The sequence below is a fragment of the Erpetoichthys calabaricus genome, chromosome 17 (genome assembly GCF_900747795.2).
Source record: "Erpetoichthys calabaricus chromosome 17, fErpCal1.3, whole genome shotgun sequence".
NCBI classification, from domain to species: domain Eukaryota; kingdom Metazoa; phylum Chordata; class Cladistia; order Polypteriformes; family Polypteridae; genus Erpetoichthys; species Erpetoichthys calabaricus.
In genome coordinates, this window is record NC_041410.2 from 11,918,431 (window position 1) to 12,046,035 (window position 127,605).

A 127,605-nucleotide genomic window follows, 5' to 3' on the forward strand; every position below is an offset into this window, starting at 1 on the left:
ACCTGAAGGCAACAACTGAAAAAGTAGTGGGTAAGTCCTGTCTTATGGGAAGCAGAGGTGCATTCTGTCATACTTGGAGGTCTCTGAAATTTGACTGTCGAGGCCCTGTTATTTTACTGCTCCATTTTACAAATTTATTTTTTTTCTGCTTTTGTTGTTTATATACAGTATTAAGATTTTGAAACCAGGCTAGCAGAACATAAGTAAAGACAAACTCAATGAAAGATTTACACATCCTGTTTATATTCTTTGCTGCAGCTGTTTGAGAAAAGCAATTTAGTTAAAAAAAAAAATTAGAGGGGAAGGGTGTATGGAAAATAAAAAAAGAAAAAAACAATACAATTAAAGATATATTCAAAGAGAAAATTATTAGGAACAACTGTACACCTGCTTATCCATGCAATTATTTAATCTGCCAATGATGATGTAGAAGTGCAATGCATAAAATTATGCAGATGCAGGTCAGGAGCTTCAGTTAATGTTCACATCAAACACCAGAGTGGAAGAAAAATGTGATTTCAGTGATTTTGACCATGGTATGATTGTTTGTGCCTGACTGGCTGTTTTGAGAATTCCTGGAACTGCTGATCTCCTGGGATTTTCGGTGCACAACATTATCTTGAATTTACTTGGAGAGGTTCAAAAAACATAAAACATCTATAGAGCAGCAGTTCCGTGGAAGGAAATGCCTTGTTGATGAAAGAGATCAGAGGAGAATGGCTAGACTTGTTCAAGCTGACAGGCTTGTAACTCGGATGTTCATTTTGTACAACTCTGGTGAGCAAAAAATAATCGGAGAATGTGAATATTTGAGGTAGATGGGCTACAGCAGCAGAAGGTAGCCACATTGGGTTTTACTCCTGTCAGCCAAAAACAGAAATCTGAGGCTGTAGTGGGCCATGCTAATCAAAACTGGACAGCTTAAAACTGGAAAAACGTAGCCTGGTCTGATTGATCTTGATTTCTACCCGGGTATGTAGATGTCAAGTTCAGAATTTGGTGCCAGCAGCAGGAATCTGTGCACTCAAGTTGCCTTTTGCCAACAGTCCAGGGTTGGTGATGATGGAGTAATGGTGTGGAGAATGTTCTCTTGACACAGGTTGGTCTCGTGAATTCCAGTCAATTGTCGCTTGAACGCTATGGCCTATTTGAGTATTGTTGTGTATCTTTTTCTGGCCACAATTGACCCATCTTCTAATGGTTGCTTTCCGCATGATGATACACCATGTCACAAAGCAAAAGTCTCAAACTGGTTTCATGAACATGACAATGAGTTTAGTGTTCTTCAGTGGCTTTCGCAGTCCCAAAATCTGAACCCAATAGAACACATTTGTGATGTGGAAGAATGGGAGATTGCCAGCATGCATGTGTGTCAGACAAATCTGCAGGCATTGCTTGATGCAGTTATGTGAACATGGATCAGAATCTCAAAAGAATGTTTCCAATGTCTTGTGGAATTCGTGCCACAAAGGACTGAGCCAAACAGAGAACAAAATGAGGCCATAGTAAGTACTAGTATAGTGTTCCTAAGAATTAGGAATCTTGGTGAGTGTAGATTGTTAAACAAAAAATGGGCAGAACAGTGGTTAGAACTTGAGTTGGACAGCACAACAGATCTGGATTCAGCACCAGGCTTGCCCACTCCATGCATGGATTTTTTCATACCTGCTTGAATTTTGTCAAAGCACCCTGATTTAGTACAGACATTCCAAGAAACATGCTGTGATGCCAACCCGGACACACACAGGCAGGACACAGGTTCAAACACAACACCCTGTTTATTTACAGTTTTAAAGTGTGCACAAATCACCAGTACACAACACAATCCCTCTCTTCTTTGTCGCCAGTCCATCCGCCTCCACTCCTTCTCAGGCTTTGTCCTCTTCCTCCCAACTGTGGCCATCAAATGGTGGGGACTGGCCCCTTTTTATAGGGAACCCGGAAGGACTCCAGGTGCCCAACGAGCTTCTTCCAGCCACTCTTCCGGGTGTGGTGGAAGTGTGGCCAAATAAGGCCCTGGAAATGGCCCTGCACCCCCTGGTGGTGGCCACAGGTTCTAACAGGGTTGAACTCCCATTTCTTATGACCTGTGGCCCTGCTGGAAACCAAGGGGGTTGTCCTCTGTCGGCCCAGGGGAGAAACTGTCCTGAAAATACTCTCTCCCCAGTCCTTCGACAACTCTGGGTGTTCCGGCTGCCCGCCACACTGCTTATTCGGTTGTTTGGAACTGGTAGTTCAGGAATTGTGCAGGGATGTGCACCTTACAGCTAAGGATTTCCATCCTGGTTTAGTTATTGTGTTATGCATAATTTGTTACTACTACTGCTGTTACTACCAATGCATACAGGGTGGGCTTAAACATGGCAAACCCACTAAAAGGAATTAAATGAAATAATTTATAGAAAAGGCAAGTACTTCTAACTCCAGTGCTATCTTTAGAAGGACGTCTTTTTATTCTTGTTTATTTCTTGAACCCACTGTAGAACTACCAGATAGCTTTGCAGTGTAACCTTTAGTGTGTTGTTTGTGTGTGCCCGTAATGGACTGGCAGCCTACAGTAGGGCTGCTTCTTGGTTTGCACCTGATGCTTTTTGCTAAGAATGGAAATGGAGGGTTTGAAGGAAAGCTGAACAGTCAGTTCAGATTAACGGTCTCTAGTATACATTCACCTGAAAAAGATGTCCTAGCTTCTTTACCTTTGGGTAGGTGAAATGTTCTGTTCTAATTTTTGCTCGTATGTTGCTGCTGTTAAAAGATTGCGTTACCAGTTTAAATCTGTTACTTGCTGGAAATAATTCTTGTTTAATATCTTCCTGTGTATGATCTTATGCTCATTACCAGTGAATGGGTCTAATTGTTTTTAAGAGGCAACAGCAGACCAGGGCACAAAACCGCCTTAAGAAAACTGGGTACAGTCATAGGAAAAAGTTTGGGAACCCCTCACAGCCTACATAATAATTGACTCTACTTTCAACAAAAAAGATAACAGTGGTGTGTCTTTCATTTCCTAGGAACATCTGAGTACTGCTGTGTTTTCCGAACAAAGATTTTTAGTGAAGCAGTATTTAGTTGTATGAAATTAAATCAATTTTGAAAAACTGCAAAAATTTGGGTACCCCTGTAAATTTGCTGATTTGAATGCCTGTCACTGCTCAATGCTGATTACTTGCAACACCAGACTGGTTGGATGAGCTCGTTAAGCCTTGAACTTCATAGACAGGTGTGTCCAATCATGACATATAAAGGTATTTAAGGTGGTCAATTGCAAGTTGTGCTTCCTTCCCTTTGACTCTCCTCTGAAGAGTGACAGCATGGTATCCTCAAAGCAACTCACAAAAGATCTGAAAAAAAAGATTGTTCAGTCTCGTGGTTAGGGCTGCGTGGTATGACCAAAATTCTATATCACGGTATTTTTCAAAATTATACCAGTTTCACGGTATTCAACGGTATTTTTTTTCCCCATGCATGAGTGGATGTTAGCCACATTTTCCACTGCAATTACTGCAGTAGACTGGCTAAGAATAACCTGTTCCACTGTCATGAGAATTGTAGATTGTACAAAAAAATTTTTAATATGCACACAAGTATTAATACAGGTTTGCATGGCCCCATAAAGTGATAGTTTTCAAGGGTGTGGTACTAATGAAGAGAAGGAATCACATTGCATGACAGTTGCAGTCAAAATAGAACCTTTTTATTGAACAAATTTTGCAAACAACTTAAACTATAATTTTGACAGCATATTTTTAGCCATCCAAAGAGGCATTTACACTTAGTAAAATATTCAGAGGTGCTTGTCAAAAGTTGTATTGCACTGAACAAGAACACTGAAAAAGGAATAAAGAGTAAATATTTTTTGTAAACCAACTACACTTTCTGTTAATGTTATCAATCTCTGTCCACTGACACATTAGCTATATGGATTGTAATGGCGCTGGTTATCTCGATCCACCGCTTGCTTTTTTTTGTCGTAGGCAGTAAGTCTAGCAAATGCATCTACAAGTAACGTCTGACTCGAGTGTCCTCTAGCTTTTTCAGTTTTACCTGAGGACGTGGAGGGTGCCAATCTTAGTTCCATACTTTCACGGTACTCCAAAGCATGTTTGCGGCTAAGGTGGTGCAGCAAATTGCTCGTGTTGCCGCCTCTGGCGACAAATTTAGCTTCCACAGCATTTGCAGTAAATAGTTGTTTGGTCCACATTCAACCTTTTAAAACCAAAATCTCCAGACAACAGACACAGTTCCTTTTTTCGGCAGATGTTCTTCTGTGTCATAATGTTCAACTTTATCGTCTGCTACAGCTTCAGTTTCAGAATGTTCCTTCCATTTTCACCGCTCAATACCTCCACTAACACATGTACTCCGTTACATGCGTGTTTAGTGGTGTAGCATTGAAAAGGTCCCTCCTTAAACATTTTCCAAACGTTGTTTAGGCTATTTAAACCGGTATTGCAGTATAAGAAAAATCCATATCATAACAAAAATAAAAAATGAGTTATTTGGTCAGAACAAAAAGCGCTTTGCATGGTGTAAAAAGAACACCGCATTCCAAGAAAAACACCTGCTACCTACTGTCAAATTTGGTGGAGGTTCCATCATGCTGTGTGGCTAGTTCAGGGACTGGGGCCCTTGTTAAAGTCGAGGGTCGGATAAATTCAACCCAATAACAACAAATTCTTCAGGATAATGTTCAAGCATCAGTCACAAAGTTGAAGTTATGCAGGGGTTGGATATTCCAACAAGACAATGACCCAAAACACAGTTCGAAATATACAAAGGCATTCATGCAGAGGGAGAAGTACAATGTTCTGGAATGGCCATCACAGTCCCTTGACTTGAATATCATTGAAAATCTATGGGATGATTTGAAGCAGGTTGTCCATGCTCGGCAGCCATCACATTGAACTGAACTGAAGAGATTTTTTTATGGAAGAATGGTCAACAATACCTCCATCCAGAATCTAGACACTCATCAAAGACTATAAGAAGACAGCGTCTAGGGGCCAAAAGGAGGCTCAACTAAGTATTGATGTCATATCTCTGTTGGGGTGCTGTCTAATTTTGTTATGATGCATATTGCATATTTTCTGTTAATCCAATAAATTTAATGTCACTGCTGAAATACTGTTTCCATAAGGCATGTCATATTTTAAAAGGAAGTTGCTACTTTGAAAGCTCAGCCAATGAGAAACAAAAATCCAAAGAATTAAGAGGGGTTCCCAAACTTTTTCATATGACTGTAAATAAATTAACAATAGAAACAAAAGTCTGAGTTTACATTCCCAAAGATGATACTGTTTGATGCACAAATCTCTCCGCCAAAAGGCATTTTAGCATGTCCAAGACAAATATTCTTTTATTAGTATTGTGTCATACCATTCATTATTTTATTCCTCCAGAAAAAAGATTCGCCCCTAAGTGTTTGTTTAGTATATTTATATTGCACCTTGAACTGAACTTAAATAATAGCTTCACTTTGGAAAAGCAGAGCAAAGGCCATGACTTTTCCCAAATTGTCATACCCTTCAGCTTCAATGCAATGTAACTTAAGCACAAAAATATGTACAAAAGTTTACTGGGATAAAAGGATGCTATTCTTTTCTGATAGTGGGAATTAGGCACTGTGTAGAAAGTGTATGAGAATGTTAGTTTTTGTTATGCATTCTTTTCTGTATTTAGTAATTTGTGTATATCGTTGCCCAGTTATTGCTGGGACAAGCTCCAGCTCCCCCATGACCCTGCTGTGGATAATCAGGTTAAGAAAGTGGATGGTTTATTATCCTTCAGCCTTGTACTGTGTCCACCCTTCATGCTTCAGCACTAATGATGTCATGAGAGCAATTGATTGAATTGAATCGATAAACCATCTAAACCTGGCTGTTTCACCATAAGGTCAGGAGATCCTGGACGCCTTTGGTATCAAAGCAAGAAATAACTGTGGGCTTGATGCTAGTATATCACAAGGCACACACTCACTCAATCAATACTAAATACCTTTTAAGATGTGGGAGAGAAAACACAGGAGCACTCGAGAAACCTTTGTGAACACAGGGAGAATGTCCAAACTCTGAGCGATGATGATGAAATAGATTCCTGGAGTTGTAAAGAGCAGTGCCAACATGCCATTTGATTTTTTTTTTCTTTAGTGTTTGTAGAAATTTCATGGAACTGATTATTGCAGTGTTCGCTTCCCGGGTCCTCCCTGCGTGGAGTTTGCATGTTCTCCCCGTGTCTGCGTGGGTTTCCTCCGGGCTCTCCGGTTTCCTCTCACAGTCCAAAGACATGCTGGTTAGGTGGATTGGCGATTCTAAATTGGCCCTAGTGTGTGCTTGGTGTGTGGGTGTGTTTGTGTGTGTCCTGCGGTGGGTTGGCACCCTGCCCAGGATTGTTTCCTGCCTTGTGCCCTGTGTTGGCTGGGATTGGCTCCAGCAGACCCCCGTGACCCTGTGTTCGGATTCAGCGGGTTGGAAAATGGTTGGATGGATGGATGATTATTGCAGTGGTAAAGAAATTTTCAATTGCCTTAAGAATCTAGTATGATCATTCATAAAATAACATTGTCAAGGCCGCTTGACTGATTTCTGAATCTTCGGGGGCTTAAGGCAGAATATTGGTACATCGCATACCATACCATAATTACAACAGCGCAGGTGAGCAGAGAGCTGAGGAGACTTCGTGCCAGCAAAGCAGCGGGTCCAGATGGAGTATCACCACGACTGCTGAAGGTCTGTGCATTGGAGTTGGGGGGTCCTCTACAGCGCATCTTCAACCTGAGCCTGGAACAGGGGAGAGTCCCAAAGGTATCACGTCCTAGTGAGCTGAATGACTTCCGGCCTGTTGCTCTGACATCACATGTGATGAAGACCATGGAGAGGCTGCTGCTTCACCACCTGAGGCCACAGGTCCATCACGCCCTCGACCCTCTGCAGTTTGCATATCAGGAGAAGGTGGGAGTGGAGGATGCCATCATCTACATGCTACACCGATCCCTCTCCCACTTGGACAGAGGCAGTGGTGCTGTAAGAATTATATTTCTAGACTTCTCTAGCGCCTTCAACACAATCCAACCTCTGCTCCTTAGGGACAAGCTGTCAGAGATGGGAGTAGATTCATACCTGGTGGCGTGGATCGTGGACTATCTTAAAGACAGACCTCAGTATGTGCGTCTCGGGAACTGCACGTCTGACATTGTGGTCAGCAACACAGGAGCGCCACAGGGGACTGTACTTTCTCCGGTCCTGTTCAGCCTATATACATCGGACTTCCAATACAACTCGGAGTCCTGCCACGTGCAAAAGTTCGCTGACGACACTGCTATCATGGACTGCATCAGGAGTGGGCAGGAGGAGGAGTATAGGGACCTAATCAATGACTTTGTTAAATGGTGCGACTCAAACCACCTGCACCTGAACACCAGCAAAACCGAGCTGGTGGTGGATTTTAGGAGGCCCAGACCCCTCATGGACCCCGTGATCATCAGAGGTGACTGTGTGCAGATGGTGCAGACCTATAAATACCTGGGAGTGCAGCTGGATGATAAATTAGACTGGACTGCCAATACTGGTGCTTTGTGTAAGAAAGGACAGAGCCGGTTATACTTCCTTAGAAGGCTGGCGTCCTTCAACATCTGCAATAAGATGCTGCAGATGTTCTATCAGACGGTTGTGGCGAGCGCCCTCTCCTACGCGGTGGTGTGCTGGGGAGGCAGTATTCAGAAGAAGGACGCCTCACGCCTGGACAAACTGGTGAGGAAGGCAGGCTCTATTGTAGGCATGGAGCTGGACAGTTTAACATCTGTGGCAGAGCGACGGGCACTGAGCAGACTCCTGTCAATCATGAAGAATCCACTGCATCCACTGAACAGGATCATCACCAGACAGAGGAGCAGCTTCAGCGACGGACTGCTGTCACTGTCCTACTCCACTGATAGACTGAGGAGATCGTTCCTCCCCCACACTATGTGACTCTTCAATTCCACCCGGGGGGGTAAACGTTAACATTATTCAATTATTGTCTACTCTTTAATATTGTTTTTTTTATCAGTATGCTGCTGCTGGAGTATGTGAATTTCCCCTTGGGATTAATAAAGTATCTATCTATCTATCAATTTTTTACTAAATTGAAGTACACATATATTTTAGTGGTGTAACTGCGGGCAAAGTCTAAATTATTTTAACTCGCCAGCACAACAGTCGCCCTTTTTAACCGAAGAGTGGATAAACTATCTAACAGAGGCCTATTAAAGCGCAGCTTTCTGAAATTAAAGTGCCTGAAAATTAAGGATTTTTTTTAAATTGGACTCCTGCTTTTGATTCTCTGCCCTATCGCTGGGTTTATGAAGAATATATGTTCAGTATGTTTTTCATGTTAGGTTAATGGACGACTTAAAATTTTATACAACTTCACTTGTGAGTAAGTGCAGTCTCATCCATTGGTGTTTCCTTGATGGTCAGCAAATTACTATGATTATTTGCACAAATACCCTAAATATATTAAACTGCTGATATATAACTATTATATAATGATGCCAATTAATTTCTGAATGTGGGTCATGGCTCTGCTTTGCTGCCGCTTTACATTCTTCTCAAGAACCACCTGATTCCACAATTTAAATGCTGATGTACTGTATTTAACAGTATACTCGCGTGTACTCGGACTACCACTGATTGAAAATTCTGTATTAAGGGGAAATGGATGGATGGATAGTATTGCCTATCCTTGAAAATGTTTTTTTCCCCTCAACATTCAACATTGTCCGCTTCGAGTTTCTATAAACCCATACTGTATTTCCCATATGACAATTAAGATTCCAGAGTTAAATTACTTTCATTTTCAAGTTGCACGATTCAATCCTCTGAATGTCCAGATAGCTGAAGAGCAGAAATGAATTACTTAACTGTAAATTTTTATTTTTATACATGGGGTGGACACTGTTCAGTTTAGTGAGTCAGTCAGGTACTTACTGAGCTTCTTCAGCTTATACAATTGGGAATTTTAAGCTTAACTGTATATAAGAGTCTTGGTTGATTCAAATGCATGCGTTTTGCAATTCATGAGTAAAGTTAGTATTTGGTTCATTATCTGTTTGTTTTCATAACTGAGAGTGACAACTATTAAAAGACCCCAAATCCAAGTTGTTTTATAAACTAGAAAAGTGAATTAAATGTTTGCGTGGCATTGAAGCAGCTTTGAAATGAACCAGATGAAGGTCTGACATGGTGGAAACCAAGCTTTATGCTGTTGTTGAGGAACATTAAAATGTAGTAGTATACAGTGCATCTGGAAAGTATTCACAGCGCATCACTTTTTCCACATTTTGTTATGTTACAGCCTTATTCCAAAATGGATTAAATTCATTTTTTTCCTCAGAATTCTACACGCAACACCTCATAATTGCAATGTGAAAAAAGTTTACTTGAGATTTTTGCAAATTTATTAAAAATAAAAAAAAATTGAGAAAGCACATGTACATAAGTATTCACAGCCTTTGCCATGAAGCTCAAAATTGAGCTCAGGTGCATCCTGTTTCCCCTGATCATCCTTGAGATGTTTCTGCAGCTTCATTGGAGTCCACCTGTGGTAAATTCAGTTGATTGGACATGATTTGGAAAGGCACACACCTGTCTATACAAGGTCCCACAGTTGACAGTTCATGTCAGAGCACAAACCAAGCATGAAGTCAAAGGAATTGTCTATAGACCTCTGAGACAGGATTGTCTCGAGGCACAAATCTGGGGAAGGTTACAGAAAAATTTCTGCTGCTTTGTCCCAGTGAGCACAGTGGCCTCCATCATCCGTAAGTGGAAGAAGTTCGAAACCACCAGCACTCTTCCTAGAGCTGGCTGGCCATCTAAACTGAGTGATCGGGGAAGAAGGGCCTTAATCAGGGAGGTGACCAAGAACCCGATGGTCACTCTGTCAGAGCTCCAGAGGTCCTCTGTGGAGAGAGGAGAACCTTCCAGAAGGACAACCATCTCTGCAGCAATCCCCCAATCAGGCCTGTATTGTAGAGTGGCCAGACGGAAGCCAGTCTTTAGTAAAAAGCACATGGCAGCCCGCCTGGAGTGTGCCAAAAGGCACCTGAAGGACTCTCAGACCATGAGAAAGAAAATTCTCTGGTCTGATGAGACAAAGATTGAACTCTTTGGTCTGAATGCCAAGCATCACGTTTGGAGGAAACCAGGCACCGCTCATCACCAGGCCAATACCATCCCTACAATGAAGCATGGTGGTGGCAGCATCATGCTGTGGGGATGTTTTTCAGCGGCAGGGACTGGGAGACTAGTCAGGATAAAGGGAAAGATGACTGCAGCAATGTACAGAGACATCTTGGATGAAAATCTGCTCCAGAGCGCTCCTGACCTCAGACTGGGGCAACGGTTCATCTTTCAGCAGGACAACGACCCTAAGCACACAGTGAAGATATCAAAGGAGTGGCTTCAGGACAACTCTGTGAATGTCCTTGAGTGGCCCAGCCAGAGCCCAGACTTGAATCTGATTGAACATCTCCGGAGAGATCTTAAAATGGCTGTGCACTGACACTTCCCATCCAACCTGATGGAGCTTGAGAGGTGCTGCAAAGAGGAACGGGCGAAACTGGCCAAGGATAGGTGTGCCAAGCTTGTGGCATCATATTCAAAAAGACTTGAGGCTGTAATTGCTGCCAAAGGTGCATCGACAAAGTATTGAGCAAAGGCTGTGAATACTTATGTACATGGGATTTCTCAGTTTTTTTTATTTTTAATAAATTTGCAAAAACCTCAAGTAACCTTTTTTTCACGTTGTCATTATGGGGTGTTGTGTGTAGAATTCTGAGGAAAAAAATGAATTTAATCCATTTTGGAATTAGGCTGTAACATAACAAAATGTGGAAAAAGTGATGCGCTGTGAATACTTTCCGGATGCACTGTACATCTTCAGTTTTTTTTATTTTTTTGTTTCATTTTATTCAGCAAATTAGTGTAATTCTCCTCTTTTTGTAGAATTTTTTTATTAAAATAAGGCACCTAAGCTAAATACCTGATTAAAGGAAGTTTTATCCGTTGCCATAGTTGCCCACTATAATCTTGTCATTTTGTCTTTATGGTGATGTTTGTAAAAGTCATTAAATTTAAGTTGAGGCATGTATTTAATAAGAATGTTTAACTAGTTGTGGTAAATCTTCACAATCAGGGGAAAAAAACTTATTTTAGGGCTTTTCAAAATCAGTTTTAATGATATTAGAGATTGAAGCAAACACACATCTTTTTTTATCAATTTTCTTTTTTACGTGTGTGATTAAATGTTGGATTCTTGATGGCCAAAGAATTTTTCTTTCATTTTACAGTCAATGTTTTAGATTTTGCAAGTTCAAAGACGTGTTAATATATTTTCAATCTTAACATTACATACTCTACACTGTGTATTTTTATCTAATAATTTTTTGTCATCTTTTATTTTTGTAGGAATATTCGGAAGACAGCAACTCAGAACCCAATGTGGATCTTGAAAATCAGTACTACAATTCAAAAGCATTGAAAGAGGATGATCCTAAAGCAGCTCTTAATAGCTTTCAGAAGGTGGGATCATTTGGCATAATTACAATGTTAGCATTATCTGTAAAATTTTAGATTGTCTTTTTTTTTTAAAAAAGCAAACGCATCTACTTCTGTGAAATGTCAAACATCCACGTGATAATTTTCTTCTAAGTCCAACACAACATTAAATGATGCAGTGCCTATAAATTACAGAAAACCTTATGCCCCTTTCACAGACTTTTCCATTCTGTATCTATGATTAAGTTTGCACAAATGGATGCAAGTTTTAAAAGAATTGCATAGATATTATCATGTGTTAATTTGTATTAAGGTTATTTCTACTTGGGTGAACACTTCCTGAAAGACACAGTTGTCCAAATGGGGTGGGTTTGAGGATACGACTGTAAGTGAATGAAAAGATGAAACTCTGGAGAGAGCAACATACAATTGTCTGGGACTGAAAACTGGAGGACCAACGCCACGCCCCCTCTTCCCAGAGCGAGGGATGGGGCTGTACGGCAGTCGGGTGCGGAACGGGGGGAGAGGGGGAGGACGCCCTCCAATCGATAGTAGCGACGGGCGGTGTACAAAGGGCAGGGACTTGATCAGTGCAAGCTTATGACCCGCACTTACTGGGAATTCCTTGTTCGTGGGGAACAATTGCAAGCCCCGGTCCCCATCATGAATGGGGTTCAACGGGTTACCCACGCCTCTCGGCGCCGGGTAGACACACGTTGATCCATTCAGTGTAGCGCGCATGCAGCCCCGGACATCTAAGGACATCACAGACCTGTTATTGCTCAATCTCACGTGTCTGAAAGCTTAGCAGCTGCGATAGTTTTACACTCCAGTACATTGCGGTAAATGCTGGTAACAGTCAGGCGGGCGGTCAGGTTTCAGGTGTTCTCGTCCCATGGTCTTAGAGTTGGTGGGCGTGGCTCTGCGAGTTGTCGTCATATCCCATGGTCTTACAGTTGGTTGGCGGGCGTGGCCATGTTGTGTGTATCCCATGGTTGTCTTGCGTGCCCTGGTCGGCTGCTTAGTGAATTGTATATATACTAGCCAACCCACGCCGCATAATAATGTATTGATGGTTGAACACTTCCAGAAAGACACAGTTGTCCAAATGGGGTTGGTGTTGAGGATACGACTGTAGGTGAATGAAAAGGTGGAACTCTGGAGAGGGCAACATACAATACAGCGATTTACACACTGCATATAGCGATTCACATTGAAGCATAGACACTGCTAAGACCATGGGATACCCCTTCGCAAATTGTTTTACACGCTGCATGCAGCGATTCACATCCGTGACAAACATGCCGGCTGCCCAGCGAGTCATGGGAATAACGCTGCTGGATTGCCAGTCGGCGTCGTTTATGGTCGGAATTACGACGGTATATGATCGTCTTCGAACCTCCGTTCTTGATTAATGAAAACATTCTTGGCAAATGCTTTTGCCCTCATGCAAATTGTTGGTGGACGGGGCTCTGTCGTGCGTGTGCCATGAAGACGAAAGCGACTTTCGTGGTGTTTGTTGCCTGGAGAGTGAGGGTGGACGCGGGCCGGGGAATAAGGAGTATGGTGTAGACAAACGTTTTCCATGTTCCTGCAGGACCATCTAAGAAGATGCATGTTTGTCGCGGATGCGAATCGCTGTATGTAGCGTGTATAACAGCTTGTGATGGTGGATGCGGTCGTGCGTCGTAACCGAAAAGTCAACGTGGCTCAGAGGTGCATGTGGACTGTAGCAGAGATGAACGCGAATGACGCCGTGTTTTATGAGTTGCTGCGTCCGAGTTGTCGTCGTGTCCAATGGTCTTAGAGTTGGTGGGCGTGGCTCTGTCCTGCGTGCTTCATGGGTGTCTTGCTTGCATGCATGCAGCTGGAGATCCACAAAGGGAGAAAAATGAATCACGTATCATATATAGAGAGAGAGAGAGAGGGAAGCGCAGAACTTGGGAAATGACAGTTCACTTAATTAATAAGGAAACACTAGTAGAAGGTTAAAAAATATAACTGGTACATATTCAACTATACTGTATATGTAAGGTGGAGGTTTTAATTGAGATTTGTTTAGCAGATGCTTACAGAGCACAGTTGTGGGGAAGGCTTAAAACAGCAACATTATTAACATTGAAATCTGAATTCTGTCTGAAGCAATTTGTATTTATTTATTTAAAGGTTTTGGAATTGGAAGGTGAAAAAGGAGAATGGGGATTTAAGGCACTTAAACAGATGATTAAAATAAATTTTAAACTGGTAAGTTATTGAACTCAATATATCTCTTGTTTTAAATGTTTAATGATAGGCCTAGGGTTTTTCAGTTTTCTAAACATATACTCTTTTTGCCATCTGAAAGCATATAAGGTATTTCTGGACATGTAATTTGCTAGATTTTTATTTATTTTATGAATTCTTGTCATTAGGAAGTGGCCTCTGGGATTCGTCTGCATCAAAATTTATAACTAAATACTAAAGGAAAATATTTTTTAAATAGTTATCAACACAAGTAGTGTATATAATACACATCTGGGAAAATCACTTTGATGGTTTGGTTTTTGTTCATTTCCGAGTGTGGGTCATGGCTCTGTTTTACTTTGCTGACTATCTTACATTCTAATCCCTTGATTCTGCAACTTAAATGTTGATTTACGGTATTTTAACAATTAACTCCCTGATGTTCAGACTCCTACTGATTGAAAATTCTATTAAAGGGGATCCATTAGGAAATGGATGGATGAAGGAAGGACGATATACATCTGCTAAAAAAAATGATTTTTCAGCACTTCGCATCAGCTCGTCAGCTTAGAGTTACAGATCGCTTGTACTGTATTGTTGCTCATCCATGGCGCTGGTTTAAACTTCTTTCATAGTGTTCATTGACATTTCACCCATATGACATTTAAAATATTCCAGAGTTTAATTACTTTCATTTGCAGGTTGCGCCTTGCAAACACCCTAAACCATCTTGTGCAAGTCCTGATAGCTGTAGGGCAGGAATGAATTACTTAATTGTAAAATTCTATTGTTATGCAAGGTGCAAATACTGTAAGTTCAATTTAGTAAGCCACTCGGTTACTTATTGAGCTTGTTAAGGTTATACAAGTAGAAATTGCAAGCTTACTGGCTGTAAGAGTCTTGGTTGATTCATATGCATTTGTTTAGTAATTAAAGTGAGCATTTGGTACATTAGCAGCCTGTTTTTGTAATCAAGAGTGACATGTACAAAAAATCAGATTTATTAAATGTCATTTGTTAAACAGTTTTAAAATCTGTGTGTCTTCAGATAATAAACCAAAAAAATATCAGAACAGAAATGCTTGCTAAAATCAGTCATCTATGTATTTGTTTTTTGAACTTCCATATTCCAATTCAGAGTTTTAGAGCATTTTGAAACTTCCCAACAAGTTTACTAATCCTAACACCCTAATCTCCTTAAAGTAACGTTGACTCAAGATATGAAAGTCCTCACTGGGATCAGGAGTATGTACTGGGCACATCACACACAAAGCAGGAAGCAACCTAGGGTCAGATTTATAAAATTTTGTAATCACAAAAAGAGGCTCAAAAAGTTCATACACGGCGTTCTACCCTTTCCTTGGGATCTTTAAAAGAAAACTTGATGGGAGAACATATGCAACATTTTGGAGAAACTAGGAAATGACGACACTGTTGATCAAATGGGGAGATGCAGTCAAACCAGCTAAATGACAACTCACACTTAAAGTAATTTGTATCACAAATAATGCTGTTATAATGTGTGTTAACATGACAAAACATATTAAAGCTCAAGAGTGATGAGCATGATTTCCAGGGAGTATTTTAGTTCCCTTGCATATGTGCACTTAATAACTTTTTTCAGGTTATGTAGGCAAATTTATAAGCATTTATGTAGACATTTACGTTTATCTAGTTTAAAATGTTTTTCCTCCTGGCAGTGGAACGAAGGGAAAATGTTTTCTAAATAACTTTTAGTTCAGTTGCAGTTATCTTAAGCATTTTATTTGTGGAAATTCAAAAAGTCTCCCTACTTATAAAAGTTTGTCTGTTAATTTATAATATTGAGAGTTGATATTAACATTTAAAATTTGTATAGTTCAAAACATATATACTGATGTCAACTATTACTGCTTTTGAGAGTAAGTGAATACTTCCATCACAAATATTTATTATTTAGATTGATCCCATGTAATTTGTAGTTGTAGCAGATAAACATTTGTAGTCTCATTTTTTCATGCAGAATGGAAAGAAAGAAATTTATGACATAATAGAAGGCAATAGCAACAAGTGCTTTTCAATGGGAAAATTATGTGAAAAACATCCGTGGAATAAAGAAAAATCTCATGTTACTCATGTAACATAATCCACATGTCTGTTATCTAGTCACATGCTTTTTTTGCTCAAAGCTTGTTAAATAGTTCTTTACAGAATTATCATCACACACATAAACAGGAAACCTAGTCTCATAATAAGTGTCTTGTGAATTGAAAACCGGACTCTAGATGAACGAGTGAAGGGAAGTGGGCAGGCTTTTTCATTTTGGTGAAGCATATGGTTGTCATTTGCCATCAATCTGTCTTTATTAATATCGTTAAAGGTTCTATGATGCAGACATGCATGGTGATTATTGAGGGGGGTGGGGGTTGTTATGGGGCAGGAGCTGTCAAACATACAGATACTACACATTATTTACTCATCCTCTTTTTGTGACTTGGGTAAGTGCTGTTTCATTGTTTTATTTGTTGTTGCTTTACTTTCCCAGAGCAATTATCCAGAAATGATGAATAGATACAAACAACTACTCACCTACATCCGGAGTGCTGTCACAAGGAATTATTCTGAGAAATCTATTAATTCTATCCTTGATTATATCTCCACTTCCAAGCAGGTAAGATTTTTTTTTTTCTTTCTAATTACAACTAGTAAATTAAATATTAAATATACATTTGTTTTCTTTTTTTTAAACTTGGTTATTATAAATGACAGCAAAAAGCTTGCCAGATTAACATTTTGACAGGTGTGTTAAATTCAGTTGTCTTACTTTTTCATTCTATAATGTAAATCAGTTCTGCCTTTGACGTGTCCCCGAAAAATGTAATTTTTTTGAAATTCTATAGTCTGAAATTTAGATATCATCTCAATGAATGTAGGTTTGTTGAGAGCTTTTAAATTCATGCAGTCTTTTAGAGTGGTTCAGATTACGATATCGCGCTCAAAAAAAAAATTTTTTTTTTTTTTTTAAATTCTGAAATCGGTTTCTTAATTGTAGTTGGTTTAGGTATAATCAAAAGAAGTGAATAACATCAAATTGACTAAATACTTAAACTTGGATATAACAAGTAACAGATATTCACCCATAAGTATTTAACATATGTGTGGGCTAGTTTAAGCAAAAGCTTTTGAATTGGGTATTTTGATGCATGTTTAATATATCCTATGTATTTTGATTGCAGATGGATTTATTGCAAGAATTCTATGAAACAACGCTAGAAGCACTAAAAGATGCAAAAAATGACAGATTATGGTTTAAAACGAACACCAAGGTATTACATTTCTTCAACACTTCATGGCTTCCTATTAAAACAAAAGTTCATTCAAGAAGGTTTGGTTAACCAACCTTATCTCCACCGTACACACTTTTTCTTTAGCAACTTATTGGATTGATTTGATATGTAGTTTCTCTGAGTAGCTGGCAAAAATGCATTCAAATGATGGATATATTTTTACAGGACCTGGATGAAAATGGAGTACAGCTCTTAAATTGACATTTTATGCTTTTGGCTATTAAAAAAAACACATATATATTTCTGTAAATCATCTTGCACATATAAGCATGGTTTGTGCATGAATTGTTTCCACCATTCCAATGTTAACATAATTTTGACTCACCCTATATATATATATATATATATATATATATATATATATATATATAATAAAATAATATACATACAGTAATCCCTCGCTATATCGCACTTCGCCTTTCGCGGCTTCACTCCATCACGGATTTTATATGTAAGCATATTTAAATATATATCGCGGATTTTTTGCTGGTTCGCGGATTTCTGCGGACAATGGGTCTTTTAATTTCTTGTACATGCTTCCTCAGTTGGTTTGCCCAGTTGATTTCATACAAGGGACGCTATTGGCAGATGGCTGAGAAGCTACCCAACTTACTTTTCTCCCTCTCTTGCGCTGAGTTTCTCTGATCCTGACGTAGGGGGATTGAGCCGGGGGGTTGTTCGCAAACCTAGACGATACAGATGCTCGTCTAAAAATGCTGAAAGATTATCTTCACGTTGCTACCTTCTGTGCAAGCTGCTTCCTGAAGCGACATGCTGCACGGTGCTTCGCATACTTAAAAGCTCAAAGGGCACGTATTGATTTTTCACTGGTTGTTTCTTTCTCTCTCTCTCTCTCTCCCCCCCCCCCCCCCCCTGACAGAGGGGGTGTGAGCTGCCGCCTTCAACAGCTTTGTGCTGGTGCTTCGCATACTTAAAAGCCAAACAGCCCTATTGATTTGTTTGCTTTTGTCTCTCTCTCTCTCTCTGACATGCTCTACTCCTGACTCGCAATCCTTTGAAGAGGAAGATATGTTTGCATTCTTTTAATTGTGAGACGGAACTGTCATCTCTGTCTTGTCATGGAGCACAGTTTAAACTTTTGAAAAAGAGACAAATGTTTGTTTGCAGTGTTTGAATAACGTTCCTGTCTCTCTACAACCTCCTGTGTTTCTGCGCAAATCTGTGACCCAAGCATGACAATATAAAAATAACCATATAAACATATGGTTTCTACTTCGCGGATTTTCTTATTTCGTGGGTGGCTCTGGAACGCAACCCCCGCGATGGAGGAGGGATTACTGTATCTGTATATATATATATATATATATATATATATATATATATATATATATATATATATATATATATAATATTTTATTTATTTATTGTGGTGGACAGCCAGGTCCCATGCCCCTTCTACATATGTTCCGGGGGAGCAACCATGGGCTTCTCGGTGCCTCCCTGGCTGACGATGGTGCCTCAGTTTCCCGCAGGGCTCCATGGGAGATGGAGTTCTCCATAGCCCTGTTGGGATCTGGGGTGGCCACCAGGGGGTGCTGCATGGATCCCAGAGCTGGCCTGGACAACTCTACAGCCCAGCCTGAAAGTGCAATCAGAAACAGGTGATCAAGCACCTGGAGCATTTCTGGGTGGGCTATAAAAAGGGCCAGCAACCACCACTCAGGAGCTAGAATCGGGAGGAAGAGGACGAGGTTGCCAGGGAGTAGTAGTGGTTCGAGAAGGGCGTGTTGTTTGTGATTTTATTTGAAGTGCTTCTGGGACTTTGTTGTGGTTTGGGGCTTCATGGGGAAGACATGCCCTCCAGCTGAAGAAAAATAAAGTCTTTGTGTTTTTACACGTGCTGGGTCAGGTGCTATACAGCATCCTAATTATTTATATATATATATATATAATATAGAATGTCTGTCTTTATGTTCCCTCTACAATGTGGAACTAAATTTTGCATAGTTGCTCTTTAGCACCGTATAGACAAGACTGCTTTAGAAGCCAAAATTTTGACCCTGTGTGCCCAACTGTTTCCCCCATCCCCGAAATGCTACGGTTTGCACACCAGTGCCATCTGCTGTCTCAGTGCAAGTGAACATCCTCAGCCAGAGCTTAACATTACTTACCTGGTCATTGCTGCATGCTACTTCTATCAACTAATATAAAAGGAGTAGCGTGCATGTTTACAGGGATGAGTTGGGTGAGGCTTGATTTGTGTACATTGCAATACAAAGGAGTGTCAAAGTGTTGTTTTAATTATTGCTTTGTTGGCTTTTCTTAATAATTTAAGAACTATGAACTGTCCACTTTGAACTAGGAGGACAAGGCATGTATGACTGTGTTCATAATTACAACCAACAGTGACTTACAGCAATCTTGGAATCCAGTCGGACCTAAAAACAAATAAATCTTAAGTCATGAGAGCAGAGCCATTGATAGAGAGGCAGTGTGGATGATGGCTAGGACAGCTAATAATAGTAATTCTCCCTAAAAATGATGTAAAGGAATTAGCCTTACAGGGATGAACCATAAAGGGATGCGTTCAACATAAGCTGCCCAGCTATTTCAGAAATCTTGGCTTCCCCAGGGCATATAGAAAAGTCACTTGTTGACTATACTTTGCCATAATCAATCTTTGACACAAAGTGGACAAAGATTATATGCACCAATGAGCCCAAAATTAAACTTTTTGATTTTAACATTAAGCAATGTATTTGAAGCATTACACTGTATGTCATTGCAAGAAATATTTCCTCTTGTACAACAGAATATATATGAAGATATATAACACAATGTATGCCAGGAAGAACGGAAAGATTTTGTTACTTGAAACAGTCTGTAAACATCATTTGACTCAGAAGAAATTGAATTTGTATGTCAGCAGATTAATGACTCAAACTTGATTTAAAGCCTCCTAAATTTCTGGAATTCCAAAGTCTGGGCAGAGAGTGTGTGCTAGAAGTTGAAATTACTTGTGACCTGTGGTCGCCATCTAATGTCAGAATCTCGTGACCAGTTCTGCAAAGATTTATACAGTTTACAATGCAAATTAAAACTTGGTGGCAAGAACAAATATGTTTTCTATTTATTGTCATTGCATTTTTTTTGTATTTTTCTAAATTAATGCATTGCAGCTTTTGTGATTTTTTTTATTTTTTTTTTTTTATTTTTTTTTTTAAATAGATATTATCAAAGTTAGTAGAAAGAGAAAGGGAGGTTGGGAGCATGTGTTGATACAAGCAAATCAGTTTAGATACATCTATAGATTTTTTTCATTATTTTTGACATTTTCTTTATTACTGAGGGAATGTAATCTAGGTTTCACATATTAACATTGTTTTTAATACAATACACTTTCTAATAATTTCCAATTTGGGTTTGTAGCTAGGAAAGCTGTATCTAGAACGGGAAGAATATGGAAAACTTCAGAAGATACTGCGACAACTACACCAGTCTTGTCAGGTATTTTATGTAATTTTCTTTGTACAGTACTAGTTCAGAATATAAAGAGCTAATTCTGAATGCACTTATTCTGTTAAGTGTTGCAGTGGTAGTAAGCTGAGGAGGTCTTGACAAATTCTCCTGGATAATAAGCACTGCATGTTTCTGGGATTTCTCACAGTGGTTTATCAACTTGAGGAGGTAACATCATCTAGTAACGATGCCACCAAGTGGCATTTACCTAAATACTGTACTTAAGGGTCCTAATAGATGTTCACAATGTTGCCTTGTCATTGAGTCCTGCAAACCTACAGAGGAACATAATAAATTGTTTTTGTTACTGTCTAAACCTCATGATGATAGAATCTAGATGGACTAATACATAAAGAGCTCTAAATGGAGGTTTACAATGATTACAAAGTATATGCTTTTTATGTGTAAAAGAGTAGGCACTTCAGCTTTTTCTATTTTTAATATTTGTCATTAGTCCCATCAGTGTGTTGCTTGTTTAAATGTACATTTCCAGCTCTTTTTATTATTTACTAATCCTGTATATTTGTGTTGCAGACAGATGATGGGGAAGATGACTTAAAGAAAGGCACACAATTGTTGGAAATATATGCTTTAGAAATTCAAATGTATACAGCACAAAAGAACAACAAGAAACTAAAAGCTCTGTATGAACAGTCCTTGCACATAAAGTCTGCTATTCCACACCCGCTTATAATGGGTGTCATCAGAGGTAATAATACCTTCATGGGTAATTCTCTAAATAATATATTTCCTTTTGATACAGTTAAGTGTGGTTCTTTAAGAATTATGTACCCCAACTGAAAAGTTTCAAAAATGGCTGTTAAGCATGGGATATGTTATTTTTGATACAGAAGTTAATTTTTAAATCAGCCTGTTAGGAATATGTCGCTGTAAATTTTACAGTGTTTTAAAAATGAGCTGCAATTGATGATATCTTCATTATAGTGGATGTACATCTGTGACTGGATTGTGGCTGTATTTTGAATTTAATACAGCAGATGGCACGTTTCTATTCAGTCAAGTATCATTGTCACTGGATGTTTCTGGCCTACTGTATTTAACAGTCCAATACAAAATGTAGCAAACTACTGTTAAATGTCATATGTGGCATGTTTTGCTGAGGGAGATGTATTGGTTAAATACAATGGGTGCTTCATTTTTGACCATACCTTGCAATTAACTGTTTGTTTGTTTGCTTATTTATTTTTAACCCTGTTTTAGTTTGCTTTTAAAAAGTTGATTTTAATATAGCATGTACCATCACTAGGTATTTAACAGTGAAAATAGTTGACTTTTCAGTATCATACATAAAACTCACAAGTAAATTTTAACTATACCACCAGTCAAACACAAATTCAGTGTTGATAAACTAGCAAGAGTTTAGAAGTTAACAGAAGTCAGCATATGCAAATACACCATAAAAAATAATTTAAACAATTTCAAATCAATTGAAACAAGCAGTTGCAGCCCAGTAATGCGGTGTCTTCTGGCAGGGCAAATTTAGATGGAGTGAAAGGAACTTAAGCTTTAAAATTAAATGTCAAAATAGATTTAAATACATGTATACCATGAGGGAGCGTTTCAAAATTAATTAAAATTAAACCAAGGGTTGCACTTGATGCCATTATTATTAATAAAGATGAGGATAGTTAATCAAGGAGCTCATTCAAGATATAAACTGTCAGACTAATTTGCCTATATTATTTTTAATCATATAGATCCCAGCTTGAAAAAATAAAGCTACTCTAGATTTTCCAGGTGTAACATCCTTTCTTGGATAAATGTCTTGTTTTTCTGATCGAGTTTTCCTTTCTGCCTTGTACTTTTTTATGCAAAATATGTACATAGTGTTTGTATGTAAGAGTGGGGACGTGGGAGGGGATTGAATTTGTTAAGTTTAGTAGAGCAAAATTATTACCGTTTATGGTACTTATGATTGTCAAATATTATGTTATAGAAACACTCAAAGACAAACACTGTGCTTGTATTGTTTATATAAAACACATATAGTATTTGATATCATTTGGTGGTTAATACCAGATGCATCCATAAGATGTTTGGCTATGCATGTCCTTGAATGAGCATGCATACCCACACACTATTACATACACAGAAAGAAATAAACAAAGCTTATTTAGAACAGCATATGTTAAAGGTATTGCCTACTCTAATAAAAGTATCTAATTTTCTCCTTAATTGTTTATGGTTATACCTTTTCAGAATGTGGGGGCAAAATGCACTTAAGGGAAGGTGAATTTGAAAAGGCACACACCGATTTCTTTGAAGCTTTCAAAAACTACGATGAATCAGGGAGCCCGCGACGAACAACATGCTTGAAATATTTGGTTTTAGCAAACATGCTGATGAAGTCAGGAATAAACCCTTTCGACTCTCAGGAGGTATGAATATTTTCTTTTAACTAGCAATATACTGTATGGGATTTGTGTTTAATTAGGTTTGTGTCTGTACGATTTATAAAAAGTGTGCACAATGCCTGGTTTTTTTTTTTTTGTTTAAAGCATTTGCTAAGCATTTTTGCTTTATTACATGTTCCAGCAAACTCTGCTCTCTTTCTTTGTAGGCACCCTTGACATTTCATTCATGTAGCTAGCTGTGTATGCCCAATATACATGTGTATTGTGTTTGTATCAGAACTTCGTAAATTCTGTATTCACAAAGAATCTCTACAGTTGATACCATGATTACACTGTCTGTAAATGCATGATTTTATAAATACTATAGAACAGTATTTGTAAAAAGAAATGGGGGGAGGATGATATAAATATAACATGAGGATTTTATAACATTTAAAATTTTGTTCCTAACCACACAATACGCTTTTCCTTTGAAAGTTATTGTTTTAGCAGTTGAGCACTATTTGTTTTAATTTGTCTCAATTCTTTCTTAAATATAGGCTAAACCATATAAAAATGACCCTGAGATTCTTGCAATGACTAATTTAGTAAGGTAAGAAAAACAAAATTAAGAATTTAACTCTTCTTAAGGAGCACAAATTAGTTTTTCTAGGACCATTCTATAAATAAATGAGCCTTTTTTCTTAGTAACTGTCAAGTGTTAATCTTTTTTTTCTATATAAAATAAGACTGCCAAAAGGATATACAGACTAAGAATCTGTAATAGAAAGCTAACAACGTAGTCTTAATTAAATGAAATTATAACTGAAGTGTTGAATTTTATAAAATTTAATAGAATAAAATATTTGTATAATTCTGTTTCTAATTTAATAATAACGGGTTGTCTCTTTAGTGCCTACCAGAATAATGACATCACTGAATTTGAAAAAATTCTGAAAACAAACCACAGTAATATTATGGATGATCCCTTCATAAGGGAGCATATTGAAGGTAAGAGTCATAATAATCTTTTGCTGTTATGGTTAGACACTCAAGCACCTCTAGATGGATGGATGTTTTATATGTAAAACTATGGCTTAATGCTTGATACTTTCACACCTTTGAATACAGAGAAGTATATTTTCCTTTTTTTCTTTTGGGGATGTGTGGGAGACCAAATAAAATTAAGAAAGCCGTTTACCATTGCCAGTGGCCAAGGACAACATCTGCATGGATGTACAGATATCACAGGGATGCACAAGAAGTTTCTTTGCTGTGTTTTTACATCTTGTTTTAATTATTTTGTCACAAAAAAAGAGCCTGCAGTTGTGGTAAAGCAATGAATTGTTTGCATAGTACTCAGGTAAATAATGATGTATTATTCAGATATCAGCATGATCACTGCAGAATTTTAAGTATTTTCTTTTTTAAATAGTACAATAAAATATATTAAAAGATACATGTGTACAGTTGATTTTTTGATTAAAAATTTTGAAAAAAGGTGTATGGGTGTTTTCCTGCTGCCTTGGTTTGACCAACCATTGTTCAGTTTCTAGTCTCATGCTGTCATTTATGTAGGATTTCCCAGGCTTTCAGTCATGACTGTATCTCAATAAGTGTTTAAATAAACTTGTATCCCTTTAGTCATCTCCCTCCTCCCCTCCCCATACATTTTAGTTTAAGTAAAAACAATTAAGATAATTCCAGCAAAATTCCACCATGTTCTGTGAGTGGGACCATCTGTTTTTTGACAGCACATCCACATCAGTACCATTATCGCCATTCCTTCATATGAAGGAGAGGAAGCTAACATTACATTTATTTTAAGACATTTTGACATTTGCTCAGTATCAAATATACTAAAACTATACTAATATTTAAATTTTTTTTTTTTCCCTCTAGAGCTCTTGAGAAACATCAGGACGCAAGTGCTTATAAAATTAATAAAGCCTTACACTAGAATACATATACCCTTCATTTCCAAGGTAAGGATGACTCAAGGTTTGTTTTACGTATATAGATAATATCCCTTTGGTCTTACATTATTACTTTTGATTAATTATGTTGTATATCTGAGTGTTTCTGAAATCTGTGTTTAAAGAGATACACAGCCATGATCGCACACTAAAGGTTTCACCTTCCTTCAGTGTTAATCCATAGTTATGTTGCTCTTTTTAACCGTCTTGGAACAGCATGCCTTTTGTATGTTGGTCCCATTTCCCTTCCAAAATCTTGACAAGAAGAGTGGTGGGGTGAAATAAAGAGAGTGTATATGATATACAAGGGTTGTTTACTTTCTGTACTTCAATCAGATTTAATGGGGACATCTGCAACTTGTACTAATATTGATTGTAAATGTTCTACTTGCTTCTTCAGTGCTGTAGAATACTTTTTTTGTATGTGTAGTTGTCATCAAAATGGCATTGTGAGGTAATATGAGTTTTTGAATTTCTTATGATGGAGAAGGAAATATTAACAGACATTCACAGGCAATTAAAAATTCATTTCTGCGTCTTTGCAGGTGTCTTTGAAGAGCTCATTCAATACGTGATATGGCATTGAAAACACAAATACATACCATTAACAAATTTTGCCTGTGGTGTTAATCATATACCAATATGATTAACTGAGGAATATGGACAACATTTTAAACATTTTATTTGGACATGTGAAAAATAAATGTGGTGAACAGAAACAAGTTAACCATGCATAAACATTGCTTTCATTTTATACTTAAACATTTCAAATGTAGCAATCAGTTCAATATACAGTGGTGTGAAAAACTATTTGCCCCCTTCCTGATTTCTTATTCTTTTGCATGTTTGTCACACAAAATGTTTCTGATCATCAAACACATTTAACCATTAGTCAAATATAACACAAGTAAACACAAAATGCAGTTTTTAAATGATGGTTTTTATTATTTAGGGAGAAAAAAAATCCAAACCTACATGGCCCTGTGTGAAAAAGTAATTGCCCCCTTGTTAAAAAATAACCTAACTGTGGTGTATCACACCTGAGTTCAATTTCCGTAGCCACCCCCAGGCCTGATTACTGCCACACCTGTTTCAATCAAGAAATCACTTAAATAGGAGCTGCCTGACACAGAGAAGTAGACCAAAAGCACCTCAAAAGCTAGACATCATGCCAAGATCCAAAGAAATTCAGGAACAAATGAGAACAGAAGTAATTGAGATCTATCAGTCTGGTAAAGGTTATAAAGCCATTTCTAAAGCTTTGGGACTCCAGCGAACCACAGTGAGAGCCATTATCCACAAATGGCAAAAACATGGAACAGTGGTGAACCTTCCCAGGAGTGGCTGGCCGACCAAAATTACCCCAAGAGCGCAGAGACGACTCATCCTAGAGGTCACAAAAGACCCCAGGACAACGTCTAAACAACTGCAGGCCTCACTTGCCTCAATTAAGGTCAGTGTTCACGACTCCACCATAAGAAAGAGACTGGGCAAAAACGGCCTGCATGGCAGATTTCCAAGATGCAAACCACTGTTAAGCAAAAAGAACATTAGGGCTCGTCTCAATTTTTCTAAGAAACATCTCAATGATTGCCAAGACTTTTGGGAAAATACCTTGTGGACTGATGAGACAAAAGTTGAACTTTTTGGAAGGCAAATGTCCCGTTACATCTGGCGTAAAAGGAACACAGCATTTCAGAAAAAGAACATCATACCAACAGTAAAATATGGTGGTGGTAGTGTGATGGTCTGGGGTTGTTTTGCTGCTTCAGGACCTGGAAGGCTTGCTGTGATAGATGGAACCATGAATTCTACTGTCTACCAAACAATCCTGAAGGAGAATGTCCGGCCATCTGTTCGTCAACTCAAGCTGAAGCGATCTTGGGTGCTGCAACAGGACAATGACCCAAAACACACCAGCAAATCCACCTCTGAATGGCTGAAGAAAAACAAAATGAAGACTTTGGAGTGGCCTAGTCAAAGTCCTGACCTGAATCCAATTGAGATGCTATGGCATGACCTTAAAAAGGCGGTTCATGCTAGAAAACCCTCAAATAAAGCTGAATTACAACAATTTTGCAAAGATGAGTGGGCCAAAATTCCTCCAGAGCACTGTAAAAGACTCATTGCAAGTTATCCCAAACGCTTGATTGCAGTTATTGCTGCTAAGGGTGGCCCAACCAGTTATTAGGTTCAGGGGGCAATTACTTTTTCACACAGGGCCATGTAGGTTTGGATTTTTTTTTCTCCCTAAATAATAAAAACCACCATTTACAAACTGCATTTTGTGTTTACTTGTGTTATATTTGACTAATGGTTAAATGTGTTTGATGATCAGAAACATTTTGTGTGACAAACATGCAAAAGAATAAGAAATCAGGAAGGGGGCAAATAGTTTTTCACACCACTGTATAATGTATTCTGTTGTTCTGTAAAAAGGTTTTAACTTTGGAAACGTTTGAATTTTCATAGTTGTGCGCAGTATAAGCTGTATACAGCTCTCTTTTTAAGTAATGATTCATTTATGTTTGAGTTTGTCTGGTTTCGCATGTGCCTTTTGTATTTTATTTCTGTAAGAAATATCTCATGTGTGTCTTAATTCTTTGATAAACATGTTCTTATGTACATTAACATATTTGCCTCTTTTAGGAATTGAACATAGACGTGGCAGATGTGGAGAGTTTGCTTGTGCAATGTATATTGGACAAGTAAGTGTTTTTGTAACTTGTTTGCCTTTTATTTTATCAGGAAAATTCCAGCTTGCAATTCAATTCTATGTCAGTAGGTGCTGCTCTGCTTCCTGTATAAATAATTGTAACTACTATTACAATTTTAGTTTCTTACTATGTAATAGAAGGCAATGGAGGACATTTTCTGTTGCAGCATTGATAATTAACTAAAAGCTTCCTGAAAACTGATTATTGCTACCACCTTTTATATATGTCATGCCTACACTATAAATTAAGACTGTTGAAATGAGAACACTGGTCTGCCAAAAAAAAAAAAAAAACAACTTTTTTTTTTTTTTGCTCCTGACAGTTTTTGGTGGCCTTTATAGATCTGAGGTTTGTGAATCCAAATCCGCCAAAAGAATTGCCCCATCACATCCAGATTTTGAGAAGTGAAGTTTATATTTGTACTACAAAAAATAGTCACTTGGTAGTTTTGGTTTTTTTTCCCCTCTTAAAATCCTCTAGATTTTAAAAAAGTGCAATGACTAACAGAAGTCTGATTACGCAAGCTCACTGTATTTTCCACTATATTGTCTCTCCATTTGAGGGATGTTCTGGTGGAACCTCTTCCCATGTTCAAACTATTTAAACAATAACTTTCTCTCTTCTGTACAATAAAAAGACATCCTTCTAACCACCCATTCATCTCCTGCACCAGCTTTATTCTGAGCAGGGTTGCAGGGAAGCTAGGGACTATCTCCTACTAAATATAAATTTCTGGCTATTTTGAAGTAATAAGAACAGAGGAAAAAAAAATACTGATTGACAGCAAATACTGGATTTTTGGGTTGTTTCCATCTCAACTAAAGATAAGAGTGAAGATGAGAGTACCGTTTTTTTTTTTTTTTTTGTTTTTTTTTTAATATTTTTATTTTATTAATTTTCATTGTAATCATTCCATACAAACAGATCAATTTATAACCCAACAAATTTGAAGACAAATCAAACCCCACCCCTGAGAAGGAGAGCTTAGCTAAAGGAAAATTGCTTTAAGCTTTTTAATAAGGCAACATTAGACAAAAGAAGGGGAGAAGTAAATATCTATATAAATAAGAGATGGAGAAGGGAGTTAAATGCAATAATAGTTAATTCTCTTATTCTAAAATAATATTGATTAAATCCTGCCATGTTTTGAAAAAATTTTGTACAGATCCTCTAACTGAAAATTTGATTTTTTCCAATTTCAAATAATATAAAACATCGGTTTCCCACTGACTTATAAGAGGAGAATTAGGATTCTTCCAATTTAACAAAATAAGTCTGCGTGCCAAGAGTGTAGTGAATGCAATCACCGTTTGCTTGTCCTTCTCCAATTCCAGTCCATCTGGAAGGACACCAAACACAGCTGTTAGTGGGTTAGGAGGGATTGTGATACTAAGGCTGTCTGAGAGGCACTTAAAAATTTTTGTCCAAAATGATGTTAGTTTGGTGCAGGCCCAGAACATGTGACCCAGTGAGGCAGGAGCTTGGTTGCAGCGCTCGCAGGTTGGATCCTGGCCTGGAAACATTTTGGACAGTTTTAAGCGAGACAGATGAGCTCGATATATAATTTTTAGTTGAATAATTCTATGCTTTGCGCATATAGAACTCGAGTGAATTCTCTGCTTTGCTACCTTCCACTCCTTTTCTGATTTATTGATTAAGAGATCTTCTTCCCAATGTCCTCTTGGATCTTTGAAAGGTAGGGACTCTAATAAGATTTTATATATTGCGGAAATAGTGTTTGTTTCCTCGGAATTGAGCAGTATTTTTTCCAGCATTGTGGAGGGTGCAAGGTGGGGGAAATCGGGCAATTTCTGTTTAACAAAATTTCTAATTTGAAGATAGTAAAAGAAATGTGTAGCTGGGAGGTTAAATTTTGAACGTAATTGTTCAAAAGATGTAAATATGTTGTCTATATAAAGATCTCTGAGCATTTTAATCCCAAAACTTTTCCAGGTATTAAAAACTGGATATACTTGCGAAGGTTGAAAGAGGTGGTTCTCTTGCAGAGGTGCCACTGATAAAAGATTTTCCGTCTTAAAATGCTTCCTAATTTGGTTCCATATTCTGAGTGAGTAAAGCACAATTGGGTTATTAGTATATTTGCGATAACTTTGATTTATTGGAGAGCAGAGCAGGGAATATAAAGAAGTACTACAGGATTTTACTTCTATTGCGGACCAAGCCTGTGTATGTTCATTTATTTGTGTCCAGGTTTTTATGGCTTGTATGTTTGCTGCCCAGTAATAAAACTGAAAATTAGGTAAAGCCATGCCACCTTCTGCCTGAGGTCTTTGTAGGGTCGCTCTTCGGATACGTGGGTGTTTTGAGTTCCAAATGAATGAGGTTATTATTGAATCTAACTGTTTAAAAAACGATTTATTGATGTATATTGATATGTTTTGAAATAAAAAGAGAAGTTTAGGAAGGATATTCATCTTAACAATGTTAATTCTTCCGGCTAGAGTGAGATGAAGAGTTGACCATCTATGCAAGTCTTGCTTAATTTTTTCCATACAGACGCCAAAATTTTGTTGATAAAGAGCTTTATGTTTACTTGTGATATTTACCCCTAGGTATTTAAACTGATCTGCTATGGTAAAAGGTAGGGTGTCTAATCTAATATTATATGCTTGTGAATTCACTGGAAAGAGTATACTTTTATTCAGATTAATTCTAAGACCAGATATCTTTTGAAATTCTGTTAGTGCTGTTAAAACAACAGGGACAGTGTTTTCTGGGTCCGATATATATAAGACCATATCATCTGCATATAGAGAAATTTTCTGTTCCAGTCCTTCTCTGACAATCCCCTTTATCTGATAAGAATTTCGGCAGTGAACCGCCAGTGGTTCAATAGCGATTGCAAACAACAGTGGCGACAAGGGACATCCTTGTCTGGTACCACGTTCTAGTTTAAAGTAGTCTGAGCAAATGTTATTAATACAAACTGAAGCTTCTGGACTGGTATACGGTAGTTTGATCCAAGCACAAATATTCGGGCCAAACCCAAATTTCTCCAATGCAGTGAAAAGGTAATTCCATTCGATCATGTCAAATGCCTTTTCTGTGTCTAATGATAGTAATATCTCTGGGGTGTTTGATTTTGCTGGTGAATATATAACATTAAACAAGCGTCGGAGATTTGAAGATAGATGTCGGCCTTTAATAAATCCAGTTTGATCTTGTGATATTACCGAGGGCAGCACTTTCTCCATCCTTCTAGCTAGGATTTTTGAGAGTATCTTAACATCATTATTCAGGAGTGAAATTGGTCTATATGATGCACATTGTAACAAGTCCTTATTTTGTTTTGGAAAGACGGTGATTAATGCTTGTCGAAATGTTTGAGGTAGTATTTGGTGGTCTTTAGCTTCTGTAAATGTTGCCAATAAGAGTGGAGCAAGCTGAGTGGAGAATTTCTTATAAAACTCTACGGGGTAACCACCAGGGCCTGATGATTTCCCGCTTTGTAGTGAGTTTATAGCGTCTAGTAATTCTGTTAGCGCTAGAGGTCCATCCAGTTCCTCAGCACTCAAAGCATCCATTTGTGGTATTTGTGAATTATCCAGAAATGCATTAGATTGCGTGTTGTCGTCTTTGGGCTCAGTGGAATATAAAGACTTATAGTAATCTCTAAATGTGTGCATTATTTTATTATGGTCGATGATTTCTTCTCCATTCTTGTTGGTGATTACTGGTATTGCATTGTGAACTTCTTGTTTATGAATTTGTTGAGCTAAAAGCTTATTAGCTTTTTTTCCGTGTTCATAGTAATGCTGTCTAGACTTATAAATAAGTTGTTCAGTTTCTTTAGTTGTTAAGATGTTAAGTTCTGTATGCAGGGCCTGCCTTTTCCTGTGAAGAGCTTCACTTGGACGCCTGGCTTGTTGTTCATCTATTCTAGTAATTTCATTTCTTAGCTCTGACACTTTCTTGGTTTCTAATTTATTTCTATGGGAAAGATATGAAATAATCTGGCCTCTTAAGAAGGCCTTTAGAGTTTCCCAGAGTGTTCCTGCAGAAACCTCTGTGGAGGTGTTTGTCTCTAGGAAGAAGCTGATTTGTTTGGATATAAATTCTGTGCAGTTCTCGTCTGCCAATAAAAGAGGGTTAAGACGCCATCTGCGAGGTGAGTGTGAGGGACTTAATGATTTTAGCTCCAAGACTAGAGGGGCATGGTCAGAGATAACAATTGTGTCATATTTGCATGATTTAATTGTAGGCAGGAAATTATTATCTATAAAAAAATAATCAATTCTTGAGTAGCTATAATGCACTGGTGAGTAGAACGAATATGTTCTTGAGTTTGGGTTAAGAAACCTCCAGGGGTCTGATAAGTTGTGATCATTTAAAAACTGTGTAATTATCTTTGCAGTATTAGATGTCGTCCCCCCTGTCACAGGAGTCCTATCTAAGAGTGGATTTAAAACACAATTAAAGTCCCCAGCCATTATAATTTTATGAGTGTTCACATTGGGAATGGATGCAAATAGATTTTGCATGAATTCCTTATCATCAACATTGGGTGCATAAACATTTATCAAAATCATTTTACTGTTATATAAGTTGCCCATGACCATCACATATCTCCCTTCAGGGTCCGACACTACCTCTGATGCTACAAATGGAACTGTTCTATGTATGAGAATTCCCACCCCTCTAGTTTTCTTTATAAAGCTAGAATGGAACATTTGGCCATTCCAGTCTTTTTGTAATCTGAACTGATCCTTGGTTAGTAAGTGGGTCTCCTGTAGAAATACTATTTTAGCGTTTAAGCCTGTTAGGTGAGAGCATACTTTCTTTCTCTTTAATTCGTGATTCAGGCCTTTAACATTCCAGCTCACAAAGTTAACTGTCCCATCATGGAGACATTGATTCTGAGTTTTTAATGTCATTTATAGTTTTAATTGGTAATATGGCAGTTTTAATCTTAGTTTCAAGATTCCCCATGAGTTATTGCATTTTAGCCTATTGTTGCATTGATATTTATAATTATAAGAATTACAAGAATAGATTAGATATAACCTGCTCTCCTTCTCTCCCCCCTTTATCCCCCCACCCCCCCCATTTTGCCTCCCCACATGAGGCTAGATCCCACTTCGCGATGTTCCAGTCCTCTCACATACGAAGAGACAGAGCACGTCCAAAACAAAACAAACCCCACCCTGCAGCGGCGTTACAGAATTAAAACAGAGATATCTTTTGCAGTTAAATTCTTAATACTATCTGCCGAAAATGTTCTCATTAACAATATTTAAGCTTGAAATAATCTTCAGCGCTTTTAAGTTAAGATATTAAGATTAAAAAAAAAAAACAAAAAAAAAAAACAACCCTGGGAATGATTTTAAAAACTAGTCTAGGATAAACCTGGTAATTCCTACTGTAATAGTATAATGGTAATTGTATAAATAGTAGAACAAGCAATAAACCAAGGGTATGAAATTAAACAGTCTACTTTAAGGTTTAGTAAATTAAAAAAAATAAAACGAATCCTACTTTAATCACTTCCACATTTTCACACTCACGTCTATAACTGTATAACTCTGATTAAAACATAAACATATAACATATAAAGTCCAGATAAAAAAAAAAAAAAAAAAAAAAGAAAATAAGGGATGTATAATTATAATACCAGTCTCTTTAAACATGGATCCAGAGATCAGATCATAGGTCCTTCCCGTGCCTTGATAGAATACGGCTCTTTATTAACTTTCAAAAAAGTGTCGGAAACAGCTTCTTTAGTTCTTTTTCAGCTTCTTCTTTGCTGAAGAAAATATAATGTCGATCTTGAACTTCCACTTTCAGTTTGGCAGGATACAAGAGGCTGTATTTGATATCGGCTTTCCGTAGCATCCTTTTAATGTCGATGTAGGATCTGCGTTTTGCAGCTGTTGATGGTGAGAAGTCGGGAAAAATACGAATAAGATTATTTTCGAATATAATCTCTTGCTTGTGTCTGAGAAGTGCCATCACATCAAGCTTACATCTTAGTCGCTCAAAGCGGACAATAAAAGACCTAGGTTTAAAGGCGCTTGGTATCTTTGTGCGATAAGCCGTGGCTATCTCAATGTCGAGTTTAAAGTCATCTCCAATTATTTTAGACAGTAATTCTACTGCAAATTTCACTGGGCTTGAGCTTTCTCGTTTCTCAGGTATACCCTCAATTCTTATATTATTTCTTCTGCACCCATCCTCCAGGGCTGCAAGTCTGTCTCCAAGTTTTTTGCATTCCGAGTTCGCAGCTGTGGCTTTTTCATCAGCGTTAGATGCCAGTTGTTCCGCTGTTTCCACTCGAGCCGTGAGTCCCTGCTTAACGTCTTCCAGCTGATCTGAAACGTCATTAATATGATCATCAAGCCTTTTCAGCTTGGAATTAGTTTCTTCAATGTGTTCCACTAATTTCTCCAACATAGCTTTAAAGTTCACGTCAAAACGTTTAAATAAACGCGTTTCCTTATCTTTGTTATCCTTCTTGAGCTCAATGGCCACCTTCTTAAGATCATTTGTGTTATCTTTCTTAAGCTCCTTCATGGCCGTAACCATGGCAGTGGACTGTGTAGCGATCATCTCTTTCTGTGTAGCGATCATCTCTTTCAGTTCGGACAGTTCGCTTCGGCTTTCGTGCTCCGCAAGTGAAAATGCAGCTCCTGTTACAGGCTCGCGATGAGTAGATGAGAGCACGTCCTGCAGAGCCCTTTCTAGTCTCGAATGATCCTCAGAAATCTGCGATCCATCGCGACCTATATCACTTGCGCCTTCGCTCCCATTTTCACTCTCGACTGGAGACGATACAATGGAGCGGGGTCCCAGGAATTCTGCGCACTCGTCTGCCTGTTCCAGGTCAGTCTCCGTGATGCCATACCTTACACTTGCACTCAGGCCGGAAGTCTGTCCGGACTTTGATGCAGCTTTAAGTTTCTTTTCTGGTTCTTTCTGACTTTTCTTCTTGTTACTCATGCTTGTATATTGTAGTGGAAGTTCCTTGGTCGGGTTAAATACAAGATACCTCTAAATAATATGAATTACGTGGGAAAATAAAGCCGCTGCAAGCGGAGCTCTGCTTCAGACGTCCATCTCCTATAAACGGACGAAACCCAATCGAGAGTACCGTTTTTGAAATTAAAATATATTTCAAATAATAATTTTTGCATGAAACACAAACCTGGCTTATTTTGTAAAAAATGTGTTTTTTTTTCCCCCAATATGGAATATTTTTATTTATTTATTTTTTTTTTTATTAAATTCTAATGTCTCTCAGAAACGGTTCATGGTAAAGAAATTCCAGTTTCAGAAATGAATTCCACACAACCAAATCTAATTAATTAATTTACTTTTAATACATTTATTTTTGCAAGGGAGTATAATGTGTGACTATAATGGAAAATTTTTATGAACACACTTGGTTATTTCTTCTGTCTGTAGATAAACAAAAAATCCAGTCACTTCTTGACACATTGTGTGCTGGGAAATGGAGTGTTGGTTGCAAAACTACTAATGCAAATTGTTGGTTTACAGTTCTACATGTCCAATCAAGGCATTTGTGTTATTTAAGCCAGGGGTTCTCAAACTCAGTCCTGGGGACCCTCTGTGGCTACAGGCTTTAGTTCCAACCAGATTCACAATCGGTGATAATAATTACTCTCATTTAACTAGCGGGTCTTTTTCCTCTTCCCTTATTTTATATTCAGAAAAGCATAATAGTATGATTTTTACATTTAATAAAATATTTAGAAGTATTTCTATTTTTTCAATATCTTTAAATGCTTAACTCATTTGTTTTAGAATTATTTTTCCCCTTTTCTGTGTATTTTGCTCCTTTTGTTGTATCCTAATAATGACAATTATAAAGAAGCATAGCTGACATCTGGGAAAACAACACTGAATAATGAAAGGCAGAAACTACTTTATTGTCAGACCTACTAATTAGTAAATAATAGATTAATAACCAGAAAACCTGGGAAAAAGCGATGAAAATCGGGATGAAAATATTGTTAAAAAGTAAAAACTACATTTCTCATATAACTGCTTAGTACATTTTAATAAAAATGTTACCAAACTTAGTTTCGTAATTTTTACATTGACTCCAAAACACAGAAACTGGGTAATAACAGATCACTTCGTTAGGCTAGCAGTCCAATTAAAAACAGAACAAAAAGCTGCTGCCCAGTGGGTTCCCAGGACCAAGACTGAGAAGCACTGATTTTAGCCCATTACTGTCACACACTATCATTGTGGTAAGAGTTTTCAGAAAAAAATATAATTATTTTTTTTGTGTGTGTGGAGGGATATATAAAAATATTTCTGCATTTTATGAAATATTTTAATGTTTCATTTGACCTTAAGTTTCAATTTCTAACATTTATAACTCCAGTACTCCTATTGAACTGGAACAAACCAATTCTTTGCATGAAAGTCTTTTCTTTACATAAGTTTTTATTGTGAAAAATTGTTTGTAGATCATATGTTTACTTAATTCTTTTCATTTCAATTTAAAGCACTATTCATGGACGAATTGATCAAGTGAACCAGTTGTTGGAGCTGGATCATCAGAAACGAGGAGGTGCAAGATATACTGCTTTAGATAAATGGACAAATCAACTTAATTCTCTCAATCAGGCCATTGTTAGCAAACTGGCTTAACTGATCAGCAGAGCGACAGCTAATATTTAAAGCAGCATTGCAGTGATGTTAATCTTCACAAATCTAGGAATGGCAGCACTGCTTGTGGTGGTTGTGCCCCCCAAAAAAATTGAAGCTTGACAGAAGTGCTTTCTTTGATGGGCTGATATGTGTTTTGCTGCTGTGGTTTCCCAAGACAGCTTTAATGTCCAGAAGAAAACCAAAATGCCACAGAATTTATGCTGTGCTGACATCTTGCTCTTCACAATGTATCATTTTATTAAAGGGCACAGAAATGTCCTTAAGGAAGACTTTGTCATGGTTTTAAATACACACTGACACATTTTGGTAAAATATGTATCTAAGAAGTAAAGCAAAATGATGTTTTACCTTTAGAAATCATTTATTTACAATGTTTAGCATTACCTGCAATAACTTGAAATGTAGACCTATTATGAGCATTTTTTGTGTATTATATGACATGTTTGCTATGTTTTGCAAAATGTCAGGTCTCAAAGCCTTTTTTCCTCTTTCTTGCAATTGTAGTCAAGGTACAACTCGGTCATTTGTGGTCCTGTGCCACTTTAGGTTCCACTCCACAAAATAAAACTGTGGCACGAATATTGTTTAATTTGAATTTAGTAGTTTCACATTTATTTTTAACATTGCAGGGCTATTCCCTATTTTCATAAAAATATTGAGTGCATTTTTCTTTGAGGTGAGAAAAATGTGTTTTATTTGTATTGTATGCTTTCCTCAACTTTCTGCTCTTCCAGAATTTAGTTTTAAGAGAAATGAAAGGCCTACATTGTAAACGCTTCCCCTTATGTTTTATTCATTAATATTTGTTGCCTTTATCACCATTTACGGTTTGGTAGTCTCCTATTCATCACTTAAGGTTATTATTGTCACCCTCATAGGACTCGCGTTCCATTTCCATCAGTTTTCTATGTGGTTTTTGTGTGTTCTCTCTATACCTTTGTTAGCTTTCATCCAATGTACCAGTTTTCCACATTTAGGTTAAAAAACTACACACAAAAGAACCAGAAACAAAGTTATGTGTTCTGAGATTTTTCAAGTAAGACACAGAATTTTCAAATTTACTCACTAATCATGGCGCAGAAGAGTGCATGAGAATAATGACCCTATAAACCTTTTCTAATATTTGTTTTATGATGTACGCAATGGGGGAACTCCAAGAGCACCTGTACATACATAAGGTTGCAGATGACTTGACAAGGTTTGCTGATTTTCAGTTACTTAGCTTAGCATCAAGGAAGTGCTTCATGGATGATAAGCAACTATTTAGCTTAGCCCATAGGTGAGTTTTCAGACCTGGGATAACTTAGTTTTACAGTTCGTGTTAAACTTTAATGGTAAAATAAAACTCCAGTCATATAAGATGAATGGTCATGTTGACTTGCTTTTGCGGTTTGTGTGAGTGTGTGATGTGTCAGTGGTCACATCTCATCCTTGCTGATTTACTGGCTGCTCCTGAGTGAATAATGGACTAATGGAAGTGAATGAAAATAGAACAGCAATTGAGTAATTCCATTCGGGACTTCATTTGTGCATACTGTGCACCTTTCAAAAGTAGTAATATTCAGCCCTGCCCAGAAAGTGTTTTGTATATGTTGGTATGAAGAGTCTTTAAAGAACAAAGAAAAATCTATTGTGACAATGTGATCATCTTTAATTATTGAATAATGCTCAGTTGGTGGTCTTTTGCACAGCTTGTTTGTAAGTAGTTGCATTTGTTCAGTTGCTTGATGAGGAAATTTGACTTTATTCTTATTCAATTTGAAACTTAAGTTGTTATTTAAGTTGTTACTTCTTCCTTTTAGAAGAAACAGACCTGCAACATTTTTTTTTCTTAACCACTTTTCAAATCCATTGTTGTCATATGAATCCAGGATGGTGGATGCCAAGAATCTTCATGTGAAGGAATACAAGTAAGACACCTTTCTCTCTGACTGCATCAGATTCAGTTAGCCTGTTTCCTTATGAGTACCTCCAATGACAACTCCTAAAATAAGCAATTAAAAAAATACATAGATAAATGTAAATGGATACCTGTAACAAATGTACACAGTTTCGAGTCTGTTATTTTTAAACAGTAAAACCACATTAAAATATTTTTGAGAATAAGAAGGTAAATTTGGTTTGATAACATTTTGTGAACCTCTAGGTCAGATGGTCTCCAAGAAGGCTTTTTTTTTTGTTTTAACCACCTTAATAAATGTTGCAATAATTATTTAAAAAGATTTGTTGTTTTAAAGTGGGGGGGGGGGAAGAGTATGTACAGGTAAAATTTACTTTTTCCTGGACATATTCATTAAATGCTCATTGCCAATTGCAGAATTGTGGGATATAAAAGATTCTATGCATTGCACGCCTGCACCGTTCCTTTAGCCAAATTAAACAAAAAAATTGTTGCACCCTTATTTTGTGGTTAATATTTTGCTCTCTGCTTGAAAAATGTGTCTTGAAAATTATTGGGGTTTGAGGAACCATGTTAAAATGAGCTTATTGACAATTTTTTGACAAGCCTCCCCCCCACCTGTCCCTAGCACTCACCCCCAGTTTCTTGATTGACATTGAAGAACCATCCTGCAAAATAATACAATTGTATTCCATGTACAACACTGCTATTATTACATACTAGATAAGTACCTGCTGTTTTGTCATTGTCATCCTCCGTTCAGTCCCAGAACACTCCTGCTGCCTAATGGGAATTGTAGTCTATGCATCTGCACTGGATTCTGGCTTGTCCCCTAACAACTCCTCTCCCCAGTATGCCATGTGGCCTTTATTTTAAGTTGGATAAACAGCAGCACACATGAAACGTTTTTTGTAAACGGATGCAACCATATTTACATTAATGGTGAATAAAGATCTTTGTTTTTATTATGATAGATTCCAAATTTTTCATAATTGCTTACCCCAGAGTACCTTCTTAATAATAGAGAACATGGGAAGCAGAATCCAAAGACAAATGTCAGCAACCTAAAATTGTACTACATTTGCTTGTATAAGCTGCTATATTTTATAAATTACTTTGAATGTTTTCTTTTAGATAGATAGGTACTTTATTAATCCCAAGGGGAAATTCACTTACTCCAGCAGCACCTTACTGATACAAAAAACAATATTAAATTAAAGATTGATAATAATGCAGGTAAAAACAGACAATAACTTTATATAATGTTAACGTTTACCCCCCCCCCCCCCCCCCCCCCGGGTGGAACTGAAGAGTCACATAGTTTGGGGGAGAAACGATCTCCTCAGTCTGTCAGTGGAGCAGGACAGTGACAGCAGTCTGTCGCTGAAGCTGCTCCTCTGTCTAGAGATGACACTGTTTAGTGGATGCAGTGGATTTTCCATAATTGATAGGAGCCTGCTGAGCGCCCGTCACTCTGCCACAGATGTTAAACTGTCCAGCTCCATGCCAACAATAGAGCCTGCCTTCCTCACCAGTTTGTCCAGGCATGAGGCGTCTTTCTTCTTAATGCTGCCTCCCCAGCACACCACCGCGTAGAAGAGGGCGCTCGCCACAACCGTCTGATAGAACATATGCAGCATCTTATTGCAGATGTTGAAGGACGCCAGCCTTCTAAGGAAGTATAACTGGCTCTGTCCTTTCTTACACAGAAAGACCAAGTTTAAGAAATGTAAGACCTCTTGAAGTCTTTTCAAAATAACAGCAATATTCTGATACTCACTTAATCCATTTTAAGGTCTTGGGCATCTCCTCATCCGTAAAGCACTGGTGCAGTGCCAGTTCATTTTTCTCCTGCTTGATATTTACCACGAGAAACACTATTTGCTTTCAGTTGCATTTCACAATAACGAGACACAACCTAAAAAATGTGCCCAACTGTTGGCACCAGAAATAATGACATAAAACCTAAAAAATGTGCCCACCTCCAAACATACCACAAGTAATGACACCAAACCATAACTATGCCCAGCTGTACTAGTACTAGAAGTAGTGACACTAAACCAAAAAATGTGTCTGCCTGTACTGGCACCAGAAGTAGTGATACCAAACCAAAAAGTGCCCACCTGCACTGGTGCTAGAAGTAATGACGGCAAACAAAAAATAAGCCCATCTGCACTACTATCCGAAGTAGTGACACCAAACCAAAAAATGTGCCTGCCTGTTGTGGTACCAGATGTAGAGGCAACAAACCAAAAAACTGTGCCCAGCTGTACCAGATTCTTCAGATATGGAGAGTTTACTGTTAACTGTAACCAATTGAGAGTAGTGGCCCATGCACAGACTCCTTTTCCATAGTAACCCTCGCCAGTATAGACATGGCATTTTCTTCAAACCTGGCACTCACAATCATTGCCACTAAATTTCTACATTGATTCCAGTTTACTCTTGTATGTTTGGTAGTCTGAGGTATATGACTAGTTTGAAAGGCGTTATTAGGTAAGTGATGACCTGTAAGCACATACCCTTGAGAAAATTCCTCTCGGCTACTTTTTTGTTCCTGTTGTTTTAAGCAGACAAGCTGTGCTTTTCTTTGGTGCTGATAAGTATCTTGTAAAAGTTCCCAAATCCTGACCTTTATGTCTTAAAACATATTTTTTTTAAAACATTTTTTCCAAAGGTCAGATTTTATACAAGAAACACAAGTGTTGGGGGAAATGATGCAATCAGGTATTCACAGACAGGTAATAATCAGATGGCCGCTTCCACCAGCCCGACTTGTTTTTCCACATCTTTGACATTCCTGACCATTCCTGTTGCTTCTTATGCTGATCAGGTTGACTTCAGAGATGAGAAACAATTGCCTTATTCTCTTAGCCGCATTTGAAACAAACTATTTGTATGCCTAACTTTCAGCTTTACGTAAGAAACCTGTGCTGCTGCCCGAGACTTTCTTAATCCTTTATATTGAATAATAACTTCTTTGTTCTGCCTGAGAGGTTAAGTAAGCTAAATGTAAGAAATGCTAAACTACTCAAAACCGATTCAATGATTTTGGGGTGGCAAGGGACTGAGTCTATCCCAACAGCAGCGGGTTCACATGATTGAGGTGCCGGTCCATTGATAGGGTTACTTGCTCATACAGTGCCATCAAAGAGCTGCCAGTTAATCTGCGTGCCTTTGGTGTAAGGTAGTGTAAATTTTTATTTTTTTTAGCATGGTTGGACATTTAGATTTAATCCTGACATAGACAAAATCTATAGGTAATGGGGGGGGGGGGGGGGGGGGACAATGAAAATGTGACTTTGCAATAATTTTAGATAGATACTTTATTAATCCCAATGGGAAATTCACATTATCCAGCAGCAACATACTGATACAATAAATAATATTAAATTAAAGATTGATAATAATGCAGGTGATAAAACAGACAATGACTTTGTATAAAGTTAAATGTTAACGTTTACCCCCCCCCCCGGGTGGAATTGAAGAGTCGCATAGTTTGGGGGAGGAACGATCTCCTCAATCTGTCAGTGGAGCAGGACAGTGACAGCAGTCTGTCGCTGAAGCTGCTCTTCAGTCTGGAGATGATACTATTTAGTGGATGCAGTGGATTCTCCATAATTGATAGGAGCCTGCTGAGCGCCCTTCGCTCTGCCACAGATGTTAAACTGTCCAGCTCCATGCCAACATTAGAGCCTGCCTTCCTCACCAGTTTGTCCAGGCGTGAGGCGTCTTTCCTCTTAATGCTGCCTCCCCAGCACACCACCGCGTAGAAGAGGGCACTCGCCACAACTGTCTGATAGAACATCTGCAGCATCTTATTGCAGATGTTGAAGGACGCCAGCCTTCTAAGGAAGTATAGTAACAAATAAATAAAATTTAAATTAATTTAAAATAATAGTATAGTAACACTGTTACTGTTATCTTTTTTATGTATGCTACTACCTCTGTACCTTATTGATATTTGATTTTATCAAACGAAAAACACAGTATGCAATCTCTGTGTGTGGAAAACGTAACTCCCAAGGACTCTAACGGCTGGCATTGCCCCCTTGTTTTCTAGAACTGTCTAGCCGTCTCCGACATCAACAGAAAAAATGTTTTTCCCACACCTCCACACAGTTCTTTATGCTAAGTGATGTGACGCCCATCACTTAGCATAAAGAACTAAGTGATGTGCTTTGACTTGGCCATTCCAGACCTTTCCATTTCTTTATTTTCAGCCATTCTTTGGTGAATTGACTGATATGGTTAGGCTCAAGATCATGCTGTAAAGTCTAGTTTCAGTTGAGCTGCAGTCTTCTGACTTCTACATTTTATTTAATAGGCACATTTCTTAACACTCAAGGTCACCTTACAATGAAATTAACCAACAAAGATATAAAAACAAAGAGAATGATAAAATCAAATAGCAATAAGGTACAGAGGTAGTAGCATACATAAAAAAGATAACTGACAGTGTTAAATTCATAATTGGTGTGCCAGTTTGAAGAGAGAAGTTTTGAGGGCAGTTTTAAAATGTGTTGTTGAGTCGAGTTGACGGATATGAGAGGGAAGAGGATCCCATAGTTGAGGAGCACTATGAGCGAAGGCTCGAGCTCCCATAGAACGGAGTTTGATGTGCAGTACAGAAAGTCGAGCTGCAGATGAGGATCTGAGTGAGCGAGAGGGAGTGTCTGTCTGTAGGAGATCAGTGAGGTTGTGGGAAGCTTTAAATGTTAAGAGCAGTATTTTGTATTGTATTCGGTAGTAAACAGGGAGCCAATGAAGTTGGGAGGGAATCGGTGTAATATGTTCAGTGGATTAAGAACAGGTTATTTAGCCTAGCAGCAGAACTTTGAATAAGTTGTAAGCGATGGGTAAGTTTTTGTAGGATGGCAGATAGAATAGCATTACAGTAATTTATACGTGAAGTGACTATGACGTTAGCCAGTACTTCATTACTGTGTTGTGTAAGAATGGGATGAAGTCTAAAAATGTTTTGAAGATGGAAGAAGGCAGGCTGAGAAACATATGGGACAAAAAAAGAGGGTACTGTCTTGGAACAGGGGTGGCAAACTCCAGTCCTGGTGGGATGCTGTGGCTGCAGGTTTTCATTCTAACCCTTTTCCTAATCAGTGATCAGTTTTCTCTGCTAATTAACTTCTTTTTCCCTTCATTTTAATAGCCCTGTTTTTAAGGATTCAGTGCTCTGAATTAATTGTTTTCTTCATTAAATGACAGCTAAACAGAAATCAAATGTGAAGCAAGTCAACAGTTGACCAGCTAAATCGGGGCTTCAAGCTCCAACCAGTTTTTTAATGAGAAGCCAATTCTTGCTGTTAATTAAACTCATTATTTAATTCCATGGCCTGTTGCTGCTCTCATTTTGATATGGCAGACATTTCCAAAACTGTTGATTTTCTGTTTTTTTTAAGAACATTGTCAAAATGTTTTGGGGACCTGAGAGATCGTTAAAGAAAGGTGAAGGTCTCAGTATTTTCAGATATTGTGTGATGGGCATGGGTGAGCTGGTCATGTGGCACCTTGTTTTGTGTCTCATTATTGTTTGGCAGCTAATTAAAGAAAAAGAGACAACTAAGAGGCCTGAATCAAGTTAATTAAAATTAAGGCAAAAGAAGTTAATTAGCAGCAAAAACTAATGAAGATGGTTAGAATGAAAACCTGCAACCACTGCGGCACTCCAGAACTGGAGTTGGCCACCCCTGGTCTAGAATGACGCCCAAGCTCATAACCTGGGAAGAGATGTTTGCGTTAATTTAGAACCAATGAGGATCACCACAGTTTTATTGTTATTTAATTTAAAAATTGTGAGTCATCCATGACTTTATGTCTTGGAGACATGCCATAAGAGTATCTGGAGGGAAAACAGAAGTGTATTTTGCCTCAAAGTTAGGAGACCTGGGTTCGCTTTCCGGGTCCTCCCTGCATGGAGTTTGCATGTTCTCCCCGTGTCTACGTGGGTTTCCTCCCACAGTCCAAAGACATGCAGGTTAGGTGCATTGGTGATTCTAAATTGTCCCTAGTGGGTGTGTGTGTGGGCTGGCGCCCTTCCCAGGGTTTGTTCCCTGCCTTGCGCCCTGTGATGGCTGGGATTGGCTCCAGCAGACCCCCGTGATCCTATAGTTAGGATATAGTGGGTTGGATGATGGATGGATAAACAGAAGTGTATTTAGTGGGTAGGTAAAGCTGCGTGTCATCAGCGTAACAATGAAAGAAAGGAATTACCTATTGGGAAGATGTAAATGAGAAAAAGAAGCGGCCCCAAAACAGAACATTCTCAGGTTTAAAGCCCTTTACTTGAACAAATTGCCTCCTGTCAGTGAGTTAGGAAGAAAAGCCATTGGAAGACATAGCCACAGACTCCAAAACTAGCTAGTCATTTCAAAAGTATCTGAAGAGATATGGTGTCAAATGCTGTCAAGAAGTACAAGAATTGATAAAAGTCCCATGTCAGCTGCCCGGAGAAGATCATTTGTGATTTTGACCAGGGCAGTTTCTGTGCTGTGTTTAGGGCGGAAACCAGATTGAAACTATTCTGAAATAGGTTAGACGTGACTTTCTCAGTGAGACACTTTCACGTCCCGTGAGACAAAGGGTAGATGACAAAGTAGAACGTCGTAAAGAATTCAAAAATGTTGGCGCGATACACATGCAGAGCAGGTTAGATATAATAGAAGTACGAAAATTCGAAAGTCTCCAAAAACTGATAGTAAAGATCACATTAGCGCAAACAAACGGAAATTATTACTCGGTGAAATAATGGAACAGCGAAAAGAGATTGAATATATTGTTTGGCTTTAAACTTTAAGTTGAAGACTTGTACATTGTCTAATTCGTGTTGCCATCAGGGAAAAGAAGTGTTTCTTCCCAATGAAGAGGCGTATCTGTGACAATTTTGGCTAGCGAAGCGAGCAGGGGGCAAAGCCCCCTAGTTTTTTTTTTTTTTTTTTTTTAAAAGATTGAACTGAAGTTGGAAGGCAATCATCTTTCTGAGAACTTTAGATATGAATGGAACATTTTAAATTGGCCAATAATTAAGGATATTATGGAGGGTCTAAGCCAGGTTTTTTTAAGAACTGAGTAATTGAGGCCGTTTGTAGTGAGAGATTCAAAACAATCCACCTGACCTGAAAAGTAAAATTTAATGTTGAAAAAAATCAGAAAATCACATTGACATTTTGTGTTTAACAAGTAAAAATGAAAATCTTCGTGTCGGCGTACAGCAATGGAGTAGATCAGCAGCATCGGGGCAGGAGACCATTGATTTATATATAAAGACTAACCAAAGCACCCGGTGTCACCAAGGTACATATGTTTGTAGAGTGGGTTAAGGAAACAAAGCAAAGGTCTGTGTGTTTTTTAAGCGGTCACCCTATTGTCATTGCTAGCTGTCCCATCTGTCATCCACACCACCTCTCTATGAATATCTCTGCTCTCATGAGTCAAAAATGTCTTCTTTTTGGGTTGGTTTCCAGAATTACGATAACTCCTTGTAACTACAAATGCTGTCATGTCTGACTCGTCCTCTTAGCTCAAGGTGGGCAGTTCATCGTGCTTAAATAATGAAGAAAAGCTGACAAAGTAGGGGTTAAACAACAACCCTTTGAGCCCCCTTTGTGTTGTGCTGCACTTCCACTCTCGGTCAGGCCTCACCCAACACCCCCCTGTAAAAGCACACGACACTCATTTTTATATGACAGTAGACAGGAGCAGCCCAGCAAGTCATGTTAAGCTCTGGTCATTTTGGCTGCTAGTTTGGCTTCCGTCTGTTTGGAGGTTTCACTTGCTCTGAGCCAGCAGGTGACACTGTTGTGCAGACTGTAGCATACAGAGAAAAAAGAAAAAAAGCAGTGGGACCCTCGAGGTCAAAATTTTTGCTTTCCAAAGTAGTTTATCTTCACCGTACTATGCAAAATTTGATCCAGATCGGTCAGTGTAGAGTTGTATAGGGAATATAAGCAGAGGCAAGTTACACTCCAAAACACAGAGGTAGAGTAACTCGAACGGATGCTGGCTTGTGAGTGAGGAGGGCACCTCCCGGCTCCCCACTCCTGACGTCATGCTTCCCTCTCCCCATGGCCCGCAGCGTCTGTCTTGGATTAGCGTGAATATATCGCTCCTGCAAGAGAACTATGATACTTAGCGTGATGAGAGAAGTCCTGAAATCAACTGGAATGTTCAAGCATATTCTAGAAAAGAAAGTTCTCTCATGATTAGCAGATAGACATACAGAGAGTCATTTGATTTGTGTGTGTTTTTATATATATATATATATATATATATATATATATATATATATATATATATATATATATATATATATAATAACAAAAAAATATACAGTACATCACACACACACACTGCATATGTATATATATATATATATATATATGTACTTCTGTATATATATATGTGTGTGTGTGTGTGTGTGCAGAAAAATAATTAGCTAAAAAATCAAAAATTGTTTATTGCTATATAAATGATCTCATCATAGAAAAAGTATTGTCCTACATTCTTCAACACCTTTAAAATCATTCACAAAGTTCAGTCTTTGCATCAATATTTTTGTAAATTTCATAACTCATATTTCATAATTCATATTTTTATAACTCATTTCATAAAGCATAATTTTCATAAGGCATATTTCATAAAATAAATTTGGGGCGGAGCTTAAGGTCATCAATCACCCCTTTGACAGTATCTTTCTGACATATGATTTATGAAAAACAATGATACATGGTAATTGTTATGAAATATGAATAATAAAATATGAATTATGAAATTTGCCCCACTCCAAATTATGATTTATGAAATGTTTCCCCGCCCAACCCCCCCATTTTATCAATTTTTGATATGTAAATCAGCCATGATACAGGGACTTCATTTTATAAACACTAGATTCAAAATTATTAATATTATGAAAATATAGAATAATAGGAGCCTTATTAAAATATCCACTTGCCTGGCTTTGTATAACAAGCAAGATAAGTGTGTATCTATTAAAAATTCAAAGCAAATATACATTTCTCGCGGTTGGCTTTATATTTCAAGCAAGATACATGTATATTGTAATAAAGCTCCTATTATTCTATATTTTCTTTATAATTTTGAATCTAGTGCTTATAAAATAAATCGTCCATGATACAGGGACTTCAAGTATCACTATTGATAAAATGGCGGGGGGTGTTGAGGTTCTAAATTTCAGGGCAGGGGTACATTTCATAAATCATAATTTGGAATGGGGTAAATTTTGTAGCTCATATTTCATAATTCATGTTTTTATAACTCATATTTCATAATGCAGGGCAGCACGGTGGCACAGTGGGTAGCACTGCTGCCTGCCTCGCAGTTAGGAGACCCGAGTTTGTATGTTCTCCCCGTGTCTGCATGGGTTTCCTCCCACAGTCCAAAGACATGCAGGTTAGGTGCATTGGCAATTCTAAATTGTCCCTAGTGTGTGTGTGCGCGTGTGTGTGCGCGCCCTGCGGTGGGTTGGTGCCCTGCCCGGGTTTTGTTTCCTGCCTTGCGCCCTGTGTTGGCTGGGATTGGCTCCAGCAAACCCATGTTACCCTGTAGTTAGGATATAGTGGGTTGGATAATGGATGGATGGATATTTCATAATGCAAAGTTTTCATGAATCGTATTTAATAATTATATTTTGGGGCGGAGCTTAAGGTCATCATCAATCACCCCTTTGAGAGTTTGTCTGATATTGCTACTGTCATTCCTGAACATGGTCACAGTACATATCAGGAATCAAGTCTGGAGGGGTTGCCATTCCTAAGCACACTTAGGCAAATGCTGGGCCCGATTAAACTAACTGGAAATCTATGCAGCTGGGAGGACGTGAACAGCCTGTACTGGAGTGAACCTGCGTTCCTGGGGCTGTGAGTGTAACAACTGTGCTTACCACAATGCTGTCCTCGAAACAGACTGTGCAGGCTGTGAAGCCCAAGGTGCCCTTCTCGATTAAAAACAAATGCTTCCGTGATGCCGTCTTGGTAACAAATAAGGAAAACAAAAGAGACTTTCTTTTTCAAAGTCAACTTCCTTGTGCCCTTTGCATCTAAAAATAGAACTTGTTTCAATGGTGTTGAACCGTGGCCTGGTTTACGTTTGTCTCCTTTAGAGAGAGGATCAGCGGACTTTGCTATTCATTTAGTTTAATTGTTGGTTTACTCCCTGAGTCGCTTGGTGTTATCTACAGCGTCAGCGAGACTGTGAGATCAGAGCTTTGTGTGTGGCAAATGGTAGGTGGCACCTGAATGTCGGTGGAAACGTCAAGGAAATTCCTATTCTGAAAAATCTTAGTGTCACTCAACAACATGAGATATATTTGATAAAAAAAGGCCTTATAACTTTCTTCTCAGTCCAAGTTAAGACATGACACGACTAGTCTGTCTTGAACAATGTAATGGACGGCAGGCATGGGCTGGCATCCCGTCCCATGGAATAGGGACCCTTACCCGAGTGGAGGACGGTGTAATGGAAGGAGATATCGGATTTTGAATACTTTTATCCCCTACTAGACGGCAGTGCAGTGTCCCTGAGCTGCCCTACACATTCAGATGTCCACAGGGAGTGCTGGGAATTGGAGTCCCAGGGTGCAGGGAACTACAATCTCCCACTTCGTGGGACTTCCACCTGACCTGGAAGTACTTTCATCGAACTCAGTCCTAGTGCTGGAAGTACTCCCCAGTCTAACATAAACACCAGTCACTTGACCTCACTCAGGTGAGCTGAGGTTGGATGGAAGAAAGACAAAGCTCACCTGTGAAGGAGGATGAGGAAGAAAGAAAAGAATTGTATTGCATTTGTGTAACTGGTAGAGGTACTTTATTGTATTAAAACCTTGTATTTGAAACCAGGACTTGTGTCTCTGTGGTTGTGTCTGGAGTTTGGGGCTCTGTGGCACCCCCTTCAGGTCACAATAATGAACTGATTAGTGCTGGAGCCCATAATAACCGGATTGACAAATTTAAAGTTACAAGGAGCCAGAGTCTCTTAGATGGAGGTACCAGTCTGTAGGGAAGAATGATAAATCACATCTCCACATGTAGACAATTTAGAGTTTTTAGCTCATCTTTGGGTTGAGTAAGAAACTGGGAGTACCTATGGAATCAATTTGATTCTGGAAGGAATGAGCAAATTGCACCCATTAATTGAACGAGACCCTGAATTGAATTAAGCTTGACTGAGAATATATGTACTGTTACCGAACAAATTATTCAGAACGCTAGTACACCTGCTAATCCATGCAATCATCTGATGTACTGAAGCCGGGAAGTAGACACAAATACACAGGAAAATACTTGGGGTACTAAATGGGTCACCCTGTTTAGTTAAACAAAAAAAGATGGTTGGTAAGTCCCAAACAACAAACAGAAATAATCGGCTTTTTATTGTAGAAATCTAAGGGTGCTGGAGCTCCTTTCATGCTCAATGGCTGTGGAGTAGACACAAACACTCTGGGGAAATAACCAAATCACCCCATTTAGTTAACTCTTTTAGGGCGGATGTCGACTTCTGTCGACACAAGGGGTTGAAGGCGAAAGAAAGCTGTACATGTTGATAAAACTCACCGTTACGGGTAGATCCTTTTTGCTCGGAGGAATGTTAGACTCATTGACTTGACGTTGAAACCCTGTGTGTGCTTGAGTAGCGTAGAGTAAGCAACGTCTAGAATGGCATCGCCATCAGGCGAGAGAGCGAAGCAAATGCACAAAGCAAAATACTCTGTGCCTATTATTTGTTTTTTTTTTGCGTATGATTGCTAAATCTGACTCTGACGTATCAAACTCCGATTTTAATACAAATGATCTGGAGATTGAAAATGAAAGACAGGTGCCTGCATCAGCTGACTGGTCCCCAGCCGATCATAGTGCTGGACACACTTGTGTAGGTGACGCACCTACGAAAACGTTCACCCTGGGATGATTACACAAACATTGATCAGTGGGAGACAAGCTGACATAACTGGACTTCACCAAATGATGCAGCCTGCTAGTGGACACGACCAGCCACTTGAATACTTCAAGATGTTTTTTTCCAGAAAGTGCCTTTCAGTGTATGAGTGATGAGACAAACACGTATGGAATTAGTGTGTGATTATACATGCTGTAGGGGCTCACTGAACATAAAGCAGAGTGGCATTTGACATATATAAGTATTTTATGTTGATTTATGAGTGAAACCATTGCTTTGTAGAGTTTATTTGGAAATATACTCTGCCCTGGGACAATAGAAAGAAAAAATAATTAGCCTTAAAAGAGTGAAACAAAAAAAGATGGCAATTAAGGTTGAAACAGCAAACAGAAATAATCAGCTTTTCAGGTGTTGGAGCTCCTTCGTGCACACTAGTGCACCTACTGGGAACTGCTTCTTTTTATAGTGTCAGGACTGGAAGGGGCGGAGCCTTCTAAGGGAAGTGTGGGCGGGGCCAGGGGTCCCTTTTACAAGATGATTCTATACTGCAGCGAAAAGAGGAGATACCATTACAGTCGGTGCCCCCTGTCATCCCAGGATGATACTGCTTACCTTCTCAGAGCCCGGAAGGTGGTCCCTGTGCATGCGTGGATGATACTAATCTGCCAATCAATCAGGTGGCAGCAGCAGCACCATGTATAAAATCTTGCAGATGGCGATCTGGAACTTCAGTCCATGTTCACATCAAACACCAGATTGGGAGGGGGGGGATGTGATCTCGGCGATTTCGACTGTTGGTGCCGGACTGGCTGGTTTGAGTGTTTCTGGAACTGCTGATATCCTGGGAGTTTCATGAGCAGCAGTCTCCAGAGTTTTCTGAAAATGGTGTAAAAAACCCCAAAAAGTATCTAAATAGAGGCAGAGCTACTCTATGTGTCTTTAAAAACTGCCCAAATCCAGGTGTGCAAAGCTTATTGAGACTTACCAAGGAGAATTGAAGCTGGAATTGCTGGCAGAGGGGCTTCTTGAAAGTACTGAATTAAGGGTCTGAATATTTCTTTAAATCAGATATTTCAGTTTTTCATTTGCAATAAATCTGTAAACCTTTCTGAAGATATGTTTCCATTTCGTCATTATGGGTTATTGAGGGTAGATTGATGGGCAAAAATGGCAATTTATCCATTTAAAATGAAATCTACACCACAATGAGGTGTGCAGAAAGTGAAGGGCTCCACATTCTTTCTGAATTCACTCCATTTAGTTATTTATGAGCTGCACATGGTGTAATTGTTAGCGCTGTATCCTCACAGTTTTATGGACCCAGGTTCAGTTGCAAACCTCACAACCATGCACATGGAGTGGGTATATCCAGATGTCCACATCCTAAAAACCATTGATAACTGTAAAGTAAGTAGTACTGGAGATTAAGTAGCATCCCATCCTGGACTGGTTTCTGCCTTGCATCCATTCTGTCAAAGTGGGTTCCCCCATGGCTTGACAAAGAACCATTTTATTCTGAGATGTATGACATTGGTTTGTTGGGCTTTGAAAGGGTTCCTGATATGTGAGCAAAACAGAAATCTTTAATATAGTACTCTAACTAATATAATACTACTAGATGAAGAAAATTTGAATTTAGCCTGTGTTAGTGTTTGCAGCCAAGTGTCCTTTTAAAACTATTAATCCATTGATTTTTTTGTGACAAATATCATCTCTTTTTGATGAACCTGTTATGAGTCTAAATATAGAGAAAAGCCAAGCAAAATGACACCTTTTATTGGCTAACTAGAAAGATTTCTAGTTAGCCAATAAAAGGTGTCATTTTGCTTGGCTTTTCTCTACATTCATAATGGCTAACACGGTACAACACCCTAGTACTAGAGTCTAAATATATAAAGGTTATTGCTGGAACCTTCTTGTGGCTCAAAGAATGTATAATGAAAAAGTGGATTCGGAAATAGGTGGACAGGGATCTGACCTGTTTGTTCACACTTTTCGCCCGGAGACATCCGCTCCCGCCGCGCTCCTGTACCTTTTCAAGTTTTGCAGGAGCGCGCTGAGAATTCCGTACTTTTTGAACCAGTACGGCCGCCTTTCCAGATGACTTCCTACGCCCCACCCTCTCTGATGTTTTGTTGCTTTTGCATTACGAGTGTAAGAAGACTGGGAGAGGAGCTGAGTGTGACGGAGTTGGAGTTGTTTGGACAGCTAGCGCTTGTGTATTCCAATTTTCTTATTTTCTTAGTGAAAACGCAGTAAGCTGAAAATGACAATGAATGAACGAAGTCCGGTTTTTTGACACGTGAGGCCACCTTCCCTTGGCCTAATTCGCTGTTTGGTCTGTCACGACGTCTCGGCCATCGCACAGCTATGGAGACCAACGATAATAAGGTAAAGAAGGGGAATAGCAGGCAGACGGCTTGGGTTTGGTTTGCTTATAGTATTTCACGGTGCAAATATTCACATAAAATAGATGTACAAATGAAAGAATGGAAAGTATTTGCAGCTGTTTTCGCACTGTATCGTCATGTACAAAGTCAATAACACCACCGCTACCGCTTCTCAGCACTTGGTAATGTCTAGCACAACCGTGACACTTTGTGTTCAGTTCTCCTGCGTTGCATCTTTTGCATTTGGTCGCGCAGGTGTTATCTTTTTTTTTAAAGGTAAACTATTCCCTCCTATTGGCACAGAGAACCGGCGTCCCGACCGGGGCCGCCCCGTACTTGCAGTCGACGCTGTTTGACTGTGGCATCATTGTACTCTGAACTGGAAAACCAAAGGGACGGAGTTTAGAGCTCATACCACACCATCAACATCAACGATATGTGTATATGTCGCTGTATCATTCTCGAAGTTTTTTCTGCTACTGGCTACACTTTATGACTTTCCATACTTGTCTTAAAACTACCCTAACGGGGAACTTCTGTATTTAATATTTCACTGTATTCATAGTTTTGTTTATCTTTTAAAAACCGTTTGGTAATGTGGGTTGCTTTTAATGACGCTTTAATCGACTGGTGATTTGCTACCTAATGCGCGCCCTGTACGTGCCTTCATATGTTGAATTCCATTAGTCGGTACATATTGCCTTAGTGTTGTAAATAACTGCAGACTTGGCGTGTGTTCTAAAGGTGTCTTACATGAAAGTCCCTCATGGCACACCACCCGGTTGATCGACTAACACCGACAGGCAGTGTGCCATACTGTAGGTCCAGGTTGTGGGTTCAGATTCCGCTGCTCACACTGTGTAACGTTGAGGAAGTCACTTCGCCTACCGGTGGTCCAACTGGAAAAAGGATGAAGGTGTCAGCCAGTAATAAGTAGTAGTAACAACATCAATAATAATAATTATAGACTCGGAATTAGAAACGATTGGCATTTATTTGAATGTACATTGGCCGATTTTGGGAATTTAAATTTAAATATTTCTCTTCAGCTGGTTGTACGAAAATAATCTTAAATCATTCATTCCGTTTACAGTTAATTGTCATAGAGTCGCAAACACTCTTTCACAGAGTGGCAGTTCAGAGACGAGCTCAACTTTGTGTGCCAATTTTGCCCGTTATGGACCCTGGACACAGTACTTGCCTTCACTGAATGGATGGATGGAAGGTTCAGAGTGCAGAAATGCAGTCATTAATAGCTACTTGCCTACATTTTTATTTGACTAAAAGAAAATCTCCAGAGCACAGTCATTTAAAATAGATAGAATTAGCCGCTTAAGGTCCCATGTATACATGATACTGGTTTTAAAATGTAAAGTTTTTTTTTTTGCTCCTCGTTTTATGTCTGTTTATGTTTGTAACACATAATTATACATGGTGCAATATGTAATGAAATGCTTTGTTACTGAAAACCAACATTGTGCATTAGAAGAATGTAAAAAGATAATAAACAATAATTATTCAACTCTATAAATATCAATACATATAATAACTGTGATAAAACATACTAAATAAAAAATCTTAATATAAATATTTTCTATCTTCTTTATAATTAGACACTACTGTGACTGGTCCCTCAGAGCAGTCTGATTGGTCAGATTGGCTTTGGTGGCTCAGTGGTAGAGATAATGACACAGTATGTATGTAAGGGGTGTGAAGTTCAATTCCTGATTGTGCCGTATTTATTTATTTTTTTAACAAGAGTTAAAATGGCACATTTCAATGATAACAAAGCTAGTAACACACCAAGTGACTTTGGGTCCCTAAATACTACAGAGCTGTAACCTAGGTCACCTTCAAATACTGGAAGTATTCATAGGAATACAAATGTTTTCACAGCAGGTAATTGGGGCCCATCTGTAATTTGTGGTAATCAAAAATCGGAGACGCGGTGTGTCAAAATTATAGAGTCCAAGAAGGAGATTTAAGGGAATGTGATTGTAAGGGAAAGTATCAGGCAAGAGCTGTTGAAACACACACGGAAACCAAGAAAAAGCTTAGGAGGTATGCTGAAAGTAGATCATGGGCAAGAGATATCAAATTATTCAAATGTATTCTGTTACCCTAATTAGTTAATAATAGAGCATTATGTAGATCTAGGCACTGTCCTCTTTTAGGTTAGGGATGGACTGTGGAAAGAAGTCTCCTCCTCAGTCTCTCTGTACTGGTCTTCAGGCAGCCATAGAGTTTCTCAGAGAACAGGCGAGCAATTGTTGAGATGGCTGTTGTCTGGTCCGACATCGCTTGGTATAGGTATTCTGGTACTTAGAGAGTGCACACCCAGAGATGTGTACATTCCTTCCTTCAACATCTGCAATAAGATGCTGCAGATGTTCTATCAAACAGTTGTGGCGAGCGCCCTCTTCTACGCAGTGGTGTGCTGGGGAGGTAGCATTAAGAGGAAAGACGCCTCACGCCTGAACAAACTGGTGAGGAAGGCAGGCTCTATTGTTGGCATGGAGCTGGACAGTTTAACATCTGTGGCAGAGCGAAGGGCGCTCAGCAGGCTCCTATCAATTATGGAGAATCCACTGCATCCACTAAATAGTATCATCTCTAGACAGAAGAGCAGCTTCAGCGACAGACTGCTGTCACTGTCCTGCTCCACTGACAGATTGAGGAGATCGTTCCTCCCCCAAACTTTGCGACTCTTTAATTCCACCCGGGGGGGGTAAACGTTAACATTTAACATTATACATAGTTATTGTCTGTTTTTTCACCTGTATTATTATCATTCTTTAATATTATTTATTGTATCAGTATGCTGCTGCTGAAGAATGTGAATTTCCCATTGGGATTAATAAAGTATCTATCTATCTATCTATCTATCTATCTATCTATCTATCTATCTATCTATCTATCTATCTATCTATCTATCTATCTATCTATCTGTCATATAGTGCCTTTCATATCTATCTATCTATCTATCTATCTATCTATCTATCTATCTATCTATCTATCTATCTATCTATCTATCTATCTATCTATCTATCTATCTGTCATATAGTGCCTTTCATATCTATCTATCTATCTATCTATCTATCTATCTATCTATCTATCTATCTATCTATCTATCTATCTATCTATCTATCTATCTATCTATCTATCTATCTATCTCAGTCTCTGCAGAGCCCTGTGGGTCTGCTGTGTGTTCTTTTCAAACCAGGCAGTCATACTTTGTTAGGATGCTTTCAGTGGGGGCGGCACTGTGGCGCAGTGGGTGGCGCTGCTGCCTCGCAGTTGGGAGATCTGGGGACCTGGGTTCGCTTCTCGGGTCCTCCCTGCGTGGAGTTTGCATGTTCTCCCCGTGTCTGCGTGGGTTTCCTCCGGGTGCTCCGGTTTCCTCCCACACTCCAAAGACATGCAGGTTAGGTGGATTGGCGATTCTGAATTGGCCCGCGTGTGTGCTTGGTGTGTGGGTGTGTTTGTGTGTGTCCTGCGGTGGGTTGGCACCCTGCCCAGGATTGATTCCCTGCCTTGTGCCCTGTGTTGGCTGGGATTGGCTCCAGCAGACCCCCGTGACCCTGTGTTCGGATTCAGCGGGTTGGAAAATGGATGGATGGATGGATGCTTTCAGTGGTGGGTATGCAGAAGTTTTTTAGTAACAGGGAGGGCAGCCTAAAATCCCTGGGGTGGTAAAAATATTGTTGTGCCTTCTTCACTAAAGTGTCACAGTGTTTAGACCAGGTCAGGTTTTCTGTAGCGTGGACAGTGAAGTATCCAAATCTGTCCATTCGCTTTTCTCCCTTTCTACTCTATTGTCTTTTTAAAGTGGGTTTTTTTTTGTATTTTACCTTTTTAAGTGGACACAGTATGTAGCTTTTGTTGACTTTTATATTTCCAATTATTTTCTCCCTCTCTGTCTCTGGTTTACTTTAAATTAACAATGTGTGTAACTTTTTGTTGTCTCTTCCATGTTAACTTTCAGATATTTATTTAAAGTGGACACAGTGAGTAGTTTTCATCCAGTGTTGTTTCTATGTTCACTTTGTCATTTTTTTTTATTTTAAATCGATGCTGCAGTAAGTTTGTTTCTGTTAATCTTTGCACCTTGTTATGTAAAATCCACAGACTAAGCAGTTTTGTATCCAAATCAAAATCTAAATGCAGAAATTAAGTGAAGTAGGCAGAGTAAGGAGTCTTCTTGCAACCCTGATAATGAAATAAGACGACACTCTTAAGCAGTTTAGTGTTGTGTGGGTCCAGATCATCAGACTTGGGGCCCACTTATGCACACTTGGAAAACCGCACTCACCCAGGTCCAGTTTAAGAGGCCCTAATTAACATAACCTGCATGTCTTTGGAGATGTTGGAGAAAAACCCCTTTTAAACTCTGAGGGAATGTGTAAACAATAATGTAATAATGTAATGTTCTATCAGACAGTTGTGGCGAGCGCCCTCTTCTACGCGGTGGTGTGCTGGGGAGGCAGCATTAAGAAGAAAGACGCCTCACGCCTGGACAAACTGGTGAGGAAGGCAGGCTCTATTGTTGGCATGGAGCTGGACAGTTTAACATCTGTGGCAGAGCGAAGGGCGCTCAGCAGGCTCCTATCAATTATGGAGAATCCATTGCATCCACTAAATAGTATCCTCTCCAGACAGAGGAGCAGCTTCAGCGACAGACTGCTGTCACTGTCCTGCTCCACTGACAGATTGAGAAGATCGTTCCTCCCCCAAAATATGCGACTCTTCAATTCCACCCGGTGTTGGGGGGGGGGGGGGGGGGGTAAAACGTTAACATTATACAAAGTTATTGTCTGTTTTTCACCTGCATTATTATTATTATCAATCTTTAATTAAATTTTATTTATTGTATCAGTATGCTGCTGCTGGATAATGTGAATTTCCCATTGGGATTAATAAAGTATCTATCTATCTATCATCTATCTAAACTCCATACAGTCAACAGTCAGGAGTGAGATTCAGCCCTAGCCCAAGTTTGTGAGAGAGCAGCAGTAACCACTGTGTCATCCTGTACTGAAATAATAAAGGATGTATGTACAGAAGCAGAGACCATAATGATTGGTGGTGTAGCCTTTCTTTAAAAGTGGACACAATAAGTAGTTTTCACATGCAGGATAAATGAATGCAGAAGTCTGTATTTAACAACTAGAAAGAAAACCTACAAAGTCAGTATATTTAAACAGAGATTATTGTTCTTTGTGGAATAGTTCTCACATTAAACAAAAGTTATACTTGATGTTTGCTTCAAGTTATCAAGCCTCTCTTTCTTTCACCTTTTTAGGACATGCATTACGTCCATTCCCAGGTTGTCTTTTATGGTTAAACCTGATGTACTTTTTTTTCCAAAACCATACTGTCTCTACTATTAGCAAGATTTTATGAGAATTCCACATTGCATGCTCTCTGAAAACAAAGGTGGTACTCAAGTAGCACTGAGCTACCATATCATCTCCAATTCGTGTATTGCTATAGCCTACACCAAAGATGTTTCTTAGACAGAAGTGGCAGGGGACCTTTAGTTTTTATCAAACAATATGAAACTCTAAAGGTTATTCTTAATCACTTTAATCTCCATACTGAGTTGCCTTTATTCATACATGACTTGCAGAAACCGCTTTCCTGTCATTCTGGTTACTTTACATTTGTCATTGGCCTTGAATCTGCACAGGTATGCAGAGATTGATATCAGTATGTTGATGAGGTTATGTCACTCAGGGCAGCCTAACTTTTCAGTGCTAGCTGTTGACGCGGGGTGTAATACTATGTGTGAGTTACTTGAAACCCTAGTGTTTCATTAAAGAAAGAAACAAGCTACGCGTTTGGTAAGCACCTTTGGTTAGTGTTGTGTATAAAAATAATTACATTAATATACCACTTCAGTCACCACCAATGTGTAGCACCCACCTAGATGATGCAACAACAGCCATTATTGCACCAATGTATTCACCACACGTTAGCTGGTGAAAGGGTAAAAGAAAGAGCCAATTAGAGGCACAGGATGATCAGGGGGCTAAAATGCACAAGTCTTTAATGGGCAGTTTAGCCAGGACATTATGATTAACCCTACTGTTTTTCGAAAGATGCTCAGGGATCTTTAATGTCCATAGAGAAGTCAGGACCTCAGTTTTACACCTCACCTGAAGGACCGCACCATATTTACTGCACTGGGGTATTGGGATCCACACACAGAACACAAGGTAAGCACCCCCTGCTGGCCTCACCAACACCTCTTCCTGCAGCAACCCAAACTTTTCCTAGATGGTCTCCCATCCAAGCACTGACTGGGCCTGAACATGCTTGGCTTTGGGTGGGTGACCTGTTCTGAAGTGCAGGTGGTATGGTTGTGGAAAAGTATGGAGTATGAAAAGTCATGATGCAAAATACAGTTGACAAAACTAATTCAGTATATGCAAATAGTATACTTAATGGTCTGTCCTCCAGTGTAGCTGTACGAATAACGAATAATTACAATAATAAATTATATTGGATAACTTGGACATCGGGGTTCTTAGTGTTTCTATAGCACAGGTGGTTGTCCCAGTAACACAAGTATAAGGAGACTTGGATTTTATATTTAATATGGTTAGCTTGTTTTTTGTAGTACAACAGTGCCTACTGATTTTACTTTCATCTTTTCTACACACAAGAAGGTAGACTTTGAAAAGTGTGTACTGTCTTGAATGTTCTATGATGCTGAGCTTGGATCAGCTTTTTGCACTGTTTTTGTAGGCTTTTCCTTTATTTCTGTATTAATTAGGGCTTGACAAAGGAGGCGCTTTCCAATAATCTTAACATTGGTATGCACATCTGTACTTCCTTCTTATAGGTGGAGTTTTGAATAAGTGCTGCTTTACTAGACTCGCCCTGTTTGTCAGGAGACTGAACAGTATTTTTATATCCTGAAGTGTGCCCAGAATTTCATAACAAAATTCTTGGAGTAATCCAGTTAATCAAAAAAAAAGTAAACTTTTTTGGTTTGTGGCTGTATGCATGAAAGAACCAGATCTTTCTTTTGGACCCTATTTATATTTGTTTGCCGACATTATTATTTTTCCTTTACTGTCTATTAAATATACCTTTTGTGATAGCAGTGGAGGCTGTTTTTTTGTTTTTGATTTGATATACTTTATTAAAAACCCCAAGGGGAAATTGTTGCCTTGACATTTTCCAAGTAATGACAATAGAAATGTGGTCAGTTTCTGCCAGCCATGGCTTTTTCTTTATCATTTAAATTGTTTGATATCCTGCAACCCTTTCAGCTACTGTGTCATTTACTTATCTCATTGATTCCATCCATCCATCCATTTTCCAACCCGCCGAATCCGAACAGGGTCACGGGGGTCTGCTGGAGCCAATCCCAGCCAACACAGGGCACAAGGCAGGAAACAATCCTGGGCAGGGTGCCAACCCACCGCAGGACACACACAAACACACCCACACACCAAGCACACACTAGGGCCAATTTAGAATCGCCAATCCACCTAACCTGCATGTCTTTGGACCGTGGGAGGAAACCGGAGCCCCCGGAGGAAACCCACGCAGACACGGGGAGAACATGCAAACTGCACGCAGGGAGGACCCGGGAATCGAACCCAGGTCCCCAGATCTCCCAACTGCGAGGCAGCAGCGCTACCCACTGCACCACCGTGCCGCCCATTCATTGATTCCTTTCCCTCATTTTCTTCCTTATTTGAGTGAAGATGTTTGTGACAGCAAACTGTGTTGGACAGCTTTAGCAACTCCAAGAACAGTGTCCAGGAGCCTCTCTCTAAATAAAAGACAGCCGAGTCCATCTGAAAGGTTTAACCCCCAGGCTTATTTTGAGCAGGGCTGTGGAATTGGAGTCGGAGTCTGAAGCAATTATTGTTTTATAGAAGTCGGTAAAAGGGTACAGACTCTGACTAAATGTAAATTGTAATATGTTTTAAGATTTCTATTTCATTAATCCATCCATCCATTATCCAACCCACTATATCCTAACAACAGGGTCACGGGGGTCTGCTGGAGCCAATCCCAGCCAACACAGGGTGCAAGGCAGGAAACAAACCCCGGGTAGGGGGCCAGCCCACCACAGGGCACACACACACATTAGGGACAATTTAGGATGGCCAGTGCACCTAACCTGCATGTCTTTGGACTCTGGGAAGAACCCGGAGTACCCGGAGGAAACCCATGCAGACACGGGGAGAACATGCAAACTCCACGCAGGGCGGACCCGGGAAGTGAACCTGAGTCTCCTAACTGCGAGGCAGCAGCACTACCCACTGCGCCACCGTGCCGCCCAATTTCATTAACATTAAATCAGTTAAACATTTTTTTTTCATGACTTTTGGTAAAACTGTAGCTTCTTTTTTTAATCTTATCAATATTATTTCATAAATAATTAAAAAAAATAATAAAAGCCACAGCTGCACCTCTATAGACTTTAAACCCAAACATGAACAGGCTAGGGTGTTCAAAAGTGATGATTCACGATTTGTATGTTATGTGCCTTCAGTCAACAGAGTAAATATATTCATCTAATTAACAAACAGAGGAGTAGGAGTCAGAGTTTTTTTTTTTTTATACCAACTTCCCACAGCCCTGGTCTTGAGTCTGTTCCTGAGGTTGTGTTCTATACACCTCCTGAAGGAAGCACCTAAGGGCTCATTTTTGTTTTACATCCAAACCACTTCAGCTGCCGCCTTTCAGTCTAGAGAAACAGCAGTTGTGGTCCACGGTCCTTCTTTGCTCTTGAATCCTCAGTGGAGACAGATTTGTTCATCTGCACTGCCATTCCCAAACGTAACAAGGTAGGAGTTATGTGTTCTGATATGCTTTTTTTGGAAACCACTGATGTGCCACGCTTATAGATGATTAAATGTAGTTTCTTTTACAATACACAAGCCACATTACATTTTCTTAGCTCCTTTCTTGAGTAGTCTCTTTCTAACCACGGAATTATGACTCTAATGTGAAAATTGTTGGCAGTGCTAATCTATTTGCTATTAGTGACCATTCGGCAGATCATTTGTTTTTGTTGACTGGTTGCTGCATGTTCTGTTTGGTTTTAGTCTTTTCCATCTCCCTCTGAAACGTGTATACGTAATCCCTTGGTTACTTGCTTACCTGCTTTAAATAGCATTGTCTGCATATATGATGCTGCAGCTTGATTGAGCAGTCAGTAATGTGAGACCAGGTGGACGTAATAAACTGGAAAGTACAAGGTAAACATTTTTAATTTCTCTGCAGCCCTCTTCACATTACTACAGTCATTTAATGTGTTCTTGTTAATAGCCCTTCCACATATGAGATATCCAGTAATTAGAGTTAGAATATAAAAAAGTGCAACATAAACACAAAAACATAATGAAATATGAACTGGGAAGTATCATGCAGTATATATCCAAAAATATACACACTCACACACACATTCACATGCATACAGGTCAAAATTGTAGCTTTTCAGAATATGCCTAACCTGAAATAAGGATCATTCTAGACAAATACTGATAATTTAATTTGGATAAAAGACATGGCAATAGATCCTTTGTAAGTGAGGCAGTGTTTGTTCCAAAGCAGGCCAAGAACATGGAGAAGACCTAGTAATGGCAATTCAGTGGTTTAAAAAGCAATACAGGACTGCAGTATGAAACAACCCGAGCAGTAACTCAGATAGTCGTGCGTTTTGTCATTCTTGATTTAAATGTTGTGACTGCTGCGTTGTTTGGGAGCATGTGCTGATGGCGCATTGCTGCACCCACCACATGACAAACCACCTGGATTGGGACCCAAGTGGAGCAGGTTACACCTCAGCACCAGGGATTTTCTAATATTATCATTACATGGAAACAAAAAGTTTAGATAATCTATCATTGGTTCACATATCAGATTATGGCTTAGAAAAGGTAACAGAGGATTAGTAAATACATGAAATCTATCAATATAGACCACATGGCTGATGTAAAGAGGAATAGATTGCTCCATGATGCAAACTCTGGCAACAAACCAAGCTACTTCTATCCCACAAATGTTTGCATAAATAGAATATGTGACGGAAATAAATCCACAGTCTGCCCACTCTCCTTAAGCCAGACATGATTGTCAGAGTTAGTGTCCAGTACTCTGAATATGGATTTCCTTTGACATTTTAATGTATTGTTTAAAACCATGCAAACCAGATATAATCAATGTATTGTTCATTTTTGAAAATGCCCAAGACCCATTTGTAATAGTGCAAGTTAAAGCTTTGATGGGAAGGCGTTGACAGTAAAGTTTTCCTAGCACCACTGGGTGTGTTTGCAATGCTTATTGGAACTTTCGTTCACATTTTATTTTAGTATCTTCCTGCTAGATGGGTTTAAAGCAGGTTGTTGCAGAGCAACTCATGTGTTCTTCACTTGCATGTTTTAAAAAGATCTTCAAAATTGCTGAGGTGTCCTAAAATGAACTGCAACATTTGATTCAGCACCACTTCTTATAGTTTCCAGAAATAGATTGTTACACTTGATAGTAAATGTGACTTTGGTATGCTGGGAAAAGGAAATTCTGTAGGCATTCTAGAAGTTTCAAGTTGGAGAAAGAGCAGTTTATTTTCCAGTTCTCAGGATATCCTGGTGTTTTATGGAACTGCACATTGAAAATTTAATTGAAGGTTCAATGAGTGAAGCGACTATGTAGGAAAATATAACCGTAGTTGCATTCATCTTAAGCCATAGACTTACAGAAATTGCATCACATAGTGTGTGTGGTTTCCCTGCAATGGACTGGCACCCTGTCCAGGGATTGTACTTACCTAGTTTGCACTATTCTTGCTGGGATAGACATAAGCATCCCCATGACCCTGCTCAGGATTAGGAGGTTGGTGGATGGATGGGTCTTATTGTTTGACTGCGTCTCCCACCCTAACCGATTTGCATACTTGTTTCTGTTTTTTTTTTTCTTATTTACAAATTGTATTGAGCAGTTATTAAAATTCATTTTGGAACATGCTGAACAACTGAAGCTAAGTTATGCAAATGGTTGGAAATTTTAAAAAAATGTGTAATTTCTTTAGCATATGTTGTTCAATGCACAAGTGCTGACTGCAGCACATCTTGTTAAGAAGAAACAAGCGTCGAAGTACAAACTGCATTTCAGGTTGCATTCATCCATCAGCTGCCACATCGGTAATTAACCACAGCAACACTGCTTTTATGAGCTCAAATCTGGAGGCAACCTGGCTATATGAACTTTAGTGACATCTCCAGCTTGTCACAAATGACAGCTCTGTTCCCTTGAACTTTGTTGTGTTCTTTTGGTTGTGGTCAGATTTTTGAGGGGTTTAGTATGCACTGTATTTAGAACCTACATGACTATGTAATGCTTATTGAGTTAAATATAGAAATATAACTAAGCAGTCGTGTAATGTTAATTAAATATGGAATTATGGTAGTTTAACCCCTTTACCCAACTTGGCATTTTGATAGTTAATGTGATGATTAGATGACTTGGTTCTTTTTTTTCCCCCTGCATATGTTCTTCTCCGTGTGCTTGGGCCCTCTGACTAATATTTTCCAGATGTCCCACGCTTTGCCTTACATAAACTTTTTTTTTTTTTTGTTTAAACAATGCTAATGGAAAGTGTGTAGACAATTGAAAGCTAAGATTTTACTTCACCAGTGTGTTGTAAAGTAAAACAAAACATCCCAATTGAAGACTTGAAGATGAGTTTTCAGATGAACAAAAAGTTTTATTTTATAGACATGCAATACGTTTATTATAAGTGACTAGATCTTCTGTGCTGTTGCATCAGAAGACTTAAGTGGATTAAGTGACTTCATTGCTTGGGTTATTTATTGCTGAATTTGTTAAATTTGACTGCTTCTGCAGAAGACACTGCAGTGTTTTACATTTCATTTTAAGTGTTTTTTTTTTTTTTATAAATCTTGCATCTGCTAGCATTTGGAACTCAACCTTTGGCAGACATTTTTCTTAAAGTGGTGGCCACCTGTCTTGCCTGAAAAACATGTTTTTTGCAGAATTTATGGCCTGTTGTTTTTTTTGACATTTTCTCCTCTAGTCTGGAGAATGTATTTAACTTACTAGATTAAAGTTAGACTTCAGTTCTGCCAGAAGCAAGACTTCCAGTTACAGTAAATGTTGTGTGCATCTTGTATATAAATATACACAGTGATTCAATTTTTGTAATTTGAAACACATGTATATTTTTGCCTTAACTAGATTTAAAAAACAAAGGTTTTTAAGTTCAAAATATTATCAATGCAGCCAAACTGCCAGCCCTTATTAGTGTTGCTTCTTTCAGCATCTGCAGATGACCTCAGCTCCAGACTGGCCAAATACAATTGCTTTTTTGTCAGCCCTCTTTGACTTCTTCATTTATAAAAGCATTTGAAAACTGTTGCTTATCTAAAACAGCATGACCAAATGTAAGATCAGTTTTTGTCCTGCTAACACAGAGCTGGAAAGGAAAAGCAGCAGCAGCCTTAACACTGAAATAATGCATTGAATTGATATTATACTTTGAAAAGCTTTGGGTTGGCAGTATATACACTTTACAGGCAGTTTCCTTTAAACTGTTAAGGACGGGTGGGTGTGCTCCTTTTCTTTAAACTGTTGCGTTAGCCAGTTCTGAATGGTGTGCTTTTCAATCTTGGCGCCCACTCACACAAACTACTGTCTTTGAAATGCAGGAGAAAACCATACACGGATATAGGGAGAGCTTGCATACTTGCTCGGATTTGAATGGCGTGTGTATGAAATTTATAAATTGTGTCACAGTTTAACATTGCTGTGCCTAATTCAACTCACATTTTCCTTTTTGTAAAATATATCTTTTGACAATGACCAGAGATTACATGTTCTTGCTGCTTCCATGTGAGGTTTTGGAGTATGTATACTATTAACCAAACATTAGGTTTGCTGTAGTGTCTAAATTGGCTGTTTTTGTGCGAGTGTACCCTGGAGTGGACTGGTGACATCCATATTTGGTTCCTACTTTGTACCCCACTCTGCAGGAATAGGCTCTGACCCTTAGCAACCATGTACTGGATAAAAATAGTTTGAAAATGGGCTAATAGGGTGTACATTTGAATTTTAGGTGCTTTGCACTAAATTTTCTGCTCTAAGGGCCTACTGCCCAGTGTATATCCAACTCAGTTGCTAGCTTTATGAAACAAAATTTATTGAATTAGTTTATTAATCCCGTAGAGTAGGACTTTTTGTTTTTTTGTCTGTGTTTTTTTTTTAAAGAATTTTATTTTGGTAATTTAAAGATGTTGTATACCCCGCCTTGAGTATATCCATATGAGGTAATGCATCTATCCAGTGTTCCTTTGATTGCACCAGACTGTTCTTTTATATTGATGGTCATGTTTGAAATAAAGTAGTTGTCAATTGGATTTGTCTCTGGACTCTTATTAATTTCTTTAGTGAGTGCTTCCCTGCATCAAGTTACTTATCTAAGACACCACAGATCCCAAGGAGAATTCCTGCAAATTGCATTTCCTTCCATATCATTTGCTAGATTATATTAGAGTAAAGTTAGATTGCTATACAATGAGTTGCCAGTTTATTACATATACCTATTCAGTAGCATGTAATGTATCCTGTGAATTTGTCCTGACGTGGAATTTATAAGATGGTGGATGTTAGACTTGATGAACTTGATCAGCAGCAAGGTTCTGTTTTACCATTAAGGTGTTCATTAGTGAGTGTGCCAGGGAAACATATCCCCGCACCAATATACCCCCAACACCAACACACTTCTACTACTGGACTGTACTGTTGATATATGCACTCCTGTTGCTGATCCTGCCATTGGCACAATTCAGAAGGAGCCTGAATTCATCCAGCCAAAGAACTTTTGTTCCACTTCTCAGCCAGCCCAGTGGAGACATGCTGTCTTGTTTTTCGCTGACAACATGGACACCTGACATGGTTTTCAGCAGTTGTAGCCCATTTTGAGCGAGAGAGAAAGAAAAAAAAAAAAAAACCTGACAACATAATGCTCATTAATGTATAAATGCAGATGTGATTTGTCTGTTTGTGGCCATCTGTTCACTCATGCAGTTTTTACCATTCTCATTTGACACCTCTGATCCACAAGCTGTTTTTGTTCACAGGTTTGCTTTTTCACTTTTTTTTTTTTTGCTTTCCTCATCATTCTCGATAAAGCTTTGAAATGGTCATGTGAGACAAAAGCTGTTTGGGAGATGCTTGAACAGACAAGCCTACTGCTAACTGTTCTTCCACATTCAGATTTATCATAATTGCTTGTTTTGTACCTTATAACATGCAATTGAACACTAACTGAGGCTAGAAATTCTAGTCTGCCGGATTAATGCCATACAGCAATATCAAATGATTTATATTAAGGTGTGAATGAATCGGTAATGAGGGAGCAAATGGATTTGAGATGAGTTAGTCTCCTATATAATGAACTGGACTTTGTTCAGACCTTTATGCTGGCTCCTGCTTCCTGTAGCAGAAAAAAAAATAGATTTAGAAAATGGTTAGGCAGATTCACTTTTCTTAAAATTGGTATGTTGTCTTCAGAGATTGAGAAATACATTTCATTCATTTTCATTCGGAAATCTTTCAAGGGGACAAACCTAAATCCTGTTGTTAGTGAGAGACAATTAAGGTTTGAAACTTGGGATTTTTTGTTCATGGATGACCTGAGCTATCATGCACTCAATAAAGGTATTACTTTAAATCAGAATATTTTATTATTGGTCATGATTTTTCCTGCTGCTTTTCATTAGGAACTGCAAAAAGGTCAAACTTGAAATCTAGTTGCCAGGCAATTTCCATTACCTTATGCAACAAAAATAAGGAAGTCTGGTTCCTTTTTACTTGACATGATCAAACATGCTGACATCACATTAGCAGTGTTGTTTTTTGTGAATGTTTGTTAGTTTTTTATGTAATGATGAGTCTAACAGTTTCAGCTTCTCCCTTGTTAACCACTATATACAACAAAGTAGGAGAATATGGTACTGGAAAATTTTAAACTATTTAAAATCTATTTATACCCACCTTTCTTTACATATAAAAGACATTTAAGCATAGCGGTTTATTTTTCTGAATTTTATTTTTACAGTTTCATTCAATTTTAGTGAGACATTTTTAATTTCTATTTATTAGTTGTTGAAATGTGTTGTTTGGGCTCTGCTATTGATTTAAGAAGTGTTTTGCTTTTTAATTAACTGACCACCTCTGTAACCTTTTAAGAAAACTGCAGTTTTAATGGTGGAGGTGGCAGACACAGGCCACTGATAAAGCCCATGTCTTGTGTACTGATTTTGCTCAGTATTGAAAGTAACAAAAGGTAATTAAGGTATTTGTGAAATTTAGATTGTGTACAAATGTTTTAACTACATCAGATACGTAATTGTAGCTGTGTTTGTCGAGGGTTTCCAAAACTGTTCCATATAGATTAGATTGTACTTTACTTGTCCCCAAGGGGAAATAAAAGTTTTAGAGACATTCCAAAAAAAAATGTAATAAAAACAACAACCCACTCAAACACACCCAAAAACAAACATCTGGCTTGGATAACAGAAAGCTGCTGCTGCCAATAATGGGCTTGTAGGTAGCAGCAAGATGAAGTCAGACCTGCATGGGTTGTATCCCAGGTGTATATTTAAAATCATTAATATTTGGATGGAGCAGGTCCAACTTGTAGTGTCCACGAATGGAACCTCTGGCAATAGACACTTGACTCCTTGCTTGAATTTACAAGCATTCAGAATGATTCATCATTAAGACATTAGTACAAAGTGAATCATTTCTGTTACGGAGTCAGCCAGGATTATGTAATTTACTGGGTAGTGTCCTCAATGGGTTCAGAAATAGTTATACAACTATACACACACATACAGTGCAGCCAAAAATAATTTTTACACCATGAAAAAAATGGTCAAAAATGGATATGAAGTTGACGATATCAAAGAACAAAACATCTAAAATGTTACGATTACTTGTATGTTATGTAAAGAAACAAGAAAAATTTTTATTCAAAACATATTTTGGAAGTGTCTTTTATATTTAATAAATTATGCAATTTATTGCCGTCAAACAATTATTTGTACACCTGGCCATTCATAGAGTTGAATGAATATGTCACAATTGGAGGAGTTCCCAGTGATAATTGAAATCATTTAGCAGCACGTAACAACAAGTGTTCCAAACAGGCAGGTAATTGGGTGCCCTTAGTATCTACAAGTAGCTTTGGTGGTCATTCTCCAATAAGCATTTGTAGGGATAGATGAGTTTCCCATCATGGCTAAAACTGCTGAAATACCCACTGCATTGAGGGGAAGAGTCATAAAATTATACAATCAAAGTCTTTCTTTATGAAAAATTGCCACAAGATTTGATATGAGGCAAACTACATCATTCAGAATTGTTAAAGTGAAATCATTACTTTGGAGGAAGGAGGGTAAAAAAGAAAGACCTGTTCAAGGACAGACAAGTACATCAGAGAGCTTGCCGTGAAAAACCGAAAGTTGTCTGCTCCACTAATTGCAAAGCAAGTCAAGGAGGCTTCTGGAATCCAGGTTTGCACACATATAAGAGAAAACGAAAGTGGGCTGCATAGAAGGGTTCCTCTTCAGAAGCCATTAATAAGTAAAACAAACTGAAAGGTCTAAAATTTTCCAAAGAACATGTTGACAAGCATGTCTGCTTCTGGAAATCAATTTTATGGTCTGATGAATCAAAATTCAACATATTTGGATCAGATGGTCATCAGACAGTGTGGCGCAACTCGAAGTAGGAGTATAGCCTTCAATGCCTAAATCCAACAGTCAGGCATGGTGGTGGGAGCATGTTGGTTTGGGGTTGAATGGCAGCTTCCAGTGTCGGCAATTTGCATTTTATTGAAAGCACCCTAAATTCCCATCTGCTGCCAAACTACTTCGGTGTCGCTACATTTTCCAGCAAGACAATGACCCTAAGCACACTAGAAAGCGCGTGAAAGCCTTCCTCCCCAAAAAAAGGTGAAAGTGCTTGAGTGGTCCCCACAAAGTCTACATCTCAATACTATTTAGCACCTCTGTGAGGAGATGAAAAGGAAATGCCCAGCAAGACCCACCAAACAACAAACAGAATTTGAAAGAAATGCTCGAGCGCACATGGGAGAGTCTTGACCCAGCCATTTGTAACACCAGTCTTTGTGAAAGCATGCCCAGGAGGCTGCATTCTGGTATTGCTGCCAAATGAGGGCCTACCAAATACTAAGCAGGACTTTGAGAAAATGTCAGTGGCCAGGTGTACAAATAATTGTTTAAAGGCAGTAAATGACATAATTTGAAAACACTTCCAGAATATGTTTTGAATAAACGTTTTTCTTGTTTCTTTACATAACACACAAGTAATTTATAATATTTAGACAGTTTTTATAGTGCTTCAATATCCTCAATTTCATTTCCATTTTTGACCATTTTTCCCTACAGTGGATAAATACTTTTTGGCTGCACTGTATTTTTTTCCATATTTTTCCCTTTTGTGCTTCTGTAAAGTTTTAATTTGCCCTTGGGGACAAACAGTATATGCAACCCATCTGTCTAACCTACTCAAAATCAGATAAATATTGAGTGCAGTTTTAACCCAGCATTCCTCAGAAGATGTTAATCGAATGACTTAAACAATAGGCCAGTAATCTCAAAGTAGCCTTATGTAAGTGTGTTGGAAAATTGCTATAAAATTCAAACAAAAGTAGACTGGCTGTGGAGCCCAGCTAAACCAATGGTTGATTACAAGATCGGCTTCCAATGGTTAGATTGTCTGGTATGAAAAACCTGCAGCCTCCATGGCTCTCCAGCAGGAAGTTTTCCGGTCCCTTAACTCAAGGTGTATTTAACCTCACAGAGCTTGTTTTAATACCACTCTTCTTTTTAATGTATGGTACTTAGAGGTTTATAAAGACTTTTACAATTAATCTGGAAGAATTCTACAGATGACTGTGAATTCTTTAGCTGCCCACGAAGCATAACAATTACTTTTTTTGTGCTGCTTGAGTTGTCCAGTACGTGTTTTGCGTATTCATTACAGTAACTTTTTTTTTTGTTAAAGGAATACTCCATCCAGAAATGATATACCTGTATTTTTGTATGTTGCTTACCCCATATGGTAAGATTGGTGATGGCCCAGAAAAAACAATGTCATGTTTTCATGAAGAACAGAGATGATAAACTTCGTTTGCTTAATAAATACTTCTGTGAACATGTTTCCTCTATGTGCATTTCTCTGATTTTTCCAGAAGTATTTTTAACAGTATTTTAGAAGAAAATGCATACATATGGCCTGTTGTAAGCCTGTGACTGGATACCTGATGTAGATTATGTGACACGACCAATGTCAGATTTTTTATAGACATTTTTATGTTGTTTACTGTGGCCCAGCAATGGTCTCCTTGAGACGCCTGTTCTGTCAGAAAGATTATTTTAACTCTGTACAAATCACATGAGGTTAATAATATATAAAAAAATAATTCTTGGGTGGAGTATTCCTTTAAATATGGGTTGGAGTTCAGGGCTTGAATTTTTGTCGGGGGAAGGACCTCCTCCGCAATGCAACAACAAATTGGTGGAGGAGTTTATAGACTTTGGATGGTTTTCAGGGTAGAGTTTGTAGAGAGTGATTGGAGCATAAAGGAGAACTACCTAATTAAGCTTGCCAACTGCATGTACTAAATCTATTCACTGTCATTTTCTGGCAAGTAATTGAAAAATAAATAGAGCTTAAAATTCAGTGCTTAAAATAAAAATGTACACCTTATTATACCACTTACACATAAGATAGTGAATACTAAAGTTACTCCGGATATTTATATTTTCTCAAACCCTTTAAAGCTGCTTTTGTAATAACACATTTTACAAATCAGGGTTTCCAGAAAATCACTTTGTCAGATTTGTGATATTTACATTTGTGAGACTTGTGTTTGCATCTGTACATGAAGGAAACCTTAGCTGGCTGTTAACACTTGCTGAGGAGTAATATTTAATTGACAATTCAAATTTTATATGTCACACACTCCTCATGCTTGTAGGAAGCAGCAGTAGATCCTGGCAACAAGAGGAGCTTTGCTGGGTTAAAGTCCAGATTTAGATGTCGGCCCATTGCATGTCGCACTTATTCACTCACCTACACTAACTCGATCCTTCCAGGTAAATTTACAGTGGCCACTGAGCCTTTGCACTGGAGATGGAGTATTTGTATGAAGCCTCCATTAATATGAGGGGAATATGCACATTTTATACAGAAGGCATCCCAGCAAGAAAGGGGAACCAAGCACTGTGAAGCCAGAATGCAACTCACTCTACCACTGTGATGTCCTCTGACTGCCATGTATTGTTATCCATTAATTCAGTTGTATTCTTGAAACGATGCTGAAATAGCTAAGCTCCTAGCAAAGGCTTTACTGTTTAGACAAACAGGGCAGGGTTTGTTCTCTGTGCTGCGTTTGGGTGGGTGACTTAAATTATTACATCTGCTGATCCCAAATGAGATGATGATAGCAGATCAACAAGGAGGATTGTCTAAATTTAGAATTTTCTTTCTCCATAGATTTTGCATCTTTCCTATTGTTATTCCATTTTGCAAAAACATGGCATTAAACTAAGCCTATCTTTGAGATGCCTTACTCTGATAGGCTGTTTTAAAAATGCCTGGGCAGCATATGCTTTCATATAAATTCTAGTTTAGAGATCCTATGGGTAGATAGGTCAGAATAAAAAACTAAGCATCAAATGAGATGAGATGGATAAACTGAAAATAAAGTAACCAATTCATAATTTGTTAGATAAATATTCCCTTCATCAAATATAAAAAATATACAGCAGACTGATGTAACAGCTTCTGTAAAAGTCAGAAGCAACTCTGTACTTGGCAGGGTATGTTTTCCCTCTGCTGTCATGCACCTTATCTGTGTTAAGTGTAATAATATGGGGAAGTAAGTCACTAAAGTGCCTGCTCTGTGTTCCAGTAGCAAATGTTGCAATGTAAGAATATATGATAAGCAATATGTTTTACTTGCAAAACCCATCCAGTTTTAAAAAGAAAGCAGAATCTTAATACTTTTTTCTAAACAGTTGGGCAACATCTTAGTTTCATTTAACAGCCTGAATTAAAACAGATATTTCATTTTGGTGTATTACTCTGTAGTTTAACTATCATTAGTGAGTTTCAGAATATTGTTTATGTACATGTAAAATAAAGCACTGAGCTATAATTATATAAATATTTATACATATTGTTCAAAAGACACTTGTTAATCAATTTGAGTGAATGACATGAAGAACAGTCTCAAACTTGTCCTAACTGTTAAGTCCAAATTTGTTTTCCTGCTATGGAAATTTGAAGCATAATATTAACATTTTATAGATAAATTGAGCTTGTTTCCTATTATAGCTGTTTTGGCAGGCGGCATGGTGTCGCAGTAGTAGTGCTACTGCATTGCAACAAGGAGACACGGATTCACATACTGTGTGCTCTCTCTTTGCATATGGATTTCCTCCCTTAGTCAAAAGACACACTGGTTAGCTGGATTGGCGATGATAAATTGTTCCCTGATAAGTATTTATGTGTTCACCCCATGATTGTTCCTTCTTCACACTCAGTGCCTGCTGGAATAGGCTCCAGCTTCTCTGTGACCGAGCACTGGATAAGTGGGTGTTAAATATTTATGATTGGATAGATGAATATTTTGGCAACTGGCTTGGCGATAAACTCTCATTTTAAATTAAAAATTTAGTTACAGGAAAAAAAACAAATTAGGCAATTTATGCAGAAGCAAAGCTTGTTTTCCATTGTTTTGTAGAAAGAAGGTTGTGGAGTCTGTTTTTCATTTGGTCTTTGATTATAGGGATATAATGCTACCTGTTTTGTACATAAACCTCAAGATGCTGCTCATTGTTCAGGTGTAGGATTTATAATTTGTGATAAATGTAGTGCTCCTCATTGTGGCTTATACAGAATAGTGGGTTTGGCATCTCTCCGTTTTAGAAGAGACTGACATTGGTATTTGTTCATCTATAAAACCCTTCTCTGTAAACTGTCCTCATTTATGGGGTCCTTAGTGTAACATGTAGAGACTACAGTGAGATTCCTACTTGCATATGCTGAACAACAATCAACATGTCACCTCTCTCTGATGTCCCAAAACTTCATTCTCCTTATCTAAAAAATCTCAGATAATTAACATTGTAATATTGTTAATACTTCAACAAACACTTTTGCTTGGTGGTTATGAAATAACAATTCTCACGACTGTAGAGTCGAAAGCAATTATTGGGTTAATGGAGTTGGAGATGATAAAAATGTCTGACTAAATGTAAATTGTAATATAATGTGTTACAATTTACAATTTCACATATACTGACTAGATTAACCTAATTTTTTTTCTTGTGGATTTTTTTTATAAATATTATTATATAGTTTCTTTTTTATTTTTGTAATCTTATGTTAATGTTACTCAGTGTTTGTAAGCCGCAACATCGGTACAGTCTCTAAACCTGAACTTTTAATAGGCTAAAGTGCTAAAAATATAGCCTGATGATTCACGCTGGCATTTATGAAGTGCCTTGTATCTTGTATGTTGTGTGTTTTCAATCAACATATTAAATATATGAGTCTAATTACAAATAGCAGAAATGGAGTCAGAGTCAGTGGTACCAGAAATTGAGGAGTCAAGAGTCTGTGTTGGAGTTTCGTGTTCCGATTCCACAGCCCCGTCTCCTCTCCAGTGTTGTTTTTCCTCCACAAGTTATGTCTACTGAGTAGATGCTTTCTCAACATGATTTAGATTTCTAACTCAAGCCTGGCTATAACTTCTTTATGTTTTAAAAGAGGAGTTTAGTATTTTTCAAAGTGACGTTATTTTTGCACAGTAATGGTATATATTAATTTGCAACAGATATTTATGGTCTTAATGCAGCTTTTTTTTTTCTCTTCATCACATGCACGAATTTGAAAGATTGGATGAGTGGTGTTCAGATCACTTTGGAAGCCCAAATCTTTCCATTTTATTCTTTTAAACCTAACTGTGTTAATATTGACATTTAGTTCCATGTTGAACTGGACTTCACACGTCTTACTTGACTATCTTGCCGCTCACTCTCTTGACTTTTACTGTACATATTATACATTCCATGCATATTTTTTATATTACTTCTGAATGTCAAGCCATTTGCAAGCTTGGTGCAGTTTCACACGTTTTCTTTTTTCCTTCTTTTTCTTCCACTGTAATATTTTTGCTTTAAAAATCTTCTTAGATTTTTTGATATTGAATAATAAAGCTGTGTACATTCTGGTCAGTTTTAACCATGCTGTAGATCAATAGTAATTATTAGTCCTAAAATGGAAATTTAGCTATCAGTGAATTTCTGCAAGTGACATGACCTGGGGCCTCATGTATAACGGCGTGCGTAGAACTCACACTATAACATGGCGTAAGCACAAAAGCGGGATTGTGCGTACGCACAGAAAAATCCAGATGCAGGAATCTGTGCGCACGCATACTTTCACGTTCTTCCACTACATAAATCCCGATTTGCGTGAAAAGTAACGCACGTGCACGCGCCTTCTGTCCCGCCCCAACTCCTCCCAGAATTACGCCTCTTTGAATATGCAAATCAATATAAATAGCCTTCTGTGAAAAGACAATGGGAAAAGCACAGGGGAAAATATAAGAATTTCAGCGAATACCAAGTGGAGGCAAAGGAAAAACGTACTATTTGTTGGTTTAAACAGTGGTATAATCAACAAAAGAAAGTTGATCGAGTGACAGAGTGTCGGAAAAACTCGAAAGATCAAATTCACAAAGTCGCACAGTGCCCGAAATAAAAAAGAAATCACATATCAAAGTCGCTGTGAAAAGGCGAGTCGTAGCCCACCGTCTGAGTGTCATATGAAAGCATATTAGGGTACAAACAAAAAACATAGGCACACAGTGGGAAAAAAGCACGAAATGTCAACTTTAATCTCGAAATTTCCACTTTAATCACGTAGTTTATTTTGCCATTAAAGTAGAACATCATAAACTTCATCTTAAAATCGTTTATTTTACTAGTTTCTCAAGTAGCACGTTAAAAGCTTTTTTCTGTGTTTGATCTTCTATGTGCTCTATGTGTGTGAATCATTACGTGCTTCCGTTCTTTCTCTTTCTCCGACAGGACACAGAATGCATTACATTTGAGATATTACAGCTCTCTGAATAATTAAAATACTGAGATGTATACGTGATATCATTTTCATGATGATCGGAATGAAAGCATGTTATTAAACATGGGAACACGGTGGCGCAGTGATTGTTCATATCTCACGCAAGAGGCTTGCTGCACCATGTGTGACCTTCGATTAAATAATTTATTACAGAAGTACTGTCTCTTTCAAACGTACTAACCTCCAATTCCTGTCCATACTTTTCTTTCTCCAATCGCCACACAATCAGCTGTGTAATAGACGTTAAGCCATTTGTAAGCTTAGAACGCCGATTCTTCAAAACTTTTAAGGAACATTGAAATATCTTCGTAGTACATGTTTCATTATTCTATTCGTCTATCCTTCCAGTGTCGCGTCAGCACCAGCAAGAATACAGCGCAAGGCAGGAGCTATCCTTGAACTAGCTATACGCTGCGGCACCGTGTCCTCACATGTTTAATTATTAGCAATACAGATTATTTAAATGAAGTTAAAAGTTTTATCTGTATACTATAAGCAACATATTTTGCTGCATTTCATCTTAAAAATGATATTGTCATCATGCGCGCTTTATAAAGTAGCACAGGTTGTGCAATATTATAACTGTAGTGCAAGTTTACAGTGAGGTGATTGAGTGTGTTTAGAGTTCTTGGGATGAAACTGTTTCTGAAACGCGAGGTCCGTACAGGAAAGGCTTTGACGCTTTTTGCCGTGGTTGAGGTAGTGTGTACTTGAAACTGTATACCGATAATTCTCTTTCCGATCATCTGCTGCTGTGATTCACACTCAGATACAGTGATATAAATACTCCGAGTGGTGCAGTGAGAGTAATATGGAAAAAGATGATCCGCAGTGGCAACCCTTAATGGGAACAGCAAAAAGAAGAACAAGATGCAGTGAGCGTAACAACGCTAAAGCAGTTCTGGTATTTGGAATACTATGGCTATTCCCTGGACCATTATATTGCAGCAGGTTAATTACAATCAGATGCATTACACTAATAAACAATATGCAGTTAATTTCAGTGTATTTATAAAGTCGCGTCAGGAATGTGGAGCTAAGAAAGAAAGGATGAGCACACAGGAACAGTAGTTTGACCATTCTGTGGACCATTATATTGTTACAGGTTAATTACAATCAGATGCATTAAATTTATGAACGATATGCGGTTAATTTCAGTGTATTTGATAAAGCCGCCGCCGTGGATGTGGATCTAAGAAAGAGTAACCACATAGGAACAGTAGCACTGCTTTGACGCTAGGTGCCGCCAGTCTGCAAAACCGGGCGGATAAATTGCGTACGCCAAGGAATGAGTTACCGTGGAAATGTGCGTGGCTTTACGCCAAGTTTAGGTTTTATACATCGCGATTTGAGCGTGGAAAGGTTCGTACGCAACATTTCTGTGCGTACGCACCGTTTATACATGAGGCCCCTGGTGTTATAATCCAAGGTGCACAGAGTGACAGAACTGTTCCTGGTGGTTCTCCAGTGTTGAGCCCTTGAGACTCACAAGCTGCTGTCTGATTGACAGATAGTCTATTATCCAGGACACTATAGACCTCTTCGTGAGATGACTCGTTAACTGGAATGGCTGGATAGAAGAAAAACCCTTTGAGATCACTTAGAGGTAGTCATACGTAATCAGTGCTTAAGACCCCACCTCTGCAAAGTTCAGAGAGCTGAATATACACAAAGGGAGTTCCTCATTTATGTGAAAATCAGAAAATAAATAAGAGTCAGAGGATGTTTATTTTGAACAGCCTTAATGAACTCTTGACAAATTTTGAAGATGCTTTGCATTGCTCCTTGTTGTAGGGGAATTTAGAAAATAGCAGAATTTTCTGCCAAGAATTACCTTTGATGGTCTTTTCTGCCCACTGCTATCAGGCAATTCAATGCTCCTGCCCACTCAGTAAATTTATTTTGAAATATCTGCACAATATATTTTATTTATCGATTGATTGATTCGCTGTATTATTTGTCCTGTTAATCTGTATTCGAGTTTTTTATGTTTGTTCTGCTGTATATATCTGAAAAATCACACAGAAGACAAATGTTTGTCGAAGAGGAACATTTTGAGTTGAGATTTAAAGTTGGAGAAAGAGGAGCAATCTTGGAGAGACTGAGGAAGAGAGTTCCAGAGTTGAGGAGCCATAACACTGAAGGACCTGCCTTCCAGGGTGAAGAGTCCGGTGCGTGGGACAATAAGGAGGACCTGAGTGAGCGACAAGGAGTGTATGGAGCTAGACGCTCAGTGAGGTAGATAAGGGCAAGGTTATATAGGGCTTTGAAGGTGAGAAGCAAAATCTTGAATTTAACCGGTAACCAGTGAAGTTGAACAGAGAGAACAGGGGAGATGTGAGCAGAACTCTTTGTGTGGGTGAGGACTCTGGTTGCGGAGTTCTGAATATACTGTAGCTTCTGTATAGATTTTGCAGGGAGGCCGATGAAGAAGGAATTACAGTAATCAATATGAGACAATATGACACAATGAACCAGAGTTTGAGCATCATTTAAGGACAGAAATGGATGGAGGTGGGCAATGTTACGGAGATGATAGAAATTTTGGAAAGACATTATACCCCCGTGTAATGAATTAAATCAAAACGGCAAAAATATTTTTACAGGAGTCTGATAGTGAAGTGAATTAAAGATGGACGAACTGCTGGCCATATGGGTTCCAGGCAAGAAAGGGTGGGTCCAGGAGGGCAGACACCAGAAGTGTTGTAATAGGTGGAATGGCACTAAATCTTGGGTAGGAAGAGAAGAAGGCAGTAGCCCACAGTGCCAGCTCCTGGTTTGGCCGGTGATCACCACCACCAGAGTCCTTAAGCTGCTTCCTAAGCACACATGTGTGACAGTGGTCAATGAAATGACAAAATGACCACTGGAAGACTGAGTTACCTTATTATGGTGACGCAACTAGCCTAACAGCACACTTAACCAGCCATCACAATGAGAAAAAGCATTGATTTGCTAAAGGAAGTAATCAGATTCAGGCAATAATTTGGAAAGCCCTGAACTAAGAGAGAGTACTCTGGCAAAGGATTCTTCGTAGACCAGGGAACTTCTCCATTGTGTCACAGATATATTGGTAGAGACATGCAGTGGACAGCCCACTCATCAAAACCTAATGTCTAAATTCAATGTATAATACCACTCAGGCTGCCCTGATACTTGCACATTTCAGGTAAAATATGTATGAACAGACAAAGACTATTGAGAACGTAGAAGGTAACACCTTCACTACAGATAACTTGTCATACCACCCTCTGCTTTGGATCTTTGCAAAGTTGTATAGGTAGTTAAAGTTAGTAAGAGAACGTGTGCAGTTTTTTTTTATTTTTTATTTTTTTTTTTTTTACAAATATCTTCTGTTTTGTTTTTCTCTGAGGTGTGGCCGCTGTTCTAGACTCAACAATAAGAACTTAAGTCATGTACTTTGAAATCCTTTTTAAAGTGTACTGCTGCTTGGAACCATTTTGAATTTAGTGCATTTGAGGGGATTATTTTTGTTATCCTTTTCCTAAAAGCAGTAATTACAGTTATGCAGCGCATTTCTGTGCTTAAATGTAAATGTTTATGAACAAACTGATCTTTTTCAGGTTGTTTGCTGTTCTGATCTGTATTGTAAAGGAGGGATGAACAGTTCGGCTTTTAAAGTGACATCATGACTGCTGCAGGTCTTCACTGCAGCCACAGCCTTTGTCAGAGGCTAGATCGCATCCTTTACTGAACCACAGGTTTAATTGAATTTTGCTACCAGTTGCTGACCTTCATAGGTCACAATTTCTTTCTGTTGTTCTTGAAGAGCTATATTGGCTCATGATTTTCACCATAACTAATTTTTTTAGTACATGTAAGTAATTATTACTACAAAGAAGCAAATTTGTTACAAATACTTTAACCTGCTTTTTTAAAAAGCCTGAAATATATTCTCAGTGACTAAGCACAACTGTGACTGATCATCCGCAGGGCAAGAGTCTGTTAACTTACACTTGGTGCTACTTTTGTCAGGTAAATTCACTTCTTTATTAAATAATTGAATGAATGACACAAGTCTGATATATTTTGTCAGGTTTTGTTCGAAAGTAAAACATATAATGCATTGACATTTTAAATCTAGGAAAGAAGTACAGAAAGGAGTCAACAAGAAGTTATTTAAATTAGAGGTTCAATAAAATACACAAACTAATCTCCTTTTAAGATTTTGACTGCCGAACTATCCTGCAACCATTTGATTCTCAGAGTGGAACAAAGCTTGCCTTCTATTAAAGTAGAAGGTATTTCTTGCTTACAAACATGCTGTATATCCATTAGCCACACTGAATTGTATCCTAAAAGGAAGCACTTTCTATAGATTAAAAAAAAAACTTGTCCACTATGATGCTTTACATTGTAGTGTATGGGGCACAGGGGAAAATCTTAAAAACATACCAAATACTTTAATTTTTCAAGACCATCAGAAAGCATTGCCTAACACCTTCTTTGTTTCTGACACATTTGTGACAGCAAAACTAATCTGGAAAAAATCATTTTATTTCATATTCCTAGTACTGTTTTTCTCATGGCAAGGATATATTTTCTATTTGATTGTGTGTAGTACGTGGGTGTTGTACCGTGTTAGCCATTATGAATGAAGAGAAAAGTCAAGCAAAATGACACCTTTTATTGGCTAACTAAAAAGATTACAATATGCAAGCTTTCAAGGCAACTCAGGGCCCTTCTTCAGGCAAGATGTCTCAATACCCACTGTATAGAGCATGTTTGCTAAGAGATAACTTCGTCTTGAAATTTATCAAACTTGCCCTTTAAGGATTATTTAGTTAGAGTGAATGAGGAGTATAAAATTATAGCAGACCTCTTTTCATGGGGTTGGGTTCACCCTGGAAAATGTTGTTGTCTTGGTCACATACCTATTTCTGTTATATTTTAGTGTTTGCAGTTATATTTTTTGTGGTTAATTTGAAAATATTTTAAACTAATTGCTTATTGGTTATGATGATTTTGTCTGGCATAGTGTTAATATGTATATTAAAAAAAACTTGCATTTTACCAATTTAATTAATATCAATAATTGTTACATAATAAGTGAACATAAATACAGACACACAAAAAAGATTGTTTTGAATAATGAAGCATTACAGTTTTAGCTGCACTGATGCACAAAAACTGAGTGACAGCTAAATGAAGCTGCATATTTAAAAGAAATTAATTCTTTAGAGGTGAACATTATCTTTCTTGTTACGAATACATGCCATGTACAACATGTGGTCTGGTATGAGTTAGTCGACACTGTAGGGTTGTTTCCAGCCTTGTTCCCAATGCACATGACCATGAACTGGATTAGTGGGTTAAAAAATGGATGGATGACCAGCTTAATACATTGCAGCAGACTATATGATAGTATGGCAAGCTTTTCTGTGGCTTACTGGTTAAGCAAGGAATGCTGTAGTTTGAAAATCTGTAATTTGTCAATTTCTTTCTAAAGTCTTTGGCTTGCTTTCCAAAGGGCTATAAAAGACAAAATAATTTTGCTTTGCTGGCAGAAGAAAGCTATAAGTATAGTAATCGTACTTTTTTTTACCTGCTTAAATATATTATGAGCAGATGATTGTTTACATCCGTTTGTATGTTTTCTGCCTGATGAAAGCAGGAAAAAAAATGAAAAATAAATTTTTTAAATAGTTGACTATGTGCAGAGGGCGTCAACAGAAATGACTGAAATAGTGAAACTAGAAACCATGGAGGAACAAGAAACTTTTCTCCTAGTGCATTCTTCGGTGTACTTGTTTTGTTCTGTTTTAATATTAACATCTTTATTTTGTCAATATGTTATTATAATTCTGCATTAATTCTGTTCTGCCTACATTTTCAGACTTTGAAAACTTTACATATAAAAAAACAGGTATAGGGAGGTTGGTGCCGCCGTTGTTTGGCTTTAGTATTTTCAGTTTTGCCTACTAGTAGGGATCACTAGGCTCTGCCCAGAGTAGGGAATACCAACTAAATTTTGGAACAAAACATAGTCTGTTTGTCTTCCTTGTACACACGGGGAATTTGTGCAAAATTTGTTGGCGATAGGTTCAACAGTGTGGATTTGCATAGTGGACAAGCATAAGCAGGGGTACCCAGAGCTGTTTGGGGTGGGGGCACTGACTAAATTTCGGAATGTAACCTATGGTGTTCCCCTGTACAAATAGTGAATCTGTGCTGAAGTTGGTGGAGAAGGGTTCTGTGGCGTGGATTTTCATACTGGAGAAACACACAAACACACAGTCCCGTATTCGTTTGAAACCTGTGATTTATTTTTTTTTTTCTTTTCCTTTGTTCTTGGCTCATGTAATCAGAAGCATATAGTCAGAAAACAGTGTGACCGATGGCACTTTTAAAACTAAGATTTACTCAGTGATTACTGGTTGTTAATCCAGTTAAATTTACAAGGAACTGCAGGCCAGATCCCATCGACTTATAATTGGCTGTGAAGCTTCTGTCTCAAAAATACTCAAAACTCAAGGAAAGCATGCTGACTTCTTGCAGATGGTAGACCTTTCAAATAAACTGAGGTTTAAACAGAGCGAGGGCAGATTTATAGGATGAGTCATTTTGACTCTCTTTGACAGAATCCATCAGTTGATCTTTATATAGCATTTTTCACAGTAAATGTTATCACAGAGCACATTACAACAAACGCTAGATAACAAGGTGTAATAAAGATACTTCAGGCACAAGATAAGCCTCAAGAAAATATTTTTACACTGGCAAAAGAAGAAAGGAAAACAGAACAGACAGAAACAGTGCCTGCAGAAAACCTGCAGGCTAAACAGATTTGGACGTAAGAAAGTTAATGGAGTGGTATATCCATTTTGACATGGGAAACCTCACTGTGACACTCTAGTTTGGATCAAGATACCATAAAGAAAATGTTTCCATCAAAATACTTAGAGGTGTTAATTGGGGAAAGCAAAATAAACAGTACGTCAACAGACAGGAAATCCCATGCCATCAGCTAAACCCATCTAGAGGGTTCTAGATCCTGTGTACTATCCTGTCTCATGGCCATCCTATCCTTTCCCTCTGTATTTGTTTTTCTTTCTCTGGCCACTTTCCTGTACCAGGTTGAGGTCTTGCCTGTGCCTCACTTCTATATTCTAAATGCAATGATTTAGTGCTTCTGACTGATGTGGTCTTATACCCTAGCCTGGTGGTGTTTCCAGGTCATTCCTTAAAGGTACTTCTTGAGTCAGAAAAAAAAGTACTGTGGCCTTTATAATAGAGCTTCCAGTAGTGGCCATGAGTATCTCTGTCTCTCTTCCTTCTGATGTACTTTTTAAGTTCACTTTGAAATTTCTGCACAATATGTATTGTATTTATTGATTGATTAATTGAGTGGCTGTATTATCTGTCCTGTGAGTGTGTATCCTTGTTTTTTATGTTTCTGCTGCTGGATGTGTCTAAATTTCCCCTTGGGATTAATTAAGTTTATCTTGAACCTTAGTATTTGTGAATGGGACAGGTGCCCCAAAACTACCCAGCGCCACCACTGCTCCACCCAATCCTTCCTGATAATCGAGCACTTCCAAATGACCACCTCTGGGACACTTAGGAAACTTAACAAAAGTGACTTTCCTTCATAGAAACCTAAAGATCTTGGGCAGCATAATGTCCTCTAATGGAAGCTGGTCTCTGAACTTACCATCATGGATCCTTCTCCGGCTGTTATTAATTCTTTTTGCTTTGACTCCCTTTTCTGTTGGCACTCACTGCCTTGCCAGGCTGGTGACCTTTCCCACCCCTTATGCTTGCTCCAGAATTTCAGTCTGGTAGTAAAGGGCACGGCACATAAAAGAACCCTCCCCTGAATAGGATTCCAATGTGTTGCACAGTATTTGATCACATAACACACTATCAGGTGTAAACTCGGGAATTTACATTTATACATAATTCAAAATATAATTATGAGCTGACAGAAAAAAATGTAGTCTTTATGTTTACCTCATGTTGTTATTCACGCTAATTTTAGCAAACCCTACTGTTTGTTTCTTTCATACAAGTCATTACTGTAAGAGGAGACTGGTGGCTTACAGATGTCAGTGTGTCAATTCAGTACAGTTTAATTTGTTACCATATCTCGCAGTAAAGCAGCAGGTATTTATTTCTAATCCGAGTTTAATTACAGCTTAGGGCACAAAGACATAAAAATCAATAATACAATGTTTTCCTAAATGATCATTTTTGAAAGGTTAATCACTCTAGTTTTGACCTCAAATGTAAATCATAATTCTTTTAGATAGATAGATAGATAGATACTTTATTAATCCCAGGGGGAAATTCACATATTCCAGCAGCAAAAATATTAAATTAAAGAGTAATAAAAAATGCAGATAAAAAAACAGACAATAACTTGAATAATGTTCAACGTTTACCCCCTCTGGTGGAATTGAAGAGTCGCATAGTTTGGGGGAGGAATGATCTTCTCAGTCTGTCAGTGGAGCAGGACAGTGACAGCAGTCTGTCACTGAAACTGCTCCTCTGTCTGGAGATGACACTGTTTAATGGATGTAGTGGATTCTCCATAATTGATAGGAGCCTGCTGAGTGCCCGTTGCTCTGCTATGGATGTCAGACCGTCCAGCTCTATGCCAACAATAGAGCCTGCCTTCCTCACCAGTTTGTCCAGGCGTGAGGCATCCTTCTTCTTAATGCTGCCTCCCCAGCACACCACTGCGTAGAAGAGGGCACTCGCCACAACCATCTGATAGAACATCTGCAGCATCTTACTGCAGATGTTGAAGGATGCCAGTCTTCTAAGGAAGTACAGGCGGCTCTGTCCTTTCTTGCACAGAGAATCAGTATTGGCAGTCCAGTCTAATTTATCGTCCAGCTGCACTCCTAGGTATTTATAGGTCTGCACCCTCTGCACACAGTCACCTCTGATGATCACGGGGTCCATGAGGGGCCTGGGTCTCCTAAAATCCACCACCAGTTCCTTGGTTTTGCTGGTGTTCAGGTGTAGGTGGTTTAAGTCGCACCATTTAACAAAGTCCTTGATGAGGTTTCTATACTCCTCCTCCTGCCCACTCCTGATGCAGCCCACGATAGCAGTGTCGTCAGCAAACTTTTGCACGTGGCAGGACTCTTGAGTTATATTGGAAGTCCAATGTATATAGGCTGAATAGGACCGGAGAAAGTACAGTCCCCTGCGGCGCTCCTGTGTTGCTGACCACAATGTCAGATCTGCAATTCCCGAGACGCACATACTGAGGTCTGTTTGTAAGATAGTCCACGATCCATGCCACCAGGTATGACTCTACTCCCATCTCTGTCAGCTTGTCCCTAAGGAGCAGAGGTTGGATGGTGTTGAAGGCGCTAGAGAAATCTAGAAACATAATTCTTACAGCACCACTGCCTCTGTCCAAGTGGGAGAGGGATCGATGTAGCATATAGATGATGGCATCTTCCGCTCCCACCTTCTCCTGGTATGCGAACTGCAGAGGGTCGAGGGCGTGTTTTACACTTCTTATCTGAACTTCTCCTAGAACCGTTGCTTTTCTCACAGATTGATAAGGAACAAAAGTATGGAAATGTTTAAACTAGATTTACTGATAAGAGTTAAATATCAGAAAGATGAATACAGCAGAGCAAAATGTGGGAAGAACAAAAAACTGATGTGTGTCTGGAAGCAAATTCACTGCGGTAGTCCGTGATGACGTGTTGTCCAAGCTGGCATCGTGCTATAACTTTTACAGGCCAGTCAGTGTGAGCTCTGCGGTGGCATTGTCAGACATCCTGCTACATGGTATTTGTACATTCATACTTCAAAGCTTGTCATACATTCCTTTGTACATTCACATACATACATTGTATATATACATAATATACATTGTACATGCATTTGTATATTTACAGTTTAAAACTTGGTGGAACCACCATAATATGACCAGAGACTATGCCTTCACGGCAGGTTCACTTTTATAACCTTGGACACTCTTTAGAGTATTTAAAATAAATGAGCAAGTCTTAATTTGTAACAACAGAAAAGCTTACCAAGTATTAATTTTATGGAAATGTAAACATCTAGTTTTTAATATCTTACAGATTTTTTTTTTTTTAACAAATTTGTGTGATGGAGACTGAACTGGAAATACTTTTTTAAACTTTGTGTTTTAAAAGGTGATTGTGTATAAATGAAACTCAATTTATTTATGGTTTTATTTTTTTAAGGATGTCAAGCTTTCTGCCGAAGTAGAGCCTTTTATTCCCCAGAAGAAGGGTACAGAGACTGTCTTGGTCCCAGTGAATCTATCAAATGACAACGGAGGAGGAAGCAACATGAATAATGTTGAACCTGCGCCTATCCCTAGTTACCTTATTACATGTTACCCGTTTGTTCAGGAAAATCAGCCAAATAGGTAATCCATTTAATATTGGTATTCTTTCAAGAGAATAAGAATATTCAGTCATATAAACACTAAAACAACTTTTAAACGCTGAAAACAATGAAGCTTATCTATTATTATAGCCAATTACTGTTGAAATAAACTCCTTTTATACAAATATTGTACAATGCAATTTATAATCAAAATACTTGTAAGTTGTGGTGACAACATGGTATTTAAATATCTTAATTTATTTTATATACCTGTTAAATATGAGACTGGAGAGGCACCTTAACTAAGTTTTTGTATATTCCTCAGTGTTAATATTTGTCAGTTTGTTAGATATTTGCAAGAAAGTCAGTATTCTGCTTTAGTGGGGGTGATGTATTGCAATGTTTTTCCTGAAGTGGACAAGTTTTTTTTTTTTTTTATTTATGTTTTAGTTAATTCTTGAGTAGGTTTTTCAAAGTTACGCTTTTGACAACCATTTATATCCTCGTGATGGTCATTGATTACAAAAGCACGCTTTCTGTTGGCCAAATACTTTATATGGGATTGGCTTAATAATAACAATTTAAGTTTGAACAACAGCAAGCAAGAATAGATAAGAGTACAATGTGAAGTACTTGTTAAAAAATGCTTAAATGGCTTTCAGCGATTAGGCAACGTTCACTAATTAAAGAATACTAGCTGAGGATGGCATTTGAAGGGCTGCAATATACTGAAAACAGTTGAATTGTTTAAGGCAATTTTTCTTTTATACTATATATTTAAATTCTTCCAGCTAAGCAAAATGATGGTGAACCACCAGTGTAGGATGGTTGCAGACCCCTGTACATACTCTGCCAAGCTGATGTGACCCGATTCCAATTTTTCCACACATCATTTTTTTTTTTTTTTTTAATAAGATCATATACAGAATCATATACTGGTACTGAATTACTGGTTCAGTTCTGATCCCCCATGTTCAATCTGAGTTTAAACAGATTGGATTTTTGCTGAAATTTGTGACTTGATGATGCCCTTTTAATACATCATGCAACACAATTAAACAATCATGGCAGATGAGGCAAATAGATAGTGTTAAAAATTGTGTTTGCTATTTTCAATATGGAAGACCTGTGTCACTATATTACCAGTCATGCGCAGCTAACATTTTTCACCTAAGTTGAGTGAGGATATAAGTTCTCTGGTCACCAGACATCAGGTTGTATTTCTTTAACAATTTCTGAGTCAGGAATTGAGACCTGGTGATATAAACATGACCCCACAGCAGTAATGATCCATCTAGTATCAACCCAAAGATAGCCAATTAAAAATAAACATTTAAGTAAATAAGTGTAGTCTGGTAGGGTCTGAGCAGAGGATGTAGTCAAAACAGAACCAAGGGAGGCTGATAAGCATCTCTGAAAAGTATTTATACATTTCTGTCTTGAGAGAGGGCGATGCAGTTAATGGTTTTCAGATTAATTAGATTGTTTCTAGGACCAGTTTTGAAGGAATGTACTGTATAATGTGTAGATTTGATGTCTTTCCTTATTTGAGGATCCTAGTTATAAGTTACCTTAAGCCTATTACATTAGACAACTTTTTCATCGCATTTCAGTTGTAGCCTTCGTTTATGTAATCGTAGCAGGTTGGTGGCACTCTTTCTTGAAGCCGATTTAATGTGACGTACCTAACAACTGAGGCCATCTAATCTTTGACTGGCTACGATCAAATCAAACAGGTTTGATTTTCTCAAAAGTAGGAGGGACATGCTGTGTGTGCAGGAGAGCTGGCGACCAATGATTTGTCATCCGGAAGTCCAATACATAGATGCAGAATAAGAAACGAGTGTTTAGAACCAGGCCAACAGAAGAGAAGCTTGCCCATCTGATGTCTTGGGGTTTAAGTACAATGCTAAAATGGAAAACAATTAAAAAAGAACAAAAAAGGAGTTGAGGCAGAAGTTGCTGCCGAACTCACTTCAGTAATTAATCTTTTGCACAGTGCCGGTTCCATCAGATAGCACGCATTTGGCTGTCAGAAAAAAAGGGCATGCACCCCTTTGCTGGAAAGTTGTAACCCAGTTGGTGAAGTGAAGGTGCCCACTTACTTTTCAGTTGTGTAATTTTACATAGTGCATCATTGAGATCAACGAATGTGATTGGCAAGTCTGACATGTCCCATGAAAAAAAGTCATGTAATGTGACATTGGCTTCACCCAGCTCTGTCTCAGTTACCAGGGAGAGTGTTATTATGGGTTACTCTCTTTATTTAGTGGATGATAGAGGAAGATTAGGAAAGTAGGCAGTGTTACTTTGATTAATGATCTAACTTTTATGCAATTGAAGAAATGTTTGTGTAAGGATGATGAATTTGAAGTGAAGTTATTCAAAATAAATAAATTATCACTGTCTCTGAAAGCCTTGGTGTTATGAGGGTTTCTTCATTTTAAACAGTTTTGACCTGCTTTCAGCAGCTGAAACTGCCTTCCCATATGTTTTGTAACATTCCTTAAGAGTAAGATTGCTCACAATTGCCCCTGTAAACACCCTGAGGATTATGGTTTAAGAGATACATATGTAGTGCTTAAGCCATTAGGCCACAAAAAAATTGAGGCTTAGTATGTTAAATTAATAGCATCACTAGTCAAATGTAAAATAACTAGATTTGTTTTTTAAATGTCATGTCATAAGTTCAACAAAACACCAGTGTTATGTTTTAATATAAGGTGAAAAATGTTTCTTTACATAGTGAGTGTTTCATCTGTCAGTAATTTGTGTACATTCTTTAACTTAGGAACATAAAAGAAACCTACTAGCATTGTTGTATTCATTTTAATAGTCAATCTTTTGATGTTTTCAGTTATGAATTGAGAAGAAGGGAACTTCTTGCTTTTTTTCGCAGTTTAGTTTAATGAAAATCATGGTTTCAGACTTTTGTTGAGTAAGACTTTTTTTTTTCTTTTTCAGGCAGCTACCCTTGTATAACAGTGATCTAAGATGGCAGCAACCCAACCCAAGCTCTACTGGTCCTTACCTTGCCTACCCTATTCTTCCATCACCTCAGCCTCCTGTTTCGAATGACTACACGTACTACCAAATTATGCCAGCACCTTGTGCGCCCATGATGGGATTTTACCACCCCTTTCCCACACCTTATGGAGCCTCTATTCAAACAACAGGTGTTGTCAATGCTATGTCCACAGAATGCGGAGATCGTCCCATGCAGACTGGACAGATTCTTCCTGTATCAGGACAACGGGTGCGTGGAATCATTAGATCACCTGTTATTGCAAAGGTAGGGTTTAAACTATGTGAAAATCAATTTGCTTAATTCCTAAATGATGTACTATAGAGTGAAATTAGTGTGCAGTAGATCTTGAAAACTGACCTGCCCCTTAATTTCCTACCCTAATGACTAAGATTATATTTATTTTGTGGGCTGATTTGAAACCAAGCCCTTCAAATCCTTTTAGAAATCCCACATAAAAATTAAAAACAGTAAAAACGGTAGTGTAATAAAAAGTGATTTTCTGAAATGCACTACTAATGCAGCATTACTGACACTTACATACTACATAAATTAGGTAATAACAAACCCCAATTCAGAATACTTTCAGCAAACCCAAATTCAGAATACTTTCGGCAGAAGTGAGTAATGTTAGGTCCCAATACTGGAAAATGCAGATGTCCAATAAAGAAAAAAATTGAGAATTGAACAACCCTTTAAAGAATGTGTACTTGTTTGTCCCACCAGTTTTATAGTTAAACAGTTCCTCAGTTGTGAATCTTACTTTGTCTCGTTGAACACTGTGGACAGTAGGAGGTGTACAAACACCCCAACACAACAGACAGAGGCACAAGTCCCAGCACAACTATTGACTTTATTTCAGTGGGGTAGCGCTTTTCCCTTGTTCCCCACCTTATACAACACAGACCTTTCCTTCTTTTCTCTCCCTTTCTCCTTCCACCTTCACTGGCAAGCTGTGTCCACCTTCTCCCGAATCTGGCTCCCTGAATGGAATGAGTCGGCCCCCTTTATAAAGCAGCTGGAAGTTCTCCAGGTGTTCCACAGTCTCCTTCATGCTGCGGTGGCATTTTTGCAGATTAGATCCCAGCCATTCTCCTTGTGGCCCCTGGTGGTGGCCACGGGCTCCAGTAGGGTTGAGCGTCCTTGTTCCCAACCTATGGCAGTGTAGTAAACCAGGGGGGCTGCCCTCTGTTGTCCCAGGGAGGTATTGCCATGGGCAAGCTCCTTCCATTATGGATGCGTCCCTGCCATATAAGAATCCTGGCTGTCCGTTACAACACACACTTCTCAGTCAAGACCATCTGAAGCAGGAGAAATTCTAGGAGTAAACCCAATTGGGAAAATCTTGGTATCTGTAAATCCTTTGGGGAAAAATAAGTGTTTGAATTGGGCCAGTATTCACCAGTGTGCTGTAATTTCGTCATAGAGTACCAGCTTCTCTTCAGGAATCCTCATGGGGACCACCCATCTTCAACCCCAACCCCCCACCTGCTCTCTGATTGACATTCTTGGTATTGCAAAATTAATTGTTTCACTGTACTATCACCTTTTCTTGGCATACCAGTGAGTACTGGCAGCTCTTCATGGACCTTCACAGGGTGAACACAACCCCCCACAATTGTTTGACTGAATGTCGCTGTCTCACCGCAAGTAATTAGGTTCCAGTTTCAAGCACTGGGAGTAATGACATTTCTTGTGTAGCTCCCCATTCCAGTCATTGTCCTTACTTGCTCAGTTGCCCTTAATTTGTAATGGTTTGAAGTGGTATAAGAAACTGAATTGAGTTAAATCTCTCCAGTGTGCCTCCTGTTCCAGTTTATATAGCATATCATATAGCATCTATCAACTGCTTAGACTCCGTAGTACAATCTCCATACAGAACCATTTATTTCGGTCCTAGCTTTTCATGAGATACATATACAAGTGTACAGTGATGCTATAATTGGTAATGATCTTAAATACAGTTAATTTTACACTGTGTCAAGAGTTTTTTGTAACTTAAATGTTCATTTTAAATTTCAAGGACGTACATGTTAGATTATCTGGTGGTCTATTTTAACCCTATGAAAGTGAGTTCTGTAATGTAGTGATGGTCACCTATGCAAGGTTGTTTCCTGCTTCACATCCGATATTATTGGGATAATGTCTAGACACCCACAACTACACTCATGTCTCCCTGCTGTGCAACTAAGTTGATATGACCAGACATTAATGGAAATGGTAATAAATAAAAGTCATGTTGCTAAAATACATTTATTTAAATATATATTTGTGTATGTGTGTGTGGACTTACTGTACATACAGGGGTGGGCAAAAGTAGGTTTACAGTTTTGAGTACACAAAACACAGATTATTCTTGTATTATTTATTAATTGTTGTATTTGTATTATTTGTAATAATCTTTTTAAAGCTATTGAGTTAATAAAGCTATTGTAATAATCATAACCTGTAAGCTGTAAACCTACTTTTGCCCAAATAAAATTCAGATACTTACAGCAGCATAAACCTAAAAATCAAAGGATTCAGACCCATAAGACAAATAATACAGCTAACCAATCGATAGATAACCAAATACATAAATGTATATTTTTCAGACATTTAAAAATGATTTTTAAAGATTACCATACATTGGAAGGAAGCATTGAATTGCCTGATAGCAGTGGGAAGAAGAGATCTCCATGGTGGAATGAGCTTGTGGTTCAGGGTGGGGATTTTTCATGATGGCATCCAATTTTGCCACCATTTTCTTCTTCGCAACAGCTTCCTGTGTGTCCAGGGTTTGCCATGTGATGGAGCAGGCTTTTCTCATAAGTTTGTTCAAGCATTGTGTTTCTTTTGAGCATAGGTTGCTTCAGCAGGAGACCACAGGTACAACACCACACTTACTACTATGGACTGGTAGAACATTTCCAGCAGCTTGTTGCACACATCAAAAGACTTGAGTCTCCTCAGGAAGTGCAGTCTGCTCTGGCCCTTCTTATCCAGTGCCACTGTGGTGTCAGACCAGTCCAGTTTGTTGATAATGGGATGTTATGTACTTGCAGCTCATAAAATAAACACTTAGTCTTTTTATTTACTTTCAGCTAATTTTGTCAGAGACACGTAATGTCACAAATATTACATTGATTTTAATGTTTTACTCATCTTGCTTAACACACAGGTTTTGTTTATTGAGATCTGAAATTAGCAGGGCTCGAAATTTAATCAATTTAGACCTTAAATAGCTTTGGAAACAGAGTGGTAGAGTAGATAGTTTTGAATTTAGAATTAACTAAAAAGTTTCTTCATTCTCTTTATATTTGAATCCATGACTTTAATACTTTATTCACATTTTCTTAAACAGCTGCCGCAGCAGATAAGAAGTAAGCGACCACTTATGAGGAGTGTCGCAATTCAGAAAGAGATCAGTGCTTCAGGCCCAGACAGCAGATCCAAGACTGTCCTTTTGGTTGACGCCTCCCAGCAAACAGGTTTGTATTTATTTTGCAACTAAATGAAAAATATTTTGCTTAGTTATTTAATTCATGTAATTTCCATTAGATTAATCCAAGAAATATTTTTTCTTTAAATATTACTTTTTTTTTTTTTTTTTTTTTTTTTACAATTTTTGGATGTTTTCCTGAAAAAATTAAAGACAGGCACATATTTTCTTAATTTACTTTCTTGTCCTCTGTTCTTTTCAAAGCTGTTGGGAATGTTGGAAAATATTTATAAACTGCTCATTCCTCCACATTACAGTTTGTCCCTTAATGAGAAAATCGACATACAACACAATTTTGTGTTTTGCAGCTGTATGTTCACTTCAAATATTAAAATTGTCATGGTAACAAAGTGCCCTTTAAAAAACAAAGCATTGCTTAATCTGCATAGAGATATTCTATAGTTCACCTAACGTGCACGCCTTGTTACATAAGCTATTGATAATAATGTTCATACATTTTCTGTGTTTTATTTAGTTCATACTGGTGTGAAAAAAGGTTTGTATTCATATAAAGACTTTCTTTTAAAATTTTTAAGTGTTATACTCAATACTCCAGCTATTGCCATTTCTTTTATTAAATAAACACATTAATAGTGTTTAGGATATAAGGAGTTAAAATAAAAATAAAGACTACAGAAAGTTTAAATGCTGTATACCATTTTCAAGCAAAGTAACTGAAGTACTTGGTGCTCAAAAAGTGAAAAGACTTGAAATATGTTTTGTTGGGATTTTAGGTGTGTTCTTTATTCAAATTTTCATTCAGATTTAGGATTAACAAACAAAAATTTCCAGAGTTTTAAAATGATGAGTGAGACATTATGTAAATTATTTGATGCTTATCTGGAAGTAATACCTTTCAGTCTCTTGCAATTAGCTTTTCTATGGGGTTGGATTCTGAATTTTAACAGTAGAGCTGGGGAATTAACCTGATGCGCAGCTCAATTTATTACCTATCGGCCATTATATCGTTGACTGAGAGTTTGTTGTATTTACCTTGTGTTTTGTCAAAGTGACTTAAAATGTGTCTACGTTTAGTATAGACCTGGATTGTTTTATACGCACTGAATCATTGCTATTATTTTGTATTATTAGATTTCCCTGGTGAAATAGCCAGTAGGTCGCTATCAGAAAGGGCAAGTCCTTTAGTGTGGAAGACCAAGACAAGAAGAAGAAGGGCATCCCATCCAACAGCAGAATCCTCTAGTGAACATGGTGCAAGTGAAGCCGATATTGATAGTGACAGCGGATACTGTAGCCCTAAGCACAGCCATCACCAGCAGACAGGCACCTTGGGAACACGGCCATTGGATTCTAGCAGTGCTGTTGTATGTAGTACTATTTTAAGATTTGGTCACTTAAATTTTGTGTGATTAACATGTATGAAGCATGTGGGCTTAACTAAAATACTTGAGGAATTTAGCAGCAGTTACATTGATTTTTGGCAATGTGAATTGTGATGATAAGGTTGTGATTTGTTGCAGGTTTGGCATAAAAAGGAATATGTTTCATCTTAATGTACCACTCCACAAAAACAATGTATTATGTGCCACTTAAATGTATCATTAATAGTGTTTTCCTAATATGTAATCACTTTTAAAATCTAATTTTAATATTTTACAAACCATATCAGTTGGTTCTGTATGTTATTACTTTTCTTATGTGTACCGTAGGTATTTATATAGGGAAATTATTGTGGCAGTGCCAAAATGCATGTGTTTTAGAGATCCCTAAATTCAATTTGACCTTTTTGAGAACAGAAGTGATATCTCAAAAATAAATCGGTCAATCTGAATTAAGGCTTCAGTTCTGATAACTGAACAATTTATTATCTTCGCTCTAGATATTTTCATACTGTGATAATGCTTGTGCACGTGTGTACCCATTTGTAACCAAGCAGGAAGAAAAAAAATATTTTTATTGAACAAGTTAAGATACTTCATTCCATGCAATAAAACATTAGTCTGCAATTTTTCATTGCCACAGCTTTATTAAGGCAAAGTAAACATTCGATTTTTTAGCAGTGGTTATTATTTATTATATTTAATTGATACATCCCAAAAATAATCATTTAATTTTTTTTTTTTTAATCTCTCAGGCAGTTGAACCTTTAGTGATGTCAGGTAAGTTTTTGTGTTTTAAGCAAATTGTATATATGAGGGTATGATCAAAAAGTATTGAGCCTGAGAAATACAAGTGAAACCAAACATACAGCACTTTGTTTTTCAGCATAATCCCCATAAAAACTGTTACACTTGTTATAAAAAAAGCTTTTCTGTGCTACCTAAAATGTTTTGTCTTGCTTGTACAACTATTCTTCTATATCTGATTTGATGTCTTCATCATTGGTGTTGTGCATCCCACGTTGGTAGGCCTTCAGATTGGGAAGCAGGCAAGAGCTCAATGGGGATAGGCGCAGAGAATAAAGTGTGAGTGCCATCTCTTCAAATACAAAGTTGTACAGAAGAGCTTTTGAAATGGAAAGGTGAGGGCTGACAGCTCCTTGTTTCTTTTCCGTGACTTATTGTTGCAAGTGGCAGACAAAATCAGTGCAATATCAACAAGTTATGTGGGCCTTTTAAGGCTTGTAATCATCTATGGACTACACCCTCAGTATCATGATGTCATCCCGGCACTGGCTTTGATCTTGAATTTCTTTGGTGCTTGAGAATCACCATACTGCCTTTGTTTTGATTATTTGAACTCTGGGTCATAGTAGTTTATCATAGTAATTTAATGTATTATTTTTTCCATTTCTCAGAAGGCTGAGATTCTTAGAAAATTGGATACAGTGCTGATTCTTTTTAGGAGTGAACTTGCATGGACTTCATTTATGTTGAATTACACATGAGGAATAGATTCCATTGCTCGTACCTAATCCGTGTAGTGTTTGCTGTCTGATGTACCATCATTGTTTGATTCTCCATTACGATATGACGTCCTCTATATCAAAGGCAGTCAGACATAATGTCTGATTGGAGAGAAAATCTTCCACAATAGAACCCTACATCCTGTCTCTGTTTGTGGCATATGAAGAAGAGTGGTCCAGATGCACATTCATTAGGAAGGAATTAACCTAAAAAAGTTATATTGTTCTCTAGCCTTAAAAATTCAATGACAATGCAGTAATTGAGTTTTTGGCATCCATGTTGATTTGATTCTCAAACATGAAACACATAGAAATGCTAAAAACTTCTGATTTGTTTATTTTAGCAAGTAGTGCCAAATCTTTAGTAACTTATGAAATTAGCACCTTAAAAATCCCTTTCACGTCCAGGCTCTCAACTTTTTTATCTCCTCACAAATACATGTATATTTTTAGACAGATGGTCACTGGTAATTGGTTTTACATTTTAATTTTTTTTTTACTTAGGTACTACCTGGGTCAATGTTGCCTCGCAGGTTACTCAAAGGTCCTGGTTTGATAGAACTTCTCCATATTTTAAGGGTGGAAAGTTGTGTGATCAAAGGAATTATGCAATGGTAATGTGTTTCCTAGTTTTGTTTATGTAGCCATTCATGCATTGATCTCTCTACCTAATAGCTGTTACTTGCTAAAGCTGAACTTAAACTCAGACAAAGAATAAACGTTATGCTGTGTAACGGCAGAAATGAGGAAATTGAAAGGAAGTTAGAAGAATGGTGAAGGAGATTTTAAGATAGAGGATTGAAGTTAAACAGGAAGAAGACTAAATATTTAACGTTTAATTGTGATCAGGATTCAGAAGTTAGCTTGTAGGGGGAGCTGTTGAAAAGAGAAGAGTATGTTTAAATGCAGAGGATCAGTGGTGACTGAAGATGGAGAACTAGACATAGAGATAACCCACAGAGTGCAGTATGGTTGGAACAACTGGAAGAAGGCATCAGGAGTTTTATATGGTCTGCGAAACAAGGTGAAGGTTAAAGCTAAGGCTTTTAAGACCAGCAATAATGTCATGGAACTAAAACATGGGCAGAAAAAGATATGCAAAAGTTGGGTGCGGCAGAAGTGAAAATGTTGAGGTGGATGTGTTGAGTTACAAAGGATAGAGTATGTGAAATGGGCATTTAATGAGGAGAGACAATAGATAATATTGGTAAACGAGTGATGGAAAAGGAAAATAAAAGGTGGGGTAAGAAAGAAAAAAAGGTGCTGGACCGAGCTCTATGGAGAAGGTCGGTCAAATACATCTACCTTATATAGAAGTTAGAAAAGGTGAAGATAAAGAAAAACAACAAGAAACATGGAGTTCAAAAGTTGTCAAAATAATGAATTAAAATGTAATATTTGAACTTATTTTTAATGCTCCTTAACTTCAACCAGTAATGATGTACTCCGTACATGCTTAATTCATAGAATGGTTACAGAGGAAGAGGACAGAGTGTTTCATGCGAAAGAAAACTGAGCTTGCAGAAAAGGCCAGATGGTAAACCTCAAACTATTGGCCATTTACCTGGAACAAAGCCAGATACAGAATCTTTGTATTTTGAGGTACGGTAAAATTAATAATAAAAAAAAAAATTATTAAAATGATGCATGTTTGTAGTAGTCAAATAATTGTTTATGCACGGATGGGCTTCATTTTTTTGTACTGATTATTGAACTTTGAATAAATTTTTTATTTTCTGTGAATTTTCTAGGGAAAATGGTTTAAAACACATACTAGCCTTCTTACTCAAATCGCCACATTTTTGAGCTTTGTTTTTATATTACATAATTTGTTAATCTCAATGCAAAAAAATAATTAAACATGGTGTTACTGATTAAAATATCAAATGCTATTTTATTCATTATAATATATAATAATAATGGAGGAGGTAGTCTTGCCATTTTTACCTAGTTTTGTTTTTTTTTTCTTTTTTTTTTCTTTTTTTTTCTTTTAAAGGATGAAAAAGAATTTCCTGACCTAAATACCGTAGCTGCCGTTTCAAGAAATAAGACTGAACAAATGCAGTCCAAAATCCCCAAGAACCTGGTATCTGACTTTTATCACTTCAATTTATTTAGGAAAAACTTCTGTCTGTGATTGGTCTAAAATCAGAAATTTGCTGCCTGTTTGTGAACTAAATATTTACTTCCATGACAGTAATATAGAGAATTAATTTTTTTCGTTCTTATAATATCCTAAGTTATTACTCTTCACGCTGCATTTATATTCAATATATATTGTGTGTTAATAGATAAATATTTTAGATGCTGGTCAAACATGCAAGCAAGTATTTCACTGTACCCTTTACAAGCAACAGTACTACTACTGCTATAGTGTTTCATCTTCACCATCTTCTGAGTTTCACCTTCCATATAACTGTTAAGATTACTTTGTATTTAATTGAAATTGACATTTAAAAACACTACATGGATATATAAAATAGTCAAATATGACATTCTTCTAGTTGATGCTAGTGCTCATAGCAGACACCAAATATCATTTGTCCAATCCATATGCACGGTTGCACAAAAATATTTAAACATGTCACTTCTGTTTCTGAATTAGTTTTTGTTAGCCGTAATGGTGGACTCCTTTCCTAAACACAAATTGGTAAGATTATCTAACTTCATGTCTTAGAACAAAGTTCATTCAGGCATGACGCACTTACTATATGTGATCCCCTGAATAAAATTAGCCTGTGTTACATCCTCATGTAAATGCCATTTATATTGCTAGCAGGAAAGTTCATTTTGAGTAAAATGCCTATATTTATTTGATGGTGAAATGATTGCATTTGATATATACTGCAAATGCAATATATATTTTTTTTCATCTAGAATATTTGATAAAAAGCATTAAACCAGGGTCATTTAAGGGCTAATGCTCCCTTGTAGACGTCCACCTGTAGTTATTTGACTAAGCCCTTATTTTTCAGTTTTCATTTTTCCTCCACCTGCTAATGTCCATACGGTTAGCTGTACACAATTTTTCCAGAATTTTTAGATATAAGAATATTAATTTTAAAACACATTCTTGAATATTTTCATGCAAAACATTTATCAGGTGTATTAAAATTGTCATACATGAACTTGTGTTTTTGATAGCTGGAGAATCTGCCTGAGAACTCTCCTATCAACATTGTACAGACTCCAATTCCAATCACAACTTCTGTCCCTAAACGAGCAAAAAGTCAGAGAAAGAAGGCCTTGGCAGCTGCCCTTGCTACAGCTCAGGAATATTCTGAAATAAGCATGGAGCAAAAGAAATTGCAGGTAACACAATTAATAGGTTGATATTTGAAAGTATAATACTACTTCATCTGTCCGTTCGTTCATTTATTTTGTTATACCTGCTTAGTCCACATACTGTATAGGGTCACAGGGCAGTACTAAGTAGAAAGAATGGCCTCACAGTCCATTGCAAGGTATAGTTATCGATACACACTCACTCTCACTCTGTCTTTATTTCCAGTGTTTTCAAACAGCATTTTATTCCTTTGCTGTGCTGAATTTGACCACACATAAAGATACAGAAATTTAGAACATTGCTGTATGACTAAATTTTTTTGTCCTAACAGAATACTGTTACATTGAATGAATAATTGGTCATCAGTTTCTTATATAGCATTTTATCCTACTCTTCCTAGTAGTACTTAATTCTAAAAGTAAAGTTGATGAAAAGAACTGAAGCAATTCTAAATTAGGAGGTGTTTTGAAGCCCACTAGCAACACTGACAGATAGGGCTGGTTTCTACTTCATACCTTTTACAAAAATGATGCAGATAAACTCATTGTGTTTTGTAGCTGCCTTCAAAAACAATTACATTCCTTGCATCCAGATGAAATGTAGGATTTTTTTATGACAATATTTAAGAGCCCGATGCATTTTATAGAAATGCAAAATCAGACTTTGACATTTATCCCAACTTTCTTTACAGGACGCTCTAACTAAAGCTGCAGGGAAGAAGAGTAAAACTCCAGTTCAGCTAGACCTTGGGGATATGCTTGCGGCACTGGAGAAACAGCAGCAAGCTATGAAGGCTCGGCAGCTAACCAATACTAAACCACTGTCTTATACAGGTAACTGGGTCAGAGTGTTCTCCTTACACCCGCCACTGCATATTGGGTAAATTGGACATTCTACATTGACTCATTGTCAATAAGTGTGATTGCATGCACAAAGGACTGACTTACTTACTTCCTTGCCCTTGGTGGTATCCACATTGGTTACCACCATTTGGTGATCTAAAAAAAAAAAAAAAAAAAAAAAAAAAAAGTGGTGTAATCATTTTGACTTAGCTACTTATAAAGTATAATAAAAAAGTGTGGTCCTGTTGTAATTCTGAATATTTTTAATTAAAAAATATATAAATTATTATTTTCAGTTGGCACCTCAACTCCCTTTCATACCAAGGATTCAAGCAGCAAAAGGTCTTTGTTTAAAAGTCAGCCTTACTCTCTGCCTCACAATATTCTGGACTCCGCACCTCCCAGAGTAAAAAGAGGAAAGGAGAGAGAGATACCCAAGGTTAAGAGGCCAACAGCACTTAAAAAAGTAAGTTTTATCTTAAACTACATGTTGTTAAACAAATTGCCACAGTTCAGAATTTAAAGCTTGATGTTTTTGGTGTACATTTTGCAATTCACGTATTTTTCCATATAAACATTTACCAAACAATCAGTTAGACCGACTACATTTTGATTGATTATTTCATAGTTCTGTGTTGATCTTGATGGACTTTATCTGATGTAGTGCTTTGGGATAGCCGATGATATTTTGAAGTTGTATTTTACTCCATGGATGTATTGATGCTTCATTTAAGGAGTCAGTATTTTGAGCACACAGCATGCTTGTGTTTAATTTTTCATAACAAACTAATTCAGGTGATGCATAACTGCAAAAGTGTTTGCTATTTGTCAGTCTTTTATTTTCCTTTTACAATTTGCTCCACATTGGCAACATTATTTAACATTATTGTGAATTTCCCATTGGGATTAATAAAGTCTGTCTCTCTCTCTCTCTATCTATCTATCTCTCTATCTATCTCTCTATCTCTCTATCTATCTCTCTATTTATCTATCTATGTAATTTTTAGTCATTGATGTAAAAAGTGTAGCCAGATCTTTTTTTTTTTTTTTTTTTTTTTGTCTTTGAGAGGTGCCATATCATGATGAAAGTCTGCCGCCCACCTCTTGATTGTGGCCTCTGAGAATGACTGCTACTGGTATATGTTACAGTGCCTAGAAAAAATATTCCCCTTAGAAGTTTTCATATTTTATTGTCATACAACCTTGAACCACAGTCGATTTAATTTGGCTTTTTTTACATGAATGATCTACAGAGATTCTGTTAAAGGGAGTGGTCTCAGATTGCCTACTCTGAATTCTCCAATTCAGTGCTGTTTTATTGGCAGATTGTACAAAGTATCAAACACAGGGGTGCCAATAATCATAGCATGTGTGGTTTTGTTAAGCATAGAAGAAGAATCAAGAAATAATTATTATTTTTTCTCAGAATAAATTTACTTCAGTTAAAGGCCTGATTCTCTTTTTTTACTGCAGATTAAGGTAATTCACTTAATGGTGAATTTTTTACAACAATTTATACTCCTCTTCCATGGGGTGCAAATCATTGTATATGTATAAATCTACAACCCTCCCCCCCAACCCCCCCCATATTCTATATTTTCTATTATGCTTTATGAGGGTGGTTTGACGGAGTCACTCGGGCAATAAGAATGCAAAAATTAAATTCACCCTGTTTCACTTTATAGACCCTATAATAAGACATTTGGAAATATTCCAAGCCATGTTTTTTATTATCTATGCCATGCTTAAAATAGATGCCCCGAAGGTCTCATTAGTCCTTGCATGAGAGGAGATCTTCTACCTCTTACATACCTTGTAATTGCTTGGTACTTCCTTGACTCTGTGGTAGTTCTTGTAAGTAAAGTGCCTGCATTTTTTTTCTTACTACTTCAAAAGTTCAAAATTGAATCACTTTTGTTTTCTGTTTTCATTCTATAAGGAATAACACAATGGCATTTCCTGCTGTACATTTAAAAAAGATGAATTTGTCAGTTGATACTCTCGCAATCTGCTCCTTTATTTCCTTTCTTAAAGACCCTTGAGTTGGATAGAAAACTGGTAGTGAAGAGAGGTTTTACTTAAGTGTCAAGTTTACTTTTTTTAAACCCGCTTATTTTAAATGTGTGATCATCATGATATGGTGATGAGGAAAATGAACAACTGAAATGAAGATGCTACTGAAATGTAAAGTCTGTTTTTAGTTGTTTTTTGTACATCATTTGGGTATGGGAAGAAACTGGACTACCCAGGGGAAATATTAGCAGATGCAAGATTGTCTTGAGTGCTTTAAACTGTGGTTTTTACTGGATAGGAGTGCTGATGTTACTGCTATATGTCCATTCAAAAGTAGATATGTATATAGAGATTAGGATTTCTTTTTGTGCCAATTTAAACTTTTTATATGAAGAAATCTTAATTTCAGCTTCTAAAAGTACAGTAAACTGATATTCTCATGTTCTAAAACTCACAATCGATACAGATGCGGCTTTAATTAAATTCCTCTTTTTTTCACACTAGATAATCCTAAAAGAGAGAGAAGTAAAGAAAGGCAAATATTCCGTTGATCATAATCTTACAGAGCCAGAAGAACAAGGGGACTTGCACTTGCATTTCACTGATGATCAGTCCCATGAAGGAGTATCTCAAGAAGGTAAGCTTTAATGATAAATAATGCCATTAATAAACAGTATTAGCAAGGTTTTTCGAGTAGGGATGCTGGGAAAAATTGATAGGTAGAGAATTGTAATGTTTTTGTGGCATATCACCAGTATTCTGGGTTAGGGCTGAACGGTATATCGAAAATGTACTGATGCCTACAGAAAGAAGCTCTCACCAAACTTCATTTGTTCTGTAAAATATCATGTGCTTTCAGAAGCTTTCCTTTTAAAACTGTTGCTGCTGTCTAAATATGATGCAGTGTTGATCATTAGGTCATATTTAGGCTACAGCAAATAGAATACTCTGAAACACAGAAGTCAAATGTAAACTCTGACAAAAATAAGTTGTCGCGACTAACTGTAATATGAGCAGCTTATTTCCTCACTTGATAACACAACCATGCAATGGAATACGAAGAGTGTATGGCCAAAAGAAGAGGCACTGACAAGCGTACTTAATGCCAAAGTGAACGTCTAACTTGGAACTAAATGTTTCAGATGTTCTTAAATATTCTAGTGATGATGTGCATAAGAAGAAAACAATCTTATTATGAATTTGATGTGGTAACTTGCCAACTGGTTGCTAGCATATTTTTCCCCTGGCATGTAATTCCCAGTATATTAATCTTTTCCTGTATTTTTACATGGTCAACAAACTGCTCAAGAGTTTTTCTGGTTTATTTAACCCCAGAAATAGATCAGGATTCTTTAAAATATCACTGCATTCAAACGTTTTGTATAAATGTCACCTAGTTATGGCCTTTAGTCTTGCTAATGTTTGTGGCACATTGCCCTTACTCTTTTTCAAAAGATTTAACTAATCTTGAATATTTCCATAAATATTACTAGCATGTTACATTGTCTCACTTTCAAAGGTGCAGGAAAATAAAAGTTTTTTTTGCCTTTTGTTGCCAATGTAAGGGAATTTTGTTCATGTTCTTCAAAGTTATTTTGAACTATAACAGAATAACTAGAGTTCCCCTGCCTTCGCATACTACCATTTGAAGCAGCTCAATGTGTTGTATGACAATCAGCATTTATTTCTCTTACAAATGAAGAAAGTTGGCAGGAGTGACAGAAATGCAGTGGTAAAAAAGTGCAGCATAGGAACATATCAGAAACACTGTCTAAAAATTGTTAGCTCCATTACTGCAAACATAATTACCTTTCATACAAGTCAGACAGAAGGTTGCCATCTACTATACATGTCTTTCCTTCTTGGAATGTAGCCAGGAGGATCCTCCTGCTCTCTCCCACCTCTGTTCTTGTTCTGTTTCGTACTGGTGGAATCTTTGACATCAATTTTCTAGACCCAGTTATACTTTAAGTAATGTTTGGGAGATAGTAAGAAAATGTTCCAACAAAAGCCTACCAAAGCTTGTCTCATAATTCACATAAGAGGTAATACTTAAGAAATTTAAGGTTAATGTCTCAATTATTGTACTATTTTTAAACCATACTCCTTATCAAATGTCATATTTACATTTCAGTGTTTGAAAAATGTGTTGGCCACTCTTTCCCAGCTGTCATTTGTACTCTTCTATTTCCATTTAAGCACTTAAAATAAGAGTTTCATATTCCTGGAATAATTTGTAATCATTTTATTGGGTCTCTGCTTACTTACTCTGTTTTCTTAGTTTGACAAAGTGATTATTGAGTTACTAAAAATGGTGATGGGGAGGGGTCCTTATCTGTCATGATTACACCCTTAACCAATGGGACGAGATCTTGGACAACATGTCTCTTACAGTGTGGGGACTTGCAGGCAGTTGATCAAGATCAATCATGGCTCCCTTCACTAATGGCAGGCAGTGTTTAATAAAAATCAGAATGATACTTAATGTTTACGCATTGGTTTGATACTCATTTTTAAAAGAAAATCATTTCTGGCATTTTACTTGCCCCTTTCTGCTTTGCAGAAATTGCAGCATTTACTTAAGTGCAGGTATACATTCAGAAACAGTGACAATATCAGTTGTATTCCTAAGTGTATATTTATAATAATTTTCTGTTGACACCATGTTAAAAATTAGGCATTGAAAAAGAATTTTATTTGTCTTCCAGAGTTGGGGCTGAGTGTGCCCAGTGATGCATCTCTTTCTCCTGCTTCTCAGAATTCTCCGTACAGCATAACCCCAGTGTCTCAAGGATCTCCTGCTAGTTCAGGAATAGGCAGTCCAATGGCAACTTCTGCTATCACCAAAATTCACAGCCGCCGATTCAGAGAGTAAGTACCTAAAGAACAGTTTTACAAGTTAAAATAGTGTAATGCTTGATCCCGATTCTTCTTTGAAATATGAGAAATAACTAGCAGAACTTAAGAATGACAAATCTAAATCACCTGCCTCAGATAATGTCATATACAAGTTTTAAGTATATAATTAGTCATTTTGTGCACTAAAGCACATTATACAGTGCATCTGGAAAGTATTCACAGCGCATCACTTTTTCCACATTTTGTTATGTTACAGCCTTATTCCAAAATGGACTAAATTCATTTTTTTCCTCAGAATTGTACACACAACACCCCATAATGACAACGTGAAAAAAGTTTACTTGAGATTTTTGCAAATTTATTAAAAATAAAAAAAACTGAGAAATCACATGTACATAAGTATTCACAGCCTTTGCTCAATACTTTGTCGATGCACCTTTGGCAGCAATTACAGCCTCAAGTCTTTTTGAATTTGATGCCACAAGCTTGGCACACCTATCCTTGGCCAGTTTCGCCCATTCCTCTTTGCAGCACCTCTCAAGCTCCATCAGGTTGGATGGGAAGCGTCGGTGCACAGCCATTTTAAGATCTCTCCAGAGATGTTCAATCGGATTCAAGTCTGGGCTCTGGCTGGGCCACTCATGGACATTCACAGAGTTGTCCTGAAGCCACTCCTTTGATATCTTGGCTGTGTGCTTAGGGTCGTTGTCCTGCTGAAAGATGAACCGTCGCCCCAGTCTGAGGTCAAGAGCGCTCTGGAGCAGGTTTTCATCCAGGATGTCTCTGTACATTGCTGCAGTCATCTTTCCCTTTATCCTGACTAGTCTCCCAGTCCTTGCTGCTGAAAAACATCCCCACAGCATGATGCTGCCACCACCATGCTTCACTGTAGGGATGGTATTGGCCTGGTGATGAGCGGTGCCTGGTTTCCTCCAAATGTGACACCTGGCATTCACACCAAAGAGTTCAATCTTTGTCTCATCAGACCAGAGAATTTTCTTTCTCATGGTCTGAGCGTCCTTCAGGTGCCTTTTGGCAAACTCCAGGCGGACTGCCATGTGCCTTTTACTAAGGAGTAGCTTCCGTCTGGCCACTCTACTATACAGGCCTGTTTGGTGGATTGCTGCAGAGATGGTTGTCATTCTGGAAGGTTCTCCTCTCTCCACAGAGGACCTCTGGAGCTCTGACAGAGTGACCATCGGGTTTTTGGTCACCTCTCTGACTAAGGCCCTTCTCCCCCGATCGCTCAGTTTAGATGGCTGGCCAGCTCTAGGAAGAGTCCTGGTGGTTTCGAACTTCTTCCACTTACGGATGATGGAGGCCACTGTGCTCATTGGGACCTTCAAAGCAGCAGAAATTGTTCCGTAACCTTCCCCAGATTTGTGCCTCGAGACAATCCTGTCTCGGAGGTCTACAGACAAATTCCTTTGACTTCATGCTTGGTTTGTGCTCTGACATGAACTGTCAACTGTGGGACCTTATATAGACAGGTGTGTGCCTTTCCAAATCATGTCCAATCAACTGAATTTACCACAGGTGGACTCCAACGAAGCTGCAGAAACATCTCAAGGATGATCAGGGGAAACAGGATGCACCTGAGCTCAATTTGAGCTTCATGGCAAAGGCTGTGAATACTTATGTACATGTGCTTTCTCAGTTTTTTTTTATTTTTAATAAATTTGCAAAAATCTCAAACTTTTTTTCACGTTGTCATTATGGGGTGTTGTGTGTAGAATTCTGAGGAAAAAAATGAATTTAATCCATTTTGGAATAAGGCTGTAACATAACAAAATGTGGAAAAAGTGATGCGCTGTGAATACTTTCCGGATGCACTGTATAAAGTAGAACACAAGATAAGCCAGACACGTTAACACTTTAGATGGTTATTTGTTTTTTAATAACATAACTGGTTATTCAATTCACTGCCTTACACTAAGAGTAAAATAGCCTTCTGCTTTCAGTTCCATGTTTAAAGGGATTTGATGAATTCAAGTTTGAAATGGTGATCAGTCAGATACGTAATTCTTTGTTGAATGAATTGTTAAAATCAACCTTATACATGGGGCATAATACAGTTACCTAAGTAACACTTACATTTTGATTGTTTTTACTGAAAGTTGCACAAACATTAAGAAAATGTTGATATTATACTCTTGAATATTTTCATAATTTTGACAGTTTTATATAATCATACTATTCTTCATCCTATGTCCAAAAGGTCAGATAAGTTGTAAGTTAATGAGCTTGAATAAGGAGATGTTTTTATTTGAGCATTGTACCCTTTTTTTATTCTGAAGCATAGGCTAATAAAAAAGTGTTTTCATGATCAATAGAAACCTTTTCAAAGTTTTGCTTTAAGAAATACTGAAGATTTTACTATTGCATTCTTATGAAAATGTTGTCTTGAACTGCATTTTTCATTTTATTATACTGTAGTTCTAGGGTGTTGTACCAAGTTAGCCATTATGGATTTAATGAGAAGTCAGGCAAAATGACACCTTTTTTTGGCTAACTAAAAATATTACAATATGCAAGCTTTCGTGGCAACTCAGGACCCTTCATCTTCCCTGAAGATTACATTTTATAATACCAAAATTTTAATTGTGTTATTCCTCTTTTACATGATGATATTGCTGGATGAAAAATAAATAGTTATTACTCTTCATTTTTCACTGGATTGTTTGGATTTCCTTTTTCTTTCTGGGCATTTTCAATATTCATAGTCCAAACAGATGCTGCATATTGATGTTTTGTCTCCACTTTTAAACAAACAAAATGAATTCAAGGAATGAATTTGTATTGTTTTTCATGAAACAAGGGGTGTAATTGTCTTCTCTAAATACGTTATATGCCTTCCCTTATAGTCCTCCATTGTAGGAGTATTTTGATGTAAGCAGTTTTGTTTCTGCCTACTCCACTCTTTCTGTTCTGTTAACAGGCATGCATTTAAATGTCTATAGCCACAAAAACACTTTTGTTAACCATTTAAGAAAATTTCTTAAAGGCACATCTTTTGTTTAATCAAACACAGGCCTCTTTTATTCTTCTACACTTGAAACTGAATTACTTTAAACTAACAGATCACACCCAACACCATATTTTTAAAATGTATTAATTCGTCTGTCTCTCCATGTATCTAAAACCTTCAGGTTTATAGAACTTGTGCATATTGCATTGTTCATGAATACCTTATTTTTGTGTCACAATTAAAAAACAGTAATCAGAGCACCAAATGTATTTTTATACTTTTAATGTTTCTGTGCTGTCTTTAAATCTCAACGATGTCAAAATGTAATAACTGACATGTGAAATCTGAAAGAAAAATGAGGCAAAACATTAACATTCCATATTTTGTCTTACTTTTTAGTCTTGCATCAGACAATATACAGTATGCATATACTGTATATATACTGTACATATATTACCTCCCGGCCTGCGGTATGTACCAGCCACTTTGCGTCTCTGCCACTCGCGTATGTGGATTTCACTTTCTCCAAACAACAAATCTTTTAATTCTCGCAGATACGCCTCTTCATTGGGAAGAAACACTACTTTTCCCTGATGCCAACACAAATTAGACGATCTACAAGTCTCCGACTTAGTTTAAATGTGAACAATATATTCAATCTCTTTTCACTGTTCCGTTATTTCACTGAGTAATAATTTCCGTTTATTTGCGCTAATGTGATCTTTACTATCATTTTTTTTTTTTGAGACTTTAGAATTTTAGTACTTCCATTATCTCTAACTTGTTCTACATATGTATCCATCCAACGTTTTTGAATTCTTTACAACGTTCTACTTTGTCATCTACTCTTTGTCTTTTATTTCCGGCCCCGGACGTGGTTAAATCTGTTGGCACAAAGTCTCGTCATGCGGGACATGAAAATATCTGTCTGAAAAAGTCATGTCTTGCCCCAGGATATTTTTATTATAATTAATATAAATTATATATATATACATATACACACACACACATACACTCTATTATACTTAAAAAATATTAAATTAGAATTTACCTATAAAGGACTTTGATCAGTAGAAACAACTCCATTAACACTAAGCCTGGGCAATATATAGACTGCCATGATATGATCAATATTTTTTTAAAGCAGGTTTTAAAATAAAGCTGTCACAATATATTAATTTAATATTGATTTATTTTGGCAACTGGAACCCATGATGTCAACAGCAGTGGGCAGAGCTAGCGAGGCAACTTCAGACATAGATCTACAGTAGTGCTTTCCGCCATGTTTCTATGGTGTGTGAGAAAATTAGTTTTGACTTTATTTAATACACACTACAACTGGTTAAACGGCACACTTTATAAGCAGATATAATAGCTTTATAAGTAGTTACCTGTGCACTTTGTGAAGTGTTTGTGCAATATGTTTGACCTGTTTAATTTCCTAGTTTTCATGTAAAAGTGCCTGTTTCTCCAGTTTCCCCAGATAAACTTTAGTGTTTCTGCACTATTCTTTATAACCCCTACTCTGACGGCTTTGGCTTTGAATCTCTGCCTAGATTCTGACTTTTCTAACGGATTATTATTTAGATTTGTTAGTTCCAAGTAAACAATGCATGAGAGGGCACCCCGTTTCTGTCCTGTTATTAGAATTACTAGTTCATTTTTGGTTTTTGTTGATTTTTTTTTTTTTCTTCAGTGTAGGATAAGTTGGTTTTGTATATTTGTAATTTCTCAATGCCTTGAGTAGCATGCTGCTTTTCAGTCATTGTTGCTTTGTGTAGCGGGCAAGACCAGTGACATGTTCCAAATGATGTCACTTGCATCCCTCTGGGCTATGTGGAAAACGTGGGTATTGTGTCTAAAGCCTGCCTCCTGCTTAGCAACAATGGCTGAAACAGAGGCAGAAGTGGGTGGTGCTGTCTGCAATGATTTAGTACCCTAAAAAAATAGTACACGGTTATGTGCAAATTTTGCAAGAGAAGTAGGGACGAGGACCAGCAACACATCAAAACTATTCAATTATTTGAGAACAAAATACATTAAGAAGTATGAGGAATTTATTAAACTTGGCAAGGCCTCTGCTCAAAACACACCGCACTGACTGCAGTGTTCTCCCATTAGATAGATAGATAGATAGATAGATAGATACTTACACACCATGTGAAAGACATGCCCCAAGTGGAAGGAAATTAAAGCTGCTGTGACATACCACATTGCAAAAGACATGGTTCCTAATGCTACTGTAGAAAAACGTATTTCAGAAACTACTGAGAGCCCTATATGATGAGGTGAAGGAGGAAATTTTGAATCGGCTTCAGAACGTAAGCCACTTTTCCACCACATCCGAACTGTGGACTAGTCTTACCATGCAATCATAGATGAGCCTAACAGTCCATTTTGTTGAGAACTGGGAGATGAAGAGCGTCTTAGTCTTCAGACAGCTTATGTGCCAGATGCCCATACTGGAGAAACTATTGCGCTGGGCTCAGAGAGGTGGTTAAAGAGTGAAAATTAGACCACAAACAACAGTGCTAATGTGATTAAAGCCATTGATTTGAACAAATGGAAGGAACTACAGTGCTTTGATCAGACTGCACGTAGTAAGGGGTTTGTGTGTGTGTGTGTGTGTGTGTGTGTGTGTGTGTGTGTGTGTGTGTGTGTGTGTGTGTGTGTGTGTGAAGTCGCTTGAATGCTTGTTCTTAACATTGTTTAGTTGTTTACTAATCACAGCTTAAAAATAAAAATGTTTCAATATGCTCTTTTTGTTTTTTGTGTACAGTAAGTCAGATGGTAACTGATGTTCTATGCTGTTTAAAATAAAAAGTAATAAATTCTCACTTAGAGGATCTGTTCAAAACCTTTTTAAAATATTGCAAGATCTACTTACTCAAATCTTAAAATAAGCTTTTATATCAGGGAAGAGGACATTCTCCTTTCTTTGTTGTTTTTAAAGATTTGCTCATGTTGTTGGCTGTCCTCTCTTTCTCTCGGGCGGGGCTTGAATTCTGGTTTAAGTTTGACGTGATTGTATGGAATGTTGTTTTCAAATAAAATCAATAAAATAAAAAATGTTTAACAATGTTTTAATATGCCCTTTTTATTTTTTATGGCAAAAGTACTAAAGTAGATAAAGCACCTACTCCTGCACTACACTAAATACAGTCAAAAAACTGGTTTTCTTTTTTTTATTTTATTTTATTAAACTGGTTTTGTTGCATTAATGTTTATATGCATCTCTTGCAATAATGTGTATATTTTGTTTATGCTTGTGCTATTATATAGTTATTACTGTGCAGTTGGATTTAAATAAATATAACAACAATATAACTGTGTGACTTTTTGAGTAAAAATTGGATTGGAAAAAATATATTGTTGCATATCATATATCAACATTTTGTCCAAAAATACCACCCAGCCCTAATTCACACCAGCACATATGAAAACCATAAGTAGACCAGCACACACTCTGTCATCCCCAGCCGACATAAATGTTTAATATTATGAGCAACACAATGTGTATATAGTGGATTCATCATATTATAATTTGTAGTCTTATTTTAGTAGGATCTTAAACTGCACTGCCCCTGTCATGCAGGATTACAGGTGATTTCCCTCTGTACTTGTTTTCTAAGCACAAATATTTTAGTAGAAATGTTTTGTCAAAAGCTTTTCTCTTTTGTAAAATATACTGATATTACACGGTTCATAAAGAAAATTGCAAGACTGGATTAATCTTTGTTATTTTAAATTAGGTACTGTAATCAAGTTCTGAGCAAAGAGATTGATGAGAGTGTGACTGTTCTTCTGCAAGAGCTTGTACGCTTCCAAGAACGTGTCTACCAGAAAGATCCTGTAAAAGCAAAAGCCAAAAGGAGGCTTGTAATGGGACTGCGAGAAGTGACCAAACACATGAAGCTACATAAAATTAAGTGTGTTATTATTTCACCAAACTGTGAAAAAATACAGTCAAAAGGTAAGTTAAGCCCAAACGCTTCATTTGTACACTGATGGCCATCTTGCTAGAATCCATGGTGAGATGGAAACGAAGCACAAAGTGGCTGCTGTTCCTGGTGTTGTGATTTCGTTTATTAGTTTTTTGTGATTGGTTTAAACTTTTTTGGTGTATAGAAAAGCAGGGAATGAAAATGAAGCTGACAGCAATGCATCTAAATTTAATAATACTATGACATCATATAAAGAAAACATCTGGTTTAAACATAAAAAATTATATATAGTCGTGGCTTTCATACTTCAAACAGCATTCCTAACTGTATAGTATGGTGGTGGTCCACGTACTTCATATAGAAAAACCTGCATTTGTTTGGCCAGTGCAAAACAGGTAATTCAGTGGGATTATTAAAAAAACAAAAAATGTACTCTTTTTTTTATTGACATACAGGTAGGCTTTTATTTCCATATTAATAATAATAAAATGATGAATGTTAAATTCAGGTTTGACCTTTTAATTTGTTTTTTTCTCACCAAAGTAATCTGGCGAAATTAATCGGAAGGGTCTGTGCTCAGAAGTTGCTGGTCCTTGTTCCTTTGGTATTTCTCTTTCTGGGGTGTTGTTTTAATTTTTCCTCTGACTTTATGCCACATTTCCTTTATAATAAAAACACCAATGTCTGAAATTTGGCAGAAAATAAGCTAGATGAAGCTTTGTATGAACCATTTTTTCCCCTCACTGCTTGTTTTCTTTTCCTCTCCCTGGAGGTATAATGTAATTCCTCCATAACCGCTTTGCAGTTCCACTCCAAGTTTGCAGCTGCTGCAGTATTTATGTCAGAAACTTTAAGAAGAAGTGACATGTTTCTTTGTTGTGTTGCTAATGCCTTGGTAACCAAAGAGGTGATATGAAATGTTACTTAAACACTTCAGAATGTTTTTAGCTTTACGCACACCACCTTGAAAGTTCAGATACCTCTCACAAAAAAAAAATGGGAAAGGGCAAGTTATATATGATGATTAGAGAGCTGTTATGTTACTCTTTGCTTTTTACGGATATTTGCAATTAGAAAAAGAATATCACATTCAGATCTGTTTAATTCGCAACAGAACAAAAGCAACAGGTGCACAATGGCGCTTCTCGGAACAGAAAATGGGCCATATTCTCTTGTCATCTTCTAACAGAACTTTCTGGCAGGGTGATGATTTGGAGGAGTTACGGACAGTCGGGCCCAAATATGACACCAATGTCCAAGGAAATCTCTCTTTATATCATCTGGACTGGATAAGGCAGGGCTTCTTAGGCTCTGATGCTCTCACGTGGGCGGGGTTTGAGAGATAAAAGACACAAGACTGTTAGTGAAAGTGTCCCCTTTCATTCCAGAGTGCGATCACAAACCTTAGATCAGCCTGGATGGTGAGCCTTTCGTGTGCATGTGTGATTATAGAGATATATATACAGTCCTGCGGTGGGCTGGCGCCCTGCCCAGGGTTTGTTTCCTGCCTTGCGCCCTGTGTTGGCTGGGATTGGCTCCAGCAGACCCTCGTGACCCTGTAGTTAGGATATAGTGGGTTGGATAATGGATGGATGGATATATACAGTCCCCTCCACTATTACTGGCACCTCTTGTAAAAATTGGTAACAAGAAAAAAACACTGTTTGCTGAAGAACCGTCATCATGCACTGAAAAAATGAGAAACATCTGACTTTTAATTGAAACAAGTGCATTCAAAGAAAAACAAAGTCCTCATCAAGAAATAAATATTTTTAACAAAAGCACATGTGCCACAATTACAAAACTACAACTGTAGCAATGAGCATATAATTATATTTTTAATTTATTAATGTCTTTTTATTGCCACAACCAGGCACAGACAAATGTCAAATGACAAAAGTAGGCAGTCAAACAAGAATCTTCTTTTCAATTTTCAGGTTTTTCAAAGTGTTACTTCTATGTATGGTGGCATTTCATTAACACAATATTGTATTTAAATGTCTTTGTTTTAGACACACCCAATTATTAGGTATTGTGTGCTTTGACATTTGGTAATACTTCAGATTATGTTATAGAGCATGAACATTAGCCTTCCTTGCTTAAAAGTTCTAGTTCCTTGTATTAGGTTGCCAATTTGCCAAAAGTTTTTTTTTTTTTTTTTGTTTGTTTCTCTAAGGTGGATTGGATGAAGCTTTGTACAATGTAATAGCAATGGCCAGAGAACAGGAGATCCCATTTGTCTTCGCTCTGGGTCGAAAAGCCTTAGGACGGTGTGTTAACAAATTAGTCCCTGTTAGTGTGGTTGGAATCTTCAACTTCTCTGGTGCTGAGGTAGGCCTTTAAGGAATGTCAAGCCATCTGCAGGAGCTGTGGTTCAATTGTTTTTTTTTTTCCCACATGAAATTAATGTTGCATTTGTGTATCTTTTAAATTTTTTGTGTCTCTAAATTATAAAAATACTCATTATCAAAGCACAATACGCTAGTACTGAATTGGTCACTATAAGATTTAAATTACATTGTGTCTTAAGTTTTGTGGTGCGTGACGCCCAGGTTCCCTGCAGCTGACATCGCCTTCTTGAACCTAGACATTGATAGTTATGACTGGGATGGCAAGGACATTGAGGATTCAAACAAGCAAGTTTGGTGCAACGAAATTGCTTTGAGTGTTTATTCAAACAGCGTCCAACAAAATAAAGTGCTGTGCAGTTCTATTCTTTAAGTTAACAATCCAGTAAATTCTGTGCCTTGGGGGGAAGTTAAGATAATCCAATAAATAATGTAATAATCTTGATAAAATCAGTTAGGATCAGCCACTATCTCCTTAGCAGTGCATCTCACTTTCTCTCTCTTCCTTGTCTTGCCCCACTTACTCATCCCCGGGTATATTCAATGGGGCAAAGATACCGGTGAATGCTGTCCCTCAGCTGGTCCCGGTTCTGACCACCTTCCACTGACACCCACCAAGCCCAACTTCCTGCCACCTCCGTCACATTCCGCAGGAACCCTAGGAGCATTCAGTCGCTCCTGCTCTCACCTATTCAGCAGGGGCAATAACGTGTGCCCCTCGAGAGCTCCTCTCAATCCAGGCTGTTGCAGGATTTTCCCAACTGCTTCGCCGCCTTCCTTCTGCATTGCTTCCGATTTGATCCTCTCCTCTCCCTCTGCCAGTCTGAGTTCCTCTGGTTTTCTTTCTCATCCTTTGGGTCCAGGTGCCCTGTCTAACCTTACCCACAGAGTGACAGTAGGGAACAACTGAGCTGATCACATCTGCACATTAACAAGCAATCCGCTTGTCTCGCCATTGGTCACCCCATGGCCACATAGCTTCACACTTGCCCGAGTCGCACTGATTTTATATTGAAAAAACTCTGCACCACCATCACCACCATGGACCCCTTACTTGTTTTACCACTTGGTGATGGATGCTAACTCTAAAATTATTTGTTAGTACTCTGCCTTTGTCATCGACACAATAAACTTAATGCACCTGATTGTTGCTGTGCTCATTTTTGCTCTTGTCAATTTGCACCCACCCAGCTCAGTCCTGTTGTTTATAGGCAGCACAACAAGCCCACTAATGACATACAACTAAATTGAAAGCCTTGTGCTTAGAAACTGTTCCTGATTTGAAATTACCTCTTCATAGAGCACTATATTGTTTTTATTAGTAAATTCATTTTTACCATTTCGTTGTTTCTGTAGTATAAGCATGTTTGAAGAAATTTAAGTTTCATTCATTTTTTTCCTTTTTTTTTATTTATTAAAGACCTTGTTTAATAAGCTGGTTTCGCTAACAGAAGAGGCTAGAAAAGCCTACAAGGACATGGTGTCAGCTTTGGAGCAGGAACAAGCAGAAGAAGCCCTGAAAAACATCAAGAAGGTTCCTCACCACATGGGCCATTCTCGAAACCCTTCAGCAGCCAGTGCCATCTCATTCTGCAGTGTCATTTCAGAGCCTATCTCAGAGGTTAACGAGAAGGAATACGGTGAGTTTTCTGCATCGTGCTCTTTGTATTGCTTCACTCCACACATTTATTTGTCTAACTTTGCCAGTGCTCCATTGTACCAGAGGCTAACTTGGGCTAACCCGTTTGTGTTATTTATAAAAATGGTTAAGAACACAGTTAAATCTGTGCATTCCTGCACTTCCAGTCCATCTAGGTGAGCTCAGTCTTTTTATATAATAAAAAACAATAGGTTCTTTACAAAGCATTTCAAGAATAGAGTTCAGTAGAAGAAATCGGGCAAATTGCAACTAGATTACCTACAGACATGTAAATCCTGTTTTTTAGAAATGTGCTGACATCAATAAATATAGTCATTAAATTCCTGCTATAATGTTTACTCAGTGTCAGATGGGTTGTTGTCGATCACATCTCTGGTTCAGATGATGTGAGTTGCAGACTGGACTCTTGACCAATGAATGAGAGGGAGAGGCAGGTCTTCAATTTTAAAGCACAGCCTCATGTTAAAGATGTTTGTGGACTACTTTAATTTTCTGGATTTATTTGATATAAATCAAATGCATTGTGCGTGTTGTAAGTATTCAACCAAATAATGTGTGATTTTTAAATTAACATATTTGGTATAGTTAGGTGTTGGTTAGAGATGGTTACCATTAGATGCTTTTCTGTCAGTAACTTTCTCTGTTTTCAACAAAAACATGAGATTAAAATTGTTTCTTGGTCATCACTACAAACTATATGGGGTAATGTTTTAGTTTGGGAAAATGGTTCAAAGGTTTTAACAGAAAATAAGCAGGCAAGAATCAGAGAGGAAAGGTCCAATACTTCAATTGTTTACTTGTTCAAATATAATATCAGTTACATACAATATAATAGCAATATACATGCAGATATAGGAATTGTACTATTGACTTACAGTAATATATATAAAGATATATGATTTATACTATTGACTTACAGTAATACAGATATGTGAATTATACTATACTTACAGTAATATCAAAAGACCCAGAGCCATCATCCTAGACCAGTAGACTGAGGGAGCCCGCGTGTCAGTCTCGTCAGAGGATCAACTCGTGAGCCTGGTCCAATACCGGGCGGTGTGCACGCTCGCCACGGTTGAGCTTCCGAAGAAACTGAGGGCGGAACCTTCCCTTATATACTAATTGAGTGTCCTTACCCAAAATGGCTTACGTGTAAGCAGTGTATACAGAAGTGATCAGTTTCAGCACACACCCTTCCACGGGACGCAGTATTGTTTTTCTTCTACTTGGCCCTCACTGAGATGGTGCCTAGTATCAGAAGACACACAATAACAAGCGTTGCTTGCAATGAAGCCCCTCGAAGTGAAAAACAAGTACATAGCCTTGACTGTATTCCCATAACATTCTGAAACTCTTTATGAGAAGCAAGTTTTTGCACATTCTTTCGCTATCATCCCAAACATTCCAATCTTTGTAGCTGGTTGTGCACTGAAGCGACCAACCCCCCCTCTTACTCCTTTATTTCATCCCTTCTCCTGTTACAGAGAAAACCTTTTTTATTACAGGTAATATATTAAAAAAATACATTTTTGGGGGAGTATTCCTTTAAGGAATTTGCTTCTCTGCCATTTGTACATTTTGTGTAGCAGCAGTTTGTAGAGCATTAATGTACTACACATATGCTGAACTTCACTATTAACTAAGTTGAAAGTGAAAATTATTAACTTGTAATTCTATAAAGGCTTTTAGTGATTATCCCCTTACTTAGTCTAAATTTGTGTAGGACTTTTTAAAAAGAGAGGTTAAGGATGTTTAAGAAAACAAAGATTAAGGAGACATGAGTGAAGTGTTTAAAATGATGAAGGGAATTAATCCAGTGGATTGAGACTGACTTTAAAATGAGTTCATCAAGAACATGGGGACACAGCTGGAAACTTGTGAAGGGTAAATTTCACATAAACATTAGGACGTTTTTATCTTCACACAGAGAACCACAGACACTTGGAGTAAATGACCAAGTAGTGTGGCAGACAGTAGGACTTTTAGGGACTTTCAAAACTCGACTTAATGTTATTTTAGAAGAATTAAGTGGACAGGACTGGTGGACTTTGTTGGACTGAATGGCCTGTTCTTGTCCAGATTGTTCTAGTGTTCTATGCCTTATACTTTGTAAGTGTGCAACCATCTTCACATCATTCACTTTGGCTCCTCAATGCATAAACCAAATCACATGCTTTTTTAATCACATCAGATGGGCCCCTATGCATTGCTACTTTATGGTGGCCTTGGACACCCCTCAACCAATTCTACACTGGCTTTGGAAATTGCAGTTTGCATATGACAGTGGTATCTCAGTAGTGACCTTGCAGAGGGGGTGTTGTCATTGGCCAGCCAGTTGCTTTAGTATGGGTTGTGCAAAGTGCAAATATAAATTATTCATATCGGTGACTGCCTAAATTATTTAGAAATAGAAGCAGAAATTTTATTTATAAAATGCTCATGTATGTCCATTTGTGTATTTATAAAAAAAATCCATAAGGTGCTTTTGTTGCCTGATTAGGAAATGCTTATTTTGTGTTTTTCTTTAGAATCAGTGGTGGAATAGAAGGGGCTGGGAAATCCTGTATGAGCTAAGCTTAGCTTTGTAGAGGATGCCGGCTGAGCGCCAAGTGATCAGTTTATGTAACTGTATGCTTAACTGAGTAGCTCCAGTCAGCTCCACTGAGCCACCACAGTACAACATTTACAGTTTTAGATATGAAAGCATGTTCTAATAATACCAACAAGCTTTTTTTGCTGTAAATCTTAAACTTTCATAAATTAAAACACTGCATTCATTTTATGTTTTTGTAAGCTTTTTGTTATTAAAATAAAGTCCTCTTAAATAGCAATGTAAAATGTTTGCACTGCAGTAACAAGTTGTGTTGCATGTTACTTACCACATGCAAATAATAATGTCACTGTACTATGTAAAACTGACAATAATGACCCTAAAAACCTGTAATATAAAGTTAATGCAGTGTAAAACCATATAAATTTAAATTGTTTTTTTTCTCTGAGTTAACATCAAGCTTTGTTCCAACTGTAGCTGTCCTCAGTTATCTCAGTTGTGAGGTAATGTCATACAATACAAGGCCTCATTTCATATTGGCAGTTTTTTTGTATTACAAAATTGCGATACAAAGAAATTTGGTCTTGTGCCTTCCTGTAATATTTTTGTAAACATTTTGTGTGTTTTTGTTTTTTTTTGGACATCACCAGAAACCAACTGGAGAAACATGGTTGAAACATCTGACGGACTGGAAACATCAGAGATTAAAGATCCATCCAGTCGGACTGCTGTTCCTGACAAGCCAAGTGTCACGGCACCTGATAAAGATAATGAGACATGTGCAGCTCTGCCAAGTTCCGCATCCAACTCCGTCAGTCTCCAGCCCACCAAAACCATGAATTCAGGATCAGAGAAGGATGACGGAAAACCAGACGACATCTTAGAATGGGCTTCCCTGCCAAGCACAGAGACCGGCTCGCTTGATGGCAGCTGTAGGGATTTGCTAAATTCATCGATAACCAGTACAACCAGTACTCTCGTCCCAGGTATGCTAGAAGAGGGAGAGGATGAGGATGATGAAGAGGAGGATGACTATGCTCATGAACCTATTTCTGTGGAGGTACCCCTTTCAAGTAGAATTGAATCATGGGTAACTGAAGCACAAAAAACATTGGAGAACCTTCAACTGGGCAAAAATGAAGACAGTACGGAGGAAGACGACGGAGGCCACAGCGAAGAGGAGGAACTTGAATTGCCTGAACAAACGGACACCATTGATCATAAAGATTTGCTGCTGGAAACGAAAAGCTAGAAGAAACAAATGAATTGCCTTTTGGCAAACCTCACAACCATAATCTCAGGAAAATTAGAATTAGGAAAGCTCGGTGATTCTCCAGATTTTTCCATCACCACAATTTTGGAAAGTCGTTCATCAATGAGTTGAACAAAACGTATTCCACTTCCAGTTTTTGTTTGTTGGCATTTGAAAATGAAAGAAGCTACTAATTGTAAATAATAATTATCACCAGAATATTGTATTTATGTCTTGTCAGTTATTATTTAAAATGATTAACATGCGTTGCATTTTGTTCTATTTAGCTTCAGTTTCCTCTTCTAAAGACTTTGTTGTTCATGGTGTGTTTGAGCAGCCGGCCTCATGTCTTATTTATGACCTCTTTTGTTTTGAGAGCATAGCAGCTCAACGTCTGGGGGAAGAAATGGAAGATTATGCACTTTATGTGGCAATGGCATTGTGTGTTTGTGTGTGCGCGTGCGTGCGTGCGTGTGTCAGTTGAATGTTTGCTCATGTTAATTAACACCTATTCTGTTTATATGTAATATTATATTTTGATCTGGTAATTGTTCTATTAACATATAGTGTGTTAATTGTTTATAATCTTTCATGTTAAAAAAAAATATATATATATAAAGTTTACCTCAGATTTGTGCTTGCAGACCTGCTAGGAAAACATAGAAAAACTGTTTTTATAGAAATTTTTAAATATTTTGTCTTGTTAGTGGATTACTAAACTTTAAAACTAAACTGTTTATGGAAACTTAATTAAAAAAAATACTGAGTGATGACATTTCTATAGTTTGAGCTATGATCAAATTTGTAGACCAATGGGATTGTATAGTCCTGTGGTGAATATTATTAATAATTGTCTTTTTACATTATGACAGACCAACAAAAACATGTTCACTTAGATAGATTTTATGTTTATATATATAAAAAAAAAATTATGTTGTATTCTCAGATCTTCTAAATGTATTTATTTGTAAGGAATTCTTGCATCACTCCAGTTGCTAATGCTGTTGCTTTGATAACTAAGACATAAGCAATGTATAATTTTTTTTTTCCCAAAAAAAGAAAATGCTAAAAACCATGTGTGTCCATCCTTATTACTAAGAGGATAGTTTAGAGAAATTGAATTATTTTGTTTATCCATTTATTCATCACACTTATTAAAGCAGTGGTGTGCTATTATGCCTAGAACAAATATGTGCAAGATAAACCCCCGACCCTTAATGTTTAATAATGTCATCATTAAAGTTCCGACTCATTATTGTGGCTTTTTAATATGTTCATTGAATTGAAATCTGATTCTACTGATGGATCTCTTTCTACTGTTAGTTTTATTTGCTCTAATGTGATGCTCTCCCAGCCTGTAAAGATGCCCGTTCTTCTCTTATTTTATGTGCTGTAGGTCAGCGCCACTTGGACAGAACTGGAAGTCCATTGGTAGGGCTTTTTGCTTTTCCATTATATTTATAACCCCACTAGCATTATATGGTAGTTGAGTTTAATTTACAATGCAGGGTTAACGTTTTCAATTTTGTTTTTGGTACTCTGACATCATTTGGGATAAAAACAATTCTCTATTAAAAAAAAGTACTCCTCCTAAAAATGACATTTGTTTAATATATGTATTTAGCAAAAAAAGATATGTGTTTAGCATGCTGTGAGCATATAATTGGAAGACTTGACTTATGGTTAATAACAACAGCATCAGCAATATTTATTACTATTGAGCATTTTCAGGCATTGAATTTAGCTCTGTGTTACAAGATGTTGAAGTAGTTATAAGAAAAGTAAATTTGGTAAGAATAAGTTAAAAAAAAAAAAAAAAAAAAAATCGGTATCAGCTTACATAGATATATAATTAGTAAACAAAGTAGAGTCCTTATATATAATATCATTTTCTAAGTCTCTTATCAATGAGTCTATTAATGGCAGATGGAGGACAGGAAAAAACAATTGGTCACCATTGGCTCCCATTCTGTCAGAAACTTTTTTTTCTTCCCCACTACTGTAAACTACGTGGTGTAACATATAAAAAAGATCCATTTTTAGGTGGAGTATTCCTTTTATTAAATATACATATCTGTCAGTTTCTAATTTTGCAAGACATGTATTGACTGTAGTCACATTTATTAGAAACAGTCTTCCCAACATTTTCTTTGTTTTGATAATCCGGGTCAAATTGTGTTAGAGCAAACTGCTCGGGACTGAAAAAATAATTTGTTATAATGAAGATTTCGTTATTGTAGATTTGGAACATAGCGTGGTCTTTGGGTGCGTACAGCTGACAAAGCTGACTGCAGAATGCCGAACTCAAAGGCATTGTTTGTTTTCTTCTTGCTGGCATCTATTGCAGTGAGAAATTCCAACTTTTTCTGTAAAAGAAATTGCTTTACTTGCATAAATGACGCCCCTTGGTGTCCATAGTTAGCATTTAGGCTTTTGAGGTCCAGCAGGAGGATGGGGTTCTATGGGGTTTCCCCCCTGGTTGTTTGGAGCACGCACAGCTGGATTGACTGGCACACTGTGGCTGCTGTATGTCCTTTTGTGAGTCACTCCCTTTTTTTAACTTGGGAAGATTTTATATAAAAAGTTTGAGGAAATGAAGATCACATTTATAAATAAGAAACTTTGGATACATAAATTTGTTAGTACAAAACTCAACAACGCATTTAAATGCAACAGAATTTTCTTTTTAAAAAGATTATGGTGTGCCAATGTTTACAGGGTAAAAATCTCAGTGAATTTATGAGACACTTTTGAAAATTGGTTGAATTGCATAAACATACGAGAGAAGCTGAGCAATCAGCTGAATCCACAGTCTGATCCAATGTGCTCAAAGTCAATACGCCATACCTTAAGTAACCCGGAAATAGATGACAAAGTTGAGCCGCGGCAAACCTTTAGAGCTCCACATGTATAGCAGATTCGATTGGCAGTTGTCTTGCCCCCTAGATACGACCACCACAGCTCAAGAGTGTGACGATTATCGAGTAAGCCAAGTGTCATAAATGTGCAGTCTTAATTGTCAGAAATGTGTGTGTTTTGCTACTTTTTTACGAAAAATGACTTCATTATTATGAATTTTGTAGATAAATAGGACTTTGCTGTAATTAGTTTTTTGTTTTTTTTTTTAAACATTAGTTCTATAGGAAATTGGCCAGGACCAAAAAAAAAAAAGTATTTTGTTAAAATGGCATACGTTCTAATGGAATTTGACCTGTATTTATTGGTTAAAACAGTCATTTTTTGACAAAAGACTCTCAAATTAACAGAACCACCCCAGTGGTTCCATCCCCACCCCAGTCTAATATAAATTAAGGGGAGCCCAGCGGTGTAGCTATTAGTACTGCTGCCTCACAGATGCAGCATCCCCACCTGGATCTCATTGCCTGGATGTTGCCCCCCACTGTGCATTGCACACTTACACATTTTCTCTTTGTTTGCTCGGGTTTTCCTGCCACTCTCCAGAGATGTATGTGTTGGTTTCATTGCTGATTCCTCATCGGCCCACCATGTGAGTGGGCTCTGCAATGGACTGGTGCCCTACAGCCAATTCTTGCCATCACGACCCTCAGTTGATAAAGGTGTATACTTTTATACATAATTTTGCGGCATTTTTATTTGTATTTTTTATTGGCATCCAAAATCATAGTTATCACTTAATTTGCATTGTATATGGATATTGAATTTGTTTTTTAATATTTAATGTTATACTATGAAGTACAAACTTGTATCCACTGCTCTGTAAGATTTTTAATTGAAAGTTGCTTATTTTGTGTGCTTTTCTTTTCCTTACACGGTCGGCTGAACAAGTGTCTGTTGCACAATGTAAATAAGAAATTCTATTAACTAATTTAATGTGAAATCTGCTATATGAAGTACTTTTCCAGCCTAACGGCACCCACCTTTCTTTCTTTCTTTCTTTCTCTCTCTGACTATGCCCCCTACCAATCTGTAATGCAATGCCCGTGCATCCTAGATTAGCTGTATTCATCTTTATCCTGATCTCTCATTAAAAAGTTATTGCTCGGATGTACGTGTGAGTTTGAATCTGCTTTGTTACAGAGTGCCCATTGCATGTTTTTGTCAGTGGTGCCAGTGACCACAATGCCAGCACTATAAGAGTACCATCTGTTTATTAGCCAACGTCTTCCACGCTGTGATCACAAAAGGGCAGAATGGATCGGCGTCTCAATCAAATAAAGGACTTCAAGAGCGGAGTGCCACAAAGAAGCAGACTACACACAGACGTTGGAGGTCAGGTACTGACATTTTATTTCCTATCGGAATTTCAGCCTGTAAACCTGTGTACTTTGGAAATGGCTCCAAACAAACAGCTGATTGCTGGTTTAAGGTGCCTTCTCTCTGCAGGAACTTTTCAGGAATCTGGGACTTCTTAGAAACTCTGGAACTTTTGTATTAATCCCACCAGCAACATTTGTAATTCCTGGCACTTAGTTTAGCTCCTACTCCAGGTTATGTGCTTTTAGTTCAGTTGCCCATCCAGCCCCTCTTATACCACAGTACAGTGTGCACCCATGAGCGCCTGTGTGTTGATGCGGAGATATTGCTTGTGATTCACATAGAGTATGTGTGCTCATCTACACTTGGGGACAGTGATCTCTATGTGTCTGCCGACTTGCTGCCGATGAGTGCTTTAATATTGCCTCACCTGGGGTGGTAAATCTGCGTGTTACCCTACATGTAAGGGCATTCTAAGTTTGGTGCAAAATTCAAGAAATGCTTGGTTGTGACATAATCAAATCATTGCTGTTACAAAGCTGCATTTTACACATAATGTTACCTTTGCTTTAATTTTGGCTGATGCCACATGGCTTCTTCATGTTGATGGATCCGATCATGTTACTGTACAAAATTTATTATGAATATTATTGCATCTGTCAAATTGACATCTTTTTACGTGTTCATTGTTTTCCAGCATGCCATAATAATTCCACCTTTCACAGGATGTGCATGATCTCTGCTTTTGCGCCATCTCTTGGCAGCTCCTAGCGAGTTAGGACGGCTCACAGGCTCCCCTAAATCCTGGCGACGTTAATTAAGAAAACTGATAAAATGTGATTACTTGTACCCTTAAGAGTAGGACCAGTCTTGAGATCTTGTGAGCCAGACAGGACAGTTTACATGCTCTGAGACGCTGGATAAATCCGGACACAAGTATGTAATCACTTTGCTCTCCAAACCACACACCCTGCATTCAGAGAGAGCTTGAGCTGTCTTTGCTGTTGTTGAATGGTGGGTTTTACTTTTATTGACCACTAGATGTCACTGGAAACTAACATTTGGGAACTTTCATCAAAACAGTTACCACTTCAGCAGTCACCTGGTTGATTTGTCAGAAGGCGTCGCATGTTTAGAACCTGAAGGCCTTCACTGCATTCAGATGAATAGTTCATGTGCTTGAAGTTTGTCGTCTGATCTGCACCCCCCCTTCAGCTTCACTAGGGCATCTGTAAAAGACTCCTCCTTAACCAAATTGTGTGCGTGTGTGGATTTTGTGAACTTTGTCTGTCTGTATATGTGTGTGTGTATATATATATATATATATATATATATATATATATATATATATATATATGTATATATAAAACGTATGTGTTTACTATTCGGTCGACTTCTGACCCCATTTAAATTGCTTGGCCCAAAACCTCACAGTATACAGTGGGTGCGGAAAGTATTCAGACCCCCTTCAATTTTTCACTCTGTTATATTGCAGCCATTTGCTAAAATCATTTAACTTAATTTTTCCCTCATTAATGTACACACAGCACCCCATATTGACAGACAAAAAAAAGAATTTTTGAAATTGTTGCAGATTTATTAAAAAAGAAAAACTGAAATATCACATGGTCCTAAGTATTCAGACCCTTTGCTCAGTATTTAGTAGAAGCGCCCTTTTGAGCTAATACAGCCATGAGTCTTCTTGGGAAAGATGCAACAAGTTTTTCACACCTGGATTTGGGGGTCCTCTGCCATTCCTCCTTGCAGATCCTCTCCAGTTCTGTCAGGTTGGATGGTAAACGTTGGTGGACAGCCATTTTTAGGTCTCTCCAGAGATGCTCAATTGGGTTTAAGTCAGGGCTCTGGCTGGGCCATTCAAGAACAGTCACAGAGTTGTTGTGAAGCCACTCCTTCGTTATTTTAGCTGTGTGCTTAGGGTCATTGTCTTGTTGGAAGGTAAACCTTCGGCCCAGTCTGAGGTCCTTAGTACTCTGGAGAAGGTTTTTGTCCAGGATATCCCTGTACTTGGCCGCATTCATCTTTCCCTCGATTGCAACCAGTCGTCCTGTCCCTGCAGCTGAAAAACACCCCCACAGCATGATGCTGCCACCGCCATGCTTCACTGTGGGGACTGTATTGGACAAGTGATGGGCAGTGCCTGGTTGTCTCCACACATACCGTTTAGAATTAAGGCCAAAAAGTTCTATCTTGGTCTCATCAGACCAGAGAATCTTATTTCTCACCATCTCAGAGTCCTTCAGCTGTCTTTTAGCAAACTCCATGCGGGCTGTCATATGTCTTGCACTGAGGAGAGGCTTCCGACAGGCCACTCTGCCATTAAAGCCCTGACTGGTGGAGGGCTGCAGTGATGGTTGACTTTCTACAACTTTCTCCCATCTCCTGACTGCATCTCTGGAGCTCAGCCAAAGTGATCTTTGGGTTCTTCTTTACCTCTCTCACCAAGGCTCTTCTCCCCCGGTAGCTCAGCTTGGCCGGACGGCCAGCTGTAGGAAGGGTTCTGGTCGTCCCACTGTGCTCTTGGGAACCTTAAGTGCAGCAGAATTTTTTTTTGTAACCTTGGCCAGATCTGTGCCTTGCCACAATTCTGCCTCTGAGCTCTTCAGGCAGTTCCTCATTTGCTCTGACATGCATTGTGAGCTGTAAGGTCTTATATAGACAGGTGTGTGGCTTTCCTAATCAAGTCCAATCAGTATAATCAAACACAGCTGGACTCAAATGAAGGTGATCTCAAGGATGATCAGAAGAAATGGAAAGCACCGGAGTTAAATATATGAGTGTCACAGCAAAGGGTCTGAATACTTAGGACCATGTGATAGTTCAGTTTTTCTTTTTTAATAAATCTGCAACAATTTCAAAAATTCTTTTTTTTGTCTGTCAATATGGGGTGCTGTGTGTACATTAATGAGGAAAAAAATTAATTTAAATGATTTTAGCAAATGGCTGCAATATAACAGAGTGAAAAATTGAAGGGGGTCTGAATACTTTCCGTACCCACTGTATATGAAGGTTCATCATCAAACACAGCATTCAACCTCTCATGGATGTCCTTTGTCGTCTTCTCTTCCTGTGTGAGGAATTTAATGATGGAGTGATGCTCCCAATCTGTCAATTCCCTGGTAGACTCGCAGGTAGATGTGTTTGCTATCCTCCCTCTCAGAGAGCTTGAGATGAAATGACCTCAAATTGCATGTGTGGCCGGCCGGCGGTGACATGTCCCGATCTCCAGTGACAAGTTCAGATTTGTTACACAAATTAACAGATCTCACTTCTCTTCTCCTCCTCCTCCTCCTCCTCCTGGGATTCTGTCATCCCAGGTATACAACCTGTGTCAATGTGCAAGTCGAAACTTGCATCCTTTGAATCCCCGGTCAAGCTATGCTCCACTCCCACTTCCAGGGTCAGAGCAGAGTCTTGGGGCTGAATGAGGTCACCGCATCCCTGAACCCTGCCCTGCCTTAAGTTGTCCAGTGGACAACTGGAGAGACAACCTCATGTAGGTGTATGGAAGGAAAAAAGTTCTTGAATACTAGAGGAATAACTTGGCAATCTATCACTTTGTTATTATGTCACTTGACGTCACATCCACAAGCAGCCATCGAGGTCAGCTGATGAAAGTAAAGGCCACGTCACATTAGGTGACTTTTCTCTGTGGTTTTCATTGGTAGCCCCCATTTACATAATCTTAGCAAGCCAGCAGCGGTTGGTGGTGTGCTCCTGTGAAGGACAGTCGTCTAATGTGACATACCCAGCGACCCACTCCAGCTAGACCATGACTCGTCCCTCAGACAGGTTATACTTGATGCTCAGAACGCATCATGGCTGCCACGCGTTCCCAGTGCCCTTTTGATGCATCCCCTGTGCCCGTCGTCAGAAATTAAGGCGACACGTGTGAGTTGCACAACCAGCACAAACTGGGGCGGGGGGCAGCCGGAGCAGCGTGTTTGACTTGGTGGGTGACGTCAGCATAGTGACATCTCATCGCCAGCTCTTTGAAAGTGTATGTGGAAACATGCAAGACGAAATGGAAGGAAATTCGAGACGGACACACCCGTGGAAAACAGAAAATGTCCAAGAAAAGAAGTGGGGATTCGGCCGTTGCAAGATAACACAGTGTGACCTCAGTCTGCGTGCTTCAATGTTTGATGAATGGTCTAATGCGGTGAAGCGAATCATCAAACTTAAATG

At 37.9% G+C, this 127,605-nt stretch overlaps 2 protein-coding genes across 4 annotated transcripts in view; both read left to right on the forward strand.

The window, feature by feature from the left end:
- cops2 (COP9 signalosome subunit 2) overlaps nt 1–38,380 on the forward strand; it is a 39,631-nt gene extending 1,251 nt beyond the window's left edge. Inside the window, exons 2-13 of the mRNA XM_028822887.2 lie at nt 11,445–11,558; nt 13,701–13,778; nt 16,282–16,407; nt 16,973–17,062; nt 20,474–20,551; nt 21,098–21,272; nt 22,784–22,962; nt 23,478–23,530; nt 23,831–23,928; nt 24,820–24,902; nt 27,543–27,601; nt 36,106–38,380. Of these exons, the coding sequence (XP_028678720.1) occupies nt 11,445–11,558; nt 13,701–13,778; nt 16,282–16,407; nt 16,973–17,062; nt 20,474–20,551; nt 21,098–21,272; nt 22,784–22,962; nt 23,478–23,530; nt 23,831–23,928; nt 24,820–24,902; nt 27,543–27,601; nt 36,106–36,250 (1,278 nt within the window). The 3' untranslated portion in view covers nt 36,251–38,380. The remainder of the gene's footprint in view (nt 1–11,444; nt 11,559–13,700; nt 13,779–16,281; nt 16,408–16,972; nt 17,063–20,473; nt 20,552–21,097; nt 21,273–22,783; nt 22,963–23,477; nt 23,531–23,830; nt 23,929–24,819; nt 24,903–27,542; nt 27,602–36,105) is intronic.
- Nucleotides 38,381–52,224: 13,844 nt separating this feature from the next.
- Nucleotides 52,225–120,727, forward strand: secisbp2l (SECIS binding protein 2-like). 3 transcript variants are annotated; one of them, XM_051920668.1, is made up of 18 exons: nt 52,226–52,490; nt 85,918–86,105; nt 89,030–89,357; nt 92,434–92,560; nt 93,664–93,896; nt 94,667–94,691; nt 95,942–96,051; nt 96,905–97,039; nt 97,434–97,523; nt 98,582–98,749; nt 99,415–99,556; nt 99,862–100,031; nt 102,083–102,215; nt 104,287–104,449; nt 111,158–111,378; nt 113,526–113,680; nt 115,118–115,337; nt 118,562–120,727. In XM_051920668.1, the coding sequence occupies exons 1-18, from the start codon at nt 52,470–52,472 to the stop codon at nt 119,161–119,163; spliced, it is 3,231 nt and encodes a 1,076-aa protein (XP_051776628.1). In that variant the 5' UTR covers nt 52,226–52,469; the 3' UTR covers nt 119,164–120,727. The 3 variants fall into 3 exon arrangements, with proteins under 3 accessions (XP_051776629.1, XP_051776628.1, XP_051776627.1); XM_051920669.1 differs by lacking the exon at nt 94,667–94,691 and having other exon boundaries at nt 52,225–52,490; nt 89,030–89,321; nt 93,664–93,921; XM_051920667.1 differs by lacking the exon at nt 94,667–94,691 and having other exon boundaries at nt 93,664–93,921.
- Nucleotides 120,728–127,605: the final 6,878 nt, after the last annotated feature.

What these genes read in the sequence shown, in the direction of transcription:
- secisbp2l (XM_051920667.1), top strand. Translation starts at nt 52,470, where the DNA reads ATGGAGACCAACGATAATAAG. An exon ending in TGAAAAAATACAGTCAAAAG is followed by an intron (nt 111,379 to 113,525) that starts GTAAGTTAAGCC and finishes TGTTTCTCTAAG; the next exon opens with GTGGATTGGATGAAGCTTTG. An exon ending in TCAACTTCTCTGGTGCTGAG is followed by an intron (nt 113,681 to 115,117) that starts GTAGGCCTTTAA and finishes TATTTATTAAAG; the next exon opens with ACCTTGTTTAATAAGCTGGT.